We start from the raw sequence: 119,115 nt of genomic DNA, 5'->3' as shown, positions 1-119,115 counted from the left end.
TGGTACGGGGGGTGCTCAGCAGCAGACAGGAGAGCGCTGCTGAGGGTGATCAAAATGGCCCAGGGGATCACTGGTTGCTCTCTGCCCAGCCTGGAAGACATTGCCAGCTCTCACTACCTCAGCAGAGCTGCCAGCATCAGCAAAGATACATCCCACCCCAGCAACCACCTGTTTGACCTACTACCCTCCACCCGACAGCATAGGTCAATCAAAACTAGGACAAACAGACTCAGGGACAGCTTTCTCCCCAGAGCGATCACTGCTCTGAACAATAACAAATCACTCTAATCCGCACCTTCAAGTTTCTTGTGCAATAATCTGTAAACCATGTGCAATTTTCCCGTGCAATAGGACAAAGTCAACAAGTTACATAAGTTCTCTCCAGTTTTGGATGACCAAGGCATTTTTCAAGTCGGTGGACGTTTAACACATGCTGCTCTGCATTCCACTGTCAAGCATCCTGTAATCCTGCCAAGAGACAGTCATGTGTCAGAATTACTGGTCAAGCATTATCATGAGAAAGCATACCACCAAGGACAAGGAATCATCATCAATGAGCTTTGTGCTAAATGTATATATATAGTATTTCTTTATTCATAAACTTTTAAAAACAAAGTTGTACTCGTACAATAAAATACAACAAAATACAGAAAGAAAGAAAGAACATTAAAAACAATGCAGGCCTTTACCCTGTACACAGGTGTATAATTATGGCAGTACGTTCTTGCTTGCTGAGCAAATTTACCTCACAATTATGTTATTGTACTCAATTCTGTAATTTGTTGTGGAAATCTGAATACCTATTCATCAAAGTTATGCTGCCAAGAGGCACAAACATTACTAATATCACACTGAAATTTGTACAAAAGATATTTCATGTTAGAACCAATCACAGAATGGAAGCCTAAGAGGCCTATATTGCCAACTGTACTTACAACATCATTATCACTATTGTGCATCTTATCAATACATTTTATATAACGCTTAGCAAAATAAAGCTCAATACTCATACATTTTGCAAGATACAGCAAAGGATTACAATGTGTGGTATATGGCACACATCAGACTTTACATATATCTTTTCTTTAAGCGCAATAAACTGTTTCGATTTCATTTGAGTACAAAGGAAGACTTTGGACACCATAAAATGATGTACAATACTTGTGACACAACTCATTCCTGATGATGGCATTAGCATTTGTGAAATTAGCAAAAAAAATTACATTGATCATTGAAATCTGCCATACATTTGACAGCAGTTAAATTAAAAATATCTCCATGTCCAAAGTATGTAACTTTATCAGTTCTAGGTATTCTAACATTATTTACAAAAGTAACAGGATCCCATGGTCTAGCCTTAGTACACTTATAAATAATAAGCTTGCTCTTTTTGCCATTAATCAAAATGCCAAACTCTTTGGCATAATTTTCACAAACAGCAATCATAAGTTTTAATGCAATAATACTAGGTTCCAGTAATTTGACATCATCTTCATAATTGAATGCGCCAGCATAGACACCACCGATATGACATCCTGACTTTGCAACTTGTTCATCAAACCATCAATGTACACACTAAACAACATAGGGGACATGACCCCACCTTGTTTAACATCATTAGAAATTGAAAAATAAAGAGAATGTATATTCTCCCATCTAACTCAGCTTTTGACTGAGGTACATATTTAAAAAAACCTACACTACTGTATATGGGACATAAACCTCTATCTGTGAACTTTCTAACCAAACAACAGTTATTGACACTGTCAAATGCTTGACTTGCATCTAACATAAGACTGTACACATGAGAACCATTGTTGACATAATATGAAACTGTTTCAACAACCATTGCAGTTCACATACCAGTTGGCAAACCATCCTTATACCCAAATGACAAATTACTAGTACATAATTTACTGCTTTCCTTAAAAAAGATAACATCAAGTAATTTACTAATAACACTGCCTAAAGTGAAAGGCACAAAAGTAATCTGACAATGTTAAGTTTCACCACTGCAGCAGATAACCGAAACAATTCTTCAAATGGTGGTGAAAACACCAAATTCGGGACAAATACTCAAGACATTACTATTTCGAAAAAACCGACAGGCCACTTGAATTTTCAATAGACTGCCAGGTAAGGGTCAATTGAAGAATTACACAGGAGTCAAAAAATGCTTATTAAAATGCATATTAAAAACTATACCACGTTATTTGTTTGATCATAAAAATTTAAAAAAAAGGTATAGTGTGGACTATCTGTGACTGAATGTTATGGAGTTACAGTGCCATCTAAAAGTATTGGAACACTTGGTATTTCACACATTTTAATTTGATTATGCCATTTCAAATACAAAAAAATAAAAATTTGTAAAATTTTCTTCCTTAAACTCAAACTGAAAGTAAATCTCTACAGCTTGATATATGTTCATTAAAAATATAAAAGGCAAGATGATGGGTTGCATTGGTATACTACCTGTAAAAAAAAACAAAAAACAGTTTTATTGCCCTTTTTTCCCAGACAAGTCAGAGGATGGACATATGAACATTTCCAGGTCACTATGTCTTGGATTATATTTACATCAGTTATGAAGAAATACTAACAGTATGGCACTCTATGGTAAATCTGTATGGAGTAGACAGTTCTCAAAAACTGAGTGACTGTGCAAGAAGGAAAAGAGCGAGGGAGGCTTCTGTGGCTGTGATTGGAGAAATTGTGCACAGTGCATGTTTTGCATTCTGTATCCCCAGTTATACAGATTCATGATGAAGTGGCACAGAGAAGGATTTAATTTCATCAAAACAGACTCTAGACTTACATCTCAGATGTACTTTCTAGCAAACTGTAGCTGAACTTTCATGTTTTCTTTTTAAGAAAATCCTTCTCTGTACCACTTCACCATGAAGGTGTGTAACTGGGGATACAAAATGCAAAACATGCACTGTGCACAATTTCTCCAATCACAGCCACAGAAACCTATAACTTCTTCTGGGTTGTCTGTTTGGTCTGCAAAGTAAAGGTCAAACAATGTCAACATCCGATTCTATGACATGTGACATGTTATCTCGTAACGTGATAACTAAGAATGACACATGGTGCAAACTGTTCTTCTTTTAAAGCCTGTTAACTCAATAATTTGCATCACTTTTTACAAAAACTGAAGCAACTTTAACTTTTGACCCCTATACAAACTGAAATTGACCTTTGTCATCATTCTTGCTGTATTTGCCCCATAACTCCATAACATTTAGTCATAGATCATCCAAACTTTACCTTTATGGCAACAGCAGTGTTTCTACGCATTGCCAATAATCATTATCTCTTTATTTCTTTTCTTTGCTCCAAATTACTCAAATTGTCTATGCTACTTTAACAAAGGAACATCCAATAATTCAGCCATATTGTTGTTGTCTATTATGATGCATCAGCTTCCACTGGCAGATATCCATAGTCCTTCTTATAACCATTCATTGATTTAATCATACCCCAAACTGTAATAGTGTATTTCTAATATGTGTATGTCACGGACATGACGAGCGAAGCTCTTCAGCCTCTCACCATGTCATTTAGGTCCTTCAGACTTTTTTTTTTTTTTTTTTTTTGAGTAAACACTTGCTCACCTACAAAAAAATGCACAATGCTCTTCACACACACATTTTGCCTTGCAATGAAAATTATATCAGTTCAATCACATCAATGTAAAAGTTACACAAATAATCATAAGAAGTAGCATCTGAAGTGAGGGCTTCACATATAATTTGTTTGGTCTGTACCGTTCAACTTTTCAGTTTGGTACAAACAAAAATAGCAGATGTGAAAGTTGTGTCATACTATGGGATGGACAAAAGAACCATTTTGTGTGTTGCTGTGGCAGGCAGTAGTTGAAAGTATTTCATCCCATGAAATCACCCACCACTCACTCCAAAAAAGAAAACAGTACATTCTTTTTATTTTCATATAATTTATAACAAATAACAAAAAACTCTTAAAAGCAATATGAATGAAATACATTGAAATAATATGATACATAAGAACATAGCAATACAAAAAAGTAAAAACCTAAGTGATTAGCACTATTGCTTCAAAGCAAGAACATCTAAAGTTTAATTCCACCAATGCACAATTCCTTTCTGTGTGAAGTTTGTATGTTCTTTCCATGTCTGTGTGGGTTTCCTCTCATTATCAACAACATGCTTATTAGAGTCTGCTCTTTTGACCAAGGCACTGAGCCTACATCTGGAGTTGATTCCAGGGTGCCAGACTATGGCTACCCACTGCTTCTCGTGGTTGTATTGTGTCTAACTGTAAAACGGAGTGGGTTAAATGCAGAGGAAAAATTTTGCTGTGTGTACAATGACAATAAATGCCCCCCCATTTATATGAAGTTTTTTATGGAAATTTTTGTGTATTAATTTCTATCTACATGTTTAAGTTGCCTTAGCCAAAAAAAAATATAAAAGTCCACCATCATGTCATCTTTAACAAGTACTGTATTGGTTCATGCACCATTTGGGCAAAGACACAATTTCAAAAATATTAGTTTAGCATAGGCATCACAAAAGGTCCCAACAATACACAACCTTACACTCAACACAATTAAAAGGATTAATTACTTTTTAAATTTTTCATGTTAAAATTCTCCTTTTGATCAAATCTGTCATCTCACTGGACATGTCTCTCCTGTATGAGCTTCATGTGTCTCTTCAGAATGCTCTTGTGACAAACTCTTAGACCACACTCAAAACGGACATAAAAGATTATCTCTTTTGTGAATTTTCCTGTGGGCCTTCAGAGCGTCCTTTCGATCAAAACCTTGATCACAATCAGAGCAGCTAAATGGTTTTTCTCTTGTATGAACTCTCAGGTGTTTCTTCAGATTACACAACAGGCGAAACCTTTGACCACATTCAGAACAGATATAGGTTTATCTCCTTATGAACAATGATATGTTTATTCAGAGTAGCCCTTTGACCAAACTTTTGACCACACTCAGAACAGACAAATCCTTTCTCTCCTGTGTGAATTTTCTCATGTTCCTTCAGATTGTGTTTTCGACCAAATCTCTGCCCACACTCACAACAGCTAAATGGTTTCTCTCCTGTATGAATTTTAATGTGTTCAGTCAAATTGCCCTTTCGAGCAAACCTTTTACCACAGTCAAAACAGTTGAACGGTTTCTCTCCTGTATGAATTCTCATGTGTTTCTTCAGATCGCTCTGTCGACCAGATCTTTGGCCACACACAGAACAGCTAAAAGGTTTCTCTCCTGTGTGAATTCTCACGTGAGACTTCATATCACCCATCAGCCTAAACCTCTGGCCACAGATGGAACAGCTGTAAGGTTTCTCTCCTGTATGAATTCTCATATGGGCCTTCAGACGGTCTCTTCGGCATAAGCTTTGTCCGCACTCCAAACAGGTAAATTTTTTGGGGCCATCATGACATCTACTATTTAGAAGGATTGTCTGATTTTTAACAAACCCTAAACCTGACTGAGATTCTCTGGTCTCTTTCCAATCATCATCACTGTCTTCGGTCTCAGATTCAGCAGACTGTGAAATCATGGCATCTACATGTGGTGATAAATGACTATTTATAGCTGAAGTGGTAGCTGGTTCTGATCCATCACCATCTAGTAGATCTTTCACTTTTATCTGTTCAGCTGAGCTGCTGGCATAAGAATCCAGATCTCCGTTTTTCTCAACTTGGCTTTGATAAAGCGGTGAGGACTGATTGTTCCTGTCCTCATTTTCATGCTTCAGAGGGACAGGGGTGAATTGGAACTTGACGCTTTCAGTCCACTCCAGCTCATAAAGGTGCTTCCGTTCCTGACTGGTTAACAGTTTCCTCCTCTTCCTCTTTAATGCATGGGAGTTCTGGGTCAGCTTGGTCCAGACTGCATCCCCATGTCTGATGCTCAGGGGAAACCTCTTCTTTAATTACCACTGGCTGTTGTTGCTCATCTGGAAATAACAGAACACATTTTAAGTCATTAATTCTAAAATACACTCAATGGTAAACAAGATTTTTTTTAAAGCACTACACAGAGAATCTTAGGGCCATACGGTACATGTGGAAAGTATTCACAATGCTTCACTTTTTCCACATTTTGTTATGTTACAGCCTTATTCCAAAATGGCGTTGATTCATTTTTCTCCCTCAGAATTCTACTCACAACACCCCATAATGGCAACATGAAAAAGTTTTTTTTTTTTTTTGGCTAATTTATTAAAAATAAAACAAACAAAGAAATCACATGTACGTATGTATTCACACTCTGCTCATTACAATAAAATCTGCATATAATGGATTCAGGTGGACGAGCGAATTTTGTCCGTTATAATCAAAATCCATTATACGTATAAAACGGACAAAATCAGTTATATGTATGTAACAGATTAATTGCAGTTAGGAGGTGCTGAATGATTTACTGGGAATCCTGAATGGGGGCCTGCCTCATTTAATGGCCGGGTCAAAACTTCGTCTGACAAAAATAAACACCTGCCTTAAATAAGCGACGGACACTGTGTGCATTAAAAAGATTACATTTAGTCGAGTCCACTGCGAAGTGGTACCTTAAAATCCTAAAGTCTGAATTATGCTTCTGCAAACTCTGTGGCCATGCAATGACATTGACGTGCACATGACCCTTTTAAAGTTCTTTGTTGCATCGTTATTCAATTTACAGCAGGAACAGGTGATTTTTTTTCTGGATTAATTTGTCCCTCAATGAGCTCCACTTCTTTATACAAACATCAACCTCCAAACCAACATTATGGTACGTACAATTCCTCTCCATGAATTGCGGGTCATTTGAGCATCTTTTCATGTGTTATGAAGTTGGCCATATTTGTGTACTTTTCTGCCAAATGTATTTGATCCATGATTGAAATGTAATCTGTGCATGTACTGTAAAAACTTTTAAAGTATGACGGAAGAAGAAGGAGTGAAATTGTAAAACTGACCAATCACGTCACTGGCTGCCTTTGTCATTTCAATTGGGTGACAGAGAGGGTTCTCAGCAAAGTAGAGGGCTCTGATCTAAAGCGGTTTGGTTTGTGACACCCAGGGATATGTGTGGAAACTTAACACCATATTACAGTGCCAGCAGCAAGCAGAGTTTTGTTAAAAATCGCTGACCTTGAATTACACCCTGCCTCATTTAGGTTCTATGTTTGAGCATGGTTTAAAAAAAAAAAAAAATGGCCAGGCTTTAATCAAGGATCTACAGTACCCACCGTCCTTGAATCGGTGAGTGTCAGTGATGAACTTCTTTGCATACCTCTGTTACTGGGCACATCCCGACTGCTCTGTCCAGTACATGCAAGGGTTTTTTTAATGAAATACATACAATAGGGTGGGACGTTTGTCCGATGTGAGCAAAATCCATTATACAGTATATACGGTGTTTATTACATGGAAAACCATACAAAAGCTTTGGGACTTTTGCTTTTGTCTGATGAGTGTGAATATCTGGTTTATACGATGATTGTTTAGGTGAGTTTTGGCTTCAATTACAGCCTCAACTCTTCTTAAATATGATGCACAAGCTTGGCGCATCTATCTTTGGCAGTTTGGTCCATTCCTCTTTGCAGTACCTCTCAATCTCCATCAGATTGGATGGGGCGCATCAATGCACAGCCATTTTCAGATCTCTCCAGAGCTGTTTAATCAGATTCATGTCGCGGCTCTGGCGGGCCACTCAGGACATTCACAGAGTTGTCCTGAAGCCACTCCTTTGATATCTTGGCTGTGTGCTTAGGGGCACTGTCCTGCTGAAAGGCGAACCGTCGCCCCAGTCTGAAGTCAAGAGTGCTCTGAAGCAGGTTTTCATCCTGGATATCTCTGTGCATTGCTGCATTCATCTTTCCCTCACCCCCTACTAGTCTCCCAGTTCCTCCCTCACTCACTCATCTTCAACCGCTTAAGCCTGTTTGACACGGCAGGATTTTAAAATTATCTGTAGGTTTCCAAAACCTGAGAGACCACACATGGGGACATAAAAAAAAAATCCTAGATCTAACAGGTTTGGTCGTACAATGTGTGGTGTTGAGCCACATGGTGAAAACAACACACCACACACCAACAGATTTCAGACACAAACATTCCCAGGTCAGACAGGAAATCTCGCAAAATCACTTGAGAATAAACGTGACTTCAGAGTAAACAGACGGAGATAGTTTGTGAACTATTTTAAACAAAGGGGAAAAATGATACAAAAAGAAAAAGAAAAGACATTCTTTAAAAGGAGTGGAGACAGTGCGACCACCGGACTTTCTGGTAAATCAGAACAGCTGTTTTGATGTTATTTTCTGCTCCATACGTCCATCACCTTGCTTTCTGATTGGCTGCACGTCACATTCAGCAAGCTGCTTGCTTGTTTGTGGTCAGAGGACACAACACACGCTGCGATATCGGGGCAAGACAATCCAACATGCTGAATACCATGCGATCGGAGCGCCCCAGACATCCTTCCAAGCAGATCAAAGCGCTCTTAACACACCAGACACGGCAGGAATATCTGATAAGATTATCTTTAGCGTCATCACGATTGTCGGGGCATCCTTAAGATTGTGGGAAGGGGAAGATCGGGTCCAATATCAGTCTGATTATCTTGCGGTGCGAACAAGGCTTTATCTGGGGTTGCGGGGGCACAGCTCCAACAGGGGACCCCAATCTTTCCTTTCCTGGGCCACATTAACTACCTCTGATTGGTGTATACCAAGGCGTTCCCAGGCCAGTATGGAGATATAATCTCTACCTATTCTTGGGTCTTACCCGAGTCTTCTCCCAGATGGACATGCCTGGAACACCTCCCTATGAAAGCAACCAGGGGCATCCTTAACAGATACCGAACCACCTCAGCTGGCTCCAGAGCTTCTCATGGATGACCGAGCTTCTCATCTCATCTCTAAGGGAGACACCAGCCACCCTCCTGAGGAAACCCATTTCGGCTGCTTGTACCCACAATCTCATTCTTTCGATCATGACCCAACCCTCATGACCATAGGTGAACGTAGGAATGAAGATTGACCAGTAGATCGAGAGCTTCACCTTTTGGCTCAGCTCTCTTTTCATTACAACAGTACGGCAGAGCAAATGCAATGCTGCGCCAACTCTCTGGTCAATCTTGCACTCCACTGTCCCCTCATTCATGAGCAAGATCCCAAGGTACTTGAACTCCTTCACTTGGGGCAAGACCTCATTGCAACCTGGTTTAGGCAATCCATCGGTTTCCTGCTGAGAACCATGGCCTCAGATTTAAAGGTGCTGAACCTCATCCCAGCTGCTTCACATTCAGCTGCGAACTGACCAAGTGAGTGCTGGAGGTCACAGGCCAACAGGACCACATCATCTGCAAAAAGCAGTGAGAAAACAAGGGGTAAACTCCAACGTAGCAGCACTCAGCCAGGGACTCGTGAGTATCCCCCACACGTGACCAGTACCTCACACCCTGGGCAACACCAGAGAAGAATAAAGGTCCAACCTCTATCATGGAGAGTGGTTCCAGAGTCGAGTCTGTGCATGGAGGCAATGCCCACCAAACCTTATGGGTATCACTCCGCTTCGCGCACAAGCTCCATCTCCTTCCCCCACAGCGAGGAGAAGTTCCATGCCCCCAGAGCTAGCCCCTGCCACCCACGTCTGGTCCATCGAGTCCCTTGATTTTCACTGCCACCCATGGGACAGCGCACACAACTCCAGCGATTCCCCCTGTGGGTGGTGAGCCCACAGGGTGGAGATGGAAAGTCCATGTTGCCTTTTCGGGCTGTGCCCGACTGGACTCCATCGCAAGCCCAGTCACCAAGCACTTGCTGATGGGTCCTATATCTAGGCTTGGTCCCGGATGGGGGCCCCGGGCTTCCTCCCGGCCGGGGTCACATTTTCTCTTCCTCATTTTTCAATGGTGTCATTGTGAACCATTCATAGTCTGGCCCCTCGCCTGAGAACAATTTGCCACGTGAGCCTCTACCAGGAACGCAGAGGCTCCAGACAACACAGCTGTCTGGTTCATAGGCGTACACAAACCTCTCCACCATGAAAGGTGATGGTTCCCAGAAAGGTCTCCCAGTTCCTGCCACTGAAGAACATCCCCACAGCATGATGCTGCCACCATCATGCTTCATTGTAGGGATGGCGCCTGGTTTCCTCCATACATGATGCCTGGCATTCACACCAGAGAGTTCAGTCTTTGGCTCACCAGACCAGAGAATTTTGTTTCTCATGGCCAGAGAGTCCTTCAGGTGCCTTTTTCCAGGCGCACTGCCATGTGCCTTTTACTAAGGAGTGGCTTCCATCTGGCCACTCTTCCATACAGGTGTGATTGGTTGATTGCTGCAGAGATGGTTGTCCTTCTGGAAGGTTCTCCTCTCTCCACAGAGGAATGCTGGAGCTCTGACAGAGTGACCATCGAGTTCTTGGTCACCTCCCTGATTAAGGCCCTTCTTCCCTGATCACTCAGTTTCGATGGACGGCCAGCTTTAGGAAGAGTCCTGGTGGATCTTCTTTCATTGATGGAAGAGGTTCAGATCTTGAACATATTAAATTATGTGGTACTCTAGTCAGCTTTAAAAGACTTTATAAAAATAATATAATCTCTCGTTACAGTATGGACATTTAATGAAAAAAATACTTTATATTTTCACTTGGTCTCACAGTATTAAGGTGGCTGATTTCGGCTCTCTGTTCCTCACAGATTAAAGATACTGTACTGAACTTGTAACATCTAAAAACAAATATGTACTGTACCCTGACAGCCCTAGATTATCTGTGTGAGGTGTGCATGTTCTTCCTGTATCCATGTAGGGTTTCCTCTCACTATCAAAAACATGCTTATTTAGGGTTTGCTCCTTTCTTTGACCCTGACCAATGCAGCACCTCTACATCTGGAGTTGCTCCTTGGGCGCCGGACTGTGGCTACCCACTGCTCCTAGTGGTTGGACTGTTTCTAATCTGTAATTACAATGGGTTAAATGCAGAGGACAAATTTCCTTGTATGCATGTACAATGAGAATAAAGGCCCTTCCTCTTTGACTAATGAAGAAAAGTATCAGCATGACCAGATATTGGAAAATGGATGCTGGGATAGGCTCCAACCCCCCATGACCCTTAATTGGAGTAAGCGGGTACAGAAAATAGATTAATGGATGGTACAACATTGAAACTTGTCTCAAAAACATGTATTTATGAGGACATCCCTAACCCTAACCTGGGTATACAATGTACATTTGGGTCAGAGATGATTTCCTCAGGGTAAAAATGATCAATGGAAGATTCAAATTGGAATACAGTTACTTGCCCAGTTTCGGATCATTGCCAGTTCCGGATCACTGCTGTAGTTTTTGCGCTGCCGTTTCTCGTAATCAGTGTGAATAAGCTAATACTTGGTACCAATGGAAAGACTGATGTTTTGTCTACAAACGACCACAAGCTCAACCGGATCCAGCCGTCCTTGTGATCAGCAGAGGAATCAAAACATCCTGGTGTCTGCGGTGTGCGCACTTTTTCTGACTCACTCTTGCCTGCAAGTTTGAAAGTAACGATCTCTAAAACATAGCAAAGGTGAGTTAGCCATTCAGTGTTTTTGGTTCTAGAGTGGGAAAATACTTACTTACTTGGGTAGAAAATGTCAGTGTGTTATGTCTTGCTGTTTAATTCTTGCACGCATTTATCTCAAACACGAAAATTTGCTGGTTGTGGATCACTGAAGCAGCAGCCTCATCTGTCCTTGTGAGCCATGTGGACTTTGGGGGGTCATCTCAACATCACGAATGGGCATGAATGTGGGGGCTTTTACTTTTTAATTCGGGAGAAATCTCACCTCCACACTTCATTTTTTGCTTGTAAAAACGTATAACGGCGCCTTTCGAAACTAAGTAAATTCTCATTTAAATAAGTATAATTTATATCATTTTGTGTTCAAAACACATTCTCAGGCTCAGTGTGTATCATTCTGCATTAGAAGGGCTCCAGCCAGATGCCAAGAATGAACCCAAAGTGACACAAAGTATCGTGATCCAGAACCGGGCAAAGTGATCCATTTCTGGCAAATATTTGCACCGCACATAATGTGGCTTCACACTTTAAGTAGAAGAGCTACTCCACCCAGACTTTTTCAGCTAGATAACATCCAAATACCCAATACAACAATAAACAATAAAGGACAATCAGTTGCATTACGGCTCCGTATAGCGGGCCTTAAAAAAGGTGATCCGGAACTGGGCAGCCATCTGTATAATGCTGGTTTGAACATTTGAAAGCAATTTCATACTGCCCAAACATTAATTTTACAGCTCACAACTACTTTCTGTGTAAAGACTTTGTGGTTTAAATTTATCATCTGACCAGAATGAAACAATGCATTTGGGGAGGAATTTGAGAGAAAGAAGCCTTTGTTTTGATTCTGAAAACAGAGCTAGTGCGACATCTAAAGGTGGAAACAAGAAGACATCTTTAAAGTGAACAAACCTTTGCGAACTTCAGGCTTAAAAACAGCATCCAGTAGTTTTCTTTGTCGCTCGATCTCCTCTTTTAAACGACAAAATTCCTCCTCGTACTCAGTTAACGTTCTTTCAAACAGCTCAAATATCTCTTCTTCATCATCTGCAGGTAGTCGCTGCTTCAGTAACGCTCTCAGAATTTGGACTTTAGACATTTTCACAAAAACACACAAACTGTTTCTACACACAAAAGGCCCAGTTAGCAGGCTAAGCTAACTCAACTAGCGTTGGAAGCTAACGGCGAAGGAATCAGAGGTCAGATGTTTCCACTTTGAATCCGGATTGATGTGTTTCCAGGCGCTCGGAGGCTCTGAATGTTGATCTCTAGCGGATACCAGATAAATTGTCTGAAAAACGGAACTGCGATTAAAGCTTTTTCAGACATCCGTCATCTTGAATATGTTGTTCTTCTGTTGTTTATTTTCAGTCTGATAAATAGCTTCTCGCTGCATTACCGCCACCTTCTGGACAGGAGTGGAGGATCAGAACAGTGCCACTGAACGACAGCCCTTTAGCTCAGTGATTTTTCTTCTTACTCTTTCAGCTGCTCCCGTTAGGGGGCGCCACAGCAGATCAATCTTTCCATCTCACCCTGTCCTCTGTAACTTCCTCTGTCACCCCAACCACCTGCACATCTATAAACCTCCTTTTTGGCCTCCTTCTTCTCCTCCTGCCTGGTGGCTCCATCCTCAGTATCCTTCTCCCTATGTGGCTCCTGCTCTGGACATGTTCAAACAATCCGTCTCACCTCTCTCATTTTGTCACCAAACCATCCCACCTGAGTTGTCCCTCTGATATGTTCATTCCAAATCCTGTCCATCCTTGTCACTCCCAAATAGAATCGCAACATCTTTAGCTCTGACACCTCCAGCTCTGGCACCTGTCCTTTTGTAAGTGCTACCACCTAAGCTGTACAACATAGCTGATCTCACTACTGTCTTTTGGACTCCCCCCCCAGTCTTACAGATATTCTCCTATCACAAATCAATTACAATATAAATATTATAAATAATGTCCTTTGAGATTATCCCAAATGCTCTCTCCACCCCAAGCAGCACACAAGAATAGCTGCTGTAGAAAATTCCTCTGTGCTTCCGGAGTGATTAGAGATGGTTTTATCAGACAATCTCTGAGAGCAAATGATTAATTCGCTACGAAATAATTACTGTGTATAATGCAGCATCCAGCGGGTCGCGTTCGCGAGTTAAATGCGTGGCATAGTGCAGCAAATAAGTGAATATTTAGAGCGGAATCCTGCAAATGGTGATACAAGCATCAAATTTGGCACAAATACCCCATAGACATTACTCTTTTGAAATAACCAATTAGCCACCTGAATTTTCAATAGGCAGCCAGGTAGGGGTCAACTGAAGAATTACACAGGGGTCAAAATTGAAAGATGCTCTAATCATATTGAAAACTATATCACATTATTCCCTTGATCATAATGATTCCAATAAGGTATAGTTTGGACTATCTATGATTTAATGTTATGGAGTTATGGGGTAAAAACAGCAAGAATGGTGACAAAGGTCGATTTCAGTTGTACAGGGGTCAAAAGTTAAAGTTGCCCTAATTTTGGTAAAAAGTGATGCAGATTATTAGAGTTAACAGTTTTAAAGCTTAGCTTAGTTACGTATGTTACGGGTTGACATGACATGTCACAGAATCCAGTGGACGTTGAGCTTATTTGAGCTTTACATTGGACACCAAGCGTTCAACAGTCAAAACTATTCCATTTATTAATCCTTTTAGTTCAACCAATAATTTGCATCACTTTTTACCAAAATTGGGGCAACTTTAACTTTTGACTCCTGTAGAAACTGAAACTGACTTTTGTCACCATTGTTGTTGTTTTTACCCCATAACTCCATAGAGTTCAGTCATAGATAGTACAAACTATACCTTTTGAATTATGATCAAGTAAATAAGTGATGTAGTGTCAATACGATTAGAGCATCTTTTAATTTTGACCCCTGTGTAATTCTTCAATTGACCCTACCTGGCTGCCTATTGAAAATTCAGGTGGCTAATCAGTTATTTCAAAAGAGTAATGTCTAAAGAGTATTTGTGCTGAATCTGATGCTTGTATCACCATTTGTAGGATTGTGTCAGTTATCTGCTACACTAGCAGTGCCATCGGGTCATACCGCTCTTAATAAGTCAGCCAGCCAGACTCGAGTTCGGATATCAGATCAGGGAATGATTTGCCATCGTCATCTTTTAAAAGGGCAGCATAATGTGTCACCTTGCTCTGTTGTGATACAAATCAGTGCGTTTTATCCCACCTGTGTTCATTATTCATTGATCCAAATCACAGACACATGTGCCTATAAGCCTAATAAATGACACAGAACATACAGGGAATTGAACCAGGCAGTTACCTCATGATTATTTACTAGAGACACCATTCAACTGCCATTCACCAACCAGATCCATGATTAATTTTATTTTATTTTTCACAAATAATTTATTTCACACACTAGGAAATACGGACGTAGTGCACAAGAAATATTTCAAGGAATCAATACTCCAATGGGAAAAATATCAAAGTCTCTGTCATTCTCGCTGCCCACACAGTCAGTCATGTTGTATGAAGTTAAATTTGTCTCATTAATACTTGCAAATGCACAGAGGGTGATTTACAAATATCCCTTGATTTGTACACATGCTTCGTGATGCACAAACACAAATTTCTGATTTGTAACTTGTGTGTTGGGTTATACAAATAAATGTCTATTTGTAAATATATTGTTTTTTCATTTGTTAAAAAAAAGGCATTTGTAAAATGAAAATATGTCTGAAGTGTGATTCAGCATTTGTGGATCACTGAACACACGCATTCATCGTGTTGCCCACTTACGCAATATTGAGACATTCTCAATTTCAATTTTCTATTTATTTTCCTTTATATAGCGCCAAATCACAACAGAGTTGCCTCAAGGCGCTTCACACAGGTAAGGTCTAACCTTACCAACCCCCAGAGCAACAGCGGTAAGGAAAAACTCCCTCTGAGGAAGAAATCTCAAGCAGACCAGACTCAAAGGGGTGACCCTCTACTTGGGCCATGCTACAAACATAAATTACAGAAACAATTCACAGAACAATTCATGGACGAATATACAAGAGTTGCAGTTGGTGCACAGGACAGGAGGATCGCCAACACAAATACAACTCCCATCTCTGGATGGAGCTGCACCTTAAACAGAGAAAAAACAGAATAAGGCATTAGAAAGACAAAAAAACAAAAATAGTGCAAAACTGCTGTTTCACAAATATATAAGTCGCTATTCACATTTCCATCCAGTAGATGGCAGTGTTGTTCTATGCATTTTGACGGGCGGGGCGTGTTGTGCCGAATTCAGCACCCCTGTCGTGAAAAGCAATCCCTTCACGGGAACACGCATTTACAGCTCGTCGGTTTAAAGTCACATTTAACTGCAGTTTGTGCCGACAAAACTACGGTTTCTGGATAACAGAGATGTTGGGCAGAATGACGTACACTGTATCTTGTTAACAGTTTGAGAACATAAAGCGAACAAACCTGTTCTGTGTAATCGAACTTCAGGGTTAAAAACAGCGTCCAGTAGTTTTTTTGTCGCTGGAGCTCTTCTTTTAATGGACTAAGTTCCTCCTTGTATTCTGCTATAGTTCTAACAGCTGCAATATCAATTCATCTGCAGGTAGTTGCTGCTTTAGTAACGCTCTCAGAAATTTTACACATTTTTCACACAGTGACACAAACTGTTTCTACACACAAAAGGCCCAGTTAGCAGGCTAAGCTAACTCCGCTAGCTTTGGCCGCTAGCATCAAAAGAGTCCGATAACAACTTAACCATCTTTAAGTCCAGTTTTATTCACGGTTCAGGTTTACGCAGACACGAGAAAACTGGAACGTAATTTCAACAAAGAGAAAATAAAACTACCACAAACGCCATCCTGGAAGTTCTAATGTTTATGAGAACATTGTCCTTCAGAATAAAAGTGTAGGTCTCTGAGATTATCTGTACTCCAGCACAAAATAAGCTCACAGAACATTGGCTGATTATTATGTTTCTCGAGAGAACATTCTGCAGCAGATTTTTTAATGACAGTATTTAAAGGGATATGCTTGCAAATTTTAAATACAAGTACAATGGTATGGTATTACCACACAACCCTAGTCTCCATCTCACCCTGTCCTCTGCCTTACCAACCACTTGCATGTCCTCCTTCACCACATCCATAACCTTCTTTTGCCTCCCTCTTCTCCTGCCCGGTGACGCCATCCTCCTCAGCATTCTTCTCCTGATGTACTTCCTCATACAAGAGTGGATCATAATGGTATCGAATTTCAGTCCCTGATTACTATATATATTAATGCACAAATTTTGTTACCAGACATAAGTTAATGAGGTATATCATCTCAGAAAAAACAATATCACATATAATTTCTGATATTGTTTACAACATTTATGCACCGTCTTTGGAGGGGATATGCAACATCATAGTCTTTTACATGCTCCACACAACATTGTGTTCCACATCTAATCAGCACCATGGACAGCTGACTCAAAGAAGCTATTAGCATTTGCGCTGCATTGAAAAATTACTTAAATGCTCACATTTAAAATCAGACTTAATCTGAAACCATGACCAGGAAGTGCTGTGATCCAAATGATGTGATCCAGCTGGAGCTGGATGTGGAACCAAATGTGGCAGCTTCCCCTCAGCAGCATTCTTTGCTTCAGCGCTGCAAATATTATTAAAATGTAAATTCTGAGTCTCACATACAGATAACTAAACATTTGAAATTCTCAACTGCTTTAAAGTTGCACAAAACTGCATTTATTTTCAATACCACAACACCACCAAACAGGAATCCTTAATCAATACATTTTACAACATTATACTGAGGGGGAAAGTGTATATATTTGGGCTGTTTTACAATCAGGGTACATAAGTGGATTTTAAACCAAACATTATCTTGACAAGGTGGAAATGACCAACACAGTTTAGTTTGCCATACATGGTTAACTTGATCTATCAGCAGCAATGGTCATTTGGTTTGATATCTCCATTTGTTTACCAGGAAAACTCTAATTATACCAGTTTTTGCCAAAATATCTGTCATTTCCATGATGTCTAATTTTGATGAGCTGGCAGAACTATTATTTATGTATAAGGTAATCAGAAAATGGACCAATTTCCCAATCAGTGCCTACTGTATAACAATCTAACTCCCAGGATCATTGCCCAGTGGGGAAACGACTTGAAACAGGCATTCAAAAATAAAATGTCTCATCTGTCAAAAATGTCCTCTCCGGAAATAGAGCGCATTTCAAACTCAAGCATGGAGTATTATATGAATAATATTTTTTTTTGTTTGAAAGAGGTAATCATTATCTGTGATGCCACAAAAGGATGTGTACTAAATCACTCAAATGTCTTTAATATTGGGATTAACTCTCCGTCTGTCAAAAACTGTCCTCTCTGGAAATGCATATAGTCCATCACTATTTGAGAATGCAGAAACACAATAGTAGTTGTATACTCTGAGTACATACTTACCATCAACTGTTTTTAGTAGATAGTATATATGGGAAGATTGTACTAATCTTGGTCTGTATAATTTACACAATTATCTTAGTTAAAAAAAAAAAAAAGTCCCTCCGTAAAGTATAGCAGATCATACCTGTGAGCTCATACATCTGACAGGTCTGAAGCTTTGGGCATATAAGTATCCCAGTCAGCAGTTAGATGTGGATGAATAAATAAGTTGACCAAAGTAACCACTTAGATTTTTTTATTTTTTTTTTTGGTGCCAGTGCCCTGACTGTGAAACAGCCCATTTAACAATGTGAGCACTGTATTGGAATCACACAAAAAAAAAAAAATACATAAATAATCTGCAGAGCACAATTCTTCGCATTTAGACCTCTTATGTAACACATATATTTTTCTGTACTGTAAGAGTAGATTTGATTATAATGTATTTTACATTATTTTTTTACACTATAAAAGAGTTTACTACTTAAAAAGTGGTTATTTTGTGTTTCATACTTGATTTCACAAAAACAGCCCTTGCAACAAAATGAACCTATGGGTATATACATAAATATGCATACATACACTGTGCACTGACACAAACGTAATAAAAATCTAGGTGTGACCTTTGAACAGTCACTTTCCTTTGATATACATACTGTATTAAAGAGATAAGGATTGGCATTTTTCCACCCATTTGTGAAATATTAGAAAGATTACAGCAATTCTGTCTCTGGCTGATGTGGAGGTTTTGATACATGCATTCATATCATCTAGAATTGATTAATACAGCATTAAAATGTCTGGACTCTCAATAAGCAATAACATTTATACATCATGCAGAATACTGGAGGGAACAAACAAATGTAATCATACTGCACCAGTGTTGGTATCTTTACACTGGATACCTGTTTATATGACGGCTTAAGGTTCTGTTGTTAACCTATAAAATCCCAAATGCTTCTGAACCCACTTATTTGGCTGAACTGTTGCAGCCACATGTGCCGGCACACATACGAGATCCTAAAGGTAATAAAAATCATGCCAGGCAGTAGAGTGTTTGGGTATCGTGCACTTTATAGAACAGCCTAGCAGCAGAAATTAAGCAGTCGAGTTCTGTGAGTACTTTCAAGTCCTGCTCCAAGATGTTTTCATTTCTACTGTTTATGTTCAGTGAGGGTGTACAGTTGCACAAGGTTGTGATTAGCTTTTCAATTTAATTAAATATATTTATATAGCACCAAATCACAACAAAGCTGCCTCAAGGCACTTCAAATGGGTAAGGTCTCACTTTTGAGATTTTATCTGCAGTTTTCTTCTTAGTGTTTATTTTGATCAGTGCTTTGACTTCTGGAAAGTGCTATATAAATTAAGGAAGAATCATTCAGTGAAGTTACTTTGAAAAGACTGCATCAATGTCTTTATCTTTCAATAGGATAATAAAAATACATCCAGCAAAAACTGAACATCCAATTACAATCACTTGATCAGTCGTTGCATTGGGCATCCAATTAGTTGATTGATCAACATAAAAAACTTTGGATTTATTGACTAATAAATTGTTTTCTGTCTAGTCCTTGTATGGACTATCATATGTGTCTTCAAATGGCGCTTTTGGCGAAATGTTTTCCCACAATCAGAACAGCTAAATGGTTTTTCTCCCGTATGGGAGGTCATATGCCTTTTCAAATTACCCTTCAGACCAAATGCTTTTCCACAATCAGAACAATTAAAAGGTTTATTTCCTTTATGAATTAGCATATGAGTTTTCAGATTGCCGTTTGTGTTAAATGTTTTTGGGCACTCAGAACAGCTAATGGATTTTTCTCCTGTATGAATTAGCATATGGGTTTTCAAAATGCTGTTGTTGTTAAATGTTTTTCCACACTCAGAACAACTAAAGGGTCTTTCACCTGTATGAATTCGCAGATGTGTTGTCAGGTTGCTGTTTTGATTAAATGTCTTTCCACACACCGAACAGCAAAAGGGTCTTTCTCCTGTATGAATTAGCATATGGGTCTTCAAACTGCGGCTTTGGTTAAATGTTTTTCCACACTCGGAACAGCTAAATGGTTTCTTGATTCCTGTATGGGTCATCATATGAGTCTCTAAATGAGTCTTTTGGCTAAATGCTTTCCCACATTCAGAGCAGCTAAATGATTTAATTCCTGTATGAATAACCATGTGGTTCTTCAGATTGCCCTTCAGGCCAAATGCTTTTCCACACTCAGGACAATTAAATGGTTTCTTTCCTGTATGGCTGATCATATGTCTCTTCAAATCACCCTTTAGACTAAATGCTTTTCCACACTCAGAACACTTAAATGTTTTCTTTCCTGTATGAACAATAATATGTGTTTTCAGACTGCTGTTTTGATTAAATCTTTCGTTACAACCGGAACAGGGAAACACTTTCTCTCCTGTATGAATTGACATGTGTGGCATCACATTACTCTTACAAACAACCCTTTGATCACACTCAGGGTTAAGTGGTTTCACACCAGCATTATATGTGTTATCACAAACAGGGACAATCTCATTTTTCACTGACATTATACCTGAACTAAGGTCCTTGGTCTCTTTCCAGTCAACATCAATTTCATCTGTAGCAGAGTGTGAAATCATCTCATCAATATGTGGGTGTAAATAACTGTCTTGATCTAACCTGCCCTCTGGTTCTGATCCCCCCCAGGCCTCTTTATTATCTTCAGTTTTTATCTGTTCAGCTGAGTTTCTGGCAAGAGGCTCAGCCTCCCTGTTCTCCTCACTTTGGAGCTGATGACAAAGTGAGGACTGAGGTTTCACATCATCGTTTGCGTATATGGAGGAATTAGCATCCAGCATTTGAAGATGCTGTTGTTCCTCACAGGTCCAAAGTTCCTCCTCTTCCTTTTTGATGTGAAGGAGTTGTGGGTCGTCTTGGTCCAGATTACATGCCCATGGCTGTTTCTCAAAAGGAACCTCTGTTTCTTTTACCAGCAGATGCTGCACATCTATATAAAACAAACACAGACATCAATCATCATCTATATACCAATACTTTTCCATGCCCAAATCTGTGTGTTTATGCTCTAGAGGCCCGTGGAGACCACAATCATGATATGTTGTTAGTTTTTAAGAGAATTGTGAAATAAAGTTTTCAGAAATTTTCATGTCTTTTTCTTATAATGGCCATCACACTCATATTTCTGTTTTCATACAAAAAAAGAAAGAAAACAGAAGCATCACTGGATATCTTTTCATTTCCTGCCGAATTACCTCAAGACCTTAACGTCGCACACACACAAGATTAGGGATTATGTTTCAGCTTTTAGTGTGAGAAATGGCTCAGACTCCTTACAAATGTAACGTCCGTCACAGTGGACTTGCCCAGTACTCGCACCTTCATGGTGAAGTGGAAGAGAGAAGGATTTTCAAACAAGAAAACAGGTCAACCGATGATGTGATGAAGGGCCGCTGGCCCTGCACTCCACGGTGCTGGATGACCCCCTGGCTGAAGCACCAATGACTGCGTGCTCATCTCAATAATGCACTTTGTTTTTGATGCTACTCTGGTTTATCTGTTTGTTCAGCTTGGTAAAAAACCTTTAAAACCTTGTAACTGTTAGAATGGCTGAAGCAGTGGGTCACCCCTGTGAGTTTGGTCTGCTTGAGGTTTCTTCCTCAACATCATCAGAGGAGATTTTTCCTTACCACTCTCACCTGTGTGCTTGCCCTAGGGGTTGGTAAGGTTAGACCTTACTCGTGTGAAACGCCTTGAGGCAGCTTTGTTGTGAGTTGGTGCTGTGTAAATGAAATAATAAAACTGAAATGAAATGATCAAGTCTGAGCTCAAACCTCATGTGGTTTCAGGCAAACTGTAGTTGAAATTAATCATCTTTTTTGAACAAAATGTTCTTCTGTTTCAACAACAAAAAGACAACAAAATGGGCATTCAGTAGTTTAATGTTTTCCATAATCCCCCTGGTGGACCCCTGCGCTTCCCAAAATGCACTGCAGCGCCAGCAGAGTTCCACCATCTCACAGTGCATGTAAACAATAGCAAAGCGAGGATGTGGATAGCATTGATCCAGAAAGTCCATGGGCGATTATGAAGACACGTTTTTCCAAATTGAGAGGGTTATCTAGAGAAAGTGTAGCACCTGTGATGGACTTCTGCTGTGCCCCGATGTTGTCTTGTCTTACTGTCTATACTTCACAAGGTAAAGTTTTTTACACTGCGAGTACTGAGCTCCTGACACCAGAACTCTGCTGAAACAGACCTCTCGCATGAGTCACAGACCGCGAGACAGTGCAAAATTCACAACTGTGAAACAATGAATGGATAAAATAGGAATAAGGTCGATGGCTGGTACATTCTGTTTGTCTGGATTACAAATTACAGGTTTCTGGTCCCTGTCTCACTGCGATGACATCCTGACACCGCAGTTGTGTTATACAACCCCTGGCAAAAATTATGGAATCACCGGCCTCAGAGGATGTTCATTCAGTTGTTTAATTTTGTAGAAAAAAAGCAGATCACAGACATGACACAAAACTAAAGTCATTTCAAATGGCAACTTTCTGGCTTTGAGAAACACTATAAGAAATCAAGAAAAAAAGATTGTGGCAGTCAGTAACGGTTACTTTTTTAGACCAAGCAGAGGAAAAAAAAAATATGGAATCACTCAATTCTGAAGAAAAAAATGATGGAATCACCCTGTAAATTTTCATCCCCCAAATTAACACCTGCATCAAATCAGATCTGCTCATTGACATTGACCCTATGCCATGACATTGACCCTATGTGTCTTTTTGCAAGGAATGTTTTTGCAGTTTTTGCTCTATGGCAAGATGCATTATCATCTTGAAAAATGATTTCATCATCCCCAAACATCCTTTCAATTGTCCAAAATATCAACAAAAACTTGTGCATTTATTGATGATGTAATGGCAGCCATCTCCCCAGTGCCTTTACCTGACATGCAGCCCCATATCATCAATGACTGTGGAAATTTACATGTTCTCTTCAGGCAGTCATCTTTATAAATCTCATTGGAAAGGCACCAAACAAAAGTTCCAGCATCATCACCTTGCCCAATGCAGATTCGAGATTCATCACTGAATATGACTTTCATCCAGTCATCCACAGTCCACAATTGCTTTTCCTTAGCCCATTGTAACCTTGTTTTTTTCTGTTTAGGTGTTAATGATGCCTTTCGTTTAGCTTTTCTGTATGTAAATCCCATTTCCTTTAGGCGGTTTCTTACAGTTCGGTCACAGACGTTGACTCCAGTTTCCTCCCATTCGTTCCTCATTTGTTTTGCTGTACATCTTTTGATTTTTGAGACATATTGCTTTAAGTTTTCTGTCTTGACGCTTTGATGTCTTCCTTGGTCTACCAGTATGTTTGCCTTTAACAACCTTCCCATGTTTGTATTTGGTCATCAGTTTAGACACAGCTGACTGTGAACAACCAACATCTTTTGCAACATTGCGTGATGATTTATTCTCTTTTAAGAGTTTGATAATCCTCTCCTTTGTTTCAATTGACATCTCTCGTGTTGGAGCCATGATTCATGTCAGTCCACTTGGTGCAACAACTCTCCAAGTGTGTTCACTCCTTTTTAGATGCAGACTAACGAGCAGATCTGATATGATGCAGGTGTTAGTTTTGGGGATGAAAATTTACTGGGTGATTCCATAATTTTTTCCTCAGAATTGAGTGATTCCATATTTTTTTCCTCTGCTTGGTCTAAAAAAAGTAACCTTTACTGACTGCCACAATCTTTTTTTCTTGATTTCTTATAGTGTTTCTTAAAGCCAGAAAGTTGCCATTTGAAATGACTTTAGTTTTGTGTCATGTCTGTGATCTGCTTTTTTTCTACAAAATTAAACGACTGAAAGAACATCCTCCGAGGCCGGTGATTCCATAATTTTTGCCAGGGGTTGTATGTTGTTAACACCTCCCAATGGCTGAAGCAGGATCTACCAAATTTCATGGATACGTCGACAGCTCAACAGTGATGATTCAATAAATGATCAATGAATTCAGCTCAGCTAATGATTATGGCAGCTGGTTGCAACTATAGTTCTTTAAAAAAAAAATAATAAGAAGAAAATCTTAATTTCTACAGTTTGTCATTATTCCGTGGACAATATATGCAGGATATGACTCACTACGTGCAATCAATAAATAATCAAACCAACCTGTTTTGTCGTCAGAGTTAAAAACAGCATCCAGTAGTTTTCTTTGTCGTTCGTTCTCCTCTTTTAAACCACAAAGTTCCTCCTCGTATTCTGCTGTTGTTCTTTCAAACAGCTCAAATATCTCTTCTTCATCACCTGCAGGTAGTCTCTGCTTCAGTAACGCTCTCAGAATTTGGACTTTAGGCATTTTCACACAATGACACAAACTGTTTTTACACACAAAAGGCCCAGATAGCAGGCTAAGCTAACTCCGCTAGCTTTGAAAGCTAATGGCGAAGAAGAAAAGATTATCCCTAAGTTAATATTTAAGCCGGTTCCAGGTTTAAACACACAGAGAAAACTTCTAATGGTTTAGTTCAGCTGGATATCGGGTTAATTTTCTCCAAAACGAAACTCTGCCACTGAAACGCGCCATTTTAGGAAGTTGTCAATTTCTCCACTTTCTATTTTGACCTTCAAAATAAAACTCGAGGATTAAATAAATAAATACATAAATTAAAATAATAATTCTTTCACTTTTAGAGTTTATTTGACAACGCAGCAATGTCAAAATGTCTTGCTCATTGGTTGGTTTGTCAACTTATACTTTATGTGTTGCACATCCCTCAGTAAAATAAGGAAATAAAGAGTTGAGCGACCAACCAAGGTTCAACTCCATTGAAGACTGTTGAGATATCCAGAGAGGTGCTGCAATCAAAATAACAGAGAAACTACATGACAATAATTGCAAATGAACATCATACTACCAAAATGGGAATTTGTATGCCTTTCATAACATTTATAGGAAACTGCATGCATGAGACCCATGAACACTTGCTAAAACAAATATTCCAAATATTGCATGTCTGCTACCTTCAACCTGTATGGAACTTCATAAACGCAAACCGAATTTCTGACATTTTATATATATATTGCTCTGGAATAAACAGCACAAACAATAGAGCATACTTCTCTTTCCCCAACAATGACATGAAAAGGAAGCGATCAAGGCAATTCCCATAGCAAATAACGGTGAAATCACTTGAGATTCTCGTGCATTTAAATAAAATAAACGATAACATCTGAAAACCCAGATAGTATATTCATGAGAATTTTGGGCACAATATACAAAGAGTTTTACCTTGCGATGTTGATGCCATTGTCTGTGTGGAGCAGGTAAATTGCAGTGCTATGTTAACATCTTGCAGTGCAGCTACCTTGCTGAGATTTTGCGACATATTTGAAACCTCAATAGGGTGACTGGACCTCATGTACAAAGGCTGTGCACGCACAGACATGTGGTGTACGTACTCCATGCTAACGTTCAGATGTATCAAAACTGAAATGACCACAGAAATGTGTGTACACCACACAAGAATCCTGTCTGGCATATGCACCTTTCTACAGCTATTGTTCCACTGCCGACACATAGAGGTGATGCTGGGAACCTCTAAAAGTGTGAAAACAAGAAGTCAACAGAGTGATGTGCACACCAGAGACACACAAACAGTTAACACACCCACGTTTGCAATTATATGTTTGGCTATAAAAGCATGCACAAAGTAATGCATACAATGGCACTAACAATGGCTGCGTTAGCGTTCTTAGAAGACTTTGCAAATGGTGCAATCTGACATGAGTGTATATTCAGGGAACGTGAGGATTTACTTGCAAATGACAATAACTGGCTCATAAGCCGATTTTGATTACCAAGGCCACTGTTACTGGAGTTGCACACGGAACTGTGGCCGGCCAAGAGCGCAATACGGCGAGGAACTAGGGGTTGTCTGTGCCCACACAGGTGCTGACCACGCTGGGCTTCCTGGCAACAGGGGCATTTCAGCGGAAGCTGGCCGATCAGTCAGGAGCATGCCAGTCAAACGTGAGCTGAAGCATGCCAGCTATGGGAAATGCAATCACCCAAATGTCATCCGGGTACACCACATTCCAACATTAAAGCACAATTTGCAGCAAGAGCCAGTTTCCCCTAATGTAATCGGGCCATTGACTGCACACATATTGCTGAAAAGGTGCCATCACATGATGAATACACACAGTGTGGTGCCGTGTTGCACTCTTGGCCCGCCACGTTCTGCGCTCAATTTCACGAACAGTGGCCTTGGTAATCGGAATTGGCTTATGAGCCAGTTATCATTTGCATCTCCACTACTTGTCAGCAGTGGAATAATAGCTGTAGAAACGTGCGTACGCCAGTCAGATTTTTGCGTGACGCACCGCACATTTCCAGTCATTTCACTTTTGATACATCTGAACGTTGCCATTGAGATAGCCGTACGCCAGATTTTTTGTGTGTATGCACGCTTTGTACATGAGGCCTTTGATGTCCACCCAAACCATTAATCACAACTTTACTTGTACAGCCTTGATGAAGTGTTTCATTAACTAATACGCCACCGCCACAGGACATGATACGTTTTGGTGTTGATGTGATGGGTCACCAAATGGTGTGATATATGTTAGACTGAGTATGATAAATGAAGAATTGTGCCACCATTACCGCTTTAATTAGAAAAAATGTTTCCTATTATGAATGTCAACCTTCCCCATACCTTTACAGTTTTTTACAGGAATTAGCCCATTGGTGTGGGGTGGGTAATGGAAAAAGCATGGGGTCATTTAGAACCCTAGAAAGACATGTATGCTTTGTAATATTATAGGTTTTGGTTTTATTGTCATGTTTCACTTCTAATCCTTACATTGCAATATGCAGTGAATAATGTCTAACAGACCAAGAACAGAAATATTTACTGCTGAAGAAGCCTTGATGCAGATATTGAATGTCAAAAGTGAGGTGATCAGGATCTGCCTGCAAAGGGAGCAGATCAAGGTAAGGGCTGGTGGTCAAGCCAAAGCTTGTGGTCAAGCATGTGGAACAACCTGACGCCCAGTAGCAGATGATCAGTCTCCTATCCTCACCATGAACTTTGGGTCATGACTGAAAGAATAAGGTCAAGGTCATGGATAGATGTAGCAGAAATGAGGTTTGTAAGACCCCTGAATATCAGTGACAGACTCAGAGTAGAGCCACTGCATCTCCACATCGAAAGTAGAGAAGCTTGAATCTTCGACTGGACTGGGTTGCTTGACGTGAGGACGTTTCGCTTCAAATCACAGAAGCTTCCTCAGCTAAAATTCTTGCTCTGGTAGTCTGACTTCTGTCTTGACTCTTGTAGAGAAGAATAAACCAGAAGCCAACAAAAGCTGGAGTTTTTTAACCTAACCAGACCCCACCTACCGAGAGGCTGACTGCTATAGGCTAGTGACTAAAAAATAGCTCTAATTAGCACCTATTGTGCTCTAGTTAGCACTCTCCTAATGACAGGACGGAAGCCTCCCCTGATGGCTCCCTTGACGACTCTCTCCTGATGACGTGAATGACTCATTACCATGAACAAAAGACTGAAACTGCTTTGGGCTGAGTACCACATTGTAAACAGGGGACAAAGCGTGTCTGAGACCTGCTCCGCGGTTAAGGCTGGGTTTCAACTGTTTTACAAAGAATGCTTCCTTGACACCTCTCTCAAACCATTTCTTCTCTCTGGCTAAGATTTTAACTTCCTTGACCTCAAACGTGTGGTTAGTGTCTTTCAGGTGGAGATGAACTGCAGACTGAGGTCCACTGGTGACCTCTCTGCGGTGCTTGTATAGCCTCTTGTTTAAAGGTTGCTTAGTCTCACCTATGTAGTGTTCATTACAGTTTTCCTGACATCTGATATGATACACTACATTGCTCTGTTTGTAACTAGGGATCCTGTCCTTAGGGTGAACTAATTTCTGTCTCAAGGTATTGACTGGTTTAAAGTAAACTGGGATTTTGTGCTGTCTGAAGATCCTCTGTAGTTTTTCTCCTACTCCTGCTAAATGAGGGAGAGACACTCTTCTTCTTGTCTCCGTCTCCTGTCTATCTGGTCTCTTTGTTTTCTGGGACTTCTGCACTTTGTCCAGGGACCAACGTGGGTACCCACATAATGTGAGGGCTTTCCGTACAAGTTGTTGCTCTTTAGCCCTTCCCTCTGCAGTTGTGGGCACCTGTAGGGCTCTGTCTTGAAGAGTTCTGATCACCCTGAGCTTGTGTTCAAGGGGGTGGTTTGAGCCAAAGAGCCGATATTGGTCAGTGTGAGTGGGTTTTCTGTAAACCTCTGTCTGGAGCTGCCTGTTCTCTCCAATCGTAACATCACAGTCCAAGAAGGCTAAATGGTTGTTTCTGGCATCCTCACGTGTGAACTTGATATATGAGTCCACTGAATTGATGTGTTCTGTAAAGTCCTCAACCTCCTGTTGCTTGATTTGCTTGACCAACAGGAGACGGAGACAAGAAGAAGAGGAGTGTCTCTCCCTTATTTAGCAGGAGTAGGGGAAAAACTACAGAGGATCTTCAGACAGCACAAAATCCCAGTTTACTTTAAACCAGTCAACACCTTGAGACAGAAATTAGTTCACCCTAAGGACAGGATCCCTAGTTACAAACAGAGCAATGTAGTGTATCATATCAGATGTCAGGAAAACTGTAATGAACACTACATAGGTGAGACGAAGCAGGTTTTACACAAGAGGCTATACCAGCACTGCAGAGAGGTCGCCAGTGGACCTCAGTCTGCAGTTCATCTCCACCTGAAAGACACTAACCACACGTTTGAGGACAAGGAAGTTAAAATCTTAGCCAGAGAGAAGAAATGGTTTGAGAGAGGTGTAAAGGAAGCATTCTTTGTAAAACAGTTGAAACCCAGCCTTAACCACGGAGCGGGTCTCAGACACGCTTTGTCCCCTGTTTACAATGTGGTACTCAGGTCAAAGCAGTTTCAGTCTTTTGTTTATGGTAATGAGTCATTATCGGTGAAAATTTTAATGGCTGATGAGAGATTTTGAGGTGATACTGTCACTTTAAGGACTTCCCACGGAGCGAGACGTCGTGCAGCGCTTCCAGGTGCCGTTGTCAGCCTGTTTCAAGCTGAAAACCTCCACATTTCAGGCTCTATTGATCCAGGACGTCGTGAGAGAACAGAGAAGTTTCAGAAGAAGTTGGTTTCAGCATTTTATCTGGATATTCCACTGTTAAAGGAGATTTTTTTAATGAAAGACGTGCGGATGGGTCCGCGTGTCGGGACGCAGCCGGCGCGGTGCGGCGGCACAGGAAAAACACCTCCATGTTGATAACCATTTGTAAAATCTAGGCGGCTTTTGATGGCTTTCAGTGGAGTGAGTATATGAGAAATTGTTTAACAGCTGGACATGTTCCAACTTGTCCTTAAGGCTTCCAACGGAGGTGTTTTTCCTGTGCAATCTGCCCGCACGTCTTTCATTAAAAAAATCTCCTTTAACAGTGGAATATCCGGATAAAATGCTGAAACCGACTTCTTCTGAAACTTCTCTGTTCTCTCACGACGTCCTGGATCAATAGAGCCTGAAATGTGGAGGTTTTCAGCTTGAAACAGGCTGATGACGGCGCCTGGGAGTGCTGCATGACGTCTCGCTCCGTGGGAAGTCCTTAAAGCGACAGTATCACCTCAAAATCTCTCATCAGCCGTTAAAATTTTCACCGAAAACCAGCTTAATTTTTCGAACCGTGTCCACTTCGATGTGTCTCACAGGTTTAGAAAAAATTTTGATCAAACAAAGCCCCAGTCTCTCAGCAACTTCTCAGACAAAGGAATTCCGACGAGGGGCTGGACGACTCCTCCCACAAGGAGTGCTCACAGGCGAATGACGTCACCGACAGGCGTGGAAAAACTCACGCATGCGCACGAGGGTTCAAGCATGTCTGACGTTAAAACATATGAATGAAATCCTTATAGTTTTTGAAAAAAATAAAAAGGACCTATACTTTATGGACAGCCCTCGTATATTTTGGCTCAGCTGGTTATGATATAAAATCAACATAAGCAGGTTTTTGTACTGATAAATGATTTGTCTTATGCATGAATGATCATAAGGATCATCAAGCCAGAGTTTCTGCTCAACATTAGAACAACTACGGCAAATGTTTCCGGTGTGACCTGTGGGTCTTCTGTTCTCAGTTTTTGATGAAGTTTGGTTAAGTGCCACAATCCAACTAAGTGTTTTCCTCTGTGTGATTTAACACATGGGTCTGCAGATCCCAGTTTTTGGTAAAGGTTTTACCACACACAGAACAATCAAATGTTTTCTTTGCTGTATGAATTATCATGTGGGTCTTCAGAACACAGTTTAGTGTAAAGGTTTTACCACATTCAGAACAACTAAATGGTCTCTGTCTTTTGGTTTTTCATTTATCTTTGATGTCTTTTTAGTAGAATGCAATGGGCGCCAAACCTGGGGTCTAAAGTTGCACCCTAGGCGCTATAGTTATCCTAACCAGATCTGGCATTGTATCCGAGGGCTCTCTTCAAGATGGTGATTGTTCCCTTAATCGCAGACAACTGCACCTCATGTGCACTTGGGTGACCGGGGATTGCCTCAAGGTATTTCTTCAGGTTCTTCTTCATCAGGCCTGTTGCTCCAACCACAACTGGGATGATATCGATGTCTTTCAGTGACCATGTTGTTCTTAGGTCATTTTTCAGGTCTTGGTATTTCGAGATCTTTCCCCTTTCAGCTTGATTCAGGCCGTAGTCATTGGGGACTGTCACATCAATGATTTTGGCTGTTTTCTCTTGCTTGTTCCAGATGACAATATCAGGTTTGATTGCACCTCCTTCAATGTGTCTTCCTGCTGCGATCTCTTTGTCGTAGAAGATCGTTACTTTTCCGTTGGATGAGACTGGTGCTGGCTCGTGCTCCCAGACATGTTCTTTGACTTCCATCTCCAGTTCCTTGCAGATCTTCCAGTGGAGATATTGACAGATCTTGTTGTGTCTGGATGTATAATGCCCATCTGCCATGAGGATCTGGCATGCTGAAGTTAGATGGTTTACACTCTCAACAGCTGTATGACAGAATCAGCATTTATCATTCTGTGAGATCCCTGCCATTTTTTTGAAGCCATTTGTTAGAAGTCCCTGATCTTGTGCTCCAATCAGAATTCTTTCTCCATCAAAACCAAGTTTTCCATTTTTTAGCCACTGCATTGATCCAACTTTGTCGATGTATTCCTTTTCGAGTTCTTCTTGGAAACGTCCAGCTCTTTTGTGCTGTTTCCATCTTTCCACTCGATGTTTTCCTTCTCTTTTGCTGTATTGTTCTCTGGTCTGTCTTGCAAGTTTTGTTGCAAGCATGAGACTGTTGCTTTTTCTCTCTTGTAGAAGTTCTCCGCCAAAGTTTTTTGCCAGTTTAGTGATTGAGGTCCATTCAGTTATGGCCTCGTGGTGTTGTGTGACCGTTTTTACGATTTCTTCTCCAGAGCTCTTTAAGTACTGTCCAATACTTATTATCGATGCTCTGTAGGTCTGGTTGATTTCAGTGAGACCCATACCGCCTTCTCTGCGAGGGAGATATATTCTGTCCATGCACTGATTTCTGTATGTGATTTTGTGGAGGGTGAGCATTTTCCTGGTTTTTGTGTCCAACTTATTAAGCTCACATTGTGGCCAGTTCACTATGCCAAACCCATAGGTCACCACTGGTATTGCAAACTGGTTTATGGCTATGATCTTATTTTTTGGTGTCAGCTGTGTTTTGCAGATCTTTTTTAAGCGGTTTAAGTATTCTTTTGTTGTTCTTGTTCTCATTTTCTTGTGCTCAATTGTATTACTTTGTTCAATTCCCAAGTATTTGTATGTGGAGTTTGCAGCCAGATCTTCAATGTAGCTCCCTTCATCCAATTGTATGTTTTCGGTTTTTGTCTTTTTTCCTTTTGTCATTGCGCATTTTGAGCATTTATCCAGTCCAAATTCCATGCCATTGTCTTTTGAGAACTTATGGACAGTTTCCACGAGCTGAGTGAGTCCCTTTTTTGTGTTGGCATAGATTTTCAAATCGTCCATGAACAACAGATGGTTCACAAGTTTTTGGTTTTCCTTTCCTTTGTCTTTACTTAAGTCATATCCGATGTCTTGCTCCTTCAGGATCTTGCTGAGCGGGTCCATGATTAAGCAGAATAAGAGAGGCGAAAGGCTGTCTCCTTGAAGTATCCCTCTCTGAACTCGTATGTCTGGGATTGTTATTTGTCCCTCTGTGTGATTGAGGGTGATGGTGGTGTTCCACTTGTTCATTTGTGCTCTCAGGAAAGATCTTATTTCCTCATTGATGTTGTAGAGTTCTAAGCACCTCATGATCCAGGAGTGTGGTACACTGTCAAATGCCTTTTTGTAATCAATCCAAGCCATGCTGAGGTTCCTCTGCCTTGTTTTGCAGTCCTCCAGGATAACTTTGTCTGTCAGTAACTGGTCTTTAGCTCCTTATCTTCTTTTGGAACATCCTTTCTGTTCATTTTCCAGGTAGCCACCAGTGTCAAGATGTTCATAAATGGCATCAGTTGTGATTCCTGTCAGCCATTTGTACGTTGTTGTTAGGCAGCAGATGGGTCTGTACTTGTTGGGAAGCTGTGTATCCTTGGTCTTTGGAATTAGGCTTGTGTTCCCTGTCGTTAGCCAGTCTGGTGTGTCCTCTTCTCCGTTCAATATTTTTGTGAAAGCCACAGCATAATATTGGTGTAATGCTGTCAGTCTTTTCAGCCAAAAATTTGGGATTTTGTCGATGCCAGGTGCCTTGAAGTTACTGTATTCACTCATTTTCTTTCTGATCTCCTCTTCATTGATTACAATTGCTGGCATTTGTTGTTTGTCTTTGTTTTTCTGTTGTATTTTTTCAATCCACTCAGCCTCTTGGTGTTGTTTTGGGTCTTCAAAGAATGGTCTCCAGAATTTTTCAATTTCCTCTCTCTCAGGTGGCTGTTGTACTTCTATTGTGCCGTTTGCCAGCTTTCTGTACACTAGTCTGGGATTTTTTGCAAATAGTTTGTTTAGTTAGTTTAGTTAGCTTTGGGCGCTCTTTCATGTCCATTTTTCTTGTTTCTTCAATCTTATTTGCCAATTCCTCTTCTAGTTCCTGCTGTTCTGGGTCTGTGTGCACCTGTATATTATTCTGTAGATGAGCTGGTGAGTTGCTCATTTATTCGGGGTGCAGTGAGTTGCTCGTTTTTTCGGGAGGCAGTAAATGGTTCGTTTTTTCGGGAGGCAGTGAATGGTTCGTTTTTTCGGGAGGCAGTGAATGGTTAGTTTTTTCGGGAGGCAGTGAGTTGTTTGTTTATTCGGCAGGCAGTGAGTTGTTTGTTTTTTCGGGGGGCAGTGAGTTGTTCGTTTTTTCGGGGGGCAGTGAATGGTTATTTTTTTGGGAGGCAGTGGATGGTTTGTTTTTTCGGGGGGCAGTGGATGGTTTGTTTTTTCGGGGATGTACTTTTTTTGAGGGCAATCATTTTTTGGTGGGGTAATGGGTTGCGTCAGAGGGCAGATGCCATCTCTTTATCATTTTCTCAACCTCCTGTTGCATCGTTTTTATTTCATTATTTGAGAAATGTTTTTGTTTGATAAAGTTTGATTTTTGGGTTGTGAGATTCTTACAAGTGATGTCTTTCTTACTTGGGCAGTGGTGGTGGAATATTTTTTGCCATTCCTTGGATCTCTTTGTCTGATTTTTGGGGTATTTTATTTTGGCATATTCCTTTGCCCATAACAGTATCCACTCTTCCTCCCTCTTCCACTGACTTCTTTTAAACTGGAGTTGCTTCCCTTTATCCAGCAACTGATAGTCTTTTATCGCTTCCTTTTGGGCTTCTTCCTTTATTTTTTTTATTTCCTCAGCCGTCAGATATTTTGCGATCTGTGAGGCGATCGATTCCAGTTTTGCGGTTGTGGTGGCTTCTTTCTTTTGTGTAGGTAAATCCGCTTCTTTTATGCGTTCCTCAAATACTGCCTTTTTCTTTCTGCCCCACTTCTCATGCCTTGAGTAAGTGAAGCAGTGAAAGATCTTTTTTTTCTCTTCAGTGGTCCAATTAACTGTGGTGTAGTTTCGCTTGTTTCTTCTGGCCCATTGATGCTGTTGTTGCTGGAGTCCAGGATCAGAACTATGCTGATCTGGTGGATTATCCAGCTGAGTGTTCTTCTGTTCAGTTCCAGAACTGTCTGAACTCCTGCCACTGGTATCTGGTTGTAAATGACTGTTTGGACCTGAGTTGCTGGCTGGTTGTGGTCCTTCTTCGTCCTCTCCATCAGCTTCTGCTGTCAGTGTTCTGTGTACAGATGAGCTGCTGGCTACAGGCTCAGCCTCTGTGCTCTCATCACTTCGGCTTTGATGAAGCTGTGATGACTCTGGTTTTTCATCATCATTTTCACTCTTCACAGGGACGGCAGTGAAACCAAACTTGGTGAGATCTGCCTCCTCCAGCTGCTGAAGCTGCTCTCCCTGCTGACTTATCCACAGCTTCTCTTCTTCTTTAATGTCCTCCTGGTCAACACTCAGATTCCATTCCTGGTGTTCAGGGAGAGTTTCTTCTTTAATCACCAACGATGGCTGCATGTCTTGTACGCAATAGAAGAGCGAAGTCCAGGCACCGAGGAGTCAGTCCATTCACAGGAGCGGGAGCGGCCCATGTGTCTGTTCAGGTTACTCTTTCGTCCAAATCTTTTACCACACTCAGAACAGACAAATGGTTTTTGTCCTGTCAGAATTCCAATGTGTTCTTAAGAGGGTTATCCTGTTTCTGTCTTTTATTCCAATCCGAACAGCTAAATGGTTTTCCGTTCGCTTGTCTCTCCTTTTGTTGCCCTGAGTTGTTCATGTGACCAGATGCTTTTCCGTATTTAGAGCCTTTAAATTGTTTCTCATCAGTGTTGCTTGAATGAAGACTATTGGTATTATTTTGACAGTTAAAACTTGACTGAAGTTCTCTGGTCTGTTTCCAGTCATAACCGTCATCAGTCTCAGTTTCAGAACTGTCTGAACTCCTGCCACTGGTATCTGGTTGTAAATGACTGTTGGGACCTGAGTTGCTGGCTAGTTGTGGTCCTCCATCAGCTTCTGCTCTCTGCATTTTGTGTGCAGATAAGCTGCTGGCTACAGGCTCAGCCTCTGTGCTCTCATCACTTTGGCTTTGATGAAGTTGTGATGACTCTGGTTTTTCATCATAATTTTCACTCTTCACAGGGATGGCAGTGAAACCAAACTTGGTGAGATCTGCGTCCTCCAGCTGCTGAAGCTGCTCTCCCTGCTGACATATCCACAGCTTCTCTTCTTTAATGTCCTCCTGGTCAACACTCAGATTCCATTCCTGTTGTTCAGGGAGAGTTTCTTCTTTAATCACCAACAACGACTGCATGTCTCTTTTGTTCTCTTCTTTTAAAAGATACATTTCATCTTCCTGGTCTGTGATCATTCCTTCATCAGCAGGTGTTAGCTGTAGTTTTAACATGTCTCTCAGCTGCTGGACTTCAGACATGTTTGTAGAAAGACATGTTTCTTGATGTTTGATTGTTTTTTTTTGTTGTTTTTTTTTTTTTGCCAGCTTGCACTCGGCCGAGACGGACGCACTTTTCTCTTCTCCCTCCCTCCTTATCTTTCCTGCGTCTGTGGCGTGTTGTCTGTGAGGCAGCAGCTTTGCTATTCTGATCACCAGCAGCCAACAGCAGAGACAAAAGGCGCAGACGACCGTCCAAAAGACAAAACTCTACCACACTGTCCAGACTCGGCATTAGCAGCAGTTAGCCGCTGTTTCAATAACCTTCTCAGCTGTTCCACCTTTTCACGCTAACTTCACGTTTTCTTCTTGTTCTGGATTACTGTCGGCCTTTGTACTTCTGGAGCTCTCTGTCCTGTGTGAATTTTCAAGTGAGTCTTCAGATCCCAGTTTCGGGTAAAGGTTTTACTACATTCAGAACAACTAAACTAAACTTTTTTTTTTTCTCATTTGCCTTGAATTTCCTTCTACAAGAATGCAGTGGGCCCCAGACCCGGGGTCTAAAGCTGCACCCTTAACATTACTGGCTTTGTATCCGAGGGCTCTCTTCAAGATGGTGACCTTTCCTCTCCTCAAATACTGGCTTTGATCTCCTGCCCCACTTCTCATGTTTGAGTAAGCGAAGCAGTGAGAGATCTTTTTCTTCTCCCCAATGGACCAATTTACAATGATGCAGTTTCACTGGATTCTTTTAGCCCTTTGATGGTGTTGTTGCTGGGGTCCAGGATCAGAACTATCTGAACTATCTGTTTTCTGTGTGACTGATCATATGCGTCTTCAGATTACCCTTTAAGTTAAATGTTTTACCACACTCTGTACAACTAAAAGGCTTCTCTCCTGTATGACTTATCGTGTGTCTTTAGATTTCTTTTTAGGTTGAATACTTTGCCACACTCGGAACAACAAAATGGTTTCTCGCCCGTATGAATTATCATGTGGTTTTTCAGAACCCAGTTTCGAGTAAAGGTTTTACCACACTCGGAGCAACTATATGGTCTCTGTCTTTTTTTTCATTTGCCTTGAATTTCCTTCTACAAGAGTGCAGTGGGCCCCAGACCCGGGGTCTAAAGCTGCACCCTTAACATTACTGACTTTGTATCTGAGGGCTCTCTTCAAGATGGTGACCTTTCCTCTCCTCGAATACTGCCTTTGATCTCCTGCCCCACTTCTCATGTTTGAATAAGCGAAGCAGTGAAAGATCTTTTTCTTCTCCCCAATGGACCAATTTACAATGATGCAGTTTCACTGGATTCTTTTAGCCCTTTGATGGTGTTGTTGCTGGGGTCCAGGATCAGAACTATCTGGTGGATGACACCGCTGATCTGGTGGATGACTCAGCTGAGTGCTGCTACAGAAGAGATGTCTCCCCGCAGCACTGGGAGAAGTTGCACCATTTTCTTCATACGCCCTGGTGCCTAGGCGCTTTGTGGAGGTTTTAGCTGGGGTTTGTTTCTTTTGAAACATCCTCATACCAAGATCTCTCCTGGCAAACCCCTTCACTCGAGGCTCATGTCCAGTAGGAACTCCAACCCTCCCTCTCTGTCCTGTGTGTATTACCATGTGAGTCTTCAAATCACTGTTTCGGGTAAAGGTTTTACCACACTCGGAACAATTATATGGTTTATTTCCTGTATGACTGCTCATGTGTATCTTCAAATTGCCCTTTAGATTAAATGTTTTACCAGTCATAACAACAAAATGGCTTCTCTTTTTGTCTTTTTTTTTCATTTGTCTTGAATTTCCTTCTACTAGAGTGCAGTGGGCCCCAGACATGGGGTCTAAAGCTGCACCCTTAACATTACTAACATTACTGTATCCGAGGGCTCTCTTCAAGATGGTGACCTTTCCTCTCCTCAAATACTGCCTTTGATCTCCTGCCCCACTTTGACTGATCATGTGCATCTTCAGATTCCCCTTCTGTGTAAATTTTTTCCCACATTCTATACAATTGAATGGTTTCTCTCCTGGATTACTGATTGGGCCTTTCTTCAGGATGCCATTTTGGTTAAATGTTTCACCACACTGCGAGAAGCTAAATGGTTTCACGCTCTTATGAATCCTCTTGTTTCTTAACAGAATGTCGTTCTGGCCAGTTCTCTGACCATAATTATGACAAAACAATTCAACAGCAGGGATCTTCTTATTGTTCAGGGAGTATAAACATAACTCAGGTTCCTTGGTTGGGTCCCGATCAATAGCTCTGGTTTCATTTGCAGGTTCACAAGATTGTGAAATCATATTAATATATGTGTGTGAATAATGTTTTTAAGCTAACATGCTAGCCAATTCTGACACTCTCAAATCCTCTCCATTAGATTCTCTTTTTGTTTCTTCAGTTGAGCTGCTGGAAAGAGGCTCAATGTTCCTGTTTTCTTCCATTTGTGAGTGACGACAATGTGAGGACTGTTTTACATCATTTGCGCACTTGGTTATATCAACCTCCAGCATATGAAGGAACTCTCGTTCCTCACTTTCCAACAGTGCCTCCTCTTCCTTTTTAATAGGACAGACGTCTTGGTCATTTTGGCCCAGACTGCAGGTCCAGCAGTGCTGCTGAGGGGAAACGTCTTCTTTCGCCATCAGCTGCTGTCCACCTATATGTAACAGATAATAATACATTATTATTATTATTATTATTATTATTATTATTAATACTGTTAAAAATGGGCTTAAATGGTAAATGGACTGCATTTATATAGCGCTTTTCCATCTGCATCAGACGTTCAAAGCGCTTTACAAATAATGCCTCACATTCACCCCGATGTGAGGGTGCTGCTATACAAGGTACTCACTACACACCGGGAGCAACTAGGGGATTAAGGACCCTGCCCAAGGGCCCTTAGTGATTTTCCAGTCAGGCCGGAATTTGAACCGACGATCCACTGGTCTCAAGCCCAACACTTTAATCACTTCACCATCACCTCCCCATAATTGTAATAATAAATAAATTGTTCACAATCTTTTTCAGAAGCCCCAGAGACCGGGTGTTTAGTAGAGAGCATTCCTCTGCCAAGGCACAACTTTGAGACTCCCTCAAAAAAGTAAAATAAATACAGAGTGGTGATACACACAGACATCCTTCACCTGTGGTTGCCAGAAGGTAACCCCCAGCCCTAACTGACTAGCACATCTGCCCTGCAGGAACAATTCATTGACTGATCACCATACCTCAAATGCTTTCCAACAGCACTGCCATAATTGGAATTTTTTTTTTTTTTCTTTCATCTGAGCTGGTTTGTGTGGGGCTACCACAGTGGATCTGATTGATTTGAGATCTGGCACAAGTTTTACACCAGTCTAGATGGTTTTAATACCTCAGCCTTTCTTTGTTTTGGTATCAAATCCTTTAGTAATATAAAATACTTAATACATTTTCATGCCTTTTACATTATATCTTTAGATAATCTCTGACTGCTAAATGTACAAGTTGTTTCTTTGATCTGTTGTCAACTAGGGCTGAAAAAGATATGCGGTCAATATTAGGGCCTTCTATAATCTTAACAGATCACTCACCAGTGAAAGTGTTGTGGCTAGCTTAAAAACAGCTATGGTAAAAGGTCTTCTAAAGAAACTGTTTGAATGTGGGGTTATTGCTGAATTACAAACATTTCTAATTTATCTGGGGGTTTTTTTTTTGGGGGGGGGGGATTTTAGAAAAGGTGATCAACAACTTCTTACATATTTTCTTGGAAATTGTGTATTTGAGGTTTTAAAGACATTATTTAGAGCAGCGGCTCCCAAACTTTTTTCCACAGAGACACCCTATTTATCCAAGAAAGGCAGGAACCTCCGATTTGCACAAATGTTGATGTAATGGTTGCCAGCAGGTATTGCTGCACAGTGAAATAAACCTCTTTGTTTCTTTCTTTTGTTTACTGAATAGGGACAAATGCATTAAATATTATTTCTTATGAAATATAAAAACAGATGTCAAGCATGCAGCCACGGCTAATTTTCAACTCCTGTCCCTGATCAGGGTTGAATTATTTAACAAAAAGATTTAGTGAAGTTAAAACTTTAAAGAATATAAAACATATTAAGAACAAAATAGTAACACTAAACAGATAAAGAGGTTAAAATAGTACAATAAAATATTTAAAAGTCAATGTTCACAGATTTGTTTCAATTTCAGCCATTGTTTTGCTCGTGTGTTAAAAACCTTGAGATCTGTCAGTTTTGACTTCAAGTGGTAATACATGCCAGATTTTAGTACCTATTACTGAGAAGGACGACTGTTCACATGTTGTACAGTTACTGCTTGTTACACCCCTCATTCATATTTCACTGGTTTGTTTGTTTACTTGCTGACAGAGTATTTCTGAAGCAAGGTTGTTCACACACTTAAAAATAAGTTTTAAAAACGGGAAATCCACAAAAACTGTCAAAATTCCATAGGTTATATTTCTTTATGATGAAGCGGTGGTGCCATTTTACAGGTGGCACCACTTATTGATCTTTCTTATTGATTGCTTTCAGTGTCTGTTTCTATTATGACCTAATGGGTGTAAGTATTGTGTGGTTAGCCTGGCACCAAACGCTTATAAAGTACAATATGTGGGAGAATATCACAGCTGCTGTAAGGGGTTTGTATTGTCTGATCAGGCGAAAGCAGCTTAAATTAGTTTTAACACTTTTGCACAGCTTCTTCACATGGCCAGCAAACCTCAGATCAAAAATCGAAAATAACAGCTAAAAATTTTAACTCTTGTACATGATCTATCTCTATATCATTAATCTTTATTCCATAATTTTCCTCTTAATAAAAAGTACACAGACACTGTCTTCTGGTAATTAAAAGTCAAATGATTTTTTTTAAAGCCACTGTGACACACCACCAGTGGTGGGCACAGCTAACAAAAAACTTAGCTTTGATAACCGTTAATCCGCGAACTGAAAACTTACTAACTGAAAACTTTTATGAAGTCAAATCGATAAATCCCTAAAAAATTTAGCGGAAGTTACAGATAAAAGCTAAACCATTAACTTTCAGTATTGACTTCAGTACACTGGCAGCTACTAACACAACAATGATTCAGTGCTTCTGTCTCAGATCAGCCTTCTCTCAGCAAAAGAGACCTGGTGACCAGAGAGAAAGGAGAGAGAAAAAAAGATCATTTATCTTCACACCATACAAACCTGTTGGCATATCACTGAAGGCATGCACAGGCAGACAGTTTTAACTTATGGTTATAATTTTAAACAAACAAATTCCGGACAAGTTATATTATTAAAATTGTTGTCTGTCATTTACAAAGTGTTACAAAGTTTTAAAGTAATGTGCTAATTTTGAAGGTTTTACCATTTAGACACATGCCTCAATGCATTATGGGAAGATTAGTTTCCTGACGTGTGGTGGGTTTTACAAATAAATCTCTGACGTTTTTGCAACTTTATAAAAAAATATGAAGAAAGCGCGTGTACATAAGTATTCACAACCTCTGCCGTGAAGTTCAAATTTGAGCTCAGATTAAATTAGATTAGATAGAACTTTATTAATCCCTTGGGAAGACTCCCTCAGGGAAATTGAGGTGCATCCTGTTTCCACTGCTCATCCTTGAGATGTTTCTACAGCTTAATTTGAGTCCACCTGGGGTAAATTCAGTTGATTGGACATGATTTGGAAAGACACACACACACACACACATACCTGTGTATATATAAGGTCCCACAGTTGACAGTCAGAGCACAAACCAAGCATAAAGTGAAAGGAATTGTATGTAGACCTTCAAGATAGGATTGTCTCAAGGCACAAATCTGGGGAAGGGTAGAGAAATGTTTCTGCTGCTTTGAAGGTCCCAATGAGCAAAGTGGCCTCCATCATCTGTAAATGGAAGAAGTTCAGATCCACCAGACTCTTCCTAGAGCTGGCCGCTCATCTAAACTGAGTGATAAGGGAGAAGAGCCTTAGTTAGGGAGGTGACCAAGAACCCAATGGTCACTCTGTCAGAGCTGCAGCATTCCTCTGTGGAGAGAGGAGAACCTTCCAGAAGAACAGCCATCGCAACATCTCTGGAGACATCTGAAAATGGCTGTGCACCGACACTCCCCATGCAACCTGATGGAGCTTAAGAGGTGCTGCAAAGAGGAATGGGCAAAACTGCCCAAAGATAGGTGCACCAAGCTCGTGACATCATATTCAAGAAGACTTGAGGCTGTAACTGCTGCCAAAAGTGCATCAACCAAGTATTGAGCAAAGTGTTGTGTGGGCCGCCAGAAGAGGAGGTACTGCTGGCCCACCACCAGAGGGCGCCCTGCCTGAAGTGCGGGCTTCAGGCACAAGAGGGCGCTGCCGCCTACAGGAACAGCCGAGGTGACAGCTGTCACCAATCATCTGCATCTCACCCTGGATAAAAGCAGGATGACACCTCCACCACATCGCTGAGATATGGACTTCTGTGAGAGGTAACTTTCTCTGCCAGCATTAAAGTGATTCCAAGAGCTATTGTGTTGCAGCTGTCAACCAGAGGACCGGCATCGGTCGCGACTGTTTCGTCCTACGTCCCGTCAGATAAGTGGTTAAACAGATGCTGCACAAGTGTGTGTTAAAGGTGGAGGTGGAATTCCCACCATTATTGTTACTGGGTGTACACACACCCACACTTGACTGTCTTTGTTCTCCGCCAGCAGTACCAGATCCGACACGCTGAGACGGTGGCCACCTGGGGACTTCGGGACTTGGCGGCTCCAGTATCCTTCGGGTTCGGTGGCGGTGGAAATCGTGTGGTTCCGGTTCATCTCCAGACGGGCGTCTCCTATCGACGAGCCTGCCCACACGACACCTTCATTAATTGACTTGTATCTATTCTGTAATCTGCTGTGTGTGGTTGTGACATTCACAACAGTAAAGTGTTCTAATTTAACTCCCTCTATTGTCCGTTCATTTACACCCCCTGTTGTGGGTCTGTGTCACTACACTTTCCCAACACAAAGTGTGTGAATACTTATGTACGTGTGATTCCTTAGTTTTTAATTTTTTAATTAATTTGATTAAATTAAAAAAAACTTTTTTCATGTTAACTAGGTTTAAGGATATGATTCCTTCTTTATGTTCTCTAATGCCATATACCAACACAGTGCAGAGTAGCTACCTAAACTCTGTAAGTGAGATAGAGTATCTCGTCAATAGTTTTACATCCTCATTGAAGACAACTTTGGATGCTGTAGCTCCTCTGAAAAAGAGAGCTTTAAATCAGAAGTGCCTGACTCCGTGGTATAACTCACAAACACGTAGCTTAAAGCAGATAACCCGTAAGTTGGAGAGGAAATGGCGTCTCACTAATTTAGAAGATCTTCACTTAGCCTGGAAAAAGAGTCTGTTGCTCTATAAAAAAGCCATCCGTAAAGCTAGGACATCTTTCTACTCATCACTAATTGAAGAAAATAAGAACAACCCCAGGTTTCTTTTTTTCTTTTCTTTGATCAGGATATGTCATTCAAAGCGCATATTAAACAAATATGTAGGACTGCTTTTTTGCATTTACGCAATATCTCTAAAATTAGAAAGGTCTTGTCTCAGAGTGATGCTGAAAAACTAATTCATGCATTTATTTCCTCTAGGCTGGACTATTGTAATTCATTATTATCAGGTTGTCCTAAAAGTTCCCTAAAAAGCCTTCAGTTAATTCAAAATGCTGCAGCTAGAGTACTAACAGGGTCTAGAAGGAGAGAGCATATCTCACCCATATTGGCCTCTCTTCATTGGCTTCCTGTTAATTCTAGAATAGAATTTAAAACTCTTCTTCTTACTTATAAGGTTTTGAATAATCAGGTCCCATCTTATCTTAGGGACCTCGTAGTACCATATCACCCCAATAGAGCGCTTCGCTCTCAGACTGCAGGCTTACTTGTAGTTCCTAGGGTTTGTAAGAGTACAATGGGAGGCAGAGCCTTCAGCTTTCAGGCTCCTCTCCTGTGGAATCAGCTCCCAATTCAGATCAGGGAGACAGACACCCTCTCTACTTTTAAGATTAGGCTTAAAACTTTCCTTTGTGCTAAAGCTTATAGTTAGGGCTGGATCAGGTGACCCTGAACCATCCCTTAGTTATGCTGCTATAGACGTAGACTGCTGGGGGGTTCCCATGATGCACTGTTTCTTTCTCTTTTTGCTCTGTATGCACCACTCTGCATTTAATCATTAGTGATTGATCTCTGCTCCCCTCCACAGCATGTCTTTTTCCTGGTTCTCTCCCTCAGCCCCAACCAGTCCCAGCAGAAGACTGCCCCTCCCTGAGCCTGGTTCTGCTGGAGGTTTCTTCCTGTTAAAAGGGAGTTTTTCCTTCCCACTGTAACCAAGTGCTTGCTCACAGGGGGTCGTTTTGACCGTTGGGGTTTTACATAATTATTGTATGGCCTTGCCTTACAATATAAAGCGCCTTGGGGCAACTGTTTATTGTGATTTGGCGCTATATAAAAAAAAATTGATTGATTGATTGATGTTATTATTATGGGGTGTTGTGAGTAGAACTTTGAGGGGGACAATTAATTTATTCAATTTTGGAATAAGGCTGTAACAAAACAGAATGTGGAAAAAGTGAAGTGCTGTGAATACTTTTCCGGATGCACTGTGTATACGTAGTATACAAATAAGCAATGTTTATGAGGGCAATGGAAAGAATATTTCGTCTTTGCCTTATTGAATGGAACATTCCATCTTTCACCTCATGAAATATTCTTTCCTTTGAACAAGTGAAAAAAACATTCATTTTTTTGTTGTTGTTTTATATAACAGCTAAAATAGATCCTTGTCCTTTGTTATTTTATTAATTTATAAACGAGAGAGGGACTTACATTTTGTTGTGCATCACTGGCCCTTTTCTACTTTTTTTTTTACTAATAGCCCAATTTCATAGCCTTAAGAGTGTGCATATCATGAATGCTTGGTCTTGTTGGATTTGTGAGAATCTATTGAATCTACTGGTACCTTGTTTCCCATGTAACAATAAGAAATATACTCAAAACCTGGATTAATCTTTTTAGTCACATAGCACTACTATTATTCTGAACACTACTGTATGTACCTCTGCAGCATTTTACTTTTCAAATGGAGATAAATGTAACTCATCTTAAACTACATTTCAGGTGTTCATTTGAACATACTTTGGAAGGGTCACAGCCATAGATGTGTTGTGGTTTGCCCCTGGTCTGCTGGTTTGTCTGTCTGTGTTTCCAGGTGAATTTGAGGTGGAGCTGCTGGGTGAAGTGGCCACAGGTGTGTCAGCTGTGGACTACATCAAGACTCTGCTCCGACCTGTCATGTTACTCATGGGCCCCGCCCCATCTGTCAAGTCAGTGCATGGAGTGACAGAACGACGTCTCACAGCTGACTTTCATTCTGCTGAGTGGAGCTTCACAGCTGAATCTGATGGCAGGTCATTACTCATTACTGTTCTGCATTTAACCTTGGTGCGTTGTCCAGGTCGGGGCCAGATTCTTTCCTCAACTACCTCACCATCTCCAGAAGAACCTCCGCGTTCCTCCTGGTCGGAACCGGGTTGCCACGGGTGCCAGCTGTGCCACACCATCGCTCTCAGCCGGTAACCTTTTTCTCCTGTTTTGTTTCGCGTTCCGTTGCCACTACTGAAGCTCTGGGTTTTTTCGCTGAACCTCCAAGCTCTTCATTTTTCCAGACTGGAGTCTCCGCGCTCCCTGCTTGAAGGCGCAGAATGTAATTCCTCGTATTTCTTCCACCTGCTGCTTCCAGGCACAAGATGTAATTAGTCGTGTTTTTTCACTGCCGCTTCCAGGCGCAGTATGTCTCGTGTTTTTCCTCCCGTGGTATTCCAAGCTTAGAGAGCACTAGAGTGGAGCTTCCAGGTCTCTGGACTAAATTACTTGTTTTCTCAGTTAAGCATTCAGACTTAATGTAGTCTTTATTTCTTCCGTGAGTTTTTCTGTCTAAATTTAACTGTCTGGGTGTTTCTTTGAGCATCTGGATAGTAATGTTTAAGTTATCAATCAGTATTCTTTTACTGTGTAAGTTCTAGCTCGATATCTAACTTCTGTGTTTAATGTGGATCATTCAGGTTAATTCCAAGGTCACGTTCCATTTGCGCTAAGTGTTTAAACTTACACTCAACAAAAATATAAACGCAACACTTTTGGTTTTATTGGGGGGATACCAGTCAGTATCTGGTGTGACCACCATTTGCCTCATGCAGTGCAACACATCTCCTTCACATAGAGTTGATCAGGTTGTCAATTGTGGCCTGTGGAATGTTGGTCCACTCCTCTTCAATGGCTGTGCAAAGTTGCTGGATATTGGCAGGAACTGGTACACACTGTCGTATACGCCGGTCCAGAGCATCCCAAACATGCTCAATGGGTGACATGTCCAGTGAGTATGCCGGCCATGCAAGAACTGGGACATTTTCAGCTTCCAAGAATTGTGTACAGATCCTTGCAACATGGGGCCGTGCATTATCCTGCTGCAACATGAGGTGATGTTCTTGGATGTATGGCACAACAATGGGCCTCAGGATCTCGTCACGGTATCTCTGTGCATTCAAAATGCCATCAATAAAATGCACCTGTGTTCTTCGTCCATAACAGATGCCTGCCCATACCATAACCCCACCGCCACCATGGGCCACTCGATCCACAACATTGACATCAGAAAACCGCTCACCCACACGACGCCACACACGCTGTCTGCCATCTGCCCTGAACAGTGTGAACCGGGATTCATCCGTGAAGAGAACACCTCTCCAACGTGCCAAACGCCAGTGAATGTGAGCATTTGCCCACTCAAATCGGTTACGACGACGAACTGGAGTCAGGTCGAGACCCCGATGAGGATGACGAGCATGCAGATGAGCTTCCCTGAGACGGTTTCTGACAGTTTGTGCAGAAATTCTTTGGTTATGCAAACCGATTGTTTCAGCACCTGTCCGAGTGGCTGGTCTCAGACGATCGTGGAGGTCCTGGGCTGGTGTGGTTACACGTGGTCTGCGGTTGTGAGGCTGGTTGGATGTACTGCCAAATTCTCTGAAACGCCTTTGGAGACGGCTTATGGTAGAGAAATGAACATTCAATACACGAGCAACAGTTGACATTCCTGCTGTCAGCATGCCAATTGCACGCTCCCTCAAATCTTGCGACATCTGTGGCATTGTGCTGTGTGATAAAACCACCTTTCAGAGTGGCCTTTCATTGTGGGCAGTCTAAGGCACACCTGTGCACTAATCATGGTGTCTAATCAGCATCTTGATATGGCCCACCTGTGAGGTGGGATGGATTATCTCAGCAAAGGAGAAGTGCTCTCTATCACAGATATAGACTGGTTTGTCAACAATATTTTAGGGAAATGGTGATATTGTGTATGTGGAAAAAGTTTTAGATCTTTGAGTTCATCTCATGCAAAATGGGAACAAAACCAAAAGTGTTGCGTTTATATTTTTGAGTGTAGATGCTTCTGCTGAATTTCTCCTGTGTTCTTCCACCCGCTGCATCTCACATTAAGCAGCTGCAAATAATCAGCCTTTGATCTATTCCACGTTGCTAAGTGATCAGCAGATATTCTATAATCACAGTTAACCCCATCAGCACCGGTTCTGGAACAGTGAGCACTGAGAAGTAGTTTTTTTTCTGACTGAACTGTTTAACCATTTGGTGCCTTCTGTGAACAAATCCACTTACCAAACACCTCAACAGCTAAGGTCCTGACACTAATGTAATTGGTTATCGGAGTGCAGAACAGGAAACCTACGAGGTCTATTAGAAAAGTATCCGACCTTATTTTTTCAAAAACCATATGGATTTGAATCACGTGTGATTGCGTCAGACAAGCTTGAACCCTCATGCGCATGCGTGAGTTTTTCCACACCTGTCGGTTGCGTCATTCACCTGTGAGCAGGCTTTGAGTGACGAGTGGTCCAGCCCCCTCGTCGGATTTTCATTGCCAGGAAATGGCGGAATGATTTGGGCTTTTTTTTTCCATCAGAATTTTTTCAGAAACTGTTAGACTGGCAGCTGGAAACCGTTAGAAAAATTTATCTGGCTTTCGGTGAAAATGTTACGGGCTTGGTAGAGAATAAGGAGTGTTACTGTCGCTTTAAGGACAGCCCCCAGCGGCTGTGGGGCGCGCCGCGCTCCGAAGACAGGCTGAACGACCATTTTATTTCTAAACGGATGGCTGTCTGGATCTGTAACCATCGTGTGCCATTTCTCTGGTTATCACAAGAGCTGGACATCAACCATTTTCCGGCGGATTTCACTTTTAACAAGAGATTTTGTCATGGAAAGCCGAGCGGAGGCTTCGTGCATCACAATGGATTCGCTACTGGTGCGAGACAAAACCACCACCGTTTTGGTCTCACAGGACAGCTTTGAGATGGCGTTCAGACAGCTGTCGGTGGTTTTTCAATCGAATGATTATCCGAGAAATTGTGGATGTGCCTGGACATGCCAGAACATGTCCCATGAGGCTTCATGACAGCGTTGCTTTGCGCCATGCGGCACAAACACAATCACACGTGATTCAAATCCATATGGTTTTTGAAAAAAAAAAGGTTGGATACTTTTCTAATAGACCTCGTAAACACAGACTGGATCGTGAACTGAACTTTGGTTTTGAACTATATTTTTCATCCTTTGAACTCTATATCATCTTTTGGAACTCTGTCCGTGAGCTGCAGCTGAAGGAACTACTTGAGTTAACACTGAGTTTTGTCTCATGGTGCACATATTCATCAGCCCTCATCTCCCTTGCAGTTCATCCAGCCCCAGTAGCTCCACAGGCTCACTTCACCTGATCCATGTCCAGTCAGTCCCGGGTCCCAATTCCGTCAATCACTGGCTGGTCCTGTTGGTCCCAGTCAGTTCCTGGTCCGGGTCCAGTTGCCCTGTCTACTGTGCAGTCTCCCCTGTTTGATTAAATAAACGTTTGGTTGTTCCTCCAGTCTTTGTCTTACTGCTCCTGCATTTGGGTCCAACACGCAACCCGGTCCCCTACCGTAACAGAGGAATCTGGCCATAACCCTGACCCAGCAGGAGCAGTATTAGTTTTAGTTCCTCGTCTAGCTTGTCCCTGGTCTTTTTTTTTTAGTCCCTAGGGTGTTCCTTAGTCTCCTTGTCTTGTCAGCTCTTTTTTTTTTTTTTTTTTTTTTTTAAAGTCAGTTCTTGTTCCTGGTTTATGTCCCTAGGTTGTTTGAGTCTTCTGGTCAGTTTGTTTTTTCTAGTCAAGTTCTATGTCCTAGTTCCCTTCAGAGATCCTTTGTTTGTTTCTAATCTGGTCTGGTTCCTAGTCTGTTTTGTTCCCAACCCATCCTAGTCTTTTGTCTCTTGTCTATTCCTTGTCCTATTTTAGTATTTGTTCATTGCTGGTTCTCTGCTCCCTTTTCCATTCCCATAGGTGACTGGAGCTTGTTGTCGTGGGGGTGCTTCCCGGGGTTTGATTGTGAATGTCCCCCAGGGAGCGTTTGAGTGCCCCCACAGGTGACCTTGGCCTCGTGTTCCGCTGTCATGGGGGTGCCCCCAGGGTTTGGTTGGAAATGTCCTCTGGGTAGCGGGAGTTACTGTCCTGATCTTGTTTTGGGCTCCCATGCCGCTTTTTCCTGGTTCCCTGTTTTGTAATTCAGTTCCTTGTTTTGAGATCTGGTTCCCTGGTTTTTTCTTTTCTGGGTGGTTACCCCTTTTCCCACAGGTGACCGTGGGACTCGTTGGCCTGGGTTGTGGGGGTACTTCCTGGGGTTTGATTGTAAATGTCCCCTGGAAGCATCGCCCCCACTGGTGACCTTGGCCTCGTTTTCCATGGCCGTGGGAGTGCTGCCCCGGAGTTTGATTGTGAATGTCCTCTGAGGTGGCGGGGGGTAGCTGCCCTGGGACCTGAGTTTGGTTATTTCTTTTTCCTCCCTCTGCTGCTCCACGGTTTGATTGTGAATGTCCTCTGGGGTAGCGGGGGGTGGGGTTGTTGTCTTAAGTACAGCCTGTTTTTTGTTTTCCCAGGCCAGCCCTGTCTTTGGTTTTCCCTGGTTCCTAGACCTGTCCTTAGTTTCCTGGTTCCCAGACCAGTTGTTACTGTGTTTTGGTTCCCAGTCTTTAGTTTTCCCTGGTTCCTGGACCAGCCCCCATCAGTTCCCCATGTGTTTCAGCCTCGTCAGGTCTTGTTTTTGATTCCCTGCCCTCCTCCCTGGATTTCCACTCCACCTTCCCTGAGTGGAGTTTGTTCCCAGCCAGCTGACCTCTGCAGACCACTCCCATTTTGTTTGTCTGCCTCAGGTGTCTAGGGGTCGCACAGCACCTGGGGGGTCGTGGGGCTCCTGTTCTGTCTCCGCCTCAGGTCCTGGAGGGTCGCACGGCACCTGTTCTCCGTCGTGGGCCCTGGAGGGCCGTTCCAGTCCCCCGTGGACCATGGAGGGTCGTACGGCAACATCTCCCTCATGTGGACCCTGGTAGGTCGCATGGCATCTTCTCCTCCGTGGGCTCTGGCAGGGGTCGCATAGTTCCCGCCCGTCTTCATCTCCCGCCCTGTGGTCATCTTGCCTTCCTCCTCTGGGGTTCCTGCTTCCGGCTTGGTGAGTCACCCGGGGGTCTCCCTTGAGGGGGGGTGCAGTTGTGGTTTGTCTCTGTGTTTCCAGGTGAAGTTGAGGTGGAGCTGCTGGGTGAAGTGGCCACAGGTGTCAGCTGTGGATTATATCAAGACTCTGCTCCTACCTGTCATGTTACTCATTCTGCTGAGTGGAGCTTCGCAGCTGAATCTGATGGCAGCTCATTACTGTTCTGCATTTAACCTTGGTGCGTCGTCCGGTTCGGGGCCAGATTACCAAACACCTCAACAGCTAAGGTCCTGACACTAATGTAATTGGTTATCGGAGTGCAGAACAGGAAACCTAAACAGAGACTGGATTGTGAACTGAACTTTGGTTTTGAACTCTATCATCTTTTGGAACTCTGTCCCTGAGCTGCAGCTGAAGGAACTATTTGAGTTAACACTGAGTTATGTCTCATGGTGCACTTGCACATATTCATCAGTCCTCTCATCTCCCTTGCAGTTCATCCAGCCGCAGTAGCTCCACAGGCTCACTTCACCTGATCCCTGGTTGGTCCTGTTGTCCTCCCGGTCTCTGGTTGGTCCCAGTCAGTTCCCGGTCCAGTTGCCCTGTCTCCTGTTTGATTAAATAAACATTTGGTTGTTCCTCCAGTCTTTGTCTTACTGCTCCTGCATTTGAGTCCAACACACAACCCGGTCCCCTACCATAACAAGATATCTATTTACTCACTAGATGGAGGACCGAGGTCCTGCCATCTTGCTTAGCATCTGACAACCAGACATAAATAGAAATCATTGGGCATGATCAATGTTTTCAGCAGAATTTTGCCCTAAATCTGCATGTTCTGCAATAAATGTCTTTCAGACTTATATACTGTACGGAGTGTGCTACTTTTCATATTCAAGTGATAGAGAATTAAAGTTAAATTTAAAGTTGTGATTAAAACACCTTCTACCATGAGGACAGCAGACATTTTCTGACTATATGAACTGATTCAGAAAAAACATTCACATAAATTGTAGCTTACAGCAGCCAGATCAATCTTCATCTATTTTTACATGGCCAGTGTGGCTAAGTGATGACATGCATGCTGCTGCACCATGTGTCTGCATGCAAATTAGCTGTGCTAATAGGCCTAATTATGTATTCAAGATGGCAACAAACCTCCTGTGAAATAAAAATTCGTAGCCTTCATGTACAAAGGTTGTTACATACACAAAAGCATGGTGTACGTCCTCCTCGTGCTAATGTTCAGATGTATCAAAAGTGAAATGACTGTGGACATGTGCGTAGCCCCACGCCAAAATGATGGCTGGCGTACGCACGTTTCTACAGCTATTGTTCCACTGGCGACACTTAGTGGTGATGCTGGGAAACTGTTAATAATGTGAAAAAAAGTTATCAGGGTGATGTGCACATCAGATGCACACTTATGGACAATTAACACCCCCATGTGTCTGCAATTATATAGGGGGCTATAATAACATGCGCAAAGTGATGAAGAAAGTGGTATTAAAAATGACTGCATTAGCATTATTAGAACTTGCAAATAGTACAATCCAACATGAGTGAGTATTCAGGGACTGTGAGGATTTACTTGCAAATGACAACTGGCTGATAAACCGATTTTGATTACCAAGGCCAATGTTACTAGAGTTGTACACAAAACTATATGGCTGGCCCAGAGTGCAATACAACAAGGAGTCAGGGGTTGTCTGTGCCCACACAGGTGCTGACCACACTAGGGTTCCTGGTAACAGGAGTATTCCAGCGGGAGCTGGCTGATCAGTCAGGAGTGTGCCAGTCAACCTTGAGCCATGCCAGCTGTGGGGAATGCAGTCATCCTACTGTCATCCAGGTACATCATTCCAACATTAAAGCACAATTTGCAGTGAGAGCTGGTTTCCCTAATGTAATCAGAGCTACTGACTGCACACAGACTGCTGTAAAGGCGCCATCATATGATGAAACTTTTTTGTTAATAGCAAATATTTTCATTCCATCAATGTTCAAATCACATGTGATGCACAAATCATGGCTAGGTAGGCTGGTTCAATGCATGACTCATTCATCCTGACTTATAGCATGGTTGAGAACAGGCTAGAGGCTGGCACGGTGTGCGATGGGTGGCTGCTTGGTGGTGAGTAGGTAATTTCCAAATGAAAACCAGCGTGTGCACATTTGGGCTTGTGCACATTCAAATATGTGGTTTTGTTTAACTTAAGTGTGTACTCTGTTCTGAGCCCATATCATTTACAGTCTCACACACACACTCCCACTCACTTATTTTCTGTTTCATGTTTATTCCGGCTGACATGGTACCAAATAAAATATCCCTGCATGTATTTTCTCCAAAAGGAGAAACCCAGGTCCCAGAGCCTATTTAAATGAATTTGCATATTGAAATTGGGGCATGGACAGGGAGGAGTTTGGTACTTATGCATATGTGCTCAATTCCACATTGATTGGGATGTACAAAAGGAACATACAGTAGTGTTCAGAATAATAGTAGTGCTATGTGACTAAAACGATTAATCCAGGTTTTGAGCATATTTCTTATTGTTACATGGGAAACAAGGTACCAGTAGATTCGGTAGATTCTCACAAATCCAACAAGACCAAGCATTAATGATATGCACACTCTTAAGGCTATGAAATTGGGCTATTTAGTAAAAAAAAAAGTAGAAAAGGGGGTGTTCACAATAATAGTAGCATCTGCTGTTGACGCTACAAACTCAAAACTATTATGTTCAAACTGTTTTTTTTTTAGCAATCCTGTGAATCACTAAACTAGTATTTAGTTGTATAACCACAGTTTTTCATGATTTCTTCACATCTGCGAGGCATTAATTTTGTTGGTTTGGAACCAAGATTTTGCTGGTTTACTAGTGTGCTTGGGGTCATTGTCTTGTTGAAACACCCATTTCAAGGGCATGTCCTCTTCAGCATAAGGCAACATGACCTATTCAAGTATTTTGACATATCCAAACGGATCCGTGATATCTGGTATACGATATATAGGCCCAACACCATAGTAGGAGAAACATGCCCATATCATGATGCTTGCACCACCATGCTTCACTGTCTTCACTGTGAACTGTGGCTTGAATTCAGAGTTTGGGGGTTGTCTCACAAACTGTCTGCGGCCCTTGGACCCAAAAAGAACAATTTTACTGTCATCAGTCCACAAAATACTCATCCATTTCTCTTTAGACCAGTTGGTGTGTTCTTTGGCAAATTGTAACCTCTTCTGCACGTCTTTTATTTAACAGAGGGACTTTGTGGGGGATTCTTGCAAATAAATTGGCTTCACACAGGCGTCTTCTAACTGTCACAGCACTTACAGGTAACTCCAGACTGTCTTTGATCATCCCGGAGCTGATCAATGGGTGAGCCTTTGCCATTCTGGTTATTCTTCTATCCAATTTGATGGTTGTTTTCATTTTCTTCCACGCGTCTGTTTTTTTGTCCATTTTAAAGCATTGGAGATCATTGAAGATGAACAGCCTATAATTTTTTGCACCTGTTTCCCCTCTCCAACTTTTTAATTAAACTACGCTGTTCTTCTGAACAATGTCTTGAACATCCCATTGTCCTCAGGCTTTCAAAGAGAAAAGCATGTTCAACAGGTGCTGGCTTCATCCTTAAATAGGGGACACCTGATTCACACCTGTTTGTTCCACAAAATTGACAAACTCACTGACTGAATGCCACTACTATTATTGTGAACACCCCCTTTTCTACTTTTTTACTAATAGCCCAATTTCATAGCCTTAAGAGTGTGCATATCATGAATGCTTGGTCTTGTTGGATTTGTGAGAATCTACTGAATCTACTGGTACCTTGTTTCCCATGTAACAGTAAGAAATATACTCAAAACCTGGATTAATCTTTTTAGTCACATAGCACTACTATTATTCTGAACACTACTGTACTTGGATCCATGCACACTTTGATATATCTGACTTTTTGTGCGTACACCAGTTCTAGGTTTTCGCGTATGCCATGTTTCAGGAGTAAAGCCATATAAGTCTTTGTAGATGAGGCCCCAGGAGTTTGGAACAGCAGCAGGAGCTGGTAACTGCAGCTCAGTAACACCATAGTGAAAACAAAAACAGCAAGCAAAAACAGAAGACCAAGATGACAGTCAGTCAGTAATACAGTCAATAACACAAATGCAAGAGAGCACAGTAAAACATACCACAACTTAGCAAAGAGGAGATTTTCCATGGAGCAATTAGACCTGGAACTACGGGGGCCGGTGGGGACATGCGAATGCAGACATCAACAACTCAGACTTCAAAACTAACAGTGATTTCTTCAGAATAAGAGCACTGATGATTACATACCAAGATAACACAGAGGGAAGATAAGCAGCAACCATTAAATTATAAAAATATAGACAAGAATAGGACTGAAGCCAAAATCAGAATCTGTGACAAAATGATGCCCTGCATGGTCCCGTGGGTTGCACCATTTAAACCACCAGGTTTCATGATTGGGCATGGGACACAACCTCAGGCTTGATCACCCTGTAGTGTTGAAAGGCTGAAACACCCCATGATTCAAAGGTACACTACTGATGATGTGTCCTGAAATTTACATCCTTTCCATGTCTGACAAACAGCTCCCACACCACTCTCAATATTAAGGCAAACCTCATGTGACTACCATCCATTGGCACAATGGACAGGTTACCATCATGTCCCGTGTTTTACGATTCAGCATGATTACAAAACATGCAATGACACTTCAGAAAGAATGAGGAAGCACTGGGGCTCTTTGATAAGTTTATTTTCACAAACCTTTGTGTCTCAAAATATTTGTCCATACTCAAACAATTAACCAATTTTACCTAAGTAAAATATTTAAAAAACAAAACATTACATCAAGCCTAGTTTCCTACATGACTTTGACATGGCAAATTAAAAACTGCACTACTAGTATATTTAGTAAAGTACTTTAAATCATGAAAATAATTCCATGGCACAAAGCCTGAATTCGGTCAGTATTTAATCATGATAAATCAAATCCAACAACTGTGCTTTCAAATGACATGTATGGTTTTAATACATCATTCAGTAATAATCTAAATCTATTCTCAATCATTTGAAGTTCTCATAAAAATGTCTCAATAACTTGATTGTGTAATTTGTTATACACAATTTTATAAATCGCAGAATATTAAGAAGACACTAAAATGTTTAACTCAACTTATACATGCCCACGATATGTCAGACATGACTCAGTATTACGCAGAAATTGTTAGCAAATCTCTTTGTAATACAAAATAGAAAATAACTAGTTTCATATTTTTTATAACAAGCTGAGGAATGTTATATAGCATAACCATTTCTTGTCCACATCCACCATAATTGTGAGGATTTTGTAGAATAAGCAGCTGTCTTAACATGTAGTCCATGTGTGGATGTTGGCTTTTTTCATATCCATCCAATACAAAACCTTGAAAAGAAAGGGTTTTTTTTCCCCCCAATAATTCCTTGTGTGTGTCATAAACTGAACAAAGAAACAGTTTATGTGTGTTCTCATGTATCTCTTCAGATGGAACCTCATATCAAACATTTGGCCATACTCAGAACTCTCCTGCATGAATTATCATGTGGCTCACTAGATCACAGTTTCTACTAAACATTTTACCACACACAGAACAACTAAATGGTTTCTTTCCTGTGTGGACTATCATGTGGGTGTTCACGTCACAATTTCGGGTAAATGTTTTACCACACACAGAACAACTAAATGGTTTATTCCCTGTATGAGTGATCATGTGCATTTTCAGATTGCCCTTTAGATTAAATGATTTACCACACATAGAACAACTAAATGGTTTTTCTCCAGTATGGTTGATCTTGTGCCTTTTTAGGTTGGCCCTAATGTTAAACATTTTCCCACACTCTGAACAACTAAACGGTTTTTCCCCTGTGTGAATTCTCATATGGGTCTTCATATCAGAATTTCGGCTAAAGGTTTTACCACACTCAGAGCAACTAAATGGCTTCTCTCCCGTGTGGATTCTCATATGGTTCTTCAGGTCAGCATTTCGGTTAAATGTTTTATCACACTCAGAACAACTAAATGGTTTCTTTCCTGTGTGCACTGTCATGTGGATCTGCAGATCACGCTTTCGGGTGTATGTTTGACCACACTCACAACAGCTAAATGGTTTCTCTCCTGTGTGACTCATCATATGAGTTTTCAGGTGGTCTTTCATGCGAAATGTTTTACCACACTCAGAACAGCTAAATGGTTTCTCTCCAGTGTGAATCATCATGTGTTTCTTCAGGTTGCCATTTTGATAAAATGTTTTATCACACAGAGAACAGCTAAATGATTTCTCCCCCGTATTAACTGTCGTGTTTCCCATAAGACTGCCATTGTGGCCAGTCCTTTGACCATAATTATGGTTTAATAATTTTACCCCAGGGATGATCTCATTTTTCAGTGAGTATAAACATGACTCAGAATCAGTTGTGTCATCCCAATCAATATCTATGGTTTCATTCTCAGGTTCAGAAGAGTGTGAAATTATATAATCAATGTGTGTGTGTGAGTAACTGTCTTGATCTAATGTGCTTCCTAATTCAGATCCTGCCCAATCCTCTTTATTCGATTCTGCTTTCATTTGTTCAGTTAAAATGCTGTCAAAATCCTCAATTTCCTCATGTTGTGGTTGATGACAATCTGATGAATGAGGATTCACATAACTGGCACACTTAGTGGTATCAACTTCCAGAAATTGAGGGCGCTCTCGTTCCTCACTTATCCACACTTCCTCATCTTCATTTTTTATGTGATGGACGACTTTTTCCACTTGGTCCGGAGTGCAGGTCCACTCTTGGTGCTCAGAGGAAAGTTCCTCTTTCACCAACAGCTGCTGTACATCTATATGTAACACATTAATTCAATGTTATTATTATTATTATTATTAAAGCAACCACAACAACTACAGAGGACACAGACAGCTTGAGTCCTTCAAGGTGACAGGTGTAAATAAAGGGGTATTTTAAAAATTCTCTCCGTCTGTCTCAGTTTAGCATACTGCAATAACTCCTGGGCCACAATGGAGTTCACACTTCTGATGCCCAAATGGATCACACATTTTGTGTGCCATAAAATAACCTTAAAAAAAAAAAAAAATCTAATCAGGTCTAGCATTCTTACATGAAACAAATAAGAATATAGCTCAGACAACACCAGATGTTATCAATCACTGGTCACAGGAGGAAAACTCACCAACATCTTCGGCTGAACCATCAATAGCAGGAATGGTATCCAAGGTGTTTCCTTTAATGTAAAAACAACACAAAAAGTTAAAATTAAAATGAAGGGAAAAAAATTGTAAAATCAAAATAATTTTATGAAACTTACCAACACCTTTGGTCAATCCTGCAACTGCAGCAGTAGCCAACACATTTCCTTTCAAGTAAAACAAAAAAGAAAAACATTATAATTAAAATGAAAACAACAAAATATTTCATATTTCCAGAAATAAAAAATAGGAACTCACCAACACACCTGGTGTTATCCAACACGTCTCCTTTAATGTTAAAAATGTTTAAAAACAAACAAATAACTTTACCATACATCAAATTTTTTATTTATTTATTTTTAACTTACCATCACCTTCAGTTGAACCCCTGGACAGTCTAGCATCTGACGCAAGACTGGCATCCAGGCCATTTAATTCAGCAACCTCATCTTCTGTTTTCAATTCTTTCAGAAATTAATAAAATAATAATTAACAATACTATTATTTGCAAATATAATTGCTTAACAGTCCTAACCATATTACCATCAGTTTCTATGGGATGATTTGAGAAAGACCGTCGCGTTTGTGTTGAAATGCTCCAGGCTAAGAAAACAAATAGATTAATTAACCAACATTTCTATTTAGACAAACTGAGATGAATTTGTTAGCCAAACTACACATACTTGGCTGGGGTACGTTGTATATCATCTCAAGGTCTGACCCAAAGTGTACGGCATCTGGAAAAAAAAGTGTTTAAAAACAGTGAAATGCTCTGATAATCTCTGTACAAAAAATGCAAGTGAATACCCATTTCCACATGATCAACAAATGTCACTCCAGCTGAGAGACAGACAGAGAGAGAAAGACTTCATACTTTTTTGAAAATGCTAATAATTTTAAAATGTATTCCTCTGTGCTGAGAAAGGTGTTTGTAAGAATTAACCTTAATGGGATTTTGCACAAGTTAGTTGTCACCTACCCAAAGAGTCTGGCTTAACCTCAAGAAGACAACTATGTTAGCTCTCTAACTACTCATTAAACACAAGCACAAATATCAGCAGTGCTTCTTTATTTGTTGCCCTTTTATTTTCCCCAAAGTGTTTGATTCAGTTGTTTGCACTGCTCTCTGAGACATCCTAATAATTTGTGGGCTCACCAAGAAGTTGCTGGACATCACAGCCAGCCTATACACAGATACTATGAATGCTGGGTGAAGCAGAGGCAGACTTGATTTTTTATTTATTCATTTATTTATTTTTTTTATAGTTGTTTCCAGTGAAATGTTTCCACAAGGGATGTGTATCAGCAGATATCCAAATTCAGGTATCGGGATTGGAAGTGAAAATATGTGGATCGGTGCATCCCTATTGAGAGAGGTAATGACTTTATTTACATCTGAAGCCATGTGAAAATGGAGCAGCACCAGGCAGCAGAACAATATTCTACATAGCTGCTGTGTAAAAACAAGGGAGAAGTAAAATCAGCAGGAGGCAGCTGTGTTTCAGGGAATTTTTTACTACTTTGTTTGTAGCTATCCAATCTTAGTAAGTATTGGATGTTTTTTTTCTGCATACACCACAGATTACAAAGTGGCTGGAAATAAGTTAGCTGGTCAACATTGGAAAATTCAGGCAAAAACAACTATGGGGGGAGCAGGAGAAGCAAGGTTGGTCTTAGGTTTGTACGCTCTCTCCGAAGCTTCTCCCCTTTTGATTGTGATTGTGCTTTGAGAAACTGTGTTTTGCAGGATACGATCTCAGGCACAGTTTAAGTTCCAGGTCCAGTTAGGGCAACGGACCTGACATTTTCCTAGCGCCCAACATGGGGCGTCGACACATCCTCCCTCCGTAACCAGAAGACGATGCGCCGCAACCGTGTTGGACAGAGGAAAAGACCACCACTTCAAACATGGCCGGCGTTTTAGACTGAAGTCGACTTGTGGCTCGGAGGAGGGATTGACGACGCTCTACGAAGCCACCAGAATCACAATTTTGACGTAAGGAGTCTTTTGTGTGGGACTGTGGACTTTAAGTTATTCACTGCAGTGTAACTAAAACACAGGAAGACCGTTCAACACGTGACCTGTGATTAAAACACAGGAAGACCGTTTAATACGTGACCTGTGACTAAAATACAGGAAGACCGTTTAACACGTGACCTGTGACGGGAAGACAGATTTATTCTTGACCCGATGTGATGTTTGCCACAGGAAGACAGTTAACACTTGACCTGGAGGGCAATTCTAAGACTATTATTTATGTCAAAGAGAGACAACTGTGACAACGTGTAAGATTGTTTTTTTTTTTAATGATTTCACAAATTCTAATTGGACATTTTAAAAAGTACTGAAAACCCAAGTTTATCTGAAGGGGTAATGAATGAATGGAATGTATGACTGGGAACGATCGTAAGCGAATTCCTGTAACTCCGGTTGCAGTGTAGCTTGCGTGACATTCCATACGCGCAAAAACTCAACAGCGACCGCAAGGAAGCAGAGGCAAGGTCGACCCGCCCAATCTAAGGATTTGGTAGAAGCTTGGTCGGCACCTCGCGGACGCGCCAGAGTCATTAAAGGGGTCTTGAAATACCACTGATTTAGATGGCCCTAGGCCTAACCCCCTCAGTGGTCTAAAATGGGAAACACACAGGGTACATTAATACTCGAGGGCGACCCCAAATATATGGAAAGGGTCTCCCCGGGATCCACACAGTACTGTAAAGACTGGAAAAAGAAATATGGTTTCACAAATAAACTTGTGGTGGGAAATTGTCAAAAGGTTGTAAGTGACGTCACACTTCAAGTAGCCACAAAGACAGGAAAGAGTAAGTTAAAAAAGGAGGAAGAATTGAAAGTGGCGAAGAGATGGTTAGATGAAGCAAAGAAGAGACAGAAAGCAATCAATGCCCAAAGCCCAAAGTGGGAAGGGCCATTCACAGCGTTACTAACAACACCAACTGCAATTAAAATCGCTGAGAGGTCGAGTTGGATCCACCTAAGTCACTGTAAGCTGGTAAAACTCCTGGACAACCCAGAGGAAAAGGCATCCAGCCCAGAGGAAAAGGCATCCAGCCCAGAGGAAAAGATCATCTTGGGTGCATCTATCCCACTACAAAGACAAAGACCAAATGTTGAAGCAAATAACAGAGTCCTGAAGCAGACGAGTAACCAGCTGTGACCAAGGAGAGGCCTGTCAACTCAGACCAGGATCAGAAGCAGACGTACTACAAGCTTGAAATAAGAGCACTGAAGCTGACGTGACCAGACCAGGAGATAGAAGCAGACGAAACTGCATCTTTGAAAACAGGAGACAAGACGATCCTGTTCTAATCCTGTGCACCTGTGTTTAAAAGAAACGTCAAGAACAGGGCACAGGACAGAGTATATGACACATTATCTTAAGTCCACTTGCAACATGCCTTACACATACTGATAATAGTACAGATTTATGCACTACAACTGAAGGGAAATAACATAAAAAAAGTTTCAGAGTCCCTCAGTCCCTTGCTGAACTGAACTGAGACTGTGAACTGTCACTAAAGATGACGCCTGTACCAGTCAACATGAAGGACGAAGAGCTCCTGCTGAGGAGAGAAAGAGTTGGACGACGTAAGGAAGAAATCCGAGAGGTTCATAGCAGAAAGAAATGCTCTTGTTTTTGTTGTTGTATAATAATGTTGATTCTCTTAGCAGGGGTAATACACTCAACAAAAATATAAACGCAACACTTTTGGTTTTGCTCCCATTTTGTATGAGATGAACTCAAAGACCTAAATCTTTTTCCACATACACAATATCACCATTTCTCTCAAATATTGTTCACAAACGAGTCTAAATCTGTGATAGTGAGCACTTCTCCTTTGCTGAGATAATCCATCCCACCTCACAGGTGTGCCATACCAAGATGCTGATTAGACACCATGATTAGTGCACAGATGTGCCTTAGACTGCCCACAATAAAAGGCCACTCTGAAAGGTGCAGTTTTATCACACAGCACAATGCCACAGATGTCGCAAGATTTGAGGGAGCGTGCAGTTGGCATGCTGACAGCAGGAATGTCAACCAGAGCTGTTGCTCGTGTATTGAATGTTCATGTCTCTACCATAAGCCGTCTCCAAAGGCGTTTCAGAGGATTTGGCAGTACATCCAACCAGCCTCACAACCGCAGACCACGTGTAACCACACCAGCCCAGGACCTCCACATCCAGCATGTTCACCTCCAAGATCGTCTGAGACCAGCCACTCGGACAGCTGCAGAAACAATCGGTCTCAGGGAAGCTCATCTGCATGCTCGTCGTCCTCATCGGGGTCTCGACCCGACTCCAGTTCGTCGTCGTAACCGACTTGAGTGGGCAAATGCTCACATTCGCTGGCGTTTGGCACGTTGGAGAGGTGTTCTCTTCACGGATGATGCGAAGGAGATGTGTTGCACTGCATGAGGCAAATGGTGGTCACACCAGATACTGACTGGTATCCCCCCCAATAAAACAAAACTGCACCTTTCAGAGTGGCCTTTTATTGTGGACAGTCTAAGGCACACCTGTGCACTAATCATGGTGTCTAATCAGCATCTTGATATGGCACACCTGTGAGGTGGGATGGATTATCTCAGCAAAGGAGAAGTGCTCACTATCACAGATTTAGACTGGTTTGTGAACAATATTTGAGGGAAATGGTGATATTGTGTATGTGGAAAAAGTTTTAGATCTTTGAGTTCATCTCATACAAAATGGGAGCAAAACCAAAAGTGTTGCGTTTATATTTTTGTTGAGTATATATTTACTTCATCATTTCTGGTTACAAGTGACAGCTAGACAAAGCGAAACGTTCGCAAAAATCAATAAAAGATACATACCTAAACAGATGCTAGCACTACTCGATGAGATAAAAAAACGATACCACAGACAATCCATTACAGCAAAACTCATGGTACAATTATGCAACAATCGTAGCTCAATCAGTTAATGAGACAGACTGCTATGTCTGTTCATACATCCCAATATCCAGCACACAACCAACTTTATGGGCACGACCATTTAGTTATAGTGTCACTGACTGTATTGTTCAAGCTATGTATGTAACAATGACTGGTGAGGATCACGTATATATGTCCAAAGCATACAGCGGATGGAATGGATCTCATTGGGGGAAAATTTATGACCCGTGTAGTCAATTAGTAACCTTGACTAGGATTAAGGCATCTGCACTTGTGGCCAAAACTGTTATAATACCCCACGGAATTAAATTTCCAATTTGTTATTATCAGGAAGGGAATGTATCAGTGGGACGGTTGACTGCTAAGAGATGTGTAGAGACTCGCCTAAATGTTGGAGAGTGTATTCAAGTTAACACAACCAAATCTGAAACCCTGTATTGCGGAAAGTGGGCTCAGGACAGACCCTCCTGTCCAACAGATCACAATTGCTTCAGGATAGCAAAATTATGGTTACCAGCCCGGAACGGAACATGGCCAGTGGATGACGTGTTCTGGGTTTGTGGTACACGCTTGCACCTGAATCTCCCACCGGGATGGGACGGAATTTGCGCCCCTACCCAGGTGTCAGATCACACCTTTGTCGTCGCGGCCGAGCCCAAAAGGCCAGAAAGGGTGAGGTGGAATTTAGACGACGTGGAGATTCACCAGGTAAAACACATCTGGCAGAGCGATGATGTGCCCGGAGAGGGGTGGTCTGTCCGTGTTGCCCTGGTTGGGTATTCCAAACTTACAGTTTCGATTAGAAACAGTAAATTATCGATTGGCTGTATTCCTAAACGCGTCTCTCGTAGTCAACAAAGCCCAAAACAAAATGTTGACCCAAATCCATACGATGGTCCTCCAAAATCGATTAGTGTTAGATTTGTTAACAGCGGCACAAGGCGGAGTATGTGGAATGATAAATGCCACGTGCTGTACATATATATCTGATGAGATCAATTCTGATTCGGCACAACAGGCGATGAGGGTCCTGGAAAAAATGCAAACTACTATGACCGAGTTTCAGGAAACAGTAGTACGATGGAGCCTGTGGGGGTGGTTTACCTCCGGCTCCTGGTGGCAAATATTGCTAAAATTCTTTACACCGGTTTTGATTTTGATTGGAGTTTTGATTGTTTTCTCCTGCTGTGCCATACCCTGTATTAAGGCAATGGTTACCAGGCTGGCAACCAAGCTGTTTGTGCAATTACAATTGGCTCACACACACCAACCTATACACTTTTGAACCTCGAGGAGCCCCAGGAAGGATGTGATAATGTGGACTAAGGACAAGACACTTATGATGATAATTGAAAGTGTAAAGTAATGAAGTTATGAGTGAAAATGTGTAAACAAGTGCTCATGATGGATGAGTGAAATTATGCTGAATTATTGTCATACACTGTAAATACATTTATTTTTACTCTAGCTAACTGCAAATAAATGCTGAAAGAGGAGGGAAATGATGGAGATTTTATGAGCTGTTACCATTTATTTAATTAATCACTGCCTGCTTACATAATATTCAATGTAATCAAATGTAGTCTGAGTTAAGTTTCTGCTTCTTGTGAAATGAACTGTATCAACTATCTGTTATCTGTGTGATGTGGGAGTGAAACCAGCCACAAGACTGAAAGAATATGTGTCTTAGCTGACTTGTTAAAGGATTCTACATTTATTATTGTCTGAATTATATTTCATTGACTCATTTAATCATAATTATGTACCCATTCATATATGCTGCATTTAAGCTAAATGACTGCTCAGCCACAGTGATGAACTAAAGCTTGCTTCAGGACTCTGTTGACATCGAAACTTAACAGCTTACTCCCTTCTTTCGGTGAAAGAAACGAGCATGTTTCACAGGAAACTGTAACTCACAACTCACTCTCACTGCGGAGAGGAGCAGGAGAAGCAAGGTTGGTCTTAGGTTTGTACGCTCTCTCCGAAGCTTCTCCCCTTTGCGCAAAGCTCACAAAAGAGATCTCTGTCTAATGTTGTCACTTTTTATGTGATTGTGCTTTGAGAAACTGTGTTTTGCAGGATACGATCTCAGGCACAGTTTAAGTGCCAGGTCCAGTTAGGGCAACAGACCTGACAAGTTCTAGATGAATAGCACTTTGATGCTATTTGTTTTATCATCACCAGTGTTGCCACAGTTACTTTGAAAAAGCAACCCAATTACTGATTAATCCTTGAAAAAATAACTTATTTACTTTACTGATTACTCAATTTCAAAAGGAATTAAGTTAGATTTAGTCATTACTTTCAGCAGCTGCCGACAATACCCCCCCGCCACCTCAACATGAAAATGATAACCAGTTTTTCCAATGCTCCATTTATTTAAATTCATACTAAACATTTTAGTTGTTGAACTTATTATTATTATTATTGATAGTAGTAGTAGTAGCGTGAAAAATCATCTTCAAAATTGGACCTTTAATCTAATGCTGTGTTCACACCGGACGCCACAACATCGCGTCCCTCGCCTGCCAATGGACACGCCACCATCGCCTGGTGTGTCGCTCTGCTTTCGCTGCGAAAATTTGCCCCAATTGCTGTGCTCTATTTGTCATGGAAAGCTGACAAACGTCGCCAGCGGCACCATTCCTGGGTTCACAACATCCTCATGAGACGTTCCCAATTCGGGGAGTTTTATTATTTGCTGCAGGAGCTGCGTTTGGACGACGGCCGCTTTCAGCGGTACTTCCACCTAAGGACCCAGTTTGAGGACCTCCTGTCCTGTTCGCGCGCACACGTGAACAATAAAAAATAAATAAATAAATAAAAAAAAATGGCTGCCGCTGCTGCTGAGGTACTGCTGTTCACTCTCCCCTCAAACTCTAACTGTGTTATAAACTAGTCACCATTTGTTTTATTATACATCTGTGTAGTTAATAAAATTATCTTCACGGACGATTCGTTTATGTGCGCACGTGAAAAAAAAAACTGGCTGCTGCCACTGCTGCTCGCTGTCCCCTCCAACTCTGTCATAATTGTGTTATAAACTAGTCACCATTTCTTTTATTATACATCTGTGTAGTTAATAAATAAAATAATCTTCACGGGCAATTCGTTCGCACGCGCACGTGAAAAAAAATGGCTGCTGCCGCTGCTGCTCGCTCTCCCCTCAAACTCTGTCATAATTATGAAATAAAGGATAAAAGGGAGATAGGTCCTGCTCACATGCTGGCTGACAGAGACAGGACATGTCCACATCAAGTATAAACTCCAGATATCTCCACATCACTACATATCCAGTCCCTGATTGGTCATTGCGGCGCAACAAGAGGAAAAAGTTCAGATTTTTCAACTTGGGGAGGAGGGCAACGTGATGCGATATTGCGCCACAAACGTGCCAGTTGCTCAAAATCACTTCATTCGAACCCTCGACCTCCACCTGCCCACAGGACAGCTTTAATGCTACGACCAACCGTTTGATTAAGATTGACTTTTTGGGCACCCCTGATTTATATGGTATAAAAATTAAAAAATAATAGTAACGCACAGTGACTTGGAGAAGTAATTTTAATCTGATTACCGATTTGGAAATATTAACGTGATGGATTACTAGTTACTGAAAAAAATTATTAAATTAGATTGTCTTACTAAGTAACAGGTTACCGGCATCACTAGTCATCACTTACTTGCTTGGCAAATAAAGAGCGTTACTGGAGTGGCAACATTTTCTGCTTTGGATCATTTTGTCATCCTGCCCAGCATCCAGTTTATATAGTACGATTGTGTGTGCATTTGAACAGTGTTGCACATCTACAGCATGCAGATTAGGCCATAGTTATTGGATTTATCAGTTTACAGATCTGCCGACTGCTCTAAAAATCGCAGACTCAGAGAAGAACAAAAATTGCCCCTGGGCACTTTTTTTAAAAGCTTTTCCCACTGACTGCTTGGTGTCTCACCCAAAACTGTTAGGACTCAAGAGTGACTTCAAGAGTGGTGCTATGTCCTGGGTTTGTGAATTTTAACTGAAACACTACATTATGGATTAAACTGAATTTTTTTTAATCAGAGCGCTTTCAAAGGTCCATGTGCCAGTGCATCCTGTCTGGCCATGGAGGTGCTGCACTATCTAATGGAATTAAGTTTTAATTTGTGCACAGGCTGTGCACGCATAGTCTGGCTGTGCACGCATGTGGAAATAAGTCTAATGCTGCTGGGCAGCCTGGGCCTGCTATGACCCCTGTGCATGCAATGACTGTGGGCTTCACCTGTGTGGAGAATGTGGATGAGGTGATCTGGATTTAGTATTTTTATTTTCATTGTCTGTGAGGACTTCAGGGGTGAAAAGTAAGCCGGAACGCAGCGGTACACCTCTGAAGAACAACTTTCACCCCTGTTTATAATTGGAGAGGAAAGAAAGAGAAACTTCCAGCAACAACCCCCAAAAAAACAACTTTGTGAAGCAGCCGCTGATCTTCTGATCATGCTCAGCAGACTCAGCGGGAGACCCGATGGAATCACCACAAAGCTGCCGCTGGTGCGAGAGCCCTATCAATTTTCAAGCAAATTTCTCCAGGTGGCGGTTCTACACCAATTTTATTGAGGGGGTGCCTGGCTGGGACCAGGGTTTGTCAGAGGGGCACATTCAACTCAGGGCAAAAAAATCTGAAATCTTATTTGATTTCTTTTTATTTTCATGTGATTTCTAGAGGTTAACTGTTGTAACCAAAGTGAAACCTTCAAAATATGAGACACAAATATAAAAAACTGTATTGACTTGACAAAATAATCAGCAGATGAACTGATAATGAAAATAATTGTTACGTGCAGCCTTGGTTCAGTTTCTCAGTCCAAAAGTATATACATACATTGGCTGCTCTACCATTACAGCAAATGTATTCTGCAGTTTTTGTGATTTCTGGCAAACTGATCAACAAATGAGTCAAGACTCAATGCTCTCCTTAATCTCGTACCGTTCATTGTGGATCTGAGGCATGTTTTCACAAGTTTTAACTTAGAAAAACTTTGTTCACAAGAAGCAGTACTCACTGGGATCTTCTTCTTCTTTGTCTTTCGGCTGTTCCCGTTAGGGGTCGCCACAGCAGATCAATTGTTTCCATCTCACCCTGTCCTCTGTATCTTCCTCTGTCACACCAACCACCTGCATGTCCTCTCTCAGCACATCCATGAACCTCCTCTTTGGTCTCCCTCTTCTCCTCCTGCCTGGTGGCTCCATCCTCAGCATCCTTCTCCCTATATACCCTGGGTCCCTCCTCTGCACATGTCCAAACCATCTCAATCTCGCCTCTCTGACTTTGTCTCCAAACCGTCCCACCTGAGCTGTCCCTCTGATATGTTCATTCCTAATCTTGTCCATTCTTGTCACTCCCAAAAAGAATCTCAACATCTTCAGCTCTGCCACCTCCAGCTCTGCCTCCTGTCTTTTTGTTAGTGCCACTGTCTCTAAACCATACAACATAGCTGGTCTCACTACTGTTTTGTAAACTTTCCCCTTCAGTTTTGCTGATATTCTTCGGTCACAAATCACTCCTGCCACCTTTCTCCACCCACTCCACCCTGCCTGCACTCTCTTCTTGACTTCTCTACCACACTCTCCATTACTTTGAACAGTTGACCCCAAATATTTAAACTCATCTACTTTCACCACTTCTACTCCTTGTAACTGCACTATTCCACTGGGCTCCCTCTCATTCACACACATGTACTCAGTCTTGCTTCTACTGACTTTCATTCCCCTTCTCTCCAAAGCATATCTCCACTTCTCCAGACTAGACTCAACTTGCTCTCTACTCTCACTACAGATCACAATGTCATCTGCAAACATCATAGTCCATGGGGACTCCTGTCTGATCTCATCTGTCAACCTGTCCATCACCACTGCAAACAAGAAAGGACTCAGAGCTGATCCTTGGTGTAGTCCCACCTCCACCTTGAATGAGTCTGTCATTCCGACTGCGCATCTCACCGCTGTCACACTACAACCCCTGGCAAAAATTATGGAATCACCGGCCTCGGAGGATGTCCATTCAGTTGTTTAATTTTGTAGAAAAAAAGCAGATCACAGACATGACAAAACTAAAGTCATTTCAAATGGCAACTTTCTGGCTTTAAGAAACACTATAAGAAATCAAGAAAAAAATTGTGGCAGTCAGTAACGGTTACTTTTTTAGACCAAGCAGAGGGAAAAAAATATGGAATCACTCAATTCTGAGGAATAAATTATGGAATCACCCTGTAAATTTTCATCCCCAAAACTAACACCTGCATCAAATCAGATCTGCTCGTTAGTCTGCATCTAAAAAGGAGTGATCACACCTTGGAGAGCTGTTGCACCAAGTGGACTGACATGAATCATGGCTCCAACACGAGAGATGTCAACTGAAACAAAGGAGAGGATTATCAAACTCTTAAAAGAGAGTACATCATCTCGCAATGTTGCAAAAGATGTTGGTTGTTCACAGTCAGCTGTGTCTAAACTCTGGACCAAATACAAACAACATGGGAAGGTTATTAAAGGCAAACATACTGGTAGACCAAGGAAGACATCAAAGCGTCAAGACAGAAAACTTAAAGCAATATGTCTCAAAAATCGAAAAAGCACAACAAAACAAATAAGGAACGAATGGGAGGAAACTGGAGTCAACGTCTGTGACCGAACTATAAGAAACCGCCTAAAGGAAATGGGATTTACATACAGAAAAGCTAAACGAAAGCCATTATTAACACCTAAACAGAAAAAAACAAGGTTACAATGGGCTAAGGAAAAGCAATCGTGGACTGTGGATGACTGGATGAAAGTCATATTCAGTGATGAATCTTGAATCTGCATTGGGCAAGGTGATGATGCTGGAACTTTTGTTTGGTGCCGTTCCAATGAGATTTATAAAGATGACTGCCTGAAGAGAACATGTAAATTTCCACAGTCATTGATGATATGGGGCTGCATATCAGGTAAAGGTACTGGGGAGATGGCTGTCATTACATCATCAATAAATGCACAAGTTTACGTTGATATTTTGGACACTTTTCTTATCCCATCAATTGAAAGGATGTTTGGGGATGATGAAATCATTTTTCAAGATGATAATGCATCTTGCCAGCAAAAACTGTGAAAACATTCCTTGCAAAAAGACACATAGGGTCAATGTCATGGCCTGCAAATAGTCCGGATCTTAATCCAATTGAAAATCTTTGGTGGAAGTTGAAGAAAATGGTCCATGACAAGGCTCCAACCTGCAAAGCTGATCTGGCAACAGCAATCACAGAAAGTTGGAGCCAGATTGATGAAGAGTACTGTTTGTCACTCATTAAGTCCATGCCTCAGAGACTGCAAGCTGTTATAAAAGCCAGAGGTGGTGCAACAAAATACTAGTGATGTGTTGGAGCGTTCTTTTGTTTTTCATGATTCCATAATTTTTTCCTCAGAATTGAGTGATTCCATATTTTTTTCCCTGTGCTTGGTCTAAAAAAGTAACCGTTACTGACTGCCACAATTTTTTTTTCCTGATTTCTTAATAGTGTTTCTTAAAGCCAGAAAGTTGCCATTTGAAATGACTTTAGTTTTGTGTCATGTCTGTGATCTGCTTTTTTCCTACAAAATTAAACAACTGAATGAACATCCTCCGAGGCCGGTGATTCCATAATTTTTGCCAGGGGTTGTATTCTTGTACATGTCTTGCACTACCCTAACATACTTCTCTGCCACTCCAGACTTCCTCATACAATGCCACAACTCTTCTCTTGGCACCCTATCATAAGCTTTTTTCTAAGTCCACAAACACACAATGTAACTCTTTCTGTCCTTCTCTGTACTTTTCCAACAGTATTCTCAGAGCAAACATTGCATCTGTAGTGCTCTTTCTCGGCATGAAACCATATTGCTGCTCACAGATCTTCACCTGTTTTCTAAGCCTAGCTTCTACTACTCTTTCCCATAACTTCATGCTGTGGCTGATCAGCTTTATGCCTCTGTAGTTACAGCAGCTCTGCACATCACCCTTGTTCTTGAAAATAGGAACCAGCACACTTCGTCTCCACTCCTCAGGCATCCTCTCACTTTCCAAGATTTTATTAAACAATCTGGTTAGAAACTCTACTGCCATCTCTCCTAGACATTTCCATGCCTCCATTGGAATGTCATCTGGACCAACTGCCTTTCCACTCTTCATCCTCTTCATAGCAGCCCTCACTTCTTCCTTGCTAATCTCTTTTACTTCCTGATTTACTCTCACCACATCATCCAGCCTTTTCTCTCGCTCATTTTCTTTATTCATCAACTCTTCAAAATATTCCCTCCACCTTCTCAGCACACACTCCTCACTTGTCAGCACATTACCATGTGCATCTTTTACCACCCTAACCTGATGCACATCCTTTCCAGCTCTGTCCCTTTGTCTGGCCAATCGGTACAAGTCCTTTTCTCCTTCCTTACTATTCAACTTCTTGTACAGCTCGCAACATGCCTTTTCCTTTGCCACTTCTCTTCTCGCCTTACACCGTACCGCATTTCCTTGTAATCCTGTCTACTTTCTTCATCTCTCCGACTATCCCCAAACTTTTTCGCCAACCTCTTTCTCCTTATGCTTTCCTGGACCTCTTCATTCCACCACCAAGTCTCCTTGTCTTCCTTCCACTGTCCAGATGTCATACCCAGTACTGCCCTAGCTGTCTCCCTCACCACATCTGCAGTACGTTTCCAGTTGTCCAAAATTGCTTCCCCTCCAACTAGTGCTTCTCTCACCTGCTCACTAAATTTCATACAACAGTCTTCCTCCTTCAGCTTCCACCATCTGATCCTTTGTTGAGCTCTCACTCTCTTCTTCTTCTTTACCTCTAAAGTCATCCTACAAACAGCCATCCTATGCTATCTAGTGACACTCTCTCCTGCTACCACCTTACAATCTGTGATTTCTTTTAGGTTGCATCTCCTATAAAGAATGTAGTCCACCTGTGTGCACCTTCCTCCACTCTTATATGTTACCCTGTGCTCCTCCCTTTTCTTAAAGTAGGTATTCACCACAGCCATTTCCATCCTTTTTGCAAAATCAACTACCATCTGTCCTTCCCCATTCCTATCCTTGATACCATATCTACCCATTACTTCCTCATCACCTCTGTTCCCTTCACCAACATGCCCATTGAAGTCTGCTCCTATCACCACTCTTTCATACTTGGGCACACTCTCCACCAACTCATCTAACACACTCCAGAAATCTTCTTTCTCCATCTCACAACCTACCTGTGGGGCATATGCACTGATGATATTCATCATCACCCCTTCCATTTCCAACTTCACACTCATCACCCTGTCAGACACTCTCTTAACCTCCAACACACTTTTAACATACTCTTCCTTTAAAATGACCCCAACACCATTTCTCTTCGTGTCCTCACCATGGTACAACAACTTGTACCCACCGCCGATGCTCCTGCTCTTACTTCCCTTCCACTTGGTCTCTTGCACACACAATATGTCTACCTTTCTCCTCTCCATCATATCAGCCAGCTCTCTCCCTTTACCAGTCATACTACCAACATTCAAAGTCCCCACTCTCATTTCCACCCTTCTAGTTTTCTTCTTCTCCCGCTGTTCGTGGCAACGTTTTCCTCCTCTTCTTCGTCGTCTTCACCCAGCAGTAGCCCAATTTCCACCGGCACCCTGTTGGGCAATAGCACCGGTGGCGGACGTTGTTAACCCGGGCCGCGACCGATCCGGTATGGGAATTCGATTCTGAGTCTGCATAGTTGGGTTGGCTTGTTTTACGCCGGATGCCCTTCCTGACGCAACCCTCCTCATTTATCCGGGCTTGGGACCGGCACTCAGAATGTACTGGCTGCACACCCCATGTGGCTGAGTTCAGTACTCACTGGGATCACAACTGCTATTTTACAGAGTCTGTAGAGCTCAAAAAAAATAAAAAAATAAAACACTTCTTGATATGGGTCAATGAACCATAGCAGCTCTACTGTACTGCAGGGTCTCTGCATCCCAGTCTGTAGTTTCCTGTTTTTATTTCGGAGAAATTTTCTCTAAAATAAATGTAAATTTGATGAATACATGAAAATAATAACAGAATGTGCTGCCCGTGACATGTTGAAGTAGATTTTAATTTTAAACGTTATCATTTCTAGTAGATTACAGCAGCTGCCAATGTCTTCATATCTTTAAGTGCCTGCAAGAATCTAATCTACTTTCACCCCGGTCTGTGTATGTGCCTTGCGATTAGAAAGACACTTCCAAAAAAATTAACCATGCAATGAATTTAGATTCATTAATCACTAATCTTGTAACTACCTTTATTTAATCACTTGACAGCACTAGGTTATATATTTTATTTTACTAACTTGGGCAAGTTTTCAGGTCTGACTGGGGGGATATTCTGAGTCTCATCTGGCAACACTGGTTACGGCCTGTAAGCTTCAAATTTTATCTCCAAATACATATTCTAATTAAATCTGGCTTCATATGGTTATTAATTGTGAAAAAAACTAACAAACCTGCTTTGTCATGAGAACTGTAAAAAGCCTCCAGTAGTTTCCTTTGTCGCTCGTTCTCCTCTTTTAATCGGCAAACTTCCTCCTTGTATTCTGCTTTTAATCGACAAAGTTGCTCCTCGTATTCTGCGATCGTTCTTTCAAGCAGCTCAAATATCTCTTCATCATCATCATCATCTGCAGGTAGTCGCTGCTTCAGTAACGCTCTCAGCATTTGGACTTTAGACATTTTCACACAATAACACAAACTGTTTCTACGCACAAAAGGCCCCGTTAGCAGGCTAAGCTAACTCCGCTAGCTTTGGAAGCTAACAGGTGTTTGACAAAACAACGGCAAAGGAGTCCGATGGCAAATATTCATTTAAAAACTTCAAAATATTAAGGGGGAAAACGTGAATCGCCAAATTTCCATATTTCATCCGGATTCAGGTTTTATCTGTTGTGATTCTTTTCAGACGGACGCTGTTAAACGAACAAAGCGTCTTTCCTTCTTCTCTCTCCTTTGATTGGCGGCTGGCAACCATCAACGTAGGTCCATACCGCCACCTACTGAAGCGGGTGTGGCAATGGATGTATAGATACTTCAGGGTACATTCCAGTTAGTGTTAAGTGCACATACAAAATAATAATAATAATAAAACAAAAATAACAATGATAATAATAAGAGAAGAACCAAAATTGTAACTACCTAGCCAGATTAACACAATGCCTACACTATCTTATAAAGCCCCGTTCCCTTCAGAAAGTCCATCAGTGCCCGTAAACATTTGCTATCACTTTTACCTAGAATGCCCTGCATTAAGTTGGTTCCACTCCTCCAGCCAATGCAAAGGAGTCGGTATCGGGTTATTTGGTCACGTGACTTTTAGTCAGGATTCTGACATTTTGCTGATTGGCTGAGACACGCCGCTCTCTGATTGGTTGCAGCCTTTGTTTACAACGTAGCAGTGGTACCACAGTCTCTGGAGGAGTGGAACCAACTTACATTTTCAGCGGTTATACCACAGCCAATCACAGAGCGGGGCGTGATAGCCAATAGTGGCCAACGTATCAGATGGACCAATCATAGCCATGTTTTCAAAAACACTCTACCAGTCTCTTTGTATAAGAGACTGTGGTACCAGTGCTAGCCCTGCATAGTTCAAAGTTCAAAAGGTTTATTGTCATATGTACAGTAAGAAACGTATTTCCCTGTGCAATGAAATTCTCTTCTTTGCTGCTCTCACCGGGTGTCTATAATAATAGTCAAAATAGGCATTAAAAAATAGGCATTAAAAAAAAAAATATCCTATGTACATAAATGTGCAGTAGTGCGCTACATTGACTGTAGGGTATTGATGAGTTAATGTGCAGATAGCTAGATTCAAATATTAACAGCTAACAGTAAAGTAACAATAAAGGTGCAGTTACAGTATGAAGTGAAATAATGTGCAAATAGCAAGATTCAAGTATTAACAGTTAACAGTAAAGTAACAGTAAGGTGCAGTAACAGTGTGAAGTGACCCCAAGGGGGTCTGCTCAGTCCTTAGCAGCATTCAGCAGTCTGATGGCAGTGGGGTAGAAAGAGTTTTTGAAGCGGGTGGTTTTGCATTTCACACTCCTGAACCTCCGTCCTGAAGGCAGCAGTGTGAACAGTCCGTATTGGGGATGTGTAGGGTCTTTTATGATGGCGGCAGCTCTATTGTGGACTCTCTGATGGTAGATGCTCTGCAGAGATGGTAGTGGCGTCCTCGTGATCTTTGATGCGGTCTTCACTACTCTCTGCAGGCGTTTGCGGTCATTCACCGTTGAGCTGCCATACCACGCAGTAATCGAGGTGGTGAGAATGGACTCAATGATGCAGCTGTAGAAGTTGCTGAGAATCTTGGGTGACATGCCAAATTTCCTCAGCCTCCTCAGGAAGTACAGCCGCTGCTGAGCCTTCTTTACCACCTGTGTGGTGTTGAGTGTCCAAGTGAGGTCACTACTGATGTGGACCCCCAGATATTTAAAGCTGCTCACTGTCTCCACCTCGCGGCCTTGGATAGACAGTGGCTGATGAGGTTCCCTCTCCCTCCTCATGTCCACTATCATTTCCTTGGTTTTATCTGTGTTCAGGGTGAGGTTGTTGACTCCACACCATGTCACCAGGCCTTCCACCTCCCTCCTGTAAGCTGCTTCGTCTCCGCCGGTGATGCGTCCAATCACAGCAGTGTCATCAGCAAACTTTATGATGGTGTTGTCGGGGTGAGAGGCGGCACAGTCGTAGGTGAAGAGGGTGTAGAGAATAGGGCTGAGGACGCAGCCCTGCGGGGTACCGATGTTGGTGGTGATGCTGGCTGAGGTCCTATTCCCAATCTTGACAGACTGTGGTCTGCCAGTCAGAAAGTCCAGGAGCCAGTCACAGAGGGTGGGGTGGAGTCCAAGGGCAGACAGTTTGTAGGTGAGTTTGTGAGGGATGACCGTGTTGAAAGCAGAGCTGTAGTCAATGAAAAGTACTCTGATGTAAGAGTCTTTATTTTCCATATCCCATCAAAGCTTCTTCTATGGCATTTAACGGTAGCCGGCATCCTTATTGTTACATTGCTGCCACCTCCTGCATCAGTCTGTTATAGCAGTACTTAATCCTCGTGATGAGTCCAGGGTCTTTCAAGTATTTAAGAAGCCAATACTTCCACCTCCCACTTGACTATCTTTGAAATACTTCCTACAGAATCTTCTTTCAGGTCTGTTCTTCTAAATTCTGAGAAGCTCTCGCCTTTCTCTGTAATATTTGTCACAATACATGAGAACATGCTGCACTGTCTCTGGCTGTGGATGTTCCAAAGTAGTCCATCCTGATGCTTTCCTAGGATGAAGAGTACTGTCCAAGAAAGTATGACCAATTCTCAGTTTACCAATAATGAGTTCATCCTTTCTTTTCCACCCTCCTTTTCTACAACTATTTACTTAATCTGTCACTCTACTAGCTATTGTAAATAAGTGCCTACCCTTAGTCTCCTGCTCCCACCATTTTTGTCATTGTAAGTTAATTCTTAACAAGAGTCTTCATGTTCACCATTACAGGAATGGGTTTTCATCAGCAACTTATATGATCCAAACCATTCCACTCCTCAAACAGTGTATCCCCCCCCCCCCATCTTCTTCTGTGACAAAGATTTTGCTCAAAAACCATGGCCACGTGACCTCCTCTGATCCCAGCATCGGCCAAAGCGTCTTTCTTGTTGGGAAAGTGTAATGACACGGACCCACAACAGGGGGCGTAAATGAACGGACAATAGATGAGTCAAAAATACAACACTTTACTGTTGTGAAATGTGCACAACGAAATACAGACAAATGCAGAATTTGGTTCACAATCAAAATATACAAAGTGTCGTGTGGGTAGGCTCGAGGATAGGAGATGTCCTTCCCGAGTAGAACCGGATCCCACACGATTTCCACTGCCACCGAACCCGAAGGGTACTGGAGCCGCCAAGTCCTGAGTCCCCAGGTGGTCACCGTCTCCGACTGTTGGATCTGGTACTGCTGGCAGGAAGCAGAAGACAGAAGTAATGAGTGTGTGAAAAACACACCCAGTAACAGTCAGCAAGTTCTTTTTGTATTAGTCGGGTGGGAAAGACACCTCCACCTCTAGTACACAGTTTATGCAGAGTCTGTAATCCTACTTATTGAAGTTCGGAGTGAGGAGTGAAGTGCGTCACTCCTCCACCATCCGCGAACCCAGCCTCCAGCTGAAAGTAGCGATCCAGACACCTGCAAATAGTTCAACACACACGAAAACACGTAACGTGCAACAACACAACAACGGCTGAGAATTTACTGTGAAGGTAGATGATATCTCGGCGACGAGGTGGAGATGTCGTCCGGCTTTTGTGTGTGTGGGTGATGACCAGGTGATTGGTGACAGCTGTCATAATTGATGAGTGACAGCTGTCACCCCGGCTGTTCCTGTGAGGCGGCAACGCCCTCTTGTGCCTGAAGCCCACACTCCAGGCAGGGCGCCCTCTGGTGGTGGTGGGCCAGCAGTACCTCCTCTTCAGCGGCCCACACAACAGGACCCCCCCTCTACGGGTGACTCCTGGCGCCCGACCAGGCTTGTCCGGGTGTCGCCGGTAGAAATCGGCCAGGAGGACCGGATCCAGGATGAAGCTCCTCTTCACCCAGGAGCATTCTTCGGGTCCATAACCCTCCCAGTCCACCAAGTACTGGAAACCCCGGCCCTTCCGGCGGACGTCCAGGAGCCTGACGCACAGTCCAAGCCGGCTCCCCGTCGATGATCCGGGCGGGAGGCGGCACCGGTCCGGGAGCACAGAGGGGTGAGGTGTGGTGTGGCTTGATCCTGGAAACATGAAAAACCGGGTGGACCCGCATTGAAGCTCCAGCTCCCAGCTTCACTGCGGCCGGACTGAGGATCTTGAATGGACCAATGTACCTGTCCTTTAGTTTGGTTGAGTCCACTTGGAGGCGGATGTCCTTCGTAGACAGCCACACCTCCTGCCCAGGCTGGTATGCAGGGGCCGGGGAACGCCGGCGGTCTGCATGGGCCTTAGCCCTCGTCCGGGCCTTCAACAAGGCAGAACGGGCGGTGCGCCACACCCGACGGCACCTCCGCAGGTGGGCCTGGACCGAGGGCACACCGACCTCTCCCTCCACCACAGGAAACAATTGGGGCTGGTACCCCAGACATACCTTAAATGGGGAGAGGCCGGTGGCAGAGGACACCTGGCTGTTATGTGCATACTCGATCCAGGCCAGATGTTCACACCAGGCCGTCGGGTGCGTGGACGTCACACAGCGCAGGGCTTGCTCCAATTCCTGGTTGGCCTGTTCTGCCTGTCCATTGGTCTGCGGGTGATACCCGGACGAGAGGCTCACGGTGGCCCCCAGTTCTCGGCAGAAACTCCTCCAGACTTGAGAGGAGAACTGGGGACCTCGATCCGAGACGATGTCCACGGGTATCCCATGCAGATGCACGACATGGTGGACCAGGAGGTCTGCTGTCTCCTGGGCCGTAGGGAGCTTCGGGAGGGCCACGAACTGGGCCGCCTTGGAGAATCGGTCCACTATCGTGAGGATGGTAGTCATGTCCCGGGACGGCGGGAGGCCCGTGATGAAGACAAGCCGATGTGGGACCAGGGGCGATGGGGCACAGGTAACGGTTGGAGGAGTCCCTGTGCCCGTTGGTGATCAGCTTTTCCCCTGGCGCAGGTGGTGCAGGCCTGGACATAGTCCCGGACGTCGGCTTCCATGGACGCCCACCAGAAACACTGCCGGACCACTGCCACGGTCCTTCGCACCCCCGGATGGCAGGAGAGTTTGGAACCGTGACAGAAGTCCAGGACGGCAGCTCTGGCGTCTGGTGGGACGTAGAGGCGGTTCTTCGGTCCTTTACCTGGGTCCGTGTTCCGTGCCAGGGCCTCCCAGGTGGTCTTCTCCATGTCCCAGGTGAGGGTGGCCACGATAGTGGACTCAGGTAGTATGGATTCCGGCGGATCCGACAGCTCGGTTTTGACTTCGACTTCGTGAACCCGGGACAGAGCATCCGATCTTTGGTTCTTGGTCCCGGGGCGGTAGGTGATCCTGAAGTCAAAACGCCCGAAGAACAATGACCAGCGGGCTTGCCTGGGGTTCAGCCGCTTGGCGGTCCTGATATACTCCAGGTTCCGGTGGTCCATGAAAACGTAAATGGTACCGTGGCTCCCTCTAACAGATGTCTCCACTTGTCAAGAGCCTCCTTCACCACGAGGAGTTCCCGATTGCCCACGTCATAGTTCCGCTCAGCTGGGGTCAACCTGCGTGAGAAATAGGCACAAGGATGGAGAATCTGATTGGACTCCCCGCTCTGGGACAGCACGGCTCCTATCCCTGAGTCCGAGGCGTCCACTTCTACCACGAACTGGCGGCTAGGATCGGGCTGCACCAGAACTGGTGCAGTCGAAAACCGGCGTTTCAACTCCCTAAACGCGGCCTCACACCGATCCGACCAAGTAAATGGTACTTTGGAGGAGGTCAGAGCTGTCAGGGGGCTAACTACCTGACTGTAGCCCTTTATGAACCTCCTGTAGAAATTCGCAAAGCCGAGGAACTGTTGCAGCTTCCTATGGCTTGTCGGTTGGGGCCAGTCTCTCACTGCCGCGACCTTGGCCGGATCAGGGGCGACGGAGTTGGAGGAGATTATGAACCCCAGGAAGGACAAAGAAGTGCGGTGGAACTCACACTTCTCACCCTTCACAAACAGCCGGTTCTCCAACAACCGCTGCAGGACCTGACGTACATGCTGGACATGGGTCTCAGGATGCGGGGAAAAAATGAGAATATCGTCTAGGTATACGAAGACGAATCGGTGCAGGAAGTCCCGCAAGACGTCATTTACCAAAGCCTGAAACGTCGCGGGGGCATTAGTCAGGCCGAACGGCATGACCAGGTACTCAAAGTGACCTAATGGGGTGTTGAATGCCGTCTTCCACTCGTCTCCCTTCCGGATCCGAACCAGGTGGTACGCGTTCCTAAGATCGAGTTTTGTGAATATTTGGGCTCCATGCAGGGGCGTGAACAGCGAATCTAACAGGGGTAGAGGGTACCGGTTGCGGACCGTGATCTCGTTCAGTCCCCTGTAGTCAATGCATGGACGGAGGCCGCCGTCTTTCTTGCCCACAAAAAAAGAAACCAGCACCCATCGGGGAGGTGGAGTTCCGGATCAACCCGGCAGCTAACAAATCCCGGATGTAGGTCTCCATTGATTCACGCTCAAGACGTGAGAGGTTGTACAGCCTGCTGGATGGATACTCAGTGCCTGGGATCAAATCAATGGCGCAATCGTACGGACGGCGTGGGGGAAGAGTGAGTGCCAGGTCTTTGCTGAAGACGTCAGCGAGATCGTGGTACTCCTCAGGCACCGCCGCAAGATTGGGGGGGACATTAACCTCCTCATTAGCGGTCAAACCGGGCGGAACCAAGGATCCTAGACATTCCCGGTGACAGGTTTCGCTCCACTGAGTCACAACCCCAGATGGCCAATCAATGCGGGGGTTGTGTTTGATCATCCAAGGGAAGCCCAAAATCACGTGGGAGGTAGAAGGAGTCACGTAAAACTCGATCTCCTCCCGATGATTCCCAGACACTACCAAAGTTACTGGCAGTGTCTTGTGTGTGATTAAAGGGAGAAGGGTGCCATCTAGTGCCCGCACCTTCAATGGCAAAGGAAGCGCCACCAGATGGAGCCCTACCTCCCTTGCCCATCTGCTGTCCAGCAGATTCCCTTCTGACCCCGTGTCCACTAGTGCAGGGGCCTGAAGGGTTAGATCCCCACTCAGGATCGTAACTGGGAGTCATGCAGAAAGACGGGTTTGTCCCATGTGTATTTCTTGGCCCACCCTTAGCCCAGTTTCTAAGAGTGGGCGTTGGTGTTTAACCGTTTGGGGCAGTCCCCTGCTGATGCTCGTTTGAGCCGCAGATAAAGCACTCTCCGCGGACCAGTCTCCTTTGTCTATTAGTGGCTCTGACTTTAGCCCTGCTCTGACTTTAGCCCTGCCATAGCATCGTCAGCAGGGGGAGCTGTCGCCAAACGGAGCGCTGAGGCAGTGAGGGAGGGCGGTACCTTTTCGGAACCGGAAGGGAGAGGGACGGTGCGTACCCGACCACGCCCTTCGTCTCGCTCCCAACGGCGTTCCTCTAACCGATTGTCTAATCATATGACCAGATCAATAAGTCCATCTAAATCCCGCGGCTCATCCTTAGCCACCAGATGCTCCTTCAGGACTGACGACAGTCCGTTTACGAAGGCGACGCGGAGTGCAGCGGTATTCCAGCCGGACCTCGCAGCCGCGATGCGGAAGTCGACCGCATACTCAGCTGCACTCCGACGCCCCTGTCTCATTGACAGCAGCGCCGTAGAAGCAATCTCGCCTCTGTTTGGGTGATCAAATACTGTTTTTAACTCCCTCACAAACCCAGTATAAGAGGTAAGGAGCCGTGAATTCTGCTCCCAGAGCGCCGTAGCCCAGGCGCGTGCCTCGCCTCGAAGCAAATTAATTACATAAGCCACCCTGCTGGCGTCTGACGCGTACATCACGGGACGCTGTGAAAAGATGAGCGAACACTGCATTAAAAAGTCCGCGCACGTCTCCACACAACCCCCGTACGGCTCTGGGGGACTTATGTATGCTTCAGGGGATGGTGGTGGGGGGGGGGGGGGGGGGGGGGGGGGCGTTGAATGACCAGTGGAATGTCTATATTCGGCACTGGGTCAGCAGGAGGAGGAGCTGCAGCAGCGCCCTGAGCGCGCGCTTCCACCTGCACGGTGAGAGCCTCCATCCTGCGATTGAGGATGACGTTCTGCTCGGTCATTAGATCCAACCAAGCAGTAAAGGCGGTGAGGATTTCCTGCAACTCACCAATCACGCCTCCTGCAGACGCCTGTGCACCCTGCTCTTCCATTGGCTGTTCAACAGATTGGTGACAGCTGTCATAGTTGATGAGTGACAGCTGTCACCCCGGCTGTTCCTGTGAGGCGGCAGCGCCCTCTCGTGCCTGAAGCCCACACTCCAGGCAGGGCGCCCTCTGGTGGTGGTGGGCCAGCAGTACCTTCTCTTCAGCGTCCCACACAACAGGACCCCCCCCCAACGGGCACCTCCTGGCGCCCGACCAGGCTTGTCCAGGTCTTAAAAAGCCATCACTTGACCCAGCTATCTTAGCTAATTATAGGCCAATCTCCAACCTTCCTTTTCTCTCAAAAATTCTTGAAAGGGTAGTTGTAAAACAGCTAACTGATCATCTGCAGAGGAGTGGTCTATTTGAAGAGTTTCAGTCAGGTTTTAGAATTCATCATAGTACAGAAACAGCATTAGTGAAGTATTGAAATAGGTACAAATGATCTTCTTATGGCCTCAGACAGTGGACTCATCTCTGTGCTTGTTCTGTTAGACCTTAGTGCTGCTTTTGATACTGTTGACCATAACATTTTATTACAGAGATTAGAGCATGCCATAGGTATTAAAGGCACTGCGCTGCGGTGGTTTGAATCATATTTATCTGATAGATTACAATTTGTTCATGTAAATGGGGAATCTTCTTCACCGACTAAGGTTAATTATGGAGTTCCACAAGGTTCTGTGCTAGGACCAATTTTATTCACTTTATACATGCTTCCCTTAGGCAGTATTATTAGACAGCATTGCTTAAATTTTCATTGTTACGCAGATGATACCCAGCTTTATCTATCCATGAAGCCAGAGGACACACACCAATTAGCTAAACTGCAGGATTGTCTTACAGACATAAAGACATGGATGACCTCTAATTTCCTGCTTTTAAACTCAGATAAAACTGAAGTTATTGTACTTGGCCCCACAAATCTTAGAAACGTGGTGTCCAACCAGATCCTTACTCTGGATGGCATTACCCTGACCTCTAGTAATACTGTGAGAAATCTTGGAGTCATTTTTGATCGGGATATGTCATTCAATGTGCATATTAAACAAATATGTAGGACTGCTTTTTTGCATTTGCACAATATCTCTAAAATTAGAAAGGTCTTGTCTCAGAATGATGCTGAAAAACTAATTCATGCATTTATTTCCTCTAGGCTGGACTATTGTAATTCATTATTATCAGGTTGTCCTAAAAGTTCCCTGAAAAGCCTTCAGTTAATTCAAAATGCTGCAGCTAGAGTACTGACAGGGACTAGAAGGAGAGAGCATATCCCACCCATATTGGCCTCTCTTCATTGGCTTCCTGTTAATTCTAGAATAGAATTTAAAATTCTTCTTCTTACTTATAAGGTTTTGAATAATCAGGTCCCATCTTATCTTAGGGACCTCATAGTACTATATCACCCCAATAGAGCGCTTCGCTCTCAGACTGCAGGCTTACTTGTAGTTCCTAGGGTTTGTAAGAGTAGAATGGGAGGCAGAGCCTTCAGCTTTCAGGCTCCTCTCCTCTGGAACCAGCTCCCAATTCAGATCAGGGAGACAGACACCCTCTCTACTTTTAAGATTAGGCTTAAAACTTTCCTTTTTGCTAAAGCTTATATACTTTCAGTCAGCTTTTCTGCTGTGATCTAAATTTATTTATAAGAAGTAAATAGGGCGGTGCAATCTCGTTTGAACCCCTACGCGATATCATGGGATTTGACCACGTCTGGGGACAGCCAACATGAACATGGCAGAGAATCCCCAGGCGGCGTGTGGGAGTTTCAGCACAAACCATACAGTCCAGCTCAGTAAACTTAAAGCATACTCTGTGTCATCCAGCGGACCTGCCGATTTAAGACGTGCTGGTTTAAAATGGTTTCCACTGAAACCCCATGCTCCAAATGGTTTGTGCTGACACTCCCACACTCCGCCTGTGGATTAGTCTCTTCCCACAAACAGCATCAACTCTAACAGGAAAACGGTGTACTGTTTTGTTTTTGGCTGCAATTACCAAAGCAGTCATGAAAAGTGCAGTTTTTTCAGTTCCCAGTGGAGAAGGGAAGAAGGCAAATGGGAGTGGTCATGTTGGTAAGTGTTAGCCTATACAGCTAACCAGAGCAGCTGTGTTCTTTTGCGTGCACAACCGCCTCCACACGTTTGAGCTCCGTGTCATAAACAAACCGCAATACATGTCCACTTTCCACCGCATTGCCACCTTTTCTTTGTATTTTTACTTTTTTGTGTGTAATTTGCACAAAATCTCAGAGAAAGTGTTGTGTTTCTGTCCCCGGAAGTAGATAAATTACGTCATATGCGTCATATTTTATCCCTTTAGCACCTGCCCTCAAACGAGACTGTGCTGCCCAATTGGGTCTTGAAGTTGATCTTAAAACTGAAATATTATTTTTAGTCATTTCAACTAGAATTTGGCAACAAGAAAAGGTGTGTTATTAATATAACTTTATTCTTAGCAAAATTCCACATTCACTCTCACCCATTTTGATCAAAAACCCAACTAAACAATCTTGGTTTTCAAATACCTGGACTCTGCAAAAAATCCCAAATCTTTAAACACAAGAGACGTGTACTGAATACAAACTGTGATTGTGCTGCTTTTGTCTATCATTATTATTTATATATTTTTCTTCAAATGTTCTACAACCCCAATGCCAATGAAGTTGGGACCTTGTGTAAAATGTTAATAAAAACAGAATACAATGATTCACAAATGCTCTTCAACCTATTTTCAACTGAATACACAACAAAGACAAGATATTTAATGTTCAAACTGATAAACTGTTTTTGTGCAGATATTTGCTCATTTTGAAATGGATGCCTGCAACACGTTTCAAAAAAGCTGGGACAGTGGTATGTTTACTGCTGTGTTACATCACTTTTCCTTATTTCCTTGTTATTCTTCGCAAATTACCTTAAAACATGTTCACCAACACAGTGTGCAAGTTTGTAACAGCCATGGAATTTACACTCATCATATAGGATCTCAGTAAATCACACCCTAAATGTCTATCGCAGCATATCTGAACAGCTGTACACAACAACCTTGGATTGCCCATTCATCAAGAGCTTTGTACTATATTTAAGAGAAAATTTCCCATTTGGAGGGCACACAGCTTTGTGTTGTCTGTGAAGAGATGTCAGATGATGTACAGTTAGGTCAGCCTCTCATACAACGCCCCACGCAGTTAGTCATTTGATTCGATTTTATTTAATTTAGTGGCCTGTGGGAGATTTTCAGGCATGCCAGAACATGGACACTGGCAGCAAGAAAAATAACAAATCCACATGGTCAGAATCACCAGCACCACAGAGAAGCACTGGTGCTCTGCCCTGCTGATTTTAACTTGTTTTATGTTAATAGACCTTGAAGTGTCTCACACTGTCGTCTACACCCAATGAACCAGTTCATACATGAACCATGGAAAACTATAAATTACAGTACCTGATAGTTAAAAGTAAAACTCTGATACACGAAAAACAATACCAGGGCTAATTTGAATCAACATCAAATCACAGATACATCCTTGAGCATCAAGCTAACGCCTACTTTCACTTATCATTTGTATATTATACAGAAAACAGAGAATACCAATAACATTTCACTCTGTGTACATATAATAACATCATAAATCACAGAACATTAACTTCAGCTCAAATACGCAATGACGTCGTGGAAAGAAGCCGCCTCGCTCACTTTCATGTCTGTCTGTTGGGTTTCCTCATCTATCGATTTGAAACTTTGAAAATAAACATTTTCTCTCGTATAACCCCTTGTGTGTCTCACATAAACACAATAAAGAAACTGTTTAGAAAAGTGTGTCTCTTCAAGTGGTATCTGAAATCAAATTGTTGACCGCTCTGAACAGGTAAACGAGTTTTCACCTGCATGAACAGTTATATGAGTCATCAGGTCACAATTTCTGCTAAATGTTTTACCACAGTCAAATGGCTTCTTTCTTTTGTTTTTTCATTTATCTTTGATGTCTTTTTAGTAGAATGCAATGGGCCCCAAACCTGGGGTCTAAAGTTGCACCCTAGGTTCTATAGTTATCTTAACCAGATCTGGCATTGTATCCGAGGGCTCTCTTCAAGATGGTGATCGTTCCCTTAATCGCAGACAACTGCACCTCATGTGCACTTGGGTGACCGGGGATTGCCTCAAGGTATTTCTTCAGGTTCTTCTTCATCAGGCCTGTTACTCCCACCACAACTGGAATGATATCGATGTCTTTCAATGACCATGTTGTTCTTAGGTCATTTTTCAGGTCTTGGTATTTCGAGATCTTTCCCCTTTCAGCTCGATTCAGGCCGTAATCATTGGGGACTGTCACATCAATGATTTTGGCTGTTTTCTCTTGCTTGTTCCAGATGACAATATCAGGTTTGATTGCACCTCCTTCAATGTGTCTTCCTGCTGGGATCTCTTTGTCGTAGAAGATCGTTACTTTTCCGTTGGATGAGACTGGTGTTGGCTCGTGCTCCCAGACATGTTCTTTGACTTCCATCTCCAGTTCCTTGCAGATCTTCCAGTGGAGATATTGACAGATCTTGTTATGTCTGGATGTATAATGCCCATCTGCCATGAGGATCTGGCATGCTGAAGTTAGATGGTTTACACTCTCAACAGCTGTATGACAGAATCGGCATTTATCATTTTGTGAGATCCCTGCCATTTTTTTGAAGCCATTAGTTAGAAGTCCCTGATTTTGTGCTCCAATCAGAATTCTTTCTCCATCAAAACCAAGTTTTCCATTTTTTAGCCACTGCATTGATCCAACTTTGTCGATGTATTCCTTTTCGAGTTCTTCTTGGAAACGTCCGGCTCTTTTATGTTGTTTCCATCTTTCCACTCGATGTTTTCCTTCTCTTTTGCAGTATTGTTCTCTGGTCTGTCTTGCAAGTTTTGTTGCAGGCATGAGACTGTTGCTTTTTCTTTTTCTTCTTCAGAGCTCTTTAAGTACTGTCCAATACTTATTATCGATGCTCTGTAGGCCTGGTTGATTTCAGTAAGACCCATACCGCCTTCTCTGCGAGGTAGGTTATATTCTGTCCATGCACTGATTTCTGTATGTTATTTTGTGGAGGGTGAGCATTTTTCTGGTTTTTGTGTCCAATTTATTAAGCTCACATTGTGGCCAGCTCACCATGCCAAACCCATAGGTCACCACTGGTATTGCAAACTGGTTTATGGCTGTGATTTTATTTTTTGGTGTCAGCTGTGTTTTGCAGATCTTTTTTAAGCGGTTTAGGTATTCTTTTGTTGTTTTTGTTCTCATTTTCTTGTGTTCAATTGAATTACTTTGTTCAATTCACAAGTATTTGTATGCGGAGTCTGCAGCCAGGTCTTCAATGTAGCTCCCTTCATCCAATTGTATGTTTTCGGTTTTTGTCTTTTTTTCCTGTTGTCATTGTGCATTTTGAGCATTTATCCAGTCCAAATTCCATGCCAATGTCTTTTGAGAACTTATGGGCAGTTTCCACGAGTTGAGTGAGTCCGTTTTTTGTGTTGGCATAGATTTTCAAATCGTCCATGAACAACAGATGGTTCACAAGTTTTTGGTTTTCCTTTCCTTTGTCTTTACTTAAGTCATATCCGATGTCTTGCTCCTTATGTTAAAAGCATTACCACACTCAGAACAACTAAATGGTTTCTCTCCTGTGTGGATTCTCATGTGGTCCTTCAAATTAGCATTTCGACTAAATACTTTCCCACACTCAGAACAACTAAATGTTTTTTCTCCTGTATGAATTCTCACATGCATCTTCATATCACCATTTCGGATAAATGTTTTACCACATTCAGAACAACTAAATGGTTTTTCTCCTGTGTGAATTCTCATATGGACCTTCATATCGTCATTTCAGGTAAACTTTTTTCCACACACAGAACAACTAAATGGTTTCGTCATATGGATCTTCAGATAAAGATGTCGAGTGTATCATTGACCACACTCACAACAGCTAAAAGGCTTCTCTCATTTGCCTTGAATTTCCTTCTACAAGAGTGCAGTGGGCCCCAGACCCGGGGTCTAAAGCTGAAGCCTTAATATTACTGGCTTTGTATCCGAGGGCTCTCTTCAAGATGGTGACCTTTCCTCTCCTCAAATACTGCCTTTGATCTCCTGCCCCACTTCTCAAGTTTGAGTAGGGGAAGCAGTGAGAGATCTTTTTCTTCTCCCCAATGGACCAATTTACAATGATGCAGTTTTACTGGATTCTTTTAGCCCATTGATGGTGTTGTTGCTGGGGTCCAGGATCAGAACTATCTAGTGGATGACACCACTGATCTGATGGATGACCCAGTTGAGTGCTGCTACAGAGATGTCTCCCCACAGCACTGGGAGAAGCTGCACCATTTTCTTCATACGCCCTGGTGCCTAGGCGCTTTGTGGAGGTTTTAGCTGGGGTTTGTTTCTTTTGAAACATCCTCATACCAAGATCTCTCCTGGCAAACCCCTTCACAGTGGGACCGAGGACACTCGAGGCTTGCGTCCAGTAGGAACTCCAACCACCTTCTCTCCTGTGTGACTCGTCATGTGTGTCTTAAGGTAGCCCTTCACCCGAAATGTTTTACCACACTCAGAAAAACTAAATGGCTTTTTACCCGTGTGAATTATCATGTGGGTGTTCAGATCACAGTTTCGAGCAAAGGTTTTACCACACTCAGAACAACCAAATGGTTTCTTTCCTGGGTGACTGTTCATGTGCTTTTTCAGATTGCCCTTTAGGTTAAATGTTTTACCACACTCCCTACAACTAAATGGTTTTCCTCCTGTGTGAATTCGCATATAGGTCTTCCTGTCATCATTTCTGTTAAATGTTTTACCACACTCAGAACAATTAAATAGTTTCTTTCTTTTGGTTTTTCATTTATCTTTCCTGTGTGGGTCATCATGTGGATCTTCAGATCATGATTTTGAGTAAATCTTTGACCACACTTACAACACCAAAATGGTTTCTTTCCAGTATGCCTGATTACATGCACTTTCAGTCGGTCCTTCAAGCAAAATGTTTTACCACAATCCAAACATTGGAATGGTTTCTCTCTTGTGTGAATCATCATATGTTTCTTCAGGTTGTCATTTTGGGTAAATGTTTTGCCACACTGAGTGCACCTAAATGGTTTCTCCCCTGTATAAACTGTCATGTTTTTCATCAGACTGCCATGGTGTGCAATCCCTTGATACTTATGGCTGAATAATTTCACACCACCATTACATCTATGATCACAAGTAGGGATTGTCTTTTTTTTTAGGGAGTATAAATTTGACTCAGGTTCCCTAGCTTCATCCAAATCAATTGCTCTTGCTTTGTTCTCAGATTCAGAAGTGTGTAAAATTACATGATCATGTGTGTGTGAATAACTGTTGTCTTCTGACTTGCAAGCCAATTCTGATCCTCCCTGATCCTTTATATTAGACTCTGCTTTTATCTGTTCAGTTAAGATGCTGGCAACCTCTGTGTGTCCCCCAGTTTGTGGTTGATGACTATGTGTGGACTGAGGTTTAACATTATTAGCACACTTTGTGGCATCAACCTCCAGCATTTGAAGGTGCTCGTGATCTTCACTTATCCAGAGTTGTTGTTCATCATTTTTAATGTGAGAGAGGTCTTGACCCAATTGGCTCAAACTGCAGGTCCACTCCTGCTGCTCAGGGGAAACTTCCTTCACCAAAAGCTGCTGTACATCTGTATGTAACAGACAATAATTCATTATTATTTTTAGTTGTTGTCACTGTCATTATAGTAGTAGATATCTAAAGAGCCCTCAGTTGAGTGCTTGGCTCTGCAAGGGCACAATTTTCAGCACTCCATGAAAACAACCATTAAGTTCTGCTTCTTCCCTTATTCAACTCTGCAATCTTGATGAATGAAGTCCTAATTTAGATGCATCATTCACCTGCTGTGGCCAAATAGTAACCTCTGACCTTGACTAGATAGCCTGCCCTGCAGCAACAATAGTTCATAGATGTCTGAATATCACAACCCAATTGGGATTTTAGCACTAATACATTACACATGAAACAGTTTCATTCATTCATTTTCTGCTGCTTATGCGGGTCTGGGAGGTATTAGACTAAGCACCTCATCCCATACTTCCCTAACTTTAGCCAAGTCCTAAAACTTTTCCAGGGGGTTTCTGGGTGTTTTCAAGCCAGTAAGGAAATGCAATCCTTCCAGCATGTCCTGGGATGAAACTGTCCTTCTGTATTATTACACACTGGTATATGAAATAAGGGGGCGTTCCTGCGCAAACTATTTCTTTCAAATCTCATTCCAATTTGGGTAAGAATACATTTCTTCTGGGATGGTTGTTTTCATGGGGATTGAAGGGGAAACAAACAAACAACAAGAATACAAACCACTTTTTACTTTCAACGGGTAAATCTGTGTACAAGCCTAAAAATCTGTTAACACTGGCTGCTGCCTTTTTTGACTCATCTAAACTGACACCCGGTCAATGTCTGACAAAGAATATCTCTATAAATAACTGTCAGTGTAGTACATTAAAGAAAACAGGTGCAGATAACAGCATGGAATTTGGTCATTGTTTGAATGAAGGAATCAAATATAAAACAAGTGACAAAGTTTCAGAAACAAGCCTCCTCCCAAAGAAAGCCTAACCTAATGACAATGCATAAATCACAGACACATGCACGCACGCTCACACATGTACATATGCCAATGATTGTTTTGGAACCACAAAAGTTTTCTATTATTTTCTGTAATTTCTGCATTTATTTTGTTTATCATGGTTTCTTTAAAGTAAAACATTTTAAGAAAAAAAAAAAGAAGAAAACCTAACCTCCAAAATTTTTGACTTCACAAGAAAATAAATTAAAAAAAAAGAATGCCATTTATTTAGCTATACACAGGGTTTTAAACAGCAGCATCTCATTCATACATAATCTTATCTACATTCCTGGGAATGTCACAGTCTGCAGCATCTCTAAGTGATCTTAGTTTTAGCTTCCCATTTTTATTGTGAGTAGACTTACATAAGAAATCCCACCAGATGTTTTTTTTAGATGTTTTTCTGTCACATGATACATATAATCATATCATACAGACCTACACTGCTGTATGCTTAAGACAATCAACAAATGATGCTTAATTAAAAGAAAATGTGTCATTTCTGCTCAAAACAATGCCAGTCTGTGATGAGTTGTGTGGAAAAGTGGAGTAATTAGAATGATTCAGTTATATTGTAGGTTTGAATCCAACTGGAAAAAATAATTCTTCTTTTAAAGTGTAAATCTAATTTGTGTGTTTTGCAGATGTAAAATAGTTTGCCATTATACAATCATACTTAGTTGTAAATTTTCTCTCAAGGCACAAAATGTCTATTTCAAAACAACATTTTCAAGATGGACTTTAACCTGTTACTTAACTTTCATTTGAATACCATTGTGTGCCAGCAGTGGAAACACATAGATCTTGATCTTGGCTCATGGCACTGTTTTTAAAGTTGTTGTACTTCCTGTTATACCCATCCTCACTGACTACTTAAGGCACATTGACACTTGCACAAACTTGATACCCGCACTGGCATGCAATCTGGTATGCCAATGAGCAAACATGTTGTAAACGCTTGTAAACTGTGTGTGAACTGTCCGTGGCTGCATGCGTGCGCAAATAAAATTTAGAAATGTTCAAAATTTCTGGCACGCATTAATTTCGTGGCACTTGCATAAACTAGTCGAAAACATTGCACAACCTATTTGAAAACACTGCGTGTCACTTCATGTTAAAGCATGGCAATGTGCGCAGGGCATCTGTACAATTATGATGTTACAGTAGTGTTCAGAATAACAGTAGTGCTATGTGACTAAAAAGATTAATCCAGGTTTCGAGTATGGGTGATTCTTAGACTACGGGCACTTATTATGTCCTTTGATCATATTGTATGAAAAACAGAAAAAAGGGGAAATTTCACACTGTTATAGTTATCTTTACAATGAAAGTGTGTTAAGAAATTTGTTCTAGTAGTCTATGATGACTTTTTCACCTTTTTTCAGCATCATTACATGCAAATATTGCTGTTTTGTGCTTGTCCCACACCCACACTTTTGATCTTCAATGATAAAAATGAATAGTAAAGAAACGTTTTTTCTAATGTTTTAAAATATCTCTGAATAAAATATCACTAAAATAATCAAAACATAATTGGGGTATTCAATGTCATACAACTGTTGTGATTTTTTTTAAACAAAATGTAGTTGTCCCACACTATTGCCGTAATTTCCACCACAACACTGTAATTTCCCTAAACAGTTTGTATGAAAGATTGTTTGGGTAGTTTCTATGGAGATAAACAGTGACATCAGGGCACATGTCTATAGCGCCAAATCACAACAAACAGTTGCCTCAAGGTGCTTTATATTGTAAGGCAATGGTGTGGTGGAAATTACATTTACAAGGCCAAGTGCCTGTAGTTAAAGAATCACCCGTATATTTCTTATTGTTACATGGGAAACAAGGTACCAGTAGATTTAGTAGATTCTCACAAATCCAACAAGACCAAGCATCCATGATATGCACACTCTTAAGGCTATGAAATTGGGCTATTAATAAAAAAAAAAAAAGTAGAAAAGGGGGTGTTCACAATAATAGTAGTGTGGCATTCAGTCAGTGAGTTGGTCAATTTTGTGGAACAAACAGGTGTGAATCAGGTGTCCCCTATTTAAGGATGAAGCCAGCACCTGTTGAACATGCTTTTCTCTTTGAAAGCCTGAGGAAAATGGGATGTTCAAGACATTGTTCAGAAGAACAGCTTAGTTTGATTAAAAAGTTGATTGGAGAAGGGAAAACTTATACGCACTTATGTTCATCTGCAATGGCCTCCAATGCTTTAAAATGGAAAAAAAAAAAAAATTAAAGAGACGCATGGAAGAAAATGGAAAACAACAATCAAAATGGATAGAAGAATAACCAGAATGGCAAAGGCTCACCCATTGATCAGCTCCAGGATGATCAAAGACAGTCTGGAGTTACCTGTAAGTGCTGTGACAGAAGACGCCTGTGTGAAGCTAATTTATTTGCAAGAATCCCCCGCAAAGTCCCTCTGTTAAATAAAAGACGTGCAGAAGAGGTTACAATTTGCCAAAGAACACATCAACTAGCCTAAAGAGAAATGGAGGAATATTTTGTGGACTGATGAGAGAAAAATTGTTCTTTTTGGGTCCAAGGGCCACAGACAGTTTGTGAGACGACCCCCAAACTCTGAATTCAAGCCACAGTTCACAGTGAAGCATGGTGGTGCAAGCATCATGATATGGGCATGTTTCTCCTACTGGGTGATTCTTAGACTACGGGCACTTATGTCCTTTGATCATATTGTATGAAAAACAGAAAAAAGTGGAAATTTCACACTGTTATAGTTATCTTTACAATGAAAGTGTGTTAAGAAATTTGTTCTAGTAGTCTATGATGACTTTTTCACCTTTTTTCAGCATTATTATATGCAAATATTGCTGTTTTGTGCTTGTCCCACACCCACACTTTTGATCTTCAATGATAAAAATGAATAGTAAAGAAACGTTTTTCTAATGTTTTAAAATATCTCTGAATAAAATATCACTAAAATAATCAAAACATTATTGGGGTATTCAATGTCATACAACTGTTGTGATTTTTTTTTAAACAAAATGTAGTTGTCCCACACTATTGCCGTAATTTCCACCACAACACTGTAATGTCCCTAAACAGTTTGTGGGTGATTCTTAGACTACGGGCACTTATGTCCTTTGATCATATTGTATGAAAAACAGAAAAAAGGGGAAATTTCACACTGTTATAGTTATCTTTACAATGAAAGTGTGTTAAGAAATTTGTTCTAGTAGTCTATGATGACTTTTTCACCTTTTTTCAGCATCATTATATGCAAATATTGCTGTTTTGTGCTTGTCCCACACCCACACTTTTGATCTTCAATGATAAAAATGAATAGTAAAGAAACGTTTTTTCTAATGTTTTAAAATATCTGAATATCACTAAAATAATCAAAACATAATTGGGGTATTCAATGTCATACAACTGTTGTGATTTTTTTTTAAACAAAATGTAGTTGTCCCACACTATTGCCGTAATTTCCACAACATTGTAATGTCCCTAAACAGTTTGTATGAAAGATTGTTTGGGTAGTTTCTATGGAGATAAACAGTGACATCAGGGCACATGTATATAGCGCCAAATCACAACAAACAGTTGCCCCAAAGCGCTTTATATTGTAAGGCAATGGTGTGGTGGAAATTACATTTACAAGGCCAATAGTGCCCGTAGTTAAAGAATCACCCTTGTATGAAAGATTGTTTGGGTAGTTTCTATGGAGATAAACAGTGACATCAGGGCACACGTGTATAGCGCCAAATCACAACAAACAGTTGCCCCAAGGCGCTTTATATTGTAAGGCAATGGTGTGGTGGAAATTACATTTACAAGGCCAATAGTGCCCGTAGTTAAAGAATCACCCTACTATGGTGTTGGGCCTATATATCGCATACCAGGTATCATGGATCAGTTTGGATATGTCAAAATACTTGAAGAGGTCATGTTGCCTTATGCTGAAGAGGACATGCCCTTGAAATGGGTGTTTCAACAAGACAATGACCCCAAGCACACTTGTAAACAAGCAAAATCTTGGTTCCAAACCAACAAAATTAATGCCTCGCAGATGTGAAGAAATCATGAAAAACTGTGGTTATACAACTAAATACACTTACCTCACTGAACTGCTCACACCACACAGTTCCACTAGGACCCGGTCAGGCCAACAGCACTGTCTAGCCGTGCCCAGGACACAGCTCAAGACCATGGGTGACAGGGCCATCTCAGTGGCTGCTCCCCGTCTATGGAACGCCCTCCCAGACCACCCCAGGGCTCCACAAACCGTGGATGCTTTTAAAAAAGGACTCAAAACCTACCTTTTTACTCTGGCCTTTAGCTAAATAACTGCTGCTGTTTTATCGTTCTTATTTTGATTTTATTGTTACTGTTTTATTGCTTTTACATTGATTTATAGTCTTCTGTGTTCTTCTGTTTTATACTGTAGCACTTTGGGATTTGGTGTCAAATGTAAAGTGCATTACAAATAAAATTTATTATTATAACTAAATACTAGTTTAGTTATTCACAGGATTGCTAAAAAAGCAGTTTGAAAATAATAGTTTTGAGCATGTAGCGTCAACAGCAGATGCTACTATTATTGTGAACACCCCCTTTTCTACTTTTTTTTTTTTACAAATAGCCCAATTTCATAGCCTTAAGAGTGTGCATATCATGAATGCTTGGTCTTGTTGGATTTGTGAGAATCTACTGGTACCTTGTTTCCCATCTAACAATAAGAAATATACTCAAAACCTGAATTAATCTTTTTAGTCACATAGCACTACTATTATTCTGAACACTACTGTATAGTGAGGAAAATAAATATTTGAACACCCTGCAATTTTGCAAGTTCTCCCACTTAGAAATCATGGAGGGGTTTGAAATTTTCTTCTTAGGTGCATGTCCACTGTGAGAGACATAATCTTAAAAAAAAATCCGGAAATCACAATGTATGATTTTTTAAATAATTTATTTGTATGTTACTGCTGAAAATAAGTATTTGAACACCTACCAACCAGCAAGAATTCTGGCTCTCGCAGACCTGTTAATTTTTCTTTAAGAAGCCCTCTTTTCTGCACTCTTTACCTGTATTAAATGCACCTGTTTGAACTTGTTACCTGTGTAAAAGACACCTGTTCACACACTCGGTCAATCACACTCCAACCTGTCCACCATAGCCAAGACCAAAGAGCTGTCTAAGGACACCATGGACAAAACTGTAGACCTGCACAAGGCTGGGATGGACTACAGGACAACAGGCAAACAGCTTGGTAGAAGACAACAACTGTTATGATTATTTATTAGAAAGTGGAAGAAACACAAGATGACTGTCAATCTCCCTTGGTCTGGGATTCCATGGAAGATCTCACTTTGTGGCGTAAGGGTGATTCTGAGAAAGCTCAGAACTACACAGGAGGACCTGGTCAGTGATGTGAAGAGAGTTGGGACCACAGTCACAAAAATTACATTAGTAACACATGATGCTGTCATGGTTTAAAATCCTGCAGGGCAGCAAGGTCCCCCTGCTCAAGCCAGCACATGTCCAGGCCCGTTTGAAGTTCACCAGTGACCATCTGGATGATCCAGAGGAGGCATGGGAGAAGGTCATGTGGTCAGATGAGACCAGAACAGATCTTAATCAAGAGATTAAGATTAAGAGATTAATCTTTTTAGTCACATAGCACTACTATTATTCTGAACACTACTGTACATCTATAACAGACATAACTTTACAGATACATTATTTAATTCATAAGAAGGAATGAAAATGCAACTGTTTTACCAATAATTAATTACAATATATATTATAATTACCTTTGAGACGATATTCCAAATGCATTCTCCAACACACGATGCGCACAAGACAACCTGTAGCTGTAGATAGTTTCTCTGTGATTCTGTCTACGAAATTATTATTTTATATAGCGTGGCATCAAGTGGGACAAAGTGTGGCGTCCAGCGGGACAAAGTGGGATGCATTGGCAGGACGAATTGCGCGGCAATTCTGGGATCAAATTCGTACAAGTGTCAAGGTGCCTTTATTTACTTTATCGCTAATATTGCTTTCTTGTTAAGTAAATGGTGAAACAGTTTTTACTTTAAGATAGGTATTGACCCAAAGCCTTAACAGAATTTAGTACTCAATTGTCAGAGGCCCTCTCCACGGTGGAGAGGGCTCTGTGGATAGTATTTTTCTGATCAAGTCAGGTAACAGGAACTTGTGACGTGTTACTACATTCACCACACCACAGAACTGCCTTATGTCCTGGAAAGCAACCACCTAGGCCTGTCACAACAACAAATTTTGCTGGATGATATATTGCCGCAGACAATATCATGATAAATGATATCAATATTATAGTCAACATTGTTTTAAGACAGCTTTATGCGATTGATATATCACAAAAATGCAAGTACAACCTTTCAAAGAACAATAAACTTTTAATTATCAAGAATATTAAACATTGTAATTGAAATGTAAATAATAATAATAAAATATCTTAAATCAGTGGTTTGTATTTCCAAAGGGTGGTATAGGCTAATAGCCCCTCAGTGCCTGAACTAATGGGCCATTTTGTCTATATGAAGGGCCTTTCTCAGACATCAATGGGCATATGCAATTCATATATTGTAATTCACTTTATGTGGGAACCAATCAGTTGCTACTTCCACGTTTGCAGTTGGTTCAAAATGCTGCTGCACAACTTTTGACAAGAACTCGAAAGCGAGATTATATAACTCCTGTATTGGCCTCACTTCATTGGCTGCCTGTATATTTTAGGGGTCATTTTAAAATTCTTATGTTCGTTTTTAAATGTCTTCACAGTGTTGCCTGGCCTTACCTCTCTGAGCTTATTCATCCTTATGTACCGTGTCGGTCTCTCAGGTCAGCTAGCCAGCTGCTCCTAGGAGTACCGAGATCCAAAAGAAAGCTCAGAGGGGACAGGGCCTTTTCTATTGCTGCTCCTAAATTATGGAACAGCTTGCCCTTGTCTGTTAGAGAGACCCCTTCACTGCCCATTTTTAACATTCGTTTAAAAACCTATTTTTTTCCCTTGGTTTCGGCCCCAGCAAGACTTAGTTTTTAAATTGTACTTTATATTCATTTATTTAAATGTATGTTTTAATGGCTGTTTTAGTATATACAAACTATGTGTCAGCAGTGGCTGTGTTAAAGTGCTTTATAAATAAAGTTGGTATGGTATGTATGCTCATAAGTGTACATGGTACCAGAGCGCCCTAGGCCGAAAGATCGATGATCGATTTTGTGATCATTTCATCTGATCTGAGGCCGCATGTTCTGGACACTCGGGTGAAGAGAGGGACAGAGCTGTCAACTGATCACCACCTGGTGGTGAGTTGGATCAGAGGGTGTGGGAGGACTTTGGACAGACCTGGTAAGCACAAACAGATAGTGTGGGAACCCTCAAACACCGTGGTGGAGACTGGTGGTCAAGGAAGCTGACCCACTGAAGAAGGAGTCCTTCTCTGGGGTCCAGTTGCAATGTACCAACAGATCAGAAGGGTGGCAGTCTCTACTGTGGGGAGACAAGCAGCGGGTGTGGGAAGAGTTCGGAGCAACCATGGAGAAGGACTTTTGGTCCGCACCAAGGTACTTCTGGGGGACCATGGGGCACCTCAGAAGGGGAAACGAGGAACCATCCACGCTGTCTACAGTAAGGATGGGACTCTGTTGACCTCAACTGAGAATGTAATCCACCACTGGAAGGAACACTTTGAGGAACTCCTGCATCAGACCAGAGTGCCCTCTATAGCTGGGGCAGAGCTGGAAGCTGAATGGAGGATTTTCATCACATTCCCTGGTGGAAGTCACTGAGGTAGTCAAACAACTCCGCAGTGGCAAGGCCCCTGGGGTTGGTAAGATCCATCCAGAAATGCTGAAGGCTCTGGGTGTGGAGGGACTGTCTTGGATGAGATGTCTCTTCAACATTGCATTGAGGTCTGGGACAGTGCCTAAGGAGTGGCAAACTGGTCCCATATTTTAAAAAAGGGGACCAGAAAGTATGTGCCAATTACAGGAGCATCACACTACTCAGCCTCCCTGGTAAAGTCTACTCCAGGGTGCTGGAAAGGAGGGTGCAGCCCTGGTCGTGGAACAACCGACCAGCTCTTCACTCTCACAAGGATCCTAGAAGGGGCCTGGGAGTATGCCCATCCAGTCTACATGTGTTTTGTGGACTTGTGGAAGGTGTATGATCGGGTACCCCGGGAGATACTGTGGGAGGTGCTGCGGGAGTATGGAGTGAGGGGTCCATTCTTAGGGCCATCCAATGTCTGTACTCACAAAGCGAGAGACAGATCCACGGTATCAAACGCACTAAGATCTAACTTCACCAGAACTGTAGTGGTGTCCGAATCCATTTCAAGGAGAAGATCATTCACCACTTTAGTGAGAGCTGTCTCTGTGGAATGATATTTTCTAAAAGCAGACTGCCGTGGCTCAAAAAGATTATTCTCAGTAAGACAGTCCACAAGCTGCCGAGACACCACTTTTTCCAGAATTTTAGAGCAAAATGATAGATTTGATATCGGCCGATAGTTTTTCCAATACACTAGGGTCAAGATTAGATTTCTTAAGTAATGGTTTAATCACTGCAGATTTGAAACATTTAGGGATACATCCAGAAGTTAATGAGAGATTAATAATTTCCAGCACAGTCGGCCTAAGAGTGGACCACAGGTCCTTAAACAGTTTTGTTGGTATAGGATCAAATAAACAGGTTGTGCTTTTTGTTGACATTACGAGTCACTGCATGTTTAAAATTCACAGGAACCACACCAGAGGACACACACGCACGAGCATGTGTATGTGTCTCACAACAAGGAGGTCATGCAACAGATCTCCACCTTTCTGTGTGGAGTTTGCATGTTCTCACCATGTTTGCATGGGTTCCCTCCGAGTGCTCCGGCTTCTTCCCACATCTAAAGACATGCAGGTTAGGTGGACTGGAAACTTTAAATTGTCCGTAGGTGTGTGTGTGTGTGTGTGCAGGTGTGAATGTTAATAGGTGCAGAATGTACTACTCCGGTGTCACGGTTGGTCCTATTGCGCTACAAGGTGCATTTGAAGAGGAGCAATAATTCATTAATAATGGGCAGAACTCAAATAGTTAATTTCAACCACAGCTCTGCACAATGCCTTGTACAAAATTTCAATATGGTCCATGACCAATTCTGGAATATTGCACATTCGTATTCTGTTTAACAATTACAGACATGCAGAGTACAGTCACTTGCCCAGTTCCGGATCATTGCCAGTTCCGGATCACTGCTGTAGTTTTTGTGCCGCCGTTTCTCGTAATCAGAACGAATAAGCTAATACTTGGTACCAATGGAAAGATTGATGTTTTGTCTACAAACGAACACAAGCTCGACCGGATCCAGCCGTCCTTGTGATCAGCAGAGGAATCAAAACGTCCCGGTGTCTGCGGTGTGCGTGCTTTTTCTGACTCGCTCATTCCTGCAAGTTTTAAAGTAACAATCTCTAAAACGTAGCAAAGGTGAGTTAGCCGTTCGGTGTTTTTGGTTCTAGAGTGGGAAAATACTTACTTACTTGGGTAGAAAATGTCAGTGTGTTATGACTTGCTGTTTAATTGCTGCGCACATTTATCTGCGATGCGAAAATTTGCCAGTTGCGGATCACTGAAGCAGCAGCCTCGTGTCTGTAGTTGTGATCCATGTGGACTTTGGGGGTCATCGCGACATCACGAATGGACATGAATGTGGGGGCTTTTACTTTTTAATTCGGGAGAAATCTCACCTCCACACTTCATTTTTTGCTCGTAAAAACGTATAACGCGCTTTTCGAAATGAAGTAAATTCTCATTTAATAAGTATTATTTCTATCATTTTGTGTTCAAAACACATTCTCGGGCACAGTGTGTATCATTCTGCATTAGAAGGGCTCCAGCCAGATGCCAGGAATGAACCTAAAGTGACGCAGAGTGTCGTGATCCGGAAATGGCAAAGTGATCCGTTTCTGGCAAATGTTTGCGCCACACATAAAGTGGCTTCACACTTTAAATAGAAGCGCTGCTCCACCCAGACTTTTTCAGCTAAATAACATCCAAATGTCCAATACAACAATACACAATTAAAGGACATTCAGTTGCATTATGGCTCCGTATAGCGGGACTTTAAAAAAAGGTGATCCGGAACTGGGCAACCGTCTGTGTTGTATATTTTGCTGTAATAAGGTTTTTTTTTTTTTAAATTGTAGCACAAACTGTATTTGATTGAATGATAAAATGCAGAGTAAACGTGATGAAGCTGCACAGGCTGTTTTTACTTTCAAGACATGAAATTTATATTCCTAAAGTTTTAACTGGTTGCGTTCGGTCTCCGACGTTATTATTCTAGTCACAAAAACGATACAGTCGACTTAATGTAGTTAAAGATGTGACTTAAAAAAAAAAACCTTAACCTGTTTTGTCGTCAGAGTTAAAAGCAGCATCCAGTAGTTTTCTTTGTCGTTCGTTCTCCTCTTTTAAACCACAAAGTTCCTCCTCGTATTCTGCTGTTGTTCTGGCAAACAGCTCAAATATCTCTTCTTCATCATCTGCAGGTAGTCGCTGCTTCAGTAACGCGCTCAGAATTTGGACTTTAGACATTTTCACACAAAGACACAAACTGTTTCTACACACAAAAGGCCCAGTTAGCAGGCTAAGCTAACTCCGCTAGCTCGGGACGCCAACAGCAAAGGAATCAGAGATTAAATATTAATTTTAAAATATGTTAAGAAAAAGGTTAACAGCTAAACCTCCACTTTTTATCCGGCTTCATGTTTGTCAGAAGATACCGATTTTGTGTTCCGACAAAGCCTCCCTCTGTTAAAGCGTCTCCGCTCACAGGAAATCCTTTACAAATAAGAAACCACGTTCTTCAAAATAAAATTCTAAGGACGGAACTGACACTTTATCATATAAATTTTCTATTTTAGCGTCAGTCGTGCTGTACCGTTTTTTTTAAAGCCCACATCTCCTCACAATACATGGAGGCAGAGTGCAAATTACACAATGACAGCCGGAGGCTCCTCACACATTAGTTAATGTTCCACACAAAGTCCAGCACCTGCTGTTGGCCTGTGACTGTATGACCAATTAAAAGAGGGGTGCAAAGATGGGCAGAGGATCTCCAGATTGTCAACAAATGCATCAGAATATTACAGACGTGTTTAAAAGTAACGTGGATTTCTCTGGGCTCAGACATCAGGGTTGGACCACCACACAGTGGAAACATGTATTGGCATATTCCACTTTTTTTTTTTTTTTTTTGAAGAAACTGACAGCGTACTCTTGAGCAAATACGAAAACGACCATCCAGACTGTTAGCAACAAGTCCAAAAGCCAAGGTCTGTCATGGTCCGGGATTGTGTCAGTGCCCTCAGCAAAGGTAATTTAGTACACTTCTGTGATTGCAGCATTAATGTATTAAAGTAATACACATACTTCAACGTGACATATTGTTGAGAGATGTTCATGCATTTTTCAACAACATGATTCAAAGCCACATTCTGCACACATTAAAAAGGCCAAATATAAATTAATAAATGAAATAAAATTAGGTGCTGATCATTAGTTAGCCAAATCCAAAAATATGTTAACATCTGTAAAGTTGGTTAATTATGGACTGACAATTAACATGTGAATGATACAGCACAGCCACTGATCAAGTATCTTTAATTGACACTGCATAGGGACCGAGTTCTCCCTTGGCCCAAGATAGCCCAGGGAGAGTTATCCTGTATCCATCATTAGTTACATGAATGTATGTGCGCAAATATGTGCACAAACTGTAAATCACCACTGTAGTGTAGACAAATCACAAATGGTCATTTGCACAAACCAGCCCTACAGAGAAAGAGAAAGCACTGGGGCTATGGTCATTTCAATAAATTTTACTAAACCTTGGTGTATCACACATTTATCTGTCTGCACCTTAAAACTGAAAAAAAGACATTAAACTGCAACATGATCAGCAGACGTTATGAATAAGCAGGTATCTATAAAGATGAATACAAAAACAACAGCTGTTTCTACACACAGCACAAATAAAGTTCATTTACAGCTGAATTTCTCACACCCAGATAAAGCATTTTATGACTTTAAGGAGTGAACAAACTTTAGTTTATACCTATATTTATTTCATTGTATCACTACAATAAATATAGTAATGAATGAATAAGACATGAAGAAATAGTCTTCAGATTCATGCATAGGAAAAAGCACAATTTTAGTGTGTATACATTTACAAATGAGGCCTCAACAGTCAAAAAAAAGAAAAAAAAAAAGAAAAAAGCAAGCCCCATGGACAGAAAACTGAAGCACTCAACCAGTCACATATAGTCTTGAGAACCATCCCTGGTTCTCAAGACCAGGTACCTAGTGGCTCTACTCTATTCTACTTTTCTATTCTGCTCTTCCTTTTTTAGATATACCCAAGGTTGGGTAGGATTACTTTAAAATGTAATCCAAAAGTAATCAGATTACAAGTAATCCAAATGTATACATACATACATGTAATCCACATGTATTCTTTCAAAGTAATCCTACCCAACCTTGGAGATACCTTAGTATACACTAGTATAATTTTACCTTAGAACTGGAATATATTATAGAAGACATACCTTACTGAATTTTCATATAATTTTATGTCAAACTATGCCATGTCTCACATTGTTTGCCTGTCTGTACATGAACAATGAACCAGTTTGTTGTAATGTGAAAATAAATGGACTTACAAAATCTAGCTTAATTTCTTCCATGACTTGTGGCAAACTGCCATTACACTACCTTATAGAGCACTTAAATTCAAGAAAAACACCACAGCAGTATAAAACCTCAATGGAAACAGTCAAATCTCAGGTAAACCAAACTACAAAACAGTGTATGTGGGTTTAATGCATCATTGAGCATCAACCTAAATCTATATCCTCATTCATTTTCTGCCACTTATCTGGGTCTGGGTCATGGTGGAAGCAGACTAAGCAGCTCATCTGACACTGCCCTATCCTTGTTCTGGCCATCTAGCTCCTCCTGGCAGATCCTTAGATGTTCCTATGTCAGCTGTTGATGAAATCCCTCAAGCCTGTCCTGGGTCTTTTCCGGGGCCTCCACCCAATTGGATGTACCTGGAAGACCTCCCCAGGGAGATGACCGAGGCCATCCTCACAAGATGCCTGAACCATCTTAGCTGGCTCCTTTCAACGAGAATGAGCAGTGGCTCTACTCGGACTCCTTCCCAGACATCTGAACTTCTCACCTTATGCCAGAGCGTAATCCAGGATACCCTCAGGAGGAACGTCATTTCTATCTCTAGCATCCACAATCTTATCCTTTCGGATACTACTCATGGTGAAATAGAATAAATAGACTGGTATACCAACAGCCTCGCCTTCCAGCTCAGCTTTTTTCATTGTGGCAACCCAGTACAGTGGCCACAGTACCTAGCACTAATCAGTCTATCAATCTCACGCTGTCTTACTCCATCTCAAAATCAGTCTTAAAAAAAAGTACATCGTCTTAATCAACTCCCATTCATTTGAATACTTGTCAGAAAAAGCCTGCCACTAGCTTTGTTTAATCTAGGTAAACATGGTAGACACAATTTCATAAAATAAAAAGCATTACTCAAATCACATTTCAGACCAGATTCATTAAGCAATAGACCCCATAAAATGCCAATAAATTGTTTTGCAATACTCAAAGTATTCTGTTGCATCAATTTGGTAACCAGCAGAAGCAAACTATACAGTGTAGTTATTTCATGTCCACAAGACCAACACAAGTGTGAAGATTTTATTAAATAAAATGTTGTGTTAGCACACTATGCACGTCATTCTATTTCCCTTAAGCATCTTTTAGAAATACTTTCTCTTGTGTAACTCCTTGAATGTGTCCGTCACAAACAGAACAAAAATAAGTGTTGTCATTTGTGTCTTCAGGCAGTACCTTATATCAAACCACACCTAAATGGTTTCTCTCCTTTATGAATAATCATATGGGCCGTCAGGACAGTTTTTGCTAAATGTTTCACCACACTAAGAACAGCTAAATGGTTTATTTTCAGTATGACTGATCATGTGCTTCATCAGATTGCTCTTTAGGTTAAATGTTTTACCACAATCAGAACAGATAAATGGTTTCTCACCTGTGTGAATTATCATATGGTTCTTCAAATCACTGTTTCTGCCAAACCTTTTACCACACTCGGAACAACTAAATGGTTTTTCTCCTCTGTGAATTAACATATGAGTCTTCAAAGAAATGTTCTGTCTGAATGTTTTGCTACACTCAGAACAACTAAATGGTTTCTCTCCTGTGTGCATTATCATATGGGTCTTCAAATCATTGCTTCTGCTAAATGTTTTGCCACAATCAGAACAACTAAATGGTTTTTCTCCTGTGTGAATTAACATATGAGTTCTTAAAGAAATGTTTTGGCTGAATGCTTTGCCACACTCGGAACAACCAAATGGCTTCTCTCCTGTGTGAGTCATCATATGGGTTTTCAAATCCCGGTTTCTGCTGTATGTTTTACCACACTGAGAACAACTAAATGGTTTTCCTCCTGTGTGCATATACATATGGTTCTTCAAAGAAACATTTCTGCTAAATGTTTTACCACACTGAGAACAGCTAAATGGCTTCTCTCCTGTGTGTGTAATCATGTGCATTTTCAGATGCCCCTTTATGCGAAATGCTTTATCACACTCTGAACAACTAAATGGCTTCTCCCCTGTGTGAATTATCATATGAGTCTTCAAAGTGCCATTTCTGCCAAACGTTTTACCACACTCACAACACCTAAAGGGTTTCTCTCCTGTGTGGCAAACAATGTGCTGTTTCAGTTGGTGCCGCAGGCCAAATGTTTTACCACACTCACAACAGCTAAATGGTTTCTCTGATGTATCAATCACCATGTGTTCTTGCAGGTTACAATTTTGATTAAATGTTTCATCAACCTGAGAGCAGTTAAATGGTGTGCCTCTTGTATGACTATTTATTTTTCTCCTCAGAATGTCCTTGGGCCCAGTCCCTTCACCATACTCATGGCTAAATAATTTTACACTATCATATCTCCCATCACAAATAGGGCCTGCCTTGTTTTTCAAGGAGTATAAACATGCCTCAGTTTCAGTGGTCTGGTCCCAATGAATATTTCCAGGTTCACTGTCAGATTCAAAAGAGTGTGAAATCATATCAATGTGTGTGTGTGAATAAGCACTTTGTTCTAACTTGTTAGCCAACTCCAATTCTACCCAATCCTCTGCATTAGAGTCTGCTTTCATCTGTTCGGTTATGCTGCTGTCAAGAATCTCAGCCTCTCCATTTTCCTCAGCCTGTGATTGTTCGCACTGTGAAGACAGATGTTTTATATCATTTGTGCACTTGGTGGTATCCATCGCCAGGACTTCAAGTTGCACATGCTCCTCATTCAGCCACAGTTCCTCCTCTTCATTTTTAATATGATAAAGTTGTTGGTGTGATTGGCCCATACTGCAGGTCCACTCTTGCTGCACGGGAGAAACATCTTTCAACAGCTTCTGTATAACTATATAAATATACAGAACAGACAATGTATTATCATCATCATCACCACAAGCCATTGTTCAGTATTCCCTCAAAACAAAAGTTCTGCACAGTCTCTTTACCATCTCTACATTTTGTTGAAGTGCATATATACAGGCATTTTTCACCTGCTACTGCTGCTAGCTGCTCAACCATGGACTTGACTAATCAGCCTGCTTTGCACCAAAAATAATTCACAGACTTCCAAGGGGTACCTCACAAAAGCATAATTAAGGAACCCAGAAAGAAAAAAATAGTAAAGCCCCTGTCACACATAGCAAGAATGTGGAGGAACCAGCCCAACACGACAAATACTGCCATCATCCGATGCAGTCAGGAGGAAAATAGGCGTGGTCAGCTCTGTCAGAATGCATCCAGAGTACCTCATCCACACCTGCATGATGACATTCAAAGTGTATGTAGATGACACGGACTGCTGTCAGACGGCCATAAAAGGCGCTGCAGACTGTCCGACGTCCAAACGTCTGGATGGCAAACACGAGACAGGACTGGGAGTGAGCACTGTGTTCCGCACGTGTGTGCGAGTGCACAGTGCATGTTGAGTGCACATGCGTGGGGCTGCAATTATCACTCAGCCATGTGTCTGTGTGTCTATGCATATATGAGCCACTAAGATTATATTCGTGGGCACCGGCCGATTTTGACCAACTGTGTGGACTTCTGTAGATGGCTGTCAAAACAATTTGGAACTGAAACCTGATACTTTTCAGATATGCACTGATTCGTCATTCCAATGCCATTCTGCATGATTCTGGCTATGTGTGACGGGGGTATAAGCTTTGACCAATTGCAGCCAGTGTACTCTGATCAGCGTTTCACAATGGCCAAGCCAGGCTGAGAATGACGACATTAAGTCAGGTATACATAATCAAGACAGAAGTACACTGATGCATTCTTCAACAGACCAAGACTAACCCACTAAGTAAGCAACAGCTCCTAATGGAAGCTGACAGAAAGCAAAGCATACAGTATATAATAGGCTTGTCATGATACTAGAATTTCTAACTCGATAGAGTGCATCCACAAAGTATACACAGCGCTTCACTTTTTCCACATTATATTACAGCTTTATTCCCAAATGGATTAAATTCATTTTTCCCCTCAAAATTCTACACACAAATCCCCATAATGACAATGTGAAAAAAGTTCTATTTTTCTTTTGCAAATTTATTAAAAATAAAAAAACTAAGCAATTACATATACAGTCTTTGCCATGAAGCTCAAAATTGAACTCAGGTGCATCTTGTTTCCACTGATCACCCTTGAGATGTTTCTACGGCTTAATTGGAATCCACCTGGGGTAAATTCAGTTGATCGGACATATAAGGTTCCACAGTTGACAGTCAGAGCACAAACAAAGCATGAAGTCAAAGGAATTGTCTGTAGACCTCCGAGACAGGATTGTCGCGAGGCACAAATCTCGGAAATGGTACAGAAACATTTCTCCTTCTTTGAAAGCCCCGGTGAGCACAGTGGCCTTAATCATCTGTCAATGGAAAAAGTTCCGATCCACCAAGACTCTTCCTGGAGCTGGCCACCTGTCTCAACTGAGTGATCGGGGGAGAAGGGCATTAGTCAGGGAGGTGAACAAGAGCCTGATGGTCACTCTGTCAGAGCTCCAGCATTCCTCTGTAGAGAGAGGAGAACCTTCCAGAAGAACAGCCATCTCTGCAGCAATCCACCAATCAGGCCTGTATGGTAGAGTGACCAGATGGAAGCCCCTCCTTAGTAAAAGGCACATGGCAGCCCACCTGGAGTTTGACAAAAGGCACCTGAAGAACTCTCAGGCCATGAGAAATGAAATTCTCTGGACTGATGAGACAAAGATTGAACTCTTTGGCATGAATGTTTGAAGGAAACCAGGCACCATCCCTACAGTGAAGCATGGTGGTAGCAGCATCACGCTGTGGGGATGTTTTTCAGCAGCAGGAACTGGGAGACTAGTCAGGATTGACGGAAAGATGAATGCAGCAATGTACAGAGACATCCTGGATTAAAATCTGCTCCAGAGCGCTCTTGACCTCAGACTTGGGTGATGGTTCATCTTTGAGCTGGACAATGACCCTAAGCACACAGCCAAAATACCAAAGGAGTGGCTTCAGGACAACTCTGTGAATGTCCTTGAGTGGCCCAGCCAGAGCCCAGACCTAAATACGATCGAACATCTCCGGAGAGATCTGAAAATGTCTGTGCACCGATGCTCCCCATCCAACCTGATGGATCTTGAGAGGTGCTGCAAAGAGGAATGGACCAAACTGCTCAAAGATAGGTGCACCAAGCTTGTGGCATCATATTCAAGAAGACTTGAGGCTGTAATTGTTGCCAAAGGAGCATCAACAAAGTACTGAGCAAAGGGTGTGAATACTTCTGTACATGTGATTTCATGTGGTTACAGCTTTTTGGCTTTGTCGACAATCTGTATCATGATAAACAGCATCGTCCTTGCATCTGTGGTTGTCGATGAAGACAAGCGGTAAGTTCTGGGTCTGGCTCGGTAAACTTCGTCCATCTTTGGACAAAGAGCACTCGCAACCTAGCGGACGTGCTGTTTCGTGTTGCTCTGTAAACTTCCCAATGTTAATTTTGGTCAGTGTGCAGCAACAGCTTCTTTGTAAGTTTAACAATTTCATATGTTCTAACCCTCACTTCAATTTTAACAAATGAAAGAAATCTGAATTTGAACAATGTCTGTGCAAAATTTGTTACCTTTACCATAAAACAATTGTTTTGTAAATTTGCCCAATTATTAAGAGCAATCTGCACGATTGCATTGGCACAACTGCGGCTTTTATCTTGTCAAACGATGGAAGGTGTTTTTCTTTTAATTGTAAAAAACATTTCTTCCAAGTTTTGAATTTGTGTAACTATCAAAACAAATAGAACCCCCCATACAACAAAACATAACTGAGCTGACAAAATACTTTTTCTTTCAAAGTGTGATGTTGCTTCCTTTATGCCAGTTTTCACAAGCATGAAAATCTTATTAATACTGAACATCAAGTGAGGCCAAAGGTTGATGACAGACTGCAAGATGTGTAAAGAATCAATAAAGCAATCCTCCTAGGCCATCTGCCTCATCTGCCATGAGGACCCCTACAACCGAAGGGTGCCGCCATTTTGAATGGTCACATGATGTGATCTAAACCATAAACGCGTCTTGGATTTCAAAGTAAGTAGTGTGTCGTGCCAAAATTGGGCACTTAGTGCGCCACTCAGATTCCTGTCGGGTGTTCTCTCATCAACATCAAAATTGATTGAGAATCTACAATATTCTTTATATCACTCATTCACCTTCAACCACTTACTCCAATTAAGGGTCACAGGGATTCTCTGAAATCATAGGCAGAATATTCGCACAAGTGTGAAAATAAGATACAGAATTAAGACAATAATGCCTCACATTCACCCCGATGTCAGGGTGCTGCCAGACAAGGCGCTCACTACACACCGGGAGCAAGCAGGGGATTAAGGACCATAGTGATTTTCCGGTCAGGCTGGGATTTGAACCAAGGATCTTCTGGTCTCAATCCCAACGCTTAACCACTAGAACATCGCCGCAACATAACTGTAATAATAAATAAATTGTTCACATAATTTTTCAGAAGCCCCGGAGACCCAGTTGCCGAGAGGACACATCAATCACTCAAATTTGAGGTATTTGAAGTTTCAAGTTAATGTAAAGGCACAAAAAAAAAAATTCAAGGCATCATCTGAATAGTTGTATCAACTTAAATCCTCATTCCTTTCAACAATTTTTATCAAAACAAAAAAGAAAAGCCCTCATATCCATTAATGAATGACTTACTCAGGCCAGATAAAAGTTTAAAAAGCGTAATATCCCGTTTACATTTTGTAAGTTAGGCCTAAGCTGCTCTTTTTCTACATATTCTGTTGTCATGGGTGAAAACAATTCATATCCTGGTCACGTCAGTCTTCAACATATAGCATTTTGTTTTAATACTTTTTCAGGTAGAGAACAGGATATTTTTCCTAAGCCTATGGTGCACCACAGTAAAGAGCTCCAGGATACTCAACTAATTTTAAGCATTTATTAATGAAGCGGCATAAACAATTTTTACTTTTAGCAGAATATATATATATATATATATATATATATATATATATATATATATATATATATAATTCCAAGGAACCATCAGACCCCCTTAAACCCACCACATCCCCTTTTGTAAATATTTTAAATAAAAAATAGAAATGACCCATATTCCGGTTTTAATACAGAAATTACGACCACAACCTCATTTTTTTTTAGCAATATTTCATTAAAAATTTCAAAAGCACTATATCCTCATTCATTAACTTAGCCTGAGTAAGTATATTTAAATAGTTCACAGGAACAATAACACTGTCTTAAACCTCCCACAACCTGTGATTTTTTTTCACAACTTTTCCTTTATGCCGCATTCACACCGCATGCCACGCAACACCACAAATTTGCATCCCTCTCCTGGCGATGGATGCGCCACCATTGCCTGGTGTGTCGCTCTGCTTGAGCTGCGTTCACACCGGACGCCACGCAACGCCACAAATAGACCAACCAACCCCTCAATTATTAACAATTTTCCATAAAAAATCTGAAGACCCACATTCCCTTCAAATACACAAATTAAGGGCAAAAAAAAAAAAAAAAAAAAATCAAGATTACTATCCCCTATTTCTCAGGATATGCCACACCCCCTTAAACCCACAGACCACGTATTTCATAGCAATTTTCAGAAAATTTAAATTAAAAAGCCCCCAAACACTTTTACACCCACCAAAACCCATGTTTGGGATTTAATTTTTTTTCCCCTATACATAAAGGGCAAGACTCCACAGCGGACTGTTGCTTTCCATAGCTGGCAATCAATCAATTTCAATTTATTTTAATTTATATAGCGCCAAATCACAACAGAGTTGCCTCAAAGCGCTTCACACAGGTAAGGTCTAACCTTACCAACCCCCAGAGCAACAGTGGTAAAGAAAAACTCCCTCTGAGGAAGAAACCTCAAGCAGACCAAACTCAACGGGGTGTCCCTCTGCTTGGACCATGCTACAAACATAAATTACAGAATAATTCACAGAACAATTCACGGACAAATATACAAGAAATGTTATTGGCACACAGGACAGGAGGGTCGCCAACACAAATACAACTCCCATCTCTGGATGGAGCTGCACCTTAAACAGAGAGAAAAAACAGAATCAGGCATCAGAAAGACAAAAAATACTGTATAATTTGCCAGCATTAAACAACAAGAAAAACAGAAGAAATACTAAGGTGATCGCCAGCCACTAGCCCTAAACTTCACTAACAGACCCAGAATTTAGGTAAAGTGGCCTCAATTTAGGAATTGAGGCCGCGGCCCCTATTTTTACCTTTTAGTGGGGATTCATGTGGTCCAGACAGTGGGATGGACAAACCTCTAATCTGGACACAAGGATCGACACTATTTTAAGTTTTGTTTTATTTACAAACCCATATGTATGTATCATTGAAGCCTACAATAATTTATCATTAACAAATTCTGCCAGTCTGTTTAAAATACCTTCATACATTTTGCACTATCATATATAATGGACAATATATTTACATCAACCTACACTGTTCGGTCCAAGGCTTTGCCTTAATTATATTTGTAACAAAAGCATTTTTAAATTGAATTGTGCATGTTTTAATTTTTGACTGGGCTGAAATAGTGAGCCTACGACTCTAATGACAAAACTAGAAAAATAAAAATGAACAAACCTGCTTTGTCATCAGACATATAAACAGCATCGAGTAGTTTTCTTTGTCGTTCGTTGACCTCTTTTAATTGACACAGTTCGTCCTCGTATCCTGCTGCGGTTGTTTCCAACAGCTCAAATATCTCTTCTTCATCATCTGCAGGTAATCTCTGCTTCAGTAACGCTCTCAGAACTTGGACTTTAGACATTTTCACACAAAAGCACAAACTGTTTCTACGCACAAAACGCAGTTAGCAGGCTAGGCTAACTCCGCTAGCTTTGGAAGCTAACGGCGAAGGAGTCCGACTTCAAATACTCGAGAAAAAAATGTCAACAACTTCACTTCGAGTTTTGATCGCGGTCCAGGATTGTTTAAAGACACGGAAGTCTTATTGTATTTTCAGATGGATATTATCTACAAGCCAAAATGTACGTATAAATCGTCTCTGCGGCTAACAAAGCGGCTTCACTCTCAGGAAATCCTGTAAAATTGAGAACGTCACTTCCGCTACTGTTTTTCAAAATAAAACATCAAGACGGTGAAAGTGACATTCTGTTCGTGCGTCTCTCTCTTTCGCCCTAACTCTTGCGCACCAGAGAGTTGCTGCAGTCTAAAAAACAGAATCCACTTAGGCACAATATACAAAGAGTTTTATGTTGCGATGTTAATGCTGTTGTCCGTGTGCAGCGGTTAAAGTACAGCCTGATCAGAGTCTCAATGCATTTCTTAATGTAACTGACATCTCACAGAGCGGCAAACTCTCCGAGGTTTTACGAGATTTTGCAGAATTTGAAACCTCCAGTAGGGTGAATAGCACACTCTCACGAGCGCCACTATCTTAGCTTATGACAAGCTAAAAGTGGACGCTTTCGATATCAATTCAATATCTCTGGCTTCACTCTCAGGGTGAGCAGAGTGTGAAATCATATCAATATGTGCATGAGAATAACTGTCTTGTTTTAACTTCATAGTTAATTCAGATCCTCCCCAATACTCTTCATTAGATTCTGTTTTTATCTGTTCAGTTGAACTGCTGGCAAGAAGCTCAACCTCTCCATTTTCCTCAGTTTGTGGGGGATGGCAATTTCAGGATTGCCATTTTTCATCATTTACACATGTGGTGGTATCGGCCTCTAACACTTGAATGTGTTCTCGTTCCTCCTCTTGATTTTTAATGTGATGGCGTTCTTGGTCCCATTGGTCCAGACAGCAGGTCCACTCCTGGTGCTGAGGGGAAGCTTCTTTCACCAAAAGCAGCTGTACTTCTAAAATACAACAATAAATAGTCATCATCATCATCCTCATTCTAACTCAGCAAGGCACAACTTTCTGCACTACCTCCAAACCAAAAGAAATCTGCACCACCCATGAACCAACTTTGTTATCTTGATCAATTGAGTGCTGATACACACACACACACACACACACACACACACACACACACACACACACACACACACACACACACACACACACACACACACACACACACACACACACACACACACACTATTAACCTGTTGTTGCCAGATGACACCCCCTGGTCTTGATGAGCCACACTGCCCTACAACAACAGTAGTTCACTGACATCTGATCAGCCCATCCCAACAGACTTCATCAAACAGAACATTTGAGACCTATTGAAAGTTTAGCATTAGCAATTCAATTCAATTTATTACATGTATATAGCACCAAATCACAACAAAGCTGCCTCAAGGTGCTTCACACAAGTAAGATCTAACCTTACCAACCACTAGAGCAAGCACGCAGGTGACAGTGATAAGGAAAAACTCCTTCAGATGATACTGAGGATACCATGAGTGTTTTCTGTTTGATTACAACAAAATGTTTCAATGAAGTAAATTATTGTTTGTGTGGTTAACACTGAAAACTGACTGTGCACGCTGCATAGATAAAAAGTGCCAGACATAAAGTTGGTTAAATACCACCCAAAATTAAATATTTTTTTTAATTAAAGTTTATTAAACACCCACCTAAAATACATTAATTCCCCAACATACTGTAAAAAGTAAAAAACAGATTTTTGGATGTTTTTCTCATCATACTTTTGTCCTGTGCTGTTATTGTGAAAGACTTGTGCAAGCAACAGGAAGCGTTCTGTGACATTATGGTTAGTTTTGTACGGACAGCAACAAACGGATTATTTAACTGCAGTGTTGCATAGATTTAAACACATAGGAACTTCAAAATGCTGCTGCTCGAGTCCTAAACAAAAGCAGGAAAATGGACCACATTACTCCACATCCTGAGATCCTTAGGCTGGTTCCCTGTCTGTCAGAGGATAAATTTTAAAATTCATCTACTAGTCTCCTCATTGAGTACGAACCCTCTAGACCACTGAGGTCATCTGAGACAGGTCTGCTCTCCGTTCCTAGAGTCAGAACTAAACATGGAGAAGCAGCATTCCGTATCTATGCCCCCCATATCTGGAATAAAGTACCAGAAAACTGTAGATCAGCTGAGACACTGAGTTTATTTAAATCAAGGTTAAAAACTCACCTGTTCACCACTGCTTATAACTAGATTATTTTAAATCTAATGGAATAATTGGTTCTGATGTTTTTAATTTGCGTTTCTTAAGTGGTATAGAGGTGGGGGGTTTTTTCACCAAAACATTAACTCTAGGCTTGCATCTCAGATGTACCTTCTGGCAAATTTTAGCTTAACTTTCAGGTCTTCTTTTTAATAAAACCCCTCTCTCTCCAACTTCATCATGAACTGGGGATACAAAATGCAAAACATGCACTAGGCACAATTTCTGCAATTACAGCCACAGAAGCAATCCTTGCACATAAAGAGTTTTAAGACTTGAACCAAGCCAATGAGCTAGCTATGAGATGAATCATGACCATTAAAAATTTTATATATGTGTGTGTATTATAAATTTAGCTCATCTAAGGGACTATATAACCCATTCAGAAACATTTCCATTATCATTTTTACACTTACCTCTCTCTCTCTCATATATATATATATATATATATATATATATATATATATATATATATATATATATACACACACACGAGGTCTGTCCATAAAGTATAGGTCCTTTTTATTTTTTTCAAAAACTATAAACTATATGGATTTCATTCATATGTTTTTACGTGACATGCTTGAACCCTTGTGCGCATGCGTGAGTTTTTCCACACCTGTCGGTGACGTCATTCGCCTGTGAGCCCTCCTTGTGGGAGGAGTCGTCCAGCCCCTCGTCGGAATTCCTTTGTCTGAGAAGTTGCTGAGAGACTGGCGCTTTGTTTGATCAAAATTTTTTCTAAACCTGTGAGACACATCGAAGTGGACACGATTCGAAAAATTAAGCTGGTTTTCGGTGAAAATTTTAACGGCTGATGAGAGATTTTGAGGTGATACTGTCGCTTTAAGGACTTCCCACGGAGCGAGACGTGCAGTGCTCCGAGGCGCCGTCGTCAGCCTGTTTCAAGCTGAAAACCTCCACATTTCAGGCTCTATTGATCCAGGACGTCGTGAGAGAACAGAGACGTTTCAGAAGAAGTTGGTTTCAGCATTTTATCCGGATATTCCACTGTTAAAGGAGATTTTTTTTTTAATGAAAGACGTGTGGGGGGATTGCAGCGTCGGCTCGCAGCCGCTGCAACGCTCCGCCACAGGAAAAACACCTCTGTTGGAAGCCTTAAGGACAAGATGGAACATGTCCAGCTGTTAAACAATTTCTCAGATACTCACTCCACTGAAAGCCATCAAAAGCCGCCTGGATTTTACAAATGGTTATCAACACGGAGGTGTTTTTTCCGCAGCCGCCGCGGAAAAAAGGTGAACAGCAAAATTACAGATGCGGGTCCTGGTTTATATTAAACAGACCGGAATGTTTTCGCAACAATTTCAGTTAGATATTAAACTAACATTTGACAAAACCTGCCTGCGCTAACATAGCATCTCCACAAAAAGAGGAAATTCTGTAAGGATAATGCAAATGACTTCCGATTTTGATTTTCAAAATAAAACTGCATGAGAGCGGGCTCACGCACTGAAATTACCCACTTACCAGATTTGTATGTTTGTCATCTGCGCATGCGCGATAAACGGGGAGTTTGTTCTGTAGTTCTGAGTTTTACCCTTTCTGTGTGCGGACAAAATCAGGTTTAATGCCAATAAATTCTGACCTTATCTCTTATCCGGACAGGGATCAAATCAAATAAACAGACAAGTTATTTTTGAAACCACTCTTTTCATAACACAGAAAGGGTAAATTCAGTACAGAGAAGACTTCCAGTTTTTCGCGCATACGCACAATGCGAATATGCGAATCTTGTAAGGGGGAAGCAGTGAAATGCGCCAGCTGCCGGTGGAAAGAGTCTGCAAAATTCTTCTTACCACTAAGAGACCTCCTTAACTTAAAAAAAAAAAAAACCCTCATAAATCATTAAACTGCATAAACAACTATTACAAAATCTGCCTCAACCAGGAACGTTAAAAGACAAATTAAATATCAAATAACTGACAATATAACATTAACTGTATTAAGGTCATCAAAGCGAACATTTGCACTAATGTTACATGGTTTACTGAACATTATTATTATTACTACTACTTACCAATACATAAAACAAATATTAAAAGGAACTGTGTTGTAAATTTTTGTTGCTCAAACAAAACGAGTCAGGAATGACAAGGAAAACTGGCATCTCTTTCTGGTCTTTTTTTAATTACTCAAACGGTTGTGGTATGACTAAACATCACAGGATATATCAGAGCAGAGCAGAGGATGGACATTTATGCTCAAATACACCCAGTTCATAGGTAGTAACCTTGACTCCCACAGTCTCACAGTGTGGACCTAAGACTGCAGCCAAAACAAGTATAACTGCTGACAGCCATTGTCTGTTCAACCCTGGTTCACACAGTTTTACACCGAAAAACAATATACTGTGGTTAGTTATACCAAAAATCAACTAAACAAAATGAACACAATTAATGTAATAAATGGACATGTGAAAAAATGAACAATATTTGACATTTCAACAGTCACATTAATACTCTGACAGAAAAATCCTCCACATGATGAACAAGGAAACAAGAGTCATCAGGGGGTGATATATCCCCCCGTCCCCACTAATCAGTAATACAAAGTGTTGGGGAAATCACCCAACTACACCCTTATGCTAAATACAAAAGAAATTGGTCATCTGGTTCTTCCCATATCATGCTAACAAGGGTGGCAATGACTATGTTGAATAGCTCGCTGTGACCTTGAATTGACCCCAAGGTCACTGTAATCAACTTCTGGGTATGAAGGTGGGGGTTGGTTGGTTGGTTGGTTGTTCTTGAAGAGCAAGAACAAAACTGAACAATAAGAACAGAAAATTGAAATTAAAGTATTCCAATAAATAAATAAATAAAACAAACAAACAAAAAAAAAATAAGTCATCAAGTCTTAACAAAAAAAAGTAGAAGAAAAAAAAAAACCCAATATGACCTACTTCATATTATGGATGATCCTGCAAACATTTGAAACAATAAACACTGATTACATTCTCATAGACTGTAAGGTCACTACGTGCACAATATTTGGATATTGACAAACGTGATGTTATTTTAGACATCTGTGATGGTACATTTGGAACCATATGCAACAACTTTTGAGTGTTCCTTCACCAATCAGAGGTTTTTAATTGAATGTTATCATTAGGTACAGTCAAAAGGCCTATGGATTGTTACATGTACAGCTTAATAAATGTTGTACAAAAAACCCACACTCACATTACCTGTACACCTATATAATTATTATCATCATCATCATTATTATTATCACCCGACCATGGTGGTCAATGGGACTGTGAAACGGATCGTGAAAGGGATCGTTTACAAATTGCCTGATTTGTAAACGATGACGGTGCACTGTGATCGGACATGAAGTGTTGATTTTCCCTTAAGGTGTTCCTGTGCTCTATGAAGGTCTAATCTTCTGAGACAGCAGAGGCTGAACCAAGTATTCATAAATGAGACAGTCTAGCCCATAGAGCATTTTTGCATTATTAGCTTTTCCTGTTCCTACTGCCTGTTGCCTGGTAACCTTTACAGCTGCCCATGACGAGTTAGCATAGTGTGCATTACCTGTAATTTTGCAGTCATTTTCCAGTACTTATTTATGCTTTACTTATAAACATGACTTATTTAAAATTGTACATGTAGAATCCAAGCTGCCCTTTTATCATCATCATTATTTTCATTTTAAATCAACCATTTTGTCTTGGGGAGGAGGGGAGGATATATCACACAATGACTCCTGGGATTGTTTGGGTAGTGAGGGTTACACCTGTTGTATCCTCCATTTTTGGAGAAGAAAAGGATGCATTAATTAGCTGCATTCCATGGAGGCTTCGAAATGGAACATCCTGGTCACACCACTTATGACGTATGCGGCCAATGAATGCAGCATTAGAAGAGTGAAACCATTGAACTGGGACACAGTCACAGACAGAAGACTGAAGCAGGGCAAGTCCATAAGATGGTCATGTCTGTTACCACTTTCAAAGGTCCTGCCATCATCTAGCTATCCCACAAAATTGGGATTTTTCCATTACTTCTTCATTCGGTTGGGTTAATGAAGGCTCTGGGATGGCTCGATTCTGCCCATTCTCCATGTAATGTGGAGTTGCGTCAGCAAGGGCATCAACCATTAAACATGCACCAAATCAACATGTAGATTCATTTTGGATCAAGTGGGGAAAAAAAAGAGAAGCCAAAGGGACTTACTTTGTAAAAAAAAAAAAAAAAAAAAAAAAAAAAAAAAAACACAGGCTTGAGTTTCCTACTGCAAGACTTGTACAATATAAAAGAGTTGCATTGCTCAAAACCTGTTCTGAATGAATGTTAAAATGCCATTGTTTCTAGTTTGTGTGTAACATATCACTGAGAATCAACTTAACTGTACTCTCACTCATTTGAATAGTAAACACAAAATACAGCCTGCTAATAACAGTTCATTCTGTGTACATATGGTAGAAACAGTCTCATGTGGTACCTTAAAAATCAGACCTCTAACCACACTGAGAACAGTTAAATGGTGTCTCTCCTGTATGAATTATCATATGGGCTGTTAGGTGTCAAACCGTAAACTTAAGCAATGAACCACTTGACGCTAATATTAAAAATAGACATCAAGTCTTTGCTTTTCTACAACACTTATCCCAAACAATAAACTACACTCATACTTAAACGCAAAATACTTTATGGAAAAAACAGCACCATAAAGTACAAAATATGAAACAAAACTGCATCAATCCTGTTATAAAATGATGTGCATTAGTTTTACAAATCAATGACCAACATCCTAGAATATAACCATAAAAAGCCAGCGAGCCTGCTCATTATGTGAATATATGGCAGGAACATTTTCATTAATAACAAAAAATTAAGCACAGACATTTAGTTCAAATATAGCACATCACATCAGACATGATCCATTAAACAATCACTCATAAGCTGCCATTAAGTCAAAAATATACTTTTTTATGTTATCACTTGAAGCCAAGTGTAAAGTGTAATTCTTGCACAGACAATCACAAGAGTGAAGGTTTCACAGAGAAAAAAAGCCTTCTTAGCTGACTTTTCATGTTTTGTTTTCCTACACATATATTAGAAAATCTGAAAGATACCACTTCCTTGTATGATAGTATTTTTGAACACTGCACAGATGTGGACAGCTTCGTGAACTGTTTTAATTGTCATTGTGCTACAATCTTGGACAAAGTTGTTCCTTTCAAAACAATTTGTGCTACCCACGAATACACCTGCCCTTGGATAAATGACAGCATCTGGAGTTTAAGAAGGACATGCTGTAAAACTGAATGGCTGTGGAAATCCACTCAGCTCCAGGTCCATAGGTTGCATCTTAAAGACTTTATGTTGTCTTTAAATGAGTCTATAAAAGAGGCCAGATTTAAACACTTTCAACAATTAATAACAACAA

General features: G+C 41.6%; 2 protein-coding genes across 6 annotated transcripts; both read right to left on the bottom strand.

Moving 5' to 3' along the window:
* Positions 1–19,228: 19,228 nt before the first annotated feature.
* On the bottom strand, positions 19,229–100,544 carry LOC117525953 (gastrula zinc finger protein XlCGF57.1-like). 3 transcript variants are annotated; one of them, XR_004565172.1, is made up of 3 exons: positions 100,249–100,389; positions 88,870–88,886; positions 88,618–88,629 (listed from the first exon to the last, which is right to left on the bottom strand). XR_004565172.1 is itself a non-coding variant. In XM_034187929.1 (2 exons), the coding sequence occupies exons 1-2, from the start codon at positions 100,433–100,435 to the stop codon at positions 19,578–19,580; spliced, it is 1,629 nt and encodes a 542-aa protein (XP_034043820.1). In that variant the 5' UTR covers positions 100,436–100,544; the 3' UTR covers positions 19,229–19,577. The 3 variants fall into 3 exon arrangements, 2 of the variants coding, with proteins under 2 accessions (XP_034043820.1, XP_034043819.1); XM_034187929.1 differs by lacking the exons at positions 88,618–88,629; positions 88,870–88,886 and adding an exon at positions 19,229–21,019 and having other exon boundaries at positions 100,249–100,544; XM_034187928.1 differs by lacking the exons at positions 88,618–88,629; positions 88,870–88,886; positions 100,249–100,389 and adding exons at positions 19,229–21,019; positions 24,216–24,686.
* On the bottom strand, positions 54,843–73,272 carry LOC117525945 (gastrula zinc finger protein XlCGF57.1-like). 3 transcript variants are annotated; one of them, XM_034187915.1, is made up of 8 exons: positions 72,790–73,272; positions 58,020–58,073; positions 57,880–57,939; positions 57,705–57,800; positions 57,595–57,624; positions 57,456–57,503; positions 57,321–57,371; positions 54,843–56,969 (listed from the first exon to the last, which is right to left on the bottom strand). In XM_034187915.1, the coding sequence occupies exons 1-8, from the start codon at positions 73,013–73,015 to the stop codon at positions 55,660–55,662; spliced, it is 1,875 nt and encodes a 624-aa protein (XP_034043806.1). In that variant the 5' UTR covers positions 73,016–73,272; the 3' UTR covers positions 54,843–55,659. The 3 variants fall into 3 exon arrangements, with proteins under 3 accessions (XP_034043806.1, XP_034043808.1, XP_034043807.1); XM_034187917.1 differs by lacking the exon at positions 72,790–73,272 and adding an exon at positions 67,321–67,348; XM_034187916.1 differs by lacking the exon at positions 57,595–57,624.
* Positions 100,545–119,115: the final 18,571 nt, after the last annotated feature.

This window comes from Thalassophryne amazonica, chromosome 15, assembly GCF_902500255.1.
Source record: "Thalassophryne amazonica chromosome 15, fThaAma1.1, whole genome shotgun sequence".
NCBI classification, from domain to species: Eukaryota; Metazoa; Chordata; class Actinopteri; order Batrachoidiformes; family Batrachoididae; genus Thalassophryne; species Thalassophryne amazonica.
The sequence above is the reverse complement of the archived record's forward strand: the minus strand, read 5'-3'. Positions and strand labels throughout refer to the sequence as shown.

Excerpts from the sequence above, each read along its gene's own strand:
- LOC117525945 (XM_034187915.1), bottom strand. The coding sequence starts at position 73,015 with ATGTCTAAAGTCCAAATGCTGAGAGCGTTACTGAAGCAGCGACTACCT. Across the intron at positions 58,074-72,789 it reads CAGTTCTCATGACAAAGCAG|ATGCCGTACACTTTGGGTCA; the intron begins GTTTGTTAGTTT and ends TTTTTTTTCCAG. Across the intron at positions 57,504-57,594 it reads GGATAACACCAGGTGTGTTG|GAAATGTGTTGGCTACTGCT; the intron begins GTGAGTTCCTAT and ends TTTACTTGAAAG.
- LOC117525953 (XM_034187929.1), bottom strand. The coding sequence starts at position 100,435 with ATGTCTAAAGTCCAAATTCTGAGCGCGTTACTGAAGCAGCGACTACCT. Across the intron at positions 21,020-100,248 it reads TAACTCTGACGACAAAACAG|ATGTGCAGCATCTGCTGGTA; the intron begins GTTAAGGTTTTT and ends TGTTTTATATAG.